Source organism: Parasteatoda tepidariorum, chromosome 10 (assembly GCF_982258835.1).
Source record: "Parasteatoda tepidariorum strain Cologne lab strain chromosome 10, Ptep-v5.0, whole genome shotgun sequence".
NCBI classification, from domain to species: Eukaryota; Metazoa; Arthropoda; class Arachnida; order Araneae; family Theridiidae; genus Parasteatoda; species Parasteatoda tepidariorum.
This window is the reverse complement of record NC_141764.1, coordinates 74262086-74406264: the sequence shown is the minus strand read 5'-3', so window position 1 is coordinate 74406264 and position 144179 is coordinate 74262086. Positions and strand designations below refer to the sequence as shown.

Here is a 144179-nt window from a genome sequence, read left to right as displayed (position 1 = left end):
TTACGAATTTCCGAGCTTCTGCAAAAGAGATGTGTACAATGTACTTTATTCGCGCAGGTCGTCGGGCTACAGAAGCGGAGGTGCCATCCCTTCTGCAGAGGATCAAAATTGTGATGGCATGTCTTCGGATCATCCTCAGAAGGGATGTTTCCCAGACCGACGCCAATAGTTCATTGTGCAGCTATAGTGCGACGTAAATAAACCACAACAACAATGTTCTTTATAGAACCACTATCACTAACGCCAATTCGATTATGCGATCGCCTGTAAATGTGATTCATTCATGTGCGAACAGTTTATCTTGCTTGCAGTTTTCGAAGGTATTTCTTATGGGTCACAAGTCACTTAATCGAAAGTACCTTGTATTGGATTTTCTATCACGTGCGTGGTTAAGTGTAGAAACAACTAGTAAAGAGCAATGCTCAGATTCAGGCATCTTCTATCGCCTTCGTGAATCTGATTGGTGAAATATATTCTCCAGCGAAAGACTCGCCAACCAGATTCTAATTTTGTCTTCTCGAATGGACTTGAATAGCTTTTAGTAAAAGCAGACCCTAAGATGAACATCTCATGCATGCACATGCGAATTACATTTAGTGAGAATGATCCTTAAAATTCATATACATATGTTCTACAGCTGGCAACATAATTTTCGAAGTTTTCTAAAGCGACGTCTTTTTCGTAAAACAAACTTAATTTATTTTAAAATAATGTTTTTAAATAAATTTTCTTTAGTTTCAGCATTTTAAATGCAAGCTTTATGCTTTTCGTTGTTGCAATATTTTATGAATTAAAAATTTCATCGTTGATATCAAACATATTTTAAAAATAAAAAGGTGAAGTTCCTGTTTCGTTTTATATATTTACTTAAATTGAATTATGGATAAATACGTTCTAAAGACGTAATAATAGCTGATATAATTTGATATTTTGTATTCTTTGGAAACATAATTTTTATGGTATTTCATGTTTTATCTTGTTTGTTATTCAAACCAAAATAATTTTAGCAATAAAATTATCACTAATTTAAGGATATAATCTATAAGTTAATTAAATTTTGATTACTTTACTAATTCTCTGCACTTAATCCTCTAGTTCTTGACTGTTTTATGGTTTGCATATTTTGTTTGTTTACAAACTTTGGTACTGGTTACTTCTATAGGCCAAAATTAGTTGTTAAATAGAATTTATTTTGATATTATGCTGTTTTGATAAACTATAATATACCTGTTTTTTGGTATTCTCGTGCTGTAACAGTATTTAAAAAATAGTGTTTAAATATGCTTTTAAAAGTTTGATTTATAACTTACCATACCATTTGAAACTATACTTGTTTTTCTAATTTTCTGAGAAAATTTTGTTTAACTACATCATTCGATATAACTAATAACTTCAATAATAAATGTAGTCATACAGAGTCAAACTTTGAGATATTTCTATATTGGTATTTGCGTAAGATCTCTTTGGTGAAAAGCACCACTTTTCGGTGTAGGTACTGAGATATTTTTGTGTTTTGCAAAGTTAAACAGATTGGTTAACTAAGTTTTAGACACAAACCAGCATTCCTATGCAAAGAGCAAAAATCTATCCCGGAATTGAACAAATCACTATATATTATTTACTTTTTGGATTTATTTTTAAGCACAAGAAGTAGGTAGCTTAAATTGGCTGATATGAAAAAGTTTTTATGTTCTCTCTGAGTAGAAATTCTAAACTTATTATTTACCTTTTCAAACATCATTTGGAAACTGTTTGATATAAAAATTTTGCCTTTAGAAGAAATTAAACGTATCATTTTTATACATTTACTACCCCAAGCTTAAAAATTTTTAAGCTTAGGGTGCATTTACCTTGTAGCATTGCATAATTAGCAATCAACTGTAAATTATGAACAAAGCTTAATTTTCATTTCAAAATTATAGCGTTATAAATCTGTATTTAATGGTCTAATATTAGTTTGAATAATTCGTTACTTATAATGTTTATTTTATTTTTTTATTGTGTGCATGAATAATATTTAATACTTTTCTGTATGAAATCTTAATGTTAGATAGCATTTTGGAATCACAATTTACTATGTTTAAGATTGTTTTTCAAAGTTTTAGTTTTAAAAAAAAAAAATTTAAAAATTCAGTTTTAAATTTGCAGCAAGCCTTTAATAATTAGACAGGAAGTGTAGTATTCTTATAAAATGCTTGAAGATGCTTTTTGCATTGAGTGTTTGTAAAAATGCTTAATTTTCTCTTTTCCAAAATGAAATTAATTTCTTTGCTATGTTGGTTGTCACTGTGAATTACAATAAGCGACGACTTTGTTTTAGACACGAACTAGCATTCCTATTCAAAGAGCAAAAATCTATCCCGGAATTGAACAAATCACTATATATTATTTACTTTTTGAATTTATTTTTAAGCACAAGATTTAGGTAGTTTAAATTGACTGAACGTGTACTGATATGAAAAAGTCTTTATGTTCTCTCTGAGTAGAAATTCTAAACCAATTATTTACCTTTTCAAACATCATTTGGAAACTGTTTAAAATAAAAAATTTTCCTTTAGAAGAAATTAAAAACATATCATTTTATACATTTACTGCCCCAAGCTTATAAATTTTTAAGCTTAGGGTGCATTTACCTTGTAGTGTTGCATAATTAGCAATCAAATGTGAATTATTATATATAAAACTAATTTTCATTTCAAAATTATAGTGTTTTAAATCTGTATTTAAAGGTCTAAAATTAGTCTGAGTAATTCTTTACTTATACCTGGTGTTTATTTTATTTTTTTATTGTGTGCATGAATAACACTTTTATGTATAAAATCTTAATGCTAGAAAAAGTGTTCAATAACATTTTGAAATCATAATTTACTATGTTTAAGGTTGTTTTTCAAATTTTTTTGAATTAACAATTTTTTTTTAAAAAATGCAGTTTTAAATTTGCAGCAAGGCTTTAATAATTAGACAGTATGTGTAGTGTTCTTATAAAATGCTTTTTGCATTGAGTGTTTGTAAAAATGCTTAATTTTCTCTTTTCCAAAATGAAATTAATTTATCTGCAATGTTGATTGTCACCATGAATAATTACACAAGCGACTTTGTTTTCATTGTTCAGTTCAACATTCTCATAATTCATTCAACTGGAATCAATTTCAGCATAACATTGATTTCAAGAAACTTTCACACCTTTATCGTTTGATGGAAAAACAATTTAAATTAAAAATTTAATTATCTCAGATTTGTTAAATATGATGAATATAGGGACCGTGTGATAATTTACTTCTAACAAAAATGTTTAGCTTCTTATTTACATTTGAAATTAATGAATTTTTTTTAATCATTTCATTAAAGAAATACTAAATCAAAATACAAATTTTAAAGAAAATTTAGTATGAAGCCGTACACTAATTTACATTTTTAACATGAGTTTGAGCTTTTCTTAGTTTGCTTTATTCTCTACACATCTTTATCAATTCTGTATAATCATTATTATTCTTATAAATTTTTTGTTAAGTATAAATTTATTAACAACTTTTATTTAAATCTAAAAAATACAATAAATAAATAATTTGAATTAAAGTTAATTTTTTTACATGATTTAATAAAGTAAATATTAATTTAAAGCATAAATAAACTGCTGAAAAGTGAATCTATGCTATGCATTATGATGGCTAATATGTTTCTTTGTCAGAAACTAGTTATTTTATTATGATTATGTAAAGTCTTTGAAAATGTTTTGCTTTTTTTCAATGTTATGTGTATGGAGAACTTTCAACTGCAAGAGAGAAAAAATTTATTCGTGCACATATCCTAACCATGATTTTTTTGACTGCTTAAAAGATGCTTTTTGAAATATTTGGCTACACACCCTGTTATAATTTTTCTGTTTCTGTTACATGTGTTTTCATTAATATCATGCTGTTTCATTATCATGCTGTTACATGTGTTTTAATTAATTCATGCAGTGCTTAAAAGATGTTTTTTGAAATATTTGGCTACACACCCTGTAATAATTTTTCTGTTTCTGTTGTTACATGTGTTTTAATTAATATCATGCTGTTTAGCTAGTTTGCACTTGTGCAGTTTCTCTTATCTTTATCATCGTCCTTTATGCGAATTATGAAATGATGGACCATGTCGAAAGGGACAATTTTGAGAAAATTGTAAACATTTCTGATCTAATTTTATAATAAAGTGGAAATCTGATTTTACGTCTTCCATTGGACTAGCGTTAAAAATGCACAAAGCAAAATAACATAAAATTGAGATTAAAAAAAATTATTAGTGTATTTTTTAAAAATTGACGCTTACGACTACTACTTGGAAAAAATGTGTAATCTTTACACGTTTTTTATTTTTCGATACAATTATAATTATATTCCTCTCAACTCTTCCTTTTGTTTGAAAATTCCCTTTATGGTTTAGGTTGGCAAATGTTTGAGAGTTTTTCTACTTTGAAACTCTTAATTAGTTGTGGGTATATCCACCAATATTTTTTGCTTATCTTCCTCTCTGATATCGGGAGCAGACATTAAATCAGATATTGAAGGAAAAGTAATGGCATGCATGTTGCAGTCAGTCTATGCCACATGGACTTTGGAAGATCTTCAAACTGGCAATTTTATTCAGGAGAACCTATGTTTCTGTTTGATATTGAGAAGCAATGAACTCACGGAGGCTTTATTAATCCATTTTGCGCGTTTATGCTGAATCGTTAAGAGCTCAAAGTTTTTTTTTAAGAAGAAGATAGCATATATTTATAAAGAGCATTATTTCTTATACTGGTAGCCCTCCAATAATAGTCTTAAAAATAATCAGCTATAAATCTGAAACATTACCTTATTCTTTTACTTACTTTTTAATATTAAAAAGTGTAGTAAGTGTGTTTTCTAAAATGTGTTTTGTCAACCTTTCCCTGTTATTTTGTACCCTAGTATATATTTTCTCACTATATCTTAATGTTACTCTTTATATATTGTATAAATAAACTTATTAAATGGGTATTTTTATAGATATTGCCAACATGTCATCTGGTATTACTAAAATTTTGCCAAGCAATGGATCGCATATGATGAGTCCTTCAGACATGCAAGAACTTCCTGTAAACATACCCGGAAACCAACGTGATAGAGAAGGCTCTAATGGTCGCCGCTTGCCAGATGACGCATCTAATAATGCTGCACAGTCTGCAGCGGGTGGTAACAATGTTGTTAATTATTCTGGTCAAATTATGTTCAACTGGCAGGCATCCCGCCTCACAGTTAAAGATAGATTGGCTTTTATTTTCAATAAAGAAATACTTAGTGATGTTCATTTCATTGTTGGCAAAGGCGCACAGCAACAGAGAATACCTGCTCATAAATTTATATTATCAGTTGGTAGTGCCGTGTTTGATGCTATGTTTAATGGTGCAATGGCCACCACTTCTGATGAGATTGAGCTTCCTGATGTTGAACCTGCCGCTTTTCTCGCTCTGCTTAGATTTTTATACTCTGATGAAGTCCAGATAGGTCCAGAGACTGTGATGATGACTTTGTATACAGCTAAAAAATATGCTGTGCCTGCTCTTGAAAAAGCTTGTGTTGATTTTTTAAAATCCAATCTGAGCAGTGATAATGCCTTTATGCTCTTGACTCAAGCTCGATTGTTTGATGAACCTCAACTAGCAGCCCTTTGCCTAGAAACTATAGATAAGTATACCTCGGAAGCACTAGGTGCTGAAGGTTTTACAGACATTGATCACGAAACCTTATGTGTAGTTTTAGAAAGAGATACCTTGAGAATTAGAGAAGCTAAACTTTTTAATGCTGTTGTAAGGTAATATTTTCCACATAATATTTTTATTTATTTATATTTTTTTTAAATAAGTGCAACCCTGTTTTCAATTCGGGGGCAGATTTCTATGACTTAATTGCCCCCGTGGCAGAATCACGACGACATTGTCGCAGGACGTTACAGAGTTCTTGCAGAGAGATTTTTCTTTAAAAAATTACTTTTCTTTTCTGCAGAAATTTACACATATTTGAATCTTGCATTTAGATAATCACTTTTTGACACGCTCAATTTACTCCTATAGTATCGTAAATCATTGTAATGTTTTGATTGTATTTTTGGCAGTTATTAATCCTGATTTTCAGGTGTCTTTTAAATATCCCAATATATGTCAAACAATATGGATAATTTGAATCATGCATTTGAGTATTTACTTTTTAAGGCAATAATTCTATCAAATTTTTGACAATTATTGCTATTGATTTCTCCATAGTTTTTAAATCCGATATTCTTTATACAATATTATTTGTTACATCAACCTAATTTCGAAACGCAGCACGCATTTGAGGAGTCAGATTCACGTGATTTTGTATTTCGGTAATTTTCTACAGATTTCGTGATTAATTATTCTTTTATTACAAGTGTACAAACATTTAACTAAGTGTAAAATTAATCATTCATAAAACATTATGTTTAATTTGTAAGTGGGTACCAGACGAAAATCACTGTGCTAAATGATAGCATAGTTTTTAAAATATTAAGAAAAGCTTATAAATTAAAGTTTTACATAAATTTCTTTTTTTTATTATTTGTTTAATTTTATTAAATTTAATTGAATTAAAAACTCATCTGAATCTGATAAATGACCAATTAATACATTGATGAGGAATCTCATTTTCGGCAAGTTTTGAAATTATTAAAAATAGTTAATCACAGTCATGCATGTAATATTCATAAAATCTTTTTAAAATTTTTATTAAATTTAGTTTTTTGTTATAAGTTTGTTTAGTGTTTTTATTTCCTTTATTTTACAGATGGGCAGAACAAGAAAGTATTCGTCAAAATTTGACTGTAAATGCAGAAAATCTACGCTTACTTTTGGGACGGGCTCTACATTTAATAAGATTTCCTATAATGACCGTTGAAGAATTTGCAGTCGGACCCGCACAAGCCAATATTTTGACTGATAAGGAAATTGTTTCATTATTTCTTTACTTTACTGTTAACCCAAAACCACCGATAAATTTTCCAGATGTGCCCCGCTGTTGCATTACTGGTAAAGAACAGACTGTTTGTCGTTTCCAACAATCTGAAAGCCGTTGGGGCTACAGTGGAACAAGTGATAGAATAAGGTACTTAAATATTTTGTATTAAAATTAAAATTGCTTGCAAAATATTTTTAAAGATGTATTTTCAGTAACGAAATAAGGGTTACAAATCTGTCTTATCTGCTAGCAAGCTATCATTATAACCAGTGGCTGACCAGCAGATATATTTAATGTATGTGAACGTCATTCACAAAAAAAAAAATTTTAGTATTACTCAAAAAAAGGGAAGGATTCTAACATGCATGTTAGTCTGGGAAAGATTGAAAAGAATTTTTTTTTCTGCTTCTTATAGCCTCATTTTTTAGGCGATTATGTTTGACTTAAGACGCTTATATCAGTTTTTTCTAATTTAATAGAGAAAATCTGCCCTTTCAAAGAGAGTTCATCTTTTTCAATTTCATAGGGGAAAAAAATTCTTTTTAATGCTTTTTCTCCCCTATGCCAACTCAATTTAAATTTACATTCACATGATTAAAATAGTGATTAGTGTCTACATGTTTTAAAATCCCAAATCTCGATTGAACATAGTGTTTCATATTTTCATGATTTTATATCAAATATCTAAAATCAAACCTCTGGATTCGTATTGGCGGGACTTAAATCACATATTGAGATTCATATTCACACAATTCAAATAAATAAATCTTGCATCGATATTTATATTAAAGCGTTTATAACATTCTGTTGATAAATGCTTCCTACATACAATTTTTTCTTGCTCAAATTTCAGGTATTTTTTCAATTATTTAAGAGTTGTTTTTGCATATAGTATTTTTGGATTTCTATTTTCAGCTTTTTAGGTTTTTTACCAAATTTATCCCTTTGGTATGGATCAATATAGAGTTTTATGAGAATTAAAACATTTTTAAAAAAATCTTTGAGTTGCAAACAAATTTTTCAAAACTGAGGGGGTGACGAAAAGGTGGAAACTAGTTACAAGTCTTCATTTTATCTAAGTCTGACTGGCTCAGTTGCTATTGTCAAGCTGCAAGTTGGCCTTGTTAATTATTATTAATTAGGCTTGCTTGTGAACACCATACTCTCTAAATGACAAATAATCTTATAAGAGCCGCAATGGCTCAGGGGATAGAGCGTTCACCTTCCAATGAGGCCAACCAAGTTCGAATCTCAGTCAATACGAATTCCCCATCTGGCTTGCACCAACCACAGTGCTGACGTGAAATATCCTCAGTGGTAGACGTATCATAGGTTTGAGTCCCCTTCTCTTCAGGCTTACTGTGGGAGGTTCTCGTGGTCTTCCTCTCCATGTAACTCAAATGCGGGTTAGTTCCATCAAAAAGTCCTCCACGAGGGCAAACTTCTCCCAATACTCGATCCAGGAGTTCCCTTGTCTTCTGGATTGGGTTCAAAATTACAAGGCTACGGAGTTGAACATTAGTAGTCGTAAACACATACAATTTGGTCGGCTGTTCAACGACGTTTGGAGAACTAAAATATTTTCTGAAAAATCTGTTTTTACTATAAAATAATTTGTAAAAAAAAGTGAATTTTTTTTATAATTTGTGAAAGGGGGTTAAAAGACAAACTTCTACTAAAATGACCCCAGATATGCCTTAAAATGGTTTACCATTAGAAGAAAAAAATTTAAGTTTTAGAATGTTATATGGGAGGAAAATGTTGTATTGCAAAACTGGCTTAGCATTTAAAAGTTTATTGTATCTTTACATGGTTAATTTGATTTTTAATCATGATTTATTAAGTTTAAATTAACAATTCAACTGAAGTTAATTTTATTATTGTAATTCCTTATTCTAAATAGATAACTATTTAATAATTTAGTTAAAACAGTTTACAGCATTAGATTTCAACATTTACTTGTCTTTTTTTCTTCTCATATGATAATATAATGAATGATTATGATGAATAATGAATATTTATAATGGTTTATTGTTTTTTCAACAAAATATCTTACTCTTTATGTGTAAAAAATATGTGTTACTTATAAGGAAAAAAAATTTTTATTTAGATTTATGGTTGATCGAAAAATATATGTTGTTGGATTTGGACTGTATGGATCTATCCATGGACCAGCAGATTATACAGTAAATATACAGGTTAGTAAAAGCTTTTGCTTTAAAATTACTTATTATTTTTGCATATAGCTAAGTGTAAAAGTGAAAAGAATATGCAGAATTTTTTTTTCTTTAACAATTTTCATGGAAGCCCAAAAAAAATTTTGTGTTGAGACACATATATTTATATAACTATAAATTTTTTATAAAAAATGAAAAAATGCTGTACCAAATTATTATGAATGAGTCAACTCAAACAAACTCACTGCTTCAAGATTGCACTTAGCCATGCTCCTGCATGAATTCCCATCTTTGCCATTTACTGCGACAAAAGTCTGAATTCGCTGTGCTGTACCAAATTCATGAGAACATATTATTTAACATAACTGTCAGTAATTCTAATTACCCCTTCCTTCAATAACTCTATTAGTTACAAAATATTAAAATAAAGCTTATTGTTTTTCTATTTGTCTTATAAAAAACATAATATAAATTTGGGACTTCTGTCTAGGTTCAAACGTGTTATTTATCATTGCTAAGATTTGAGACTTCTTATCTTCATGACAAACTTTTATTTAACATATCTTTCAATTGGGGTAAATGACCCCAAACTACCTTGACATTTTAAAAAAATATCGAAATAATTTATTGAATTGAATGATTTGTTACAAAATAGCGAACCTAGTTATTTTGCATTACTTTAAAGTCTTAGTTATTTTTTTGTTATTACCAAACAAAAGTATCAATATCAGTCGACTTTACTAAATATAAACACTTGTTATTGAAAAGAAGTATCTAAAGGAAGTTTCAATTACTTTTTAACTGGAGTCATAAACCAGTTGCAGTGTACAGAGCAGATGAATGTATACCATATATACAACTTAACATTGTCTATCTCACTGTCTTACATTCATATAAGTTAATCTTTATAAAATTCATCATCATCATCACTGGCTCGACAGCCCAGGGCTTTGACCTTCTTAAGAAGTTTTTTCCAGGCTAACCATTTTCCAGTTTTTAAGTCCAAAAGGTCTTTTTCTAGGCCATCTATCCATCTCAAATTCGGCCTGCCTCTTTTTCATGTGCCAACTGGTTTGTTCTTGAAAACTCTTTTTGTGGTACGGTCTTCATTCCTTCTGATCTTTATAAAATTATTTTATTTATTGATTTTATTTTTATTTTTTTAGATTATTCATACAGGTACTGGAAAATTGTTAGGTTCTAATGATACAAGCTTTAGCTGTGATGGATCTGCCTCTACATTCCGAGTGATGTTTAAAACTCCAGTAGAAATTATACCTAGTAATAATTATACTGCATGTGCCACTTTAAAAGTAAGTTTAGATTATCACTCTTGATAAGATAATCACTGAAACAAATCTTTTAATTTGTTACTGGCAGTGTATTCATTACAGAAAAAAAATGGGAGAGAATTTCTCACCCTTTCTCAAAAACAAGGTGAGATTTCAAAAAGTTAAGTGACATTTCTAAAAATTTTAAAAAAAACACGAATAGACTTGGAAAAAAATTTTTCTTTAATTATAATACATTTTTCACATCTTCCAATTTAATATTTTTGCTGCATCATCATGTGGAAAATGTTCTATTTATACTTTTTCATCAGCTATTATATTTATTTGGCTGAAAAATATCCGTATTTGTTTCGTTTTGACTGTTTCTACCGACATTTGTTTCATTTTCATTTGTCCGTTACGGAGTAGAAGATGTCGCCTTAACAAGGTATTTGTCCATCTTACATTCATGCAAAAAAAATTTAACCGTCTTACGTGAAGAAACCTTACCTACAATGAACACGTGGTTGCAGAGAAATGTGTTCTGAAAGGGGTTCGGGGGGTGGCTGTTCGCACCGGTTCTGAACAATACTGATAAATAGAGAAGCTAAATAACAAGGACCGATGTTCTAAATAATGAAAGATCAAGGAAGAAAAGTAAAACGGATTTTATTAAAAATGGCAAAAGACTAATTTGTTTCCAAAATTCGTGCATTTTGAAATTGATTAATAGAGTGCGCGAAGTTTTCGCGTTGATCGTTTTTTATTGCGAGAAAAGAAAAAAATAGGCGAGATTCTCGCGCTGTTGTGAAAACACTGGTTACTAGTAAAAATCTTTAGTTCACAAACTTTGAAATGTTGGATTTTGCGTCATATAGAATTTTGTGGCATATCGATCATTTCACTTATCGTTAATCTTACTTACTAAACACGGCAAAATGCATTTGATTGTAGTTCATTTACGTCGCACAATGCGCTATTGGTGACGGTATGGGGAACATCCCTGAGGATGATCCGAAGACTTGCCATCATAATCCCCACTTCAGTAGCCCAACGACCTGCACTAATGCATTTGAAACAGATCAGTTTTAATTGTTAGAACCAGACTGTACAGATTAATGTGCTTTCATAGATAAACCCATTAAAATGTGACAATAATAATTTTAATTTAAGCAAGGTAGTATTTAGTCATCAAAGCGATCTGATATACAACATTTGATTTGAAAACAAAAATAGTTGCAGTAAAGTTTTGATAGTTCGAATCCAGATGGTTTGAATTTCCTGTAAATTCGATTCCCAGATAATGACCAACACACTCATAACAAGGGAACAATTACTACCAGTGTTCTCCCTAAGCAGTTTTATAAGGGCAGCCCACCTTGTCTGCTGTTTGATCCCTATTGATCTTTCTCCTTGCTGTTTTTGTAAGAATATGCTTCCACCCCTTAAGAACACTACCTTTTTTTTATGAAAAGGTTTTTTTAACCATCCATTTTTATGAAAAGTCCATTTCAGACTTATTTAGTTATTGAGAATTATTTAACTTTAATTTTTAATTTCTTTCCTTCATTTTAATAAGATTTTTCTTATGTTGTCTAATTATATAGTTAAATTTTGCATGATATTCAACCCCAAAAATATTCACATCTTTTATTTGGGGGGAGGGTATACTAAGTTTTATGGTGATTTTTTTTCCTTCTTTTAAGAAAGGCATTTAAAAAACCTTTCAATTAAAAAAAGCACTTTTAAATGTTTATTTTCTCATAATTTTTTATTTATTTTGAAGAAGAAGAAAGTTTATACACAGAGTTTGTCTTTTAGCTTGCCTTTAATTATTTTTCAAAAGCTTCAAATTTTTCTGTTATTTTGATACTGTGGGAGAATTACTTAGGTAAATATACACATAAATTAATACAAGTGGGTAGTTTAAAAATTGAGGATCAAATACTGTTACTACAAAATATCATTATACATTTTGGTAAATTTTAACGGTGGTAAGTGAGTGCCCTTTTGAGTTTTTAAAACTCAAAAGTGCCCTTTTCTGTGAGGAAGTACCCTGCCCTTTTTTATTCCTTGGGAGAACTCTGTTACTACAATTGATTTTATGACGATTACTATGACTGAATGTTGAAAAACGAAACTGTGTTTTAAATACTGAAGTGTCTGAACAGTGTGTTTAAATAAAATACAATTAACCTGATTCAGTAATCTAATGAATATTGTAACTTGGTATAATGCAGTAAATCTACCTTATTCCTGTAATGTTGTATGTAAATTTTCATTTAATATAATATATTTTTCAATTGGATTTTATTAAATTTCAAAATTGATTTGTTTCCAGCTATTTAAGTTTTCAAAAGTCCGAGGTTGGCTCGTTTCTGTTTACCTTGAATTATCAAGACTCTACTGCAATTATATTTTACATCTTTAACATGTGATCTTGCTCTGTTTTAAAAATCGTCCTCCCAGTTCATATATGCAAATTCACTCTCCTGATCTGAAATCTTAATTATCTCCTGATCTGATCACTCTCCTGTTCTACTAAATTATTATCTGTGCATTCACTGGCTCATAATCAGAGTATTTTCTGTGGTTAATTGCAGGTAAAATCAAAGTTTAAAATAAAATTTTAAAGATATCATTCACACAGGTATAACCTGCTGTAATAATTTTTAATGCTTATTCAATGTAAAATTTTATTTTTCTTACAATGCTGATTGTGAAAAAGTTTATTTCTTAACTCTTTTAAATTAAAAAAAAAATCCTTAGAGATTCAAATAACATATAAAGATGAAAAAAACTATCCATTATATAAATGTGGCTTTCAATTATAATTTTTCTATGAATTATTATTTCAATTAACATATTTTACAAATGAAATATTCCAGATTTCAAAGAAGCTTGAATAATTCTGTAAGGCATAAAAAGTGTTGCAGTTTTTATTTATGAACTGTAAAAGAACTGAAATGCTTTCTTTTTTTAATTTTTAGGGTCCTGATTCACACTATGGAACCAAGGGCTTACGAAAAATTACTTTAGATTGTCCAAGTGGAGGAAAGGTTACATTTTTATATACGTATGCTGCAGGGAACAACAATGGTACTTCTGTTGAAGATGGACAGATTCCTGAAATAATTTTTTACACTTAAGATTACATTAGATGATTTATTGGTGAAAAGCCTGTTTGTGTGATATCATGTAACTATGTATGAATGTTTATAATGTTTTTGTGTACTGTGTACTCTGTTTTGATTTAAGCAGATGCAAAGTCTCCCATTAAAAATGGTTGTGCCAATATTACTTGCACTTGTAACATGGTTTTTCATAGATATTTAATCTGGAAGTTTCATTGCTCTAAAAATTTTTTAAATAGAGTTGAGTGTGATGAATTTTTTTAATAAGAAATTCTGAAATTTAGTAAGCACTTATTAATATTCTTCATTCAAATGTGCTGGGGGAATTGTGCTTCTTTGAGAACTTAGAGAAAATATATCTGACATCATGCTTGATGAAAATCTTTTTGCCAGTGTATATTAGAGTTGGGCAAAAATGTAATCGATTACATTTTTTGATTATCGTAATCAATTACTTGTAATCGGGCTTACAACTTTGATTACAGCTGTTATCATGTTTGCAATAGTCGATTACAGTAATCAATTACTTGTCATCTTCATTACAATCCTCCATAACTTTGATTACAACTGTACTCGTGATTCCTAGTAATTGCCATTCCAAGTAGTCACACCGAAAAACGATTACAGGTAAATATGATTACAAGTAATCAAAATTTATGATCACTTGTAATCGGGATTACGTGTAATCATGATAACAAGTTATTGCAATCGCTTGTAAATAAAATATACGATTACATGTAAGTACAATTGAATACTATATGTAAATACGTTATGTATATAGTATAATGTACCCACAAAGGTACATACAATTTGTGATTCCTATATATATACAATGTATGCGCAAACATTGCTTGTACGTACAGTGTACATAATTATATTGTAATATACATGTAGTGCAGTGCTGGGTAAAAGAAAACTACTTAAAATATTTTTTAACTTAGACAATGATCGTATATTAAAAAAATATAGTTGATCCGTAATAACCCAATAAAAGGATCATAATACAAATCTAAAAAAAGAACATAAAACATAATACTTCTTCCATTTTAGTTGGAAAAAAATAATCTAAAAATTATGACATCATTAAGCATCCAGTTGAAGAGTAGAAAGATCTTTATTTTGTTCTGATGAGCATCTTTAAGGTACAATAACAAAAGGTGGTGAAGGTGATCTGGCACGGGAACACAAAAGGCGCACTTGGAGATCTCGTCAGAAAAATTATTCCAACCCAAACATTCTGCAAAGCCATTCAGGAATTGTAAAAATTGCATCCGTCTGCAGCGCAATGGCGGACATGAAAATGTTAAATCATTTCGATGAAATGGCCGACTAGACACCATGCAGGAATCGAATATTTCACGATCAGCATAATCTATGATGTTGTGAGATCATTTTGATGAAAATGGCCAATAAGTAATTCTTCCAAGCACCCTTAAGGGTGAAAAGGTGACACGGTCTGAATAAAAACGGACCTGTGACATGTACTTATAGCTAATACAAAAATCAAATGCATTTAAATAGAAAAATGCTATATATGAGTTGCAGTTAGAAAAAATTAAAAATTACAGTTAAGACAGGAGTAAGAAGGTGAAATAAAAGTTAGTGTTTAAAAATTTATGGTGAAGAAATAAAAAAAGATTTAGAAGTAAAGGGTTTCACATGAAAACTACTAAGAAAGCAAAAAAAGTATTAAAAAAACTTCAAAAGGGAAAGTGTAAAAAATACAAAATTGATTGCAGGGACTATATATAATTACTAGGAGGCTTCGCCCCCTGCTCGCTGGGCCTCGGCAACCCCCAAAACTGCTTTCGCAATCCGATGCTCGCTCATTGGATATGTTCTTAATGTCTAGCTTTTGTATACTTTTTTTAACACTGAAGTTCTGAAAACTTTTCACTGTAGAAAATTCTAAACCTGTGCATTTCAATATTAATTTGAAATTGCAAACAGTTCGCATATTTTTCTTAATCACACTATTCTAAATTTCAGTTGTTGAGAAAAGTAACTGTTGTAAGTTTTGTTTTAAAGTCTTTCCCACCAGAGGGCTAAAACCATGTGTTGTAAAGCAATATGAAATAGTACTGAACGCCGGATGTAAAGCATCGGCTTCAATGAAGATAATTTTGTGAGAATTTTTTTGATAATTCGGTGAGAATTCACCCGATTAGACATATGATGCTCACTACGTGCTCTTGCGCGCCGAAGCCTATCAATTAAAACGTAATAGCGTTTTATATAATATAGATTAGCCATATAATGCTCACTACGTGCTCTTGCGCGCCGAATCCTATCAATTAAAAATGAAAACTGTTGCCAACGCGAGAAAAGAAATATCATCTGTTTTATTGATACATACGCATTAGCGTTTTATATAATATAGATGATCAGTGAGTGACAATGTCACAATGCATAAAACAATACTATGCGTATATGATACACGTACGCATGTATGTTAGTATATATGAAATTGCAATGTTTTGTATGTATTCATACACAGATATTATATGTATGAGCATATGTGAATATAATGTACGTATGTATTCAAGTACATACATTGTATAAATGTACGGTAATAGCATGCATATATATTGTACATATGTACTTATTTACATACAATATGTAGGAACTTTGTTTATGGGTACATTATGTGCACAGTGCGCCACAAAAAAAGGACCATCCTAAATAACTTGTGGACGAATGATCAGAACTTCATGTTCTAGGACTCCATCTTAATGATTCGAGGAGGTGACGTTGAATATGTTAGTTCAGATGTTATTCTAATTTAAGAAATCAGACACAAGAACGTGCTTTCTCTAAAAAAATATGCCTTTTTTTTTCAACTGATTCTGATTTTCGACCCCCAGATATAAGTGATAGCCGCAGTTTGGTCGAAAATGATGCAAACTTTAGACTTGTGCGTATTTCGCCATATCTCAAAAATAGTCGAAAAAATTTTGAATTGTAAGGTATACAATTTTTTACGTCATTTTAATTTTACATGACAAAATACAATATTCGAGGTCACCTCCTCAAACCATTAAGATTTAATCCTAGAAAAAGATTAGATCATTAAATCAAAAGTTATTCCGGTTGGTTTGAATTTTTTTTGGGCACACAGTACATACATATATTGTCAATATAATTATTATATTCATTGTATATATACGTACATACAATGTATGTATACATGCATATATGGTACATATTGTTACACATGTTGTTGTACATATTGTTAGGGGTTACCTTCATTGACTTTAAAATATTATCGAAGGTACATGGTTTTTCGCCAGCAATTTTAATTTTACTCAGTATCATATTCTTCGTGAGGAAATGCCACGCTTGTAGGCATCATGAAAACCAGATCCTTGAATAAAAATTAACATCAATAAAAATTGCCCCTACTGATATAATTATGTGTAAAAACAAGTTTACCAATTATGAATAATAAAACTCTTCAAATAAATAAACAATTATGTCTTTTGTTTTTAAGTTTGCATTTAGTTTTATATCACAAAAAATTAGTTTATTTTTAAAAATGAGAGGTTTGTTTATTTGAAATGCTTAGTTTTTTTCTAAAATTACTTTTTTTTTCTAGTTTAACTTACAACTCTAAAACTAAATCATTGATAGCGATTGCATTGTGTTTTGTGCACTCTGACTGTAACATGGGCTTGTAGATATCCTTCAGAGATCGTGAAAATGAGCTCTCTAAATATGAGCCCCTCACAAATATTTTTGAATCTACTTATTTGTTTTATTTCCATATTTTTTCGTGTTTCCGTATTTAACCTTTCCTATGTTTGGTGCGAAGATTTGCCGGTCCTTGGGAAAGGTTTTGATGGTATCTCCTAAAAGTTTTCTTCAATGTAAAGTCTATGGAAAACATTCCGTGTCTCCCAAAACTGGTCGTAAATAGAGGTCGCTACACAGAGGTGGTTTTTCCTGGAGGCTTTACTGTACATACATCAGAAATACGTGTATTGTACTCATGTGCATGCATTAATTAGGCATTACATTGTACATATTACATACTTTGGGATAACATGTATGTACACATGTACAATTTGTATGAAATATCTATGTTCCATATATGTCTGCACGTATGTACAACCTATGCATGTCGAATGTATGTGTGTGCATATGTAAAATGTATGAACGCCCCTATCTACGTACAATCGCACACAAATATATTGTTCATAAACAAATTGTACGTGCATGCATGTATGGGACATTCATACATGGTACATACATGCATAAGATGTAAATCTATTGTACATACACAAATATTTGCATAAAATGCATACCTTAATTGTGTATAAACATACATGTCTCCATTGTTTGCACATACATAATTGTTAGATATATACAAGCGTAAATATATTTTATACAATCTAAATGTATGTATATGTGTGTCTAGCTAAAATGTCTGTACATGTACATTAGATTAATACATATGTACATACATTTTAGTTACATTCATTCCTACATACACTGTATGCAAATACGTATGAAATGTATTATACGATACTATATACTATCTGTACTATAAAGTGTAATCGTATATTTAATTAATTGTAATATATTTTGATTGCATGTAATCACGATTACACTTGTAACCAAATTTATGAATATTTGTAATCATGATTACACGTAATTGATTACTCTAATCGAAAAATTTAATTGATTACATTGTTGCCCTATTCTGATGTAACCTGAAATTATGATTACTTGTAATCACAATTAGCTGTAATCATGATTACAAGTAATTGATTATATAGCAGTAATTATCTGTAATCAATTGCTGTAATAGATGTCCAACTCTGGTATACATAATGATAGCTCGGTTATTGTCTTACTTTTAAGCAATATAGTTCATTCTAATGTACCTTAAGTTTTATAAAAACAACTGACTATAGTTTGTTTTTTAAATCAAGCTTCACATTCTTATTTTATTTATGATGAAATTTCAAGTTTGGAGCAAAAGACTGTGAAAATAAAAGACAATTGTCTTTTTTTTTTTTTATTTGGTTATTTTTATTAAGAAAATTAAATGGGGTGTGTCAAAAACCCTTTGCAAAATTTTTGTTAAACATTAGCATTTTAATAATTTATAATTATCAATTACAACAAAAAATATGGGTGTCTATTTCTACATTAAAGATTAAATCTACCAAAGACAGCTCATTTCCAAACAATAATTTTTCAAATTTGCAGTTATTTAGATCTAAAAGAAACAGTAATTCACCATTGATAAATTTTTAACTATGAATGAAAAAAAAAGTTAAATTACTTGTTTTTATGTTTTAGTACAAATTTAATTCTAATAATCTAACAGATTTTTTTAGTTACTATTAGACTGTTTTTTATCGTTAAAAAATACCAAAATTAATTTTTACTTGTAATTAGAAAAAGATATATAAAAAGGACACTGGCGTCCCATCTGCGTCAAAGGGTTAAAAGAGGTAGAATGCATCAAAAGATTGAGATTTGCATAGTAATTAATAACCCGATATGGCTCGGGAATGTGACAAAAAAATCTGAAAGATACAAACTTGATTCATTGAAACATCATTTGAACAGGTGTTGTACTAAATAAATACAATTTATAATATTGCTACATTTGTTCAAAGTTTGCACCATCAGATGTAATGCATACCTAAAATACCAATAGAACATTTATATTTCAGCTGTGCAGTTTTAACTGATAGTGTAGAATGAGATTTCTAGTTGTGGGGTGCTATGAAATTCCTAATCTTTACACTTTAAATCCTCCTAAAATTATGCAGTTAAACTTTTAAGGCTTATCAGTGCTTCAATACAATTCTTGGCATTTTTTGAACTAAGTCTAATTTTTTTTAAGAAAAAATATCTAAGTATAGGTACTACAGTTTCTGTGGTCTTTCATTTTAAATATTTTGATGTCTAAAATTTCACTCCATACTTTTATTGTTTTGTTTTTTTTCCGTCAGGAATTCATTTTGAATGAAAATTACAAACAATGCTGTGAAGTATATATAACTTATTGGTTTATAAAAGGAATTTTAATTCTTTATTCACAGGAAACTATATTAAGAGGTTATTTTTATACTCTTCTGAAATTTATTTGTACTAGTATGGGACTGTAAATTCAGAACCATTGATATTTCAGACTTTGGATATTAATTTAATATAGCATCTTAGCACAACATGCAATAAACAACGTTTGTTTAATAATGATATAGAATAAGGAACATTTAACAGAATTATTTTTAAGCATAACTATCAATTTTTTCAATGTTTTAAAGTTTATTATTATTTTTTGTGCCTCCATTATTTATGTCCTATTCCAAATAATGAATAAATAGTGATGAAGACATGAATACCAGGAGAAATTTGGATCCATTGAAGAACCTGTTAGAAATTTTTTTATTATTAAAATGGGCCTTTCACAAAATATTTTATCATTAAAAGGAATCTTTTACAAAACTTTTCTTTTGAAAAACAGAGCCAATGCCATCTTTAAATCAAAAATTCAAAACAAATTCCTAGATAGACTTAGTCTATGAATTTTTTTCACCAAACAGGGATCTTATATTAATAAAATTATGTGTAGATTTTTCTCATTAAAAAAAAAATCTTTCTTAAAAAAGTCTCTACAAGCAAAAAATTTTTTTTTTTTTTTTTTTTTTTTTTTTCAAAAAATTAAGATTTTTTTTTCAAAATTGTGAGTAAACAATTTTGTGTAAGTCAACATTTGTGCACAAAATTCTATTTAGTTCATTGAGAATAAAAAAATCGCTTCTTATGAAGTACGTATATTGGATTTAAATTATGTATAAAATATATTATTTAGTTTAATACTTATTATTATTTAGATTCATAAACATGAATGATGTTATAAACCAATCAAACATTTATACAACAAAATGTTATGCTATAACACCTATCCTTATACAACAATCAAAACTTTTTGTATTTATAAGTAAAAATGTGACAAATATTTATATTTTATCGCTGGTGTGTTATCAGTGTCTAGTAAAATCAAAACACTCACCTCAGGATATCAATATAGTTAATGACTAAAATAAACATAAATGAAAATGCTATGTGGAAAATTAAAACTATTAAATTTCTATATATATTGTGACAAAATAAATATAACTTTGCTATTATCAAATTATGCATTATTCCCTTTTGTATATATTTATATTCTGTTATGTTTCTTATTATTTTGTCTAGTATATAGTTTAACATATATAATTTATACATTTGTCTGATACAGCAATTGAGACACCAACTCAGTACATATTTTGTAACAAAAACTTTAAATTAATTAAAAATTAACAAGTTTACCTCTGTGAGGCGAGCAAGTATTGTAAAAAACTAATTTTGCTGTTTTTGAATGCTATTTGAAGTCAATACCCATATGTGCTGATAAATAATATGGATAGTGTTCTATATAAAAAGACCTATACGTTTTTATACATAATCAATTCAATGTAGCCGGATATATCCCCAAAATGTTCCGATATTTCTAAATAATCTATTTAAGGAAAACTTTTACAGTAATGAAACAAATTACTGCATTTTGCTGAGGAAACTATAATTTTATTTTTGCCAGCTTTCAAAATCTGAAAGTTTATCAGCAGTTGAGATTGCTGAGTAGAAAACCTATTTATCGATTGAGTTATTTTTTCCACTTGACTACAAACCATTCCAAATAAAATATTTCACAAATGTTTTGTAATTTTGCCCTCTGACTGTGTCACATTGTTGTTTCAAATGGTGGTCATTTTGTAATCAATATTTTTTTAGTCAGTGACGTCATCTATTGACAATTCAATTCCCTAAGTTCTATGCAGCAAAACATTCATTTCTCACACATTCTATTTTTCTTAAATTGATTTTTAAATTATCGATAATTTTTAGTGCGCCCGATATTTGCAGATTTTAAAAAAAAATGTTTAGCACTAAACATTATTCACACGTTAAAATTATATTCAAATGACATGTTAATAAATCACATGTCTAATTATGTAATGTAATTATGCATAAAATGTTCATAATTTAAACTTCAACTTTAATTGTTTGTTTCTGATTACTTTATGCATTTATTCGTTAGGGGAAGATGTTGATTGTTAAGTGTCTGAAGATAACTCCTTTTTTTTTTCACTCTGTAAAAAAAAGTGTGTTGTGTAAGTCATTTGATTCCGACTGTTCACATGTAATCAATTACCTTATGGTAGCTTATGTTTGTATTGATGAAATAAGGTTTTGTATTAATCATTTGAAAAACTACAGAGTATAAATATATGTATAAAGATGCACGGTGCTATAGTGCAATAAAGTGATATCTACACTAAGTTTCCATGCGTATTTTTTTTTAACTACCTAAACATAATTTGGATGGTTTGATAAAAATCTTTTAACTTAAACTAGAATATAAAAAAATTCTATTATTTCAATTAGATTTTTTTTCCCTTAACTGAATTATAGGTTAAAGATATTAAGTAAAAAAAGGTTTTTTAAGTTATATTTACGAAGTTTACTACAATAAGCCTAACAAAAGATGTTGGAAGTTTTCAAAAAGCCTGATTTTCGTATAGTTTGAGAGAAAATTAGTCTTTTATGCAAATACATTCGGATAGTAATTATAATGTATAAGAGAGGCAATTACATGCCTAGTCATATAAAAAATTTTATAAAATATTTTTGAAAAAATATTATAGCATTTTTTATTCATTAATAAGTTATTAGTACTTATAAAGACGCTATACGAAATTGTTTTTAAAAAATTGGAATTATTTTATTACATTGGAAGGTTATTTCTTTTGTTTTCACCACTTTGAATCTTTTGACAAATAATATTCTTAATCATCGCTTTTTTACTTTAATGATTGATATCAATGATTTTTAATTTTCACGTGAATAAAATTTTAATCATCTGATATAAATTTTGATTATTTTTTTTTAAAAAAGTAATACACCTGAACATTAATTTTAAGAGGAACAGGGGATTTTCTAACTTTTATTTTTGATAATAGCTAAGTGTTGATGTTACTTCCTTACTTATGGTAAAAGAAAATATTAAGTAGCGAGGTTTGTAGGAGTTCGACGTTGCTGACCGTTCAGAGAAACAATACCCACAATTAAAAACTTTTTTTTTTAAATTTATTTTTCTTATATGCACCAATGGCGTTTTTGCATTTTTTTCTGCCAAACAAATGTCATTTTTATCTCATATAGCCTACTATGTCTGTCGATAATGTATCAATCATTCGAACAATTAAGTCTCCAGGTGCAAAATCAACCCGCAACCTCAATATCCTTTGTTTTGAGCAGTTTACATTCATTAAGAAAATAAAAATTCCATGGTGTCTAAATGGCGTCATGTTTTTGATCAAATTAAGATCTCAAAAGTTTTCCTAATGCTTCCTTCTTAAACTAATTTTTTCGTTACGAAAAATCTTTCCCTTGACAAAGAGCAGATCTCTTAATAAATATGTTTTTTTTTTCTCCATATTCTCGACTAATACTCCTCCTGTGGGAAATTTCAATGTTAAGTGTGAAATGAAAGTCATCTAAAATCATAATATGTCTATCTTAGAGTGATTTTCATATAATTGATCCTCAAAAATAGTGCTATATTGTATTAATATAGCCAAAGCAAAATATGCACACAAAAAAATGTAAACAATAATCCTTATCAAGTAAAACGAAAAATAACTTGGAAACACTTATAAAAATAAACTAATTTATTTTCATATGACTTATTACTTTTTCAGCTACAGTTTGAAAAATACTCAAAGTTTCAGAATTTTCAAAATTTTCTTTTGTAGATCGACTAGCAATACACAATCCAAATTTAGGATCCAAAGGAATTGAACCTAAAATAATAAAATATTTATTTTGCATGACTAACACTTTATTGCTTCAAAATAATGTGACTTCGTAAACAATATCTAATGCATAGACAACTAGTGAATTTTTCATTTTGTGATCTAGCTAAGTTAACTGTTAACCAAGCTTGAAAACAAAACGTAAATACTTTCCTCAAAGTTACTCAGAACAAAAACTAAATTCGGTTCTGAAGTATGCGTTGATGTTTCTTCTTTCCTCAAACAAAGCAACGCTCGTTACGTAATTATTGAACCTCTTCCCTAGCTTCGGAGATCTCGATATGAGGCGAATATTTACCCTGAAAACGAAACAGTTATGGAGATCTTTTCCCCGTTCTAGTTGTGTATTATAAGTGTACGCACTTCAGCATAATGAATAATTATTATTACTAAGAGCCGCTGTGTCTCATAGGATAAAGCGCTCGCCTTCAAATAAGATGACCCAGGTTCGATCCCAACTTTCGGTATTTAACAACTTGGTAACTAATTAACCTTAGATGATATTCGAAGCTAGGAGAGTTACGTAACAAACTGTTTCTTTGTGTGAGAGAAGAAAACGCTCTTCAAATCCGGTATACTTTCTTTTTTTTAAAAAAATTTAGCTAGGAAAATAAATAAAAGCTTGTATTATAAAATTGTGACCAACAACAAGAGGGAAATCTCCAAAAAAGAGAGTGAGTTGTTAAAGACCGCTGGATTGCAAATTAGCGTTTTCGTGGTAATATGCCACTGGCTAATATTCCTTTTACCTACATTGGATTATGTAAGTACAACTAAAGCTGCACAATGGGCTATCGATAACAGTTCAGGAAATATGCCTGTCGGTTACAAAATAAAATCTTAAAGCGCAATGTGCACACTTCGCGGCGTGGTTCAAAAGTGAAAGAGTTAAAAACTACGGGATAACTTTTTTTTGACGAAAATATCGTTACTTCGTGAAACGCTGCGCTAGAACCTTTTTTAAATTTATAAAATTGTTTGGTATTTAAAAGGAACATAGAACGAATGATCGAAGTAGGTACTTTATTTACGTAGCACTAGAGCTGCACAATGGGCTATTGGCGATGGTCTGGGAAACATCCCTGTGGATGATCCGAAGACATGCTTTCGCAATTTTGATCCTCTGCAAAGGGGCGCCTGCACGTGAAGTCGAGCACTTTACGGTAGAACAGTTTAACGAGGACCGATACCGCACACCCTCGGTCCCTACACAGGCAGATCAACGTGGTCACCCTACCGCTTACTGACTGCAGCTAGTGATGCTTGACTTCGGTGTTCTACTGAGAACTGTGTCTTTGCGATCAGTCCACTGTTACGATCAGACAACGAATGATCGAAAAACTAAAAGGTTTCAGAATTTCATTTACTAAGTTAGAAGACTTAGTTAAATAGGTTTTTAAAAAATACGTTAGGAATATAAATTTCGACAGGATGTACAAAAAAAAATATTGATCTTAGGAGCCTTAAATTTCAGATCACAGAGAAATTAAATTATTTATGTAATTATAGCTGACAAAATGCAGTGATAGGAACAAAGAATTCAAAAAATAAACGGTATTTGGGCCAAATAATAGACTGAGAGGAATTTGAAATTCACGTGATAAACCGCAAATAATTTAATTATGTCAACTTATTTGCATAAGCGTTTTTGTTCATAGACGCTTAAAAATACAATATAGTTCAGATTTAAAAAGAATGTATAACGAGATGGAAGCTCAAAATAAATCATTGCCGTCATTTAGAATAGCTGCCGGAAATTATAGTAATTATAGGAAACTATAGTAATAATAAAATAGTTATACTAATTTTTCAACATTTCTTTGCTTCAATTTACAAAGGGACGAGGTAAATTGCAGAGAAATATCATTCTAAGCAACGTCAAGTATTCTAATGTTGAAGAATTAGAAACAAAACAATTCAAGGTCCCAATCAGAAGCTCATTAATCGAACATTATAATTCTATTAATAAAGATCTAGACCAAGGCAAGATTTTCTCTCAAGCGGAACTTCAATACTTCCTCATGAGTAATAAATGTTTTCAAGTTCATATGTGAATCGTGATCACGCAATAAAACGTGCTTGAGAAAAATCAATTTGTAAGGACTTGCGTTATAAAAATCATATAAGGTAACTGCTCGCGATTATCAAAAATGTTAACTTTTTTGTTACGGCAGTCCGCTGAAATGACGCCAGCGTTTCGATAAACTTATTTAAATGTAACGTAACAATATATTTGGAAATAATATAAGTATTTTAAATAAAAATGCATTTTAAGATAATTAAAGAAATTCTAAGTAATTTAATTCAGTATTATAAAATTTAAAACAAGGCTGACAAACTTCTGCCCTGCCGGCGCACGAATAAACATAACATCGTGTGAATGCCGATTAAATACGGCGCTCGTGCCTACAGGGTTAATTATTTTTTTCGTCACAATTAATCTTTTTTTTTATATAATTTTATTCTTATAACCGGCGTTAAACAACTAACCAATTCTGAATTTGTGGTTATCTATGTTAAACTCCGTAGCCTTGTAATTTTAAACCCAAATCAGAAGACAAAGGAACTTCATGATCAGCATTAGGGTAAGCTCACTTTAATGGATAACTTTTTGATGGAACTGACCCACATTTCCATTATATAGAGAAGATTAAGACGAAAACCTCCCTCGATTAGCCCGACGGCTGAGGGATTCTAACTCATGATCCGTCAACCGCGGGTGACACTTTACCCTCGCATTGTAGGCGGCACAAACTAATATCAGCATTCGAATCGGCCAGTTATCGACGGGATTCGAACCTGAATTACATCATTAGGAAGAGAGAGCTTCCTCCATGGTTTAAAGTAGCGCGGCAATTTCGAAAGATGTTTGGAAGTTGGCAGGATCCAATATGGTATAACACTTTTTTTTACGTATTCGTTTAGTGGAAGAATTCATAAGGATAAAACGATGCATATAGGTAAGTTAAATGATTTTTAAAATATTTATTGTGATATACTTCTGACAAATGTTGCTTAACAAATTAAATTATTGTAAATTTAAAAATATTTGTTATAATGCAATAAAAGATCACTCTAAGACGTTGTTTCATATTTAGACAAAATCGACGTACTTATTAGTTTCCTTACATTTTTCCTATGTATTTTGCGGTGTTTAGTTAAGTTTAAACTTTATAAGAAATTATTTATCGGGAATTTTATTTTAATTAATTATTTTATTTATTTTACAATAATCCTCTACAACTGTAATTTCTAATTGCACTAGGAAATATTTTAAGACACTGGTTGGAGCAAACTTAAATACTGTATTATTTCTAACAAATTAAGGACAAATAAATTTTATCAATTTATTATGAGTTTTTACTTAGATTATTATTTTATATTTTGTGAATAAAGTGTAAATACCTATATAAAATCAATTATAAAAATTAAAGTGTATTCTTATGCTAGATTGTTTGCAATTCAAAAAATTTATAAAAATTTAATTACAGTAAAGCAAAAATTATAAAAAAAAAAAAACCATTATTTTATTTGAAAGTTGTTCCAAAAAAATGTATTGGAGCAAACAATATTTGTAATTAATTCTGTTGCCAATACATACACATACATATTCCTATTCACTCCGAAATAAAGCATAGATTTTATATCATGGCTTTTCATTTCACTCTATTTGTGGCTAGCTATTTTGCCTCGTTCTATGCCTTTCTGATTGCTTTCAATACGTTTACAATCGTCCTGCTCCAAGTTCTTTTTAGATCTTCCTCTTTTTCTATTGCCCTGAGGGTTCCAATAAAAACTTGCTTTACTTCAAATTCTTCAGGTTTAAATAGAACAAGACCAATCCATTTTTATTTACGTTTTTAAATTTCCAGATCAATCGGTTCCTGTTTTGCTTTCATTTATTTTACAAAATTACATTACAAATTTTATGGGACCGCTTAATACACAAGATTCTTTTTAAACAGTTTTTAATAAATATTTGAAGTTTTTTCATGTTATTTTTATTGCAGTGCTATGACTCAGATCTATAGAGTAGGACAGATTTAACATTAGAATTGAAGATTCTAAGTTTTGTTAAATTTGTTCCAGAATTTATTGAAAATAGCGTAATTGCTTCGGGTTTTGTTTGAACTATAGTATCTCTTTGTCAATTCTTCCATTGTTGTTAAGTATACTTTCAAGATACGTAAAACTGCTTACCTCCTCTAATTTATAATTTTCTAAGAATATATCATTTAATTGTTTAGGATTAAATTTCAAAGTTTTAGTTTTATTTTGGTTGATAATAAGCCCTATTTTCTTTACCTCTGTGTTTGAAATGTCTGTTTATTTGCATGTCTTGAAGGGTGTTGGTCAGTAAACATAAGTAGTCTGCAAAATCAAGATGAGAAAGATATTTAGCAAGGTTCCATCTTATAACCCCCTTTATTCTCTAATACTCTTCATAATCCAGTCAATAAGAATTAAAAAGATTGTTGGAGAAAGTATAAAACCCTGTCTAACACCGGAATCAACCTTGAAGTATTCTGATTGTTGACCAGCATGGATAACTTGTATATTGTAATTTTTATATATATTTCTGATAATGTTTGCAAAACATTTAGGAATTCATTCAAGTATAAAAATTAGCGATGAGAAAAATACACGAATCTCAATTCTTAAAAATAATATATGAGCTACTCCACAGCCTTCAGAAATACAAGTACAGAGTTCAAGTTTAATGTGCTAAAAGAGCCATCTTTATGTACTTAAGAGGAATTTTTTTCTATTTGCTCAAAGGAACTTTAAATGCTTATCTTGAAAAACTTCTTACTCTTTTTTCCTTTACATGACTTAAGCCTTATATTTTGTTTTACGACATAAAAACTATAAGACTTAAAAACTATAAAACATGAAATTACGGAGGGGTGAAGTGAAGCAAAAGGTTTGAAGAGAACGATGGAATAAAAAAAATTCAAATTTGATTAGTTTAAGATTTAATAACTGTTAAACCTGCAATATAAAATACCTTGTGTACTGCTCTGCAGCCCAAAGAAATGCAAAAATACAGATTTAAAGTTTGACATGTCGAAAGAGCTATTTTTATTCATGAACTTAAGAGTTTTATTTATTTATTTATTTTTTTAATTTGAATTTGTTCGAAAAATGGAGCCGTTAAAATATCTTCCCTCAAAGTTCTCCTTCCTTGCTTTGCTTTAAATAATGACTGTTCGTCTATTGTTGTTATAAATTATATTTTTCTCACTTAAAATCTTTATTTTATAAGATCTCCCCTTAGTTAAGTTGATATTGAAAGTAAGAAGGAAAAAAATTAAGTTAGAGATAAGATATTGGCAGATATAAATCTTAATTATTATACTGAAATTTTGAAAAAATACTGCCCTAAGCATTTTCCTAGATTCAGAGAGATAAATACTGACTCCTATTTGAACTGCTATAATGATATGAGCCTTGTTAATGAGTAAAATTGTGTCTCATTTTCTATTGTGTAGCACATTCTGTATTCCTGAGTTAAAATTTTTCCTTTATAAATGTCGTTGATTATTTTTTAAATCCCGGTAGTTGTACACTTTGTATGATTAATATATTAACAAAAATGTTCATCGTTTTTGTGTGAAATACTGACTTTCAAGATAAGAACAATGATGAATGTGACGCATTATGGGGGTTGCTAACCACTGGAAGTCTCGGCAGAAAAAATTGGTAATAACAGCAATTGAACAAGCTAATTTTAAAGTACGCTGGATTAGAGCTGTGCAGCTAAACTAATTTAAAAAAGAATATTTTCAGCTTCTAAAAAAAGTTAGTCCAATTCATTCAAATTCTAAATTATACAATTTGAATCTGATTTTAACATAAAATGATTTCATAGCTTTGAAAGAGCAATTACGAAATTTAGAATTTGATATTCAATTGAATTCTCCTATAGTTAAATGTGCCATAGCATGGCTAGTGCAATTGGAAGTTGTGTTAAGACCACAGAAGCAACAAAAGAAAAAAATTCTGTAACTTATTTCAATTTCAATTGTTCTTCTTCAATGCAAAACATTTTCTATCATCACTCAGACATTTTATCTTCAGAAGAGTCTTTTGCGTGATTGGGAATTCTGATAATACATTAACATTTAAAAGCGCTGACATTGAATGTTTACAACATAACACTACGCTCAGAACTATTTTAGCAGAACGCTGTTGAAAGTGCTGTATGATAGGAAATATAATGGGTTAGAATGGTTCAAACAACAAAACTACAGTGGAACCTCGTTAAGGCGAAAACGATTAAGGCACAGAACAGTTTCCAATTCACATTATCTTGAAATACAATAATATATTCATTTAACATGAACATAAAAAAGTCCCCTTGTTTAAGAACTTTATATGCATCCAAGGAAAACAAATTCCTCAACAGTGACTTTTGTGGCCTCACTGTGATCTCATTGAAATGAAGTTTATTGCTTTTTCTGAGCTGAACAAGGGAAGATAAGATATTTGTACTCAGAACTAAGTTCACATCAACTTGCAATTGGTTACGTCACTAATAAAATGAATGAAGATTAGTGGACCTTCAGCGACGTGGTGATTAATATCGACCTAGTATGTGATACTGGAGAAACAGGAAGAATTGTATTCTATCCCTGCTGATGTTGAAATTCTTTTGTTAAGCATATCATTTGGTTGCTTAACATTGTTGCGTTTAATGCTTTTAAAAAAATATTACGGTACATATATTATCATCATAGGTGTAACTGTGGTTTTGAGCATTTGTAGGATGCCACTTTTTTGCATAAAACTTCTGATTACGATAAAATAATGACCACAAAACATTTTTCTACTAATTTCATTTAAATTCTTTGGTATTTTAGTTTCAATAATTGGTTTTTTCAAATCCTCCTAATGCAAAAAGAAAAATTTAGGAAAAGCATTAGATTCTTTTTAGGAATTGAAACTATTATGGCTTATGTTGAAGCAGTAATTAATTCACGTCCATTAACTAATGTTCATAATAAACCTAACAAGCCATTTCCTCTCACTCCTGATAATATTTAACTTAATGAAGATTAGCAGATTTACCTAATTGGTTAGGCAATAGAAACTTTGAGTTATTAAAAAGAGTTAATCAAAAAAATTTTGGTAATTAATTTTGGGGAAAAGGCGTACAAAAATATAGATTCAAAGATGCACATTTCAACAAAAATTTCAAAAACTGGCTTTAACGTAATTTACGTAATTAGATGATAATTTTCCTAGACAACTTTGGAAATAGAGAAGAATTCTTGATCATCGCCAGGATCAAGACATTAAGGTAAGATTTATCACAGCGAAAACATCACAAGGAGTCATAAAACATCCAGCACAGTTATTGTATAATCAATGAATTACAACAAGTGAGTAAGTAAAAAATTTTAAGTTATTTATTCAAAAAAAAAAACATATTTTAATTATGATTGATTTTCTAGTTTTGCGATGATTATAGAAACAATTTTATCAATAATAGTTACAAATTTATTTTTATCCCAAACTTGTTATTGTTAGCATTATAAAGTTTCCTTCTTAATTCCTTTTAATGATGAATTCAATGAGATCCTTCTAATAAAGTTTCTTTCTAAGTTCGATGAATTTCCTTCAACTAGAGTATTTCATATGCATATATATTTCTCAAGAAAATAGTTATTATTTTTCAATTTTCTTTCTGAGAACACTAAACTAGTTTTTTCTTTTTTTTTTTACTGTTAAAATTTATTTTAAAATGAATTTTAAAGTAATTATTCTAATCACACAAAAAAATCTATGTGTTCTTATAAATTAAGTCCTGTAGATTTTAATGCAAATATGTAAATTTAATACCTTTTATTTTTTTTCTTCCTATTACAAGCTACTTAGATTTTTCTGAACAAAATTGCAATGAACTTTTTTCAACTTCTTGAAATAGAACAATTTTTTTCCATTTAGAGAATAGGTAAAAACCTAAAGGTTCACAAGTTCAGAGAACATGATAGTTTCGAGAGAATTTCCAATTTTGACTTTCTAAATTTTAAAATTTTCTGTCATACAACATAAGATCTACCATTCCCAAGGTGAAAAATGTTTTATGTTTGATTGAATTTGTACTAAAATTGCTTATATTTCAATAATGAACTAGCAACAGTACTTCCTAGAAATAACTTTTTAACAAATCCCACCTGACACTTTTAGAGTGACTCAAAAAAGAATAATTATTTGAAAGTCAATTGGAAGGAGTTAGAAATGAATGGCTTGCTGTGTTCTGCTTAAAAAAGCATGAAAGTAATTGTAATCAAAGTTCAAAATCAGTTACATAGCTCATCAAAAGTTGGCATGGCTAACTGAAATGTGATACAATGTTGTTGGATTCATCTCAGAATAATTTCGCTGAAATATTCACATGACTATTTTAACTGCAAATAGTGGTTAATTTGAAAACACTCGTTAATAATTTTTTGCACTACATAGTGCCATCTGTTGACGAAATGTGTTACAGATTTTAAAACTTGTTGGAAATAAATTGATTTTTACCCAAGAATTTTGCAACAAACCAAACATTCCTAACCTTTTCCTTTTCTTATAAAAAAAAATTTTTTTTTAATTGTTGATTAGTTTTATGATTCCAATTAACACTTTTTATTAAATGCAGGTTAGGCATTAACTTTTGGAATTGCATTAAAATATTTAAAATTATTGTTCATAACCAATACTAACCTAAGAAAGGAAGTTTAGCATTATCAGCCAGTGATTTGCCCCCTCCCTGAGAAAATATGGCAGAACATTCCTGTAAATAAGAAAATGCTTTGTGTGAATATCTTTAAATAATTAAACAAATTTGTAATTTTTAAGGGAAAAAAAACCATAAGAGCAGAAATATACATAATAATATAATTAATATACATAATAATATAATTAATATACATAATAATATAATTATACATAAATAATATAAAACATCATTATTATTTGTTCATTAAATTAAATAAATGGTACACTTGGTTCCTTGGATACACTTTTATAAAAAATCTTCCAACTGTTTATTGTTTCTTTACTGGAAAATATAAAGATAAACACCTTTATGAGCTGAAAAGTAACCAATTATAGCTCGAAACTGAGATCAAGATTTGATGTTCAAGTGTCAAAACCTGTGTATAAAAATACCAAGACATCATGTACATGTCTTTATTTTTTCCCTCCCAGATTGTGGTGAGATTTACATAATACTTAAAATATTAAAAATTAAATAATTGAATCATGAAAAAATAATGCATGAATCTCAAAATATTTACTGAAGAACAAAATAATTCTTTAAGATTCTGGGATTAAGATTGAATACAAAAAAATGTATTGAAGAAGAACATATAAATTTTTAGCAACCGCTGCTTGACAAACTGATTTATTTAAATTTTTTAATATTTAAATGGTAATACATTCCAAACGAATGTAGATTTTATAAAAATGCACATTTCAAATAAATAAGACCTTACTTTTTATCAAAAAAATTTTTTCACAAAATTTCAAATTATTATTCATAAAACTACAAAAGCAAGACCCCTATAAACAATACATTATAAGTTCTACAAATAATGCAGAATGCAGCAATTAATGTCTATGAAAAGTCTAATAACTCCTGAAACTATTGTGGGAATTACATAAGGACCATGTACAAAGCCCATGAGCCATGTTCAAAACACAAGATGTACAAAGTACTCCATTCTGTACTCAGCAATAAAAACTTCAGAGACAACTTTCTAAATCCTTTTTTTAGAGCGCTCTTTAATTCTGACATTTCTACTGTCTTAGACATCCTTAAAACTAGTTCCTTAAGTAAATTTTTCAGATTTGATAACAAAAATGTTGCAAGAAATGTATCTAAAGAGTATGGTGAATAAGTATAGTTACCAACATCGATAGGAAAAAATCCAGTAGATTTTACAAAATAATATAAATTTTATGACAACTTTTGCATAATATACTAAATATTTTACAAATAGTGAATTTTTATTGTCATCTTAATACAAAAACTTCACCACTCTAATAACAATAAATGATCAACAATATTTTTCATTAATGATAGACATCAAATGAACTTGAAATGTTTTTTCTCATGTTAACTCATAATTTTTAATAGTAATAGACCTGTAATTTATTACTGGTAGTTAAATTTTTTTTTAATTATTTTAAAAAAAGAGCTCTGAACAAAAATGAACTGAAAATTTCAGAATGAAAAAAAAAGCTTCCAACTAATTACTAAAAATGAGGCTCGCTTCATTATGCATTAGCGATACTTAGTTAAATATTTAAGCAAGTAATAAATTCTATTTCACGAGCAATTTTTTAGGAAACTTACTCGAGTTTAGGGAATTTCCTAAAATGTACAAAAACTAGGCGAATTTTTACTAAACCAGTAAATTAGGAAAAGCTGGTAAAATCCAGCAGTCTGCAGGTAAATCCAGTAGTCTGCAGGTAAATCCAGTAGTGTTGGCAGGTTTATGAATAAGTCATCTGTACAACTTCCAAAACCAAAAAATTTGCTGAAGAAAAAAGGTTTCGAAAAGTCAAAATCATTAAAAATACCACAACAATAGAATTAAAGAGCCTTCCAAATGAGGTCTTATTGTTGCTGAAACTTTTACAGTTGAGTACAGGAATGTATCACATCGGATGGATGTTAGTTCAAAATATATTAAATAGAGTAAGTTTTTCAAGACGCCATTAGTGGCTTAGAATATGACTTTGCCACACATACATCACAGCCTGTTTTACAGAGAGGACTCATTCCCACACCTTTCATTTATATGCAGATCGTAATTTTAGCCAGAACCAGAGAACGATCAATCTCTGATCCAGTACTCACAGGATTTGTTATGGAAACGTTGCAACCCAGGCAGATTTAATGTGCGCCAGTAATCATTTTATACACAGGCTCTTTAGCTGACAGGATTTGAACTCACAATCTATCCGATACAGGCCCAAGGATTTATCAGAAAGGTTATTCTGGCCAGACCATTCCTAGATATTAATAGCTGCACTTTGTAAATTTCAAAGGAATATGACCTTAATTTCGGTCTAAAATAATTATTAGAATATCACTAAAACAAAATCCTGGTAAGAAATACTAAATTACCCCAGTAAATAATATAACTCATCATTCTTAAAATATAAAAATTATATAAATATTTACCTTACAATTTGGGCAAACAAAACCACTCATATTCTCTACAATTCCAATTATAGGCAATGATGCTTTTTTACAAAATGTTATTTCTCTTAACACATCGCTGATTGCAATCATCTTTAATATAAAGAGAAAAAATTTATGAGACATACAATTAATACAGAAACTTAAGAGAATCTTTCTGCGAAAACATTTTTAAATCATTCTTGAAAAATTCCCGTCCATATAAGTTGATCTGATTTCGTTACTCGCTTTATAGTCCATTTTTATACTGTTTTTTTATTTTATTTTATTTTCTGTTTTCACATGTTATTTTTACTTTTTGTGTTTTTACTATTTTATTCATTGTAATTTTTATAAAAAAAATTTTTGAGTGCTGCTCACACTATTGCATTAATATATTTTGCTTTGGCTTTATTGATACAATATCAGAAAGCACTCTGTTTTGCGGATATAATCATGTGGGCTGATGAAAAGATTATATCTTTTTTTTCCGGTTTTTTAAATAAAATTTCATCCTTTTTTTTTTAAACTGTTGTTTGTTATTTTTTTACTTATTACTTCCCCCCCCCCTTTTTTTTCATATGTCTTTAATTTTTCTTTGTTTTATTCTACATTTTGAACTTATCTAATGAATTCTGTTTACTTGCAGCTTAAGCGCAATAAATGAAACTTATTGTTTTTCTTAACTTTCTTCGTGTTTTCTTGTATTTATTTATTTATTATATATATATATATATATATATATATATATATATATATATATATATATATATATATATATATATATATATATATATATATATATATATATATATATATATATATATATATATATATATATATATATATATATATGAAACATGAAGATTTAGGAACGTAAAATAACAGACAAAATATTCTAGATAAATAGTTATTAACAAAAGAAACTAATAAATTTAAACTAGCAATGTCTGCCAGTAAAATATTAGTAATGAATAATGCTACACAAAGGGACTTCTTGATAAAATTCTAGGTTAAACAAAAATTATAAATGATTATTATAACAAATCTCTTGTTTAAAGCATTTTTACAAGAAACTATTACACTTTTAAGAAAACAAAGCAGATAAAGTCTTAGATTTTGCAGTTGGACAGTAATAATCATATTAGTAACAATAAATAAAAAGTTCATAACATTTATTCATTTATTTTTTTACAACTGAAAACAAGTTATATTGCACTGAATGAAACATTAATTGGAAAACTCAATATCTGTTTAGAATCATTATTATTGTATTCAATAGAAAACTGATTCCAACAGCTTATTTTTAAAAAAATAATAATAATTTTATAACGAACTTTCAAAGATGAATGAGTAAAATTTTTATCAAATTGTCATTTAAAATTACTATTTAAAATTTTTCAATACACAACTTGCTGTAATTGAATAACAAAAGAAGAAACTGGTTTTTCAGTAAGAAAAACAACAGTAAAATCATGTCTTAAGGTGTCACAAACAAACACTCAGTTAGTTAATATAAAAAAAAGATTCTTGATAAATCTAGCACATATAAGTTATATACTATACAGTTTCTTTGAAGCAAGTAATAAGCATTAAACTAAAACTTAATTTATGCATTTAAAATTATGAATAATGTAATTAATTTATACTTTTGCATAGTGTTATGTTACAATTTTAGGAAAATTTATTGATTACAATGATTTGAAGAATGAAATTAATTATTATTTATTGTTAATTATTTTAAGAAAAGAGAACAAAATATTATTTGTGCGTATTAAATACCTGAGGTGTTGTTACAAGAACAGCTCCAACATTTGATTTATTCTTGATACACTCAGCTAGTGTTATATGTTCATCGGAAGTTCCTGGTGGCATATCAATAACTAAATAATCAAGATTCTGCCAATGAACATCAGTCAGGAACTGTTTAATCATTGCTGTAAGAAAAATTTTGTTCTAAATTCGAGTAGGTTCTGAAAAATTAGATAGGCAATGAAAAATATATTACAGGATGTAAAATGAGAGTTTTCATCATCCTAGACCAGTGTTTCCCAAACTTATGACTTTTGTGTACCCTTTCTAAATTTTTCGTAACGTTGTGTACCACTCATAAAAAAAATTAATGAATTTTTTGAAAAATATGTTTATTTTTCTTTTTTGGAACAAAGTTTTGTTAATAAGTTCATTTGCATCAGTGAGAACATTGTTTTTGCTGTGATAAAAAAATGCACAAAAGTTAAAAATCACAACTGGTTGCTGACACCACTAATAAATTAACTCTGCAAAAAATAGCCAATGCAAAAATACGTATTTTTGCTGACGTAATACGTATGAAACTATACGTATTACGAATATATAAAATTTCATGACTAGCTTTGTTTCTAAATAAATTTTTTTGAAATTTTCATTTGTTGTAAGACATTTCGCATAAGAACGCGTACCCCCGCTAAACTGTTCCCGTACCCCTGGGGGTACGCGTACCACACTTTGGGAAACACTGTCCTAGACAAAATATGTTTTTAAACTTTTCATTTGGTTGCATACAACTGCTTTTGAATACATGTCATAAAAAAATATACCCACTAATATAAAACATTTGCATTCCTTTTTAATAATTAATTAAATTTCATTTAAATGACGCTGTTCATCAAATAGAATGCATTTTAGAGAGAAATAATTTTATAATCCAATAGTTTAATTTACAATGCAAAATATTTCACGTGAAGCAAGATGAGTCATTTTAAATTCAATATTATTTAATATATCATTTTAAATTTGATTTTAGTATACATAAATTAAAAACAATGTATAATAAATATTAAATAATATATTGTTAAATTTATAGTAATTATTATTTTTTTTTACATTTTGTATATTACACTAATGATAAACTAAGCAAGTAAAAGAAATTTGCAGTAAGAAAAGTGAGTAGTGATTTTGTTTATACATGTTTTTTTCCCTTTGTTGAATGAAATGGTAGATCGTTGAATGGATAGTTGAATGGAAATTAGAAACTTTAAGAGGAAATGTTGGAAATCTTTCTTTGCAAATGTTATTTCTGTATTACTTTTATTTCTTTATATTCTGTTTATAATTTATTAAAAATTATCAATGATGTTTAGTAATTACCGAATAAAAACCGCTTATAAATTTTATTTTAATGTACCCTTTATAAGATATCAAGTAAATTTAATACATATTACATTACTTTAAAATGGCAACACATAAATATAAAATTTGTAATTAATTTACCATTCTTTTTAGGGCCTCTCCATATTACTGCATCATTTCTATCATTCAATAAAAAACCAATAGACATTACAGCAAAACTTTGAGATTTGTCAGTATATACAGGCACCCACCTTAAATAATCAAAACTTTTTTTTAAAAAAATAAATTAATGCACAGCATGAAAATTATGAAAACATCAAAGAATATTTTCTCAAATATACACAGAGGAAAGTCTCATTTCTGAAATTGTTGAGAATTTAGCAACCCAAAAAAATAGTTCTTGAGTAATAGGTCTTTAAGGTAAGCAAAGATCAAAACATGCATTATATAATTAAGATTAAAATAAAAAGAAATAAAAATTAAGTCTAATCAAGATTTTGAACATATTACATGTAAATCAAATAAAAAATTATTATTATTTTATATATATATATATATATATATATATATATATATATATATATATATATATATATATATATATATATATATATATATATATATATATATATATACATATATATATAAAAGAGATAGAAAAGATGATGTTTCCATTTTTAAAATGTGAACTCTTTAGTAATCCCTCGATTTTTTCAGATTAATGCAATTCTAAAACTTTTTCCTAATTTTTGGACACCCTGAGTGGAAAACATTAATTCAATTATGGTTCGATTTAGGAATTTTGACAATATCAAATATGTATACTTATACATATATTTTGATATATGTATAAGTATACATATTTAATAGAAGGGCATACATTTAGAAAAACAGCCAAACTTGGACAAGAGCAGAAAATCAGTATCTCACTTAAGTTAAAAGGGGTATTGAACATGGAATTCCAACATCTATAAGATTGGGGAAACATTAATTCCTTGAAGCACTATTATAAATGCAATAATTATAAATAGTACAAGCACAAAAGTTACTTAAATTAATCACACTTCCTTTCAATCATTTTCAGACAGTAAAATTCCTTGAAACTTTCAATTTTGAAACGTAAGCTGAATTAATTTTAAAAATCTTCAACAACAACAAAAAAATTACCAGCATGTTTAAATGCCCATTTACCAAAAAAATTTATGCTTACAGTTTCAAAGAATTTAAAAGCGCTATGTATGAAGAAAAAGAAAATTATTTTTAAAGACTTTTCAAAATCATAACACTGAAAGTAATCATTTTGAAGAAAAATACTAAAATACTTTTTCTCAAAATACAAAAGAAAGGAATTTCAACTCTTACAAAACAACTTATATCTACAATTTTAATTTTTGACTCTAGATTAAGAAATAAATATAATAAAGGTATAATACCCAGAAGAACATTGGTGAACATCTTTGCCTTCCATATTCAGCATGTATGGTATACTTGGTCCACATAAATCTACATCAAGTAATCCAGTCTTAACATTAGAAAGAAAAAATTTAATTAATACGAAATTTTATTTGAATCTAAATCTTTTCAAATTCTGATAGACATTTTAAACATAAATTTACAATAAAAAGAAGTCTTAATCTCAGAACAAACAAGAGACTACAACAAGAAATTATAAATATAGAAACATAAAAATACTTAAAAGCAAAACAGTATAAATAAGAAATTAAAATACCTTAAAATTTAAATCTCTTAACGACAAAGCTAGATGAGCAGCAACTGATGATTTGCCCACACCTCCTTTACCAGATAAGACAACAATAATATTTTTTACATCTAAAATTAAATAGATTAGTCTAAAATGATTTACCACAAATTAAATAAAAATTATACTCTTTCAATTGATTCAGTACAATATTTATTTCTACTTATTTTTATTATATATAATAGCATGTATGTATTTAGGTAATAGCAGCAAAAATACAACAAATAATGTAGAGGTCACAAATTAAAAATAAAATATAGTTAACTCTGCATTATCTATTTGTTGGTTAATCTGCTGTCCTATTATAAGGCAAATTTTATAAACAAAATGCTACCACATGACTAATTCTTTTAATATCACAGTAGATTGTGTACTATAATATTTTTTCTTCTCGAGATAAGGTACTGCAACAGTTTGTCCTTCTGCGATTCAATAACATAATATTTTGTCTTCCTGAAATTCTCTGCCATTTTGTTTATATCACATTCTGTACCACAATATTGTTTATGTGAGATTCTGTTCAATAATATTTTGTTGATGTAATATTCTGTACCACAATATTTTGTCTGTTTAAAATTCTATCTAGTGATACTTAAACTAATTCTAAAATTTTTCCACTGCTAAATTTGTTTAGTAATAAGAATTTCTTTTTTTTTTTTTGAAAAAGCAAATTTACTAATGAAGAATTGTTTCTTTACTATAAAACACATATGATATTTTTTTCTCTTGAGATAATGTACTCTGATATTTCTCTCTCTTAAGATTCAGTAAATTAATATATTGTTTTCCTGACATTCTGTACCATGATATTTTGTTTATATGACATTCTATATCATAATAGTTTATGTGAGATTCTGTACAACAATATTTTGTTAATGTAAAATTATGTACAACTGTATTTTTTCCTACTTAATATTTAACCTAGTGATACTTGAACCAATCATTTCTAAAATTGTTCACTTATATTTGTCAATGTTAAATTCATTTAATAATGATAAAATATTCTTCAGAAAAGGCAAATTTACAAATGAAGAATTTTTTATAAACTATTAAACACATATAAATACAGGTAATATATTTTGCATCCTGTATAGTGAAAAATCTGAGAAATTAGTCGTCTCCCCAATCATTTCCATATATAACCAGAAGTTTTCTATATATAAATGTAATATGTATAAAAGTAAAATGTACTTATCTCTACATGTGCAAGAAAAGAAACTAAATTTTTTATTAATGTATATTAAGACATATATTAGCTTCATGCATAAAAATATCTGCCTTAGGGAAGATTACCATATCGGTACCTGAGTCAAAATAATAACCAAGTTTCGAAAATTTCTAGGCAGTGGCCCACAAGAAACTAAAAATATATATCACAGGAGACCAACTCATAGTGTATAACCTACAGCCACTCCCAGACAGATTTTTTTAAACTTTTGTAATTTAAAAATGATGCCTTGGCAGTAGTAATTGCTATGAATAGGCACTGACACAGAAATATCCCTTTGTTTTAGGATCTGTCAACATTTAATGAAAATAAAGGGGATATTTCCATATCTGCATTTGTTTGCCCCAATTAAAATTACCAAAGCATAAAAGGGATTTTTAACCAGCTGGAATTGGAGAGAGAAAAAAATATGTAGAGGTTTGTCCAGGGATGAATAACAGTTTTACCCTTCCAGTAGACCCAGAACTTGGCGTTTTTTGGGGTAGGAATTGATGCAGAAATCTTCCCAAAAGAAAACTGCAAATAAATTATTTTTAAGCACTTTTTTAAAAATTATATTAATATTTTAATATGCTAAATCTACAACTAAAACATTATAAAAATATTAAAATATTTGTACATAATGGAAACATTTTCGTATCGTGAGCTGCGGCAGAACAATCGCCAAGTCTTAGCCACTTCCGGGCAGCTGACTGCAAGGAACTAAAAAAAGCATCACAGAAGGAGACCAACTCGAAAGGTATAAAAGTGTTTACTTTAAAATAATTGCAAGTTCAAAATCCATTTGGTGCCTTGGAGAGACAGATCATGCTACGGAAATATCCTCAAGAATCGGAATCCTTTTTGTATTATAAAAATTAAACAAAATTTGTACTTTAAAAGTTTATCAACATATTTTTTTTTAAATAATTTGCAAGTTTAAAATCTATTTGGCACCTTGGCGATTGTAGTTGGCGCGACAGATCACGATACGGAAGTGTCCCCAAAAGTTTTAAAACCTTAATCTGCTGCAATACACTTAGTTACCTTCTAAGCCCATGATTAAGAGTCTTAATTATGAAACAATGAGAAGTCGTTTTAAACAAAAAGCATCAAATAAGCTTAATTTTAAATAATTTTAATTATTTAACTCAAAAATAACTTAAGATGAATAATCGGAGTAAAAGTTTTCTTCAAATGTTTGCAGGTTTAGCTGCCTATTTCTGTTACCTTTGTTATCAAGATTTGCTTATTGTAGCCCAAACCTAATTAACTCAATCAGTACCACTAGTGTTTGAAGAACAAGCAAGGGATAGAAATAGTCAGCCGGAAGCGTATATGAGAATATCTACGCTTCAGAATCATATTTATTTATTTCGCTATTGCTTTAGGAAGAAAGTAAGAAATATTATCAAATCTTAACTCTTGAAGTAAATCTACCAATCAGAATTCTTATCTTTCACGCTTTTGTCAACTAATAATTCAGCAATTTTATCTCTAAATAAATCCATCAATTACTACATTCACTATGCCAATGAGGAAATTAGCCGATGTTTTGCATAAAACAGCTGTGACAGGTTTAATGGGATTGACGGTGATAGCTGCTGGGACATTTTGTGTTCAAGCATTTAAGTACGTAAATAAAGTGAGAACTACGAAAAAAGAAACGGGTGAAACCTCGCAATCTTCTGAGGAACTAGCCAATTAGGTAAACCCAGTGAAATCTAGTTTGTTATCGAATGACCATTAATTATTATTCGGCCTTCAAATATTTATCATTAAACAATTTTCTGAAGGTGACTTCTTTAAAATTTCGTTCGCCACTTAAAAGCTAAGCAATAATTATACCATGGTGAATTATTTATTTACAATACTATTGAGTTTTAAATATAAATTTGTATTTACTCTAAACTTTTAGCTGGATAAAATTTTTTTTCAATGTGATGTTTCTAAAGCTTATATTTGTTTATTTACAATTGTTTTTTAAGATAGCTTGTTTATTATTCTATTGTGTGGAATGTATTTATCATTGGCTAAGTACAGTATTGCATTTTTGTGTGAAAATTCTTTAAATAATATTTCTATTTTAAAAAAAATTATTAATTTAAATTGATACTATTATATTATTTTAATGTGATTTGTTTTTAATCATTTATTTTCTTTTTTTTTTCTAAGCATTTTACTGTGAGATTTTAGTATTAGGTTGCCATATTTTAGTTCAGTTTAAAGTAACTAAGATTTCAGTGACTGTCGAAAGATTTCTGTATCCTCTTCTGTGGTAGAGTAATTGCCAGATCTTGGCAACTATCGGGCAGTGGCCTGCGAGGAAGCAAGAGAAATATCTTAGAACGGGACCAACTCAAAGGGTATAACTCATTGCCACCTCCGTCAAATCTCTACCTGTTTTTTAGAAAAATTACAAGTTTAAAGCCCATTTAGTTTTAGGCGGTTATAGTTGGTGCTACAGATCATGATACGTAAATATACCTGTCACTGTAAATTACATTTTTATTAGAGCATTAATGCTATAATTGCATAGATTATAACATTATAGGTATTATATTTTAAACTTTTATTTATGAAAAAGTATTAATAAAATTATACTTTTTTTACATTAACTTTCTAATAATAGTAAGTTTTTTTTATAAATTCGTTATAAGTTATCCAAAATGCTATCTATCTCTTAAGTTTAGTATAAAATATAGTTTGATTGTTTTGTTGTACAATTATTCAATAATAACATGTTATAAAAGATTAAAAATTTCCTTTTTAAAAGTAAACTAATTTTTAAACTTACATTTCAAGCTGTTTGTTTGTTGTTCCTTAACAATGAAATAATTATTCTTTATACTTGGAGAAACAATTAGCTAATAGTTTCTTTAAAAGGATCGAGAGAAATAACGATTGAGGACTTAGAAAATAATTCGTTAATTATTCATTACATATTAGAGATCATGCAATGACTATCTTTTATAAAATTTAACAAAAACAGAAACAAGCTTTATGGTTTAAAAATTCCCATAAATTCCTTATATAACTTACGTCCAAAAAGATTAAGCTGGCCTCAAATTTAATAAAATCTCTCAGAACATTGAAAAAAATCAAAAAACAATTTAAGAAATTTCCGAAGACTTATATGTTTTTTTTTTGGCTTTAACATTAATTTCAGAAATCATTCCACTTGTTTATTTTTCCTAACAAGATATATTTTCTTTAAATAAATAAAATTTAGTAGAAGGCAGAAAATGTTCAATCGCACAAGCGAGTTACGAAAGTAATTAAACAGCTCGAGAAAAAATTTTGGTCTTTAATTAAAGAAATTGCTACAAAAATTTTTATTAAAAATAAATTGCTTCTTTATAAAGTAAAGAAGGCTTTATATGTCAATTTTATGTGTTTGAATTTCTTGAGCAGAACTTTAAATCTAATTTAATAAAATATTAATATTTTATTATATTTTAATTTTTAACGCATGCTACTTTTTCGTTATTTGTGTGAAATCAATTTTTTTTTTTCCTTTCTTAAGGAAATCAAAAAATTTTACCAAAATATAATCTTTACTTTCAAAAAAATATTTCGAAAAGGCACTTTAATTTTATGAAAATTTTGAACTAAAAAATACTGTTTTGAGCGTATATTAGTGAAAATACACCTCTAGTTGTAAATATGTTATAACATGTATGGGTGTTCAATAAATTAGCATGTAAATTTCCAAATAAAAATTTCTGAGACATGACTAATAGTATTTTGTTATTTACAGTATGTTTACAAGATACTTATAACAAGTGGGTTGGTATATTTCTCCTTTTTTTTATATAGAATTTTTAATCTTTTCTTAATGCTAGTTCAAGCCGCAAGTTGAGCATCTATAAAAAATTTCCGCACTCTTTAAAAGGTTTCAAAAGTGGTTCGAATTTGTGCATGGTTAAAAAAATTTGACAGTTTCAATCCTGTGTAGAAAATTTTCCAATCGATTTAAGATTTAGAGAGCTTAAAGATCATTCATCTTATAACAGGTAATCAGAAATGATGAAATAAAAATTGGCAATTCTTTGAGAATGTGAACCAGTCTGCGGCAGACTACTATATTGCTCATAGTAATAACATTTTACTTCTTTTATATACTTTTGAGATTAAGCAGAAGTTTTCCCGAAATATCTTTTATCTTTTTATAGACTTCAGCACAAGTTTTAACTCAATTTTAAAATATTGCCTAGTTTATTTTTTATTTATTAGCATCTATTTTTTTATTGAATGGTTTAGCTTGGCTACAAAGCAATCATATTTTATGTGTTATGGGGTTATTTCAGAAAAAAAAATTCTCAGAAAAGAAGGCAATCTCGCCGCTAGCATACTGAGTGAATTCTATTGCTTCTTTTCATTCTCTTCTTTAGGAGAAATTATATTCTGTGCATTTTCGTTATATCAAATTTACATCCATTCATATAAGATTTTAATACTTCCTAAACTTCTATGTTATAAAAAAATAACTAAAATTTTTTATTTTATTACCATGTTATTACATAAATACTATATGGTAATTTATATAAACATCCTGTGTATTCTTTATTTTGATACTGTTTTTTCTTTTCTTAGACTTTATAGTATTCTCTTGTTTCTAAGGCCCATTTTCCTGAAGAACAAAATTGTAATTTCTGGCTTTATTTTGTATCATTTTTTTTTAAATATTTTTTTTGCTCTATCTTCTTATATAGATTCTTCTATAACACTTACTGTTTTTATCTCATTGAAATGTTGAGATGTAAATATTGTTTGTTTTTCATAAGCCTGCTTAACTTCACATTTTTACACATTGTTTTTGCTTTATAATTATATACAGGGTTTGTTTTATTTTTTTAATTTGGCTTGATTTGAACAAACTTTTATTAAAGTATTCAAAAATTTCAACTTGTAATTAGTAAAATTTTATTAATATAATTGTAATAGAAATCTTAAAATTTTTTAATTCATGCAGATGTATGAATCAAAGTTATTAAAAAAATCTTAAAATTTTTATTATTAAGGTTAACTTAAAAAATTAGTCGTCAATAACTGCATTAAATTTCCACGGTATTCTGGTAAAATAACTAAAAAATCCACAAAATGAGATTTTTAAAATTTGACTTCAATACTAGTGTCGTAATTTATTTCATGCTGAGTAGTAATGTAATTTTCATAGTTAAAACCTATTAGCAAATCATTATATTAACATTAGATTTTAAAACTATGAAAATCAACAAAAAGTTAATCAATCTCATATAAAAGTTTTGTAAATCCATTTTCTCCCCCAAAAAAATAAATTTATTTAAATTACCTGATAATAAATTAGGATGATTCACAGATGAAAACCTAATGTGACATATGATGACACCCATTTTTATTTGTACTTTCACTCTAGAGCTTAAGGATTTTTGTCTGTTTTTGTACTTTAAACTATTTTTCTGTCTTAATTTCTTACTTCAGAACGAAATAATAAACGAAAGAGTAATAACTTCTGAACAAAATGAGGAAAGTAGTAACTTCTGAACAACATAATGACTATATCTTTTTTGTTTTAAATTATGGTGTATTTAGTATAACTATATTTTATTGGCACTAAAGATAAAAATCCTTAATTTATGTTTATTTCAGGAAATATGGCCTACTTGATAACAAGAAACCTTTGGAGACCTTTTATCAATGTGCAAAATAAAATCCTAGGACATTATTTTTGTACAAATCCTAAAGGAAGAACATGGAAAGTTTTGAAAGTAAATCATCTTGCTGTTGCATCTGCTAATATCGAGAAAAGTGTTAAACTTTTTCAAGATATATTTGGTGCTAAGGTAATATACTGTAAATTAGAATACTAAATTTATCTATTATGTAGAAAAAAAACTGTTAATAAAAATATTTCAAGTGTTTTTTTTTTCCCCAATGCTTTGTATTACGTCCCTTCATTGATATTTTTCTTTATTATTCCATTTTTCTTTAAATTTATTTCGATAAAATTAAAAACAATTGAAATAAATAAATTTTTAGCATTAATTTTTTTTTCAACTTATACATTATTATGTGTTTCTAGTGTAGAGAGAGAGAGTTTGTCTTTAATTAGTTTTTAGATTTAATATTTTAATCCTTAAAATGTACACTTCAAATCAGAACTCAAAGTATTTTTAACCTCTTAATGTGCACATTAAAAAAAAGACAAAAAATCAGACAAAAAAATTTTTTTATTGAAAAATATTTTTTATAACTAATTTTGTTATTTTCAATTCTTGATTATATTAGAGTGTGAAAATTATCGCAGCATGAAATACGACCTTGCTTGAATTATCTTGAGTCTATTCAGTTTGACCTGTTTAGCATGCTTAAATTATCTCAAAGACACCCACTAAGGGGTTCATCTGCTTTTATCAGAACCACATTCTAATATGACAAAAATGAAAGATTGCCTCTTGATTATATGCATTTAAATTTTTTTTCAACCCTGTATATTCAGTTCAGATATTAAGAGCGATAATTTTTTTATTAAATTTTAATATTTTTTCATAATGTTACATTTATATTTAAACTAATATTAATCTAATGCAGGATTATGTTGAATATTGACGCTGATTATAATATTGTTTACAATTTCTTTCTAATATTTTTAACAGCTTCTTTTATTATAAAGTCTCAGATTTTGATGACAGTTGCATTTTTGGATTCTTGTACACTTTTAAACCTAGATTTTTCTGAGATTTTGGAATAATTTTTTAATTAGAGGCATTTTTTGAGATATTTTGGAGAAAACAATTTTTAACTTTTTTATTTTAGAGCATTTTTAGTTTTTAAAAAAAAAAGTCTTTAGAAGCGTTAGCTCATTCTTACAACTTTTACACATTTTAACTGAGTTGTATTAGGAAGGATATCATCCAGGAAAAAGATGCAAGTCCACCATTGAAAGGAGCGTAGTCCACCATAGAGATAGAAATATGTTATATTAAATTCTAGGAAGTAAATGTTTCAAATTTCAAGTTTTTATTTAATTACAATGGAATTTTTATTATTTTTAATTACATTTTTTATTATTATTATTAGAGTTTTTCCTTATTTTTAAGGATAGTTTTAAAAAAAGTTTGATCATTAAAATCCGGGTTCTACTTATTTATTTATTTTTTTAGAATTTACTGATATGCTACTTGTAGCGTAAACCAGGTATGGTAATGTTCAGTATAAAAACAGTTGTAATATTTTTATTATCAATTCTTCATCTCTTTAGACTAGTCAGTCTATTCCTATGCCAGAACATGGAGTTACAACTGCCTTTGTTGAGTTAGGCAATGTGAAATTGGAACTGCTTCTTCCTCTTGGAGAAAAAAGTCCCATTCAGAGCTTCTTACAAAAGAATGGCAACGGTGGAATGCATCACATTTGTTTGGATGTCGATAATATTGACAATGCTGTGAAAGACATGAAGGCGCATAACATTCGTACCTTGACTGGGGAAACTAAAATAGGTGCCCATGGTAAACCTGTCATATTTCTTCATCCCAAAGATTGTGGTGGTGTTCTTATCGAACTTCAGCAAGTTTAAGCTTTCATTGTATTTCTTTCCAGGAATCTCAAATGTGTCATTGTGTTTATTTTTTAACAAAATAAATTTTTTATGGTAAATAAATTTTTTATAATAAATACATTTTTTATAATAAATACATTTTTTATAATAAATAAATATTTCTTTGATAATAATTATTTTTGATTTTTTTATGAATATATCCCTAATTTTATAACTTGTTCTACGTTACCTGAAGAAAATCTTATGTTCATGTAAAATTTATTGTAATACTTTTTTATAGAGTATATACGTTTATAAAATTATTTTTATATAAATACAATAGAAATTGTGACATAGAATAGGTAAATCACTTTCATATTCAAGACAATAAGTAACAGTACAAACTATAACTCTTTTTAAATTAAGTTATATATTAAAAATTAATGATCTAAAGAAATATTAGTTATATGTGATGTAGCTTTGAGATTAACATTACAAACTTATTAAATTTAATCTAGTCAAGATTGTATATGCATAGTCAATTTTACCCAAAAATAATTTCTATTTTGTCAGACATCTTTATTTCAATTTATTTAAAACAATATTTGTTCTAAAAAGAATTGGTATTGTTTTGATTCAGTTTTTTAAGAATGCCTACTTTTTATATTTTTACTAGCTGAATTCCTATTTTCTCTACGTAGTGAGAAAAAGGAATCAATAAATCAAAATCAGTACTCAACGCTATGGAAATAAATACACATAACTAAGAGACAAATGCCGACACAATTAATAAACCTAAAACACTTCAATATCTTTTTATTATTATTCCTTGCCCTTTCCAGTAACTTTACGTTATTAGATTTGATTTTATATCCGTCACTGAACAGCCGACCGAATTCTGAGTTTTTGTCTGCCAGTGCTCAACTCCATAGCCTTGTACTTTTCAACCCAATCAAGAAGATGAGGGCACTTCTTTATTGAGTATTGGGAGAAATTTTTCTCCGGGGAGGATATTTTGTTACATGAAGAGGAAAATCACGAAAGTCTCCCACTGTTAGTACAAGGTCAATAGAACTCTGACCCATGATCCATCTACCACTGAGGATATTTTATGGCAGCACTGTGGTCAGTATGAGCAGTGTGCATAATTCTTATCGATCAGACATCATTGGAATTCAAACCCTGGTCCCCCTGATTGGAAGGAATATGCTCTATCCCCTGAGCTAACACAGCTCTAAAAAGTAAACCGTAGAGGTGGGAGGTCTTTCATCTGCAAAGTTTTCATGATTTTCCTGTTCATGTATCCATGTAACGCAAATGTGGGTTAGTTCCTTCAAAGAAGTCCACGAAGGCAAATTTCTCCCAATACTTTATCCGGGAGTTCCCTTGTGTTCTGGATAAGGTTCGAAATTACAAGGCCCCGGAGTGGAACATTGGTAGTCGTAAACTCAAAATTGTGTCCCAATTCAAAGATGGTGATATGATAAAATTAGCACATATTTCGAAAATCATTGTCGTCATTGATGTTCTCCTAAACGAATTCGTATTATTTCTCCATTAATTTTACTTTACAGTTCATATTTTTTATTTCATTTACCGTTGATTTTAAATTGTTTTATAGAAACGCGTTTTAAAAACATAAATGTAGGTACTCTTTAGGAATACTAATTTAATAACGTGTGTCTGCCTATGCTTTCACGTACATGTTGATCAGTAAGTTTATCTCACATAATAAAAATAAATTGAATCTTGGGCGATCTCTAAATCAATGAAAAAATCCATTTTTTATTTTATTCTCTCCCGATCAATCCAATTGAAATTTTTGAATAATTTTTTGATCTGAAGCTGAAATTGCACGTTTCACCCACTGTCCAAATTTCGGGCCGCTTGCTCAAGCAGCTCTGGAATTATAAGAGAGAAACCCTTCAACAAAAAAATTTTCCTTTTTTTTTTTCTCTAGATTTTTAAATATTTACTACAAATAAAAAGTGTTTGAATATGCTGCTTAAATTATGTCAACTTTATACATTTTTGAAGAGAAAAAACATATTAATGATATAAAATATAAATAAAAAAACAATTTAAAATATTCTTAAAAAGATATTCTGGAAATTTTCAAACGATTACCTTTATTTAAAAATTTTTGCTTCGAATGTAAAGTCTCAGAGTCTTTAAAATCTATATAATTAAACATTAGCTAATAATGTTACTTTAACATTACCTAAAGTTTTTTTTTTTTATTATTATTAACTAATTTGTTTAGCATTAATAAAGAAATACAAAATTGGTATATCTGTGTCTTACATGAACTAATTGTTAGGATTCCAAGAGTTCGAACATTTTCTTAAATCAATAACGATTTTGAAGCATGTAATTATATCGCTCATGGGCTGCAATAGCGGCACAACTCAAAAAGTCATTTTTGAGATAAGTGGGTTTAAAGTTTTCATTGTTAAGGAAAATGCATAAGAAATGCTTTAGTTTGCTTAAACAAAGATTACCTTCAAGTTGAATTATGAGTTGTGCTAGTATTGCTGCTGAAAAGAATGTATTTTCATATTTACACCTGTTCTTAGTCCAAAGCGCTTGTTTTTTGAGTTGTGCCACTATTGCAGCCCATGAGCGATATTTATATCCAATCATTATTTATTTAAAATTTCGGTTATTTTTATGAAATTATTCGAACAAAATATCGGTGCAAAAAAAAAAAATAATAATAATATATTTAACCATAGATAAGTAAAAATTCGTCTAATAGACCATCGACTCCTGTTAGTTTTGCGAATTCGTTATATTCCCGTTACCCTCACATTACCTCAAGCACAGTACCTTGCTAATTTGCAAAATGAATTATCCGAATCACAGCTGTACATTTGTTACTGTTTTAAGATTTGCTGTAATCGTCGTTTAACAGTGGAATGTTTAGTTACACTCAAAATAAACATATGTTTTGAATGTTGAAAAACCCACAAAAGACACGACTTAAAGTGAGGTTAACAAACGCAGAATTTTATGTTCTATAACCAGGCCCGTCCCTAACGGGGGGGTGAGAGGGGTGTCTCACCCCCCCAGCGATATCATCCAGTCGGCAAATTCAGGTTGAGTCGGCATTTTTTTTTTTTTTTTTTTTTTTTTTTTTACATTTCAAAATCCCGACTTTGCTGAAATTCTTTCATTGTCGGATATTTCATCGGTGATGAGATTTAAACGGCTTTCAATGTTATCTGAATTTCGTTTCGGGATCCCAGACCCGACTCGGCAAATCTTGTTGCGAAATGTGTTTTTTAATTTAGTTTTTTTTTCTCCTCCAAGAGTAAACATTTATGATAATTCAAAGCAAGATGATCGATAATTCAGGCCAAAATCCCGACTTTGCCGAAATTCTTTCACTGTCGGATATTTCATCGGTGATGAGATTTAAACGGCTTTCAATGTTATTTGAATTTCGTTTCGGGATCCCAGACCCGACTCGGCAAATCTTGTTGTGAAATGTGTTTTTAAATTTAGTTTTTTTTCTCCTCCAAGAGTAACCATTTATGATAATTCAAAGCAAGATGATCAATAATTCAGGCCAAAATCCCGACTTTGCCGAAATTCTTTCGTTTTCGGATATTTCATCGGTGATGAGATTTAAACGGCTTTCAATGTTATCTGAATTTCGTTTCGGGATCCCAGACCCGACTCGGCAAATCTTGTTGCGAAATGTGTTTTTTAAATTTAGTTTTTTTTTTCTCCTCCAAGAGTAAACATTTATGATAATTCAAAGCAAGATGATCGATAATTCAGGCCAAAATCCCGACTTTGCCGAAATTCTTTTATTATCGGATATTTCATCGGTGATGAGATTTAAACGGCTTTCAATGTTATCTGAATTTCGTTTCGGGATCTCAGACCCGACTCGGCAAATCTTGTTGTGAAATGTGTTTTTTAATTTAGTTTTTTTTTCTCCTCCAAGAGTAAACATTTATGATAATTCAAAGCAAGATGATCGATAATTCAGGCCAAAATCCCGATTTTGCCGAAATTCTTTCACTATCGGATATTTCATCGGTAATGAGATTTAAACGGCTTTCAATGTTATTTGAATTTCGTCTCGGGATCCCAGACTCGACTCGGCAAATCTTGTTGTGAAATGTGTTTTTAAATTTAGTTTTTTTTCTCCTCCAAGAGTAACCATTTATGATAATTCAAAGCAAGATGATCAATAATTCAGGCCAAAATCCCGACTTTGCCGAAATTCTTTCGTTTTCGGATATTTCATCGGTGATGAGATTTAAACGAATTTCAATGTTATCTGAATTTCGTTTCGGGATCCCAGACCCGACTCGGCAAATCTTGTTGTGAAATGTGTTTTTAAATTTAGTTTTTTTCTTTTCTCCTCCAAGAGTAACCATTTATGATAATTCAAAGCGAGATGACCGACATTACATGCCAAAATCTCGAAAACCGTTTCTCTTGTATTATTATTTAAACGACACATTCTTAAATTTAAAAAAATTTTGTAGTGACCTTAATTTTTAGTTAGCTAATAATGTATCATAAAATTCAGATATTATTTATCTGAATTATATTAAATCTTTATTAGAGGTTTAAGTAATTTTTTTAAAGGAACTTATGAACTTGTATGATTTTTTTTTTAAAAGAATTATAAATTTTATATGAAATAATCGTGCCGGTGATGCAACCAATTTTTTTTTTACTTTCAAAATATAGGGAAAAATTTACAAATAAGAGTACCTATTAAATAGGATACTTTATTATTCAAAATATCTTATTTAAATTGTTAAATTCTGTTTAAATAACACAAATTATTAAATAATTTATATTTTCAATTAGTAAACGATATTTATCTTTTATGAAGAATTTTACTAACTCCAAAGGACTCCCAACTCCAAAAAAGAAAAGAAAAACATTTAATTTGTTAACTACCATTCAGTTCATAACTTTTAAAATTCTATGATGATTGAATTATTACTTGAGTTCAAAATTTTTTAACCTGAAATAAAGTGTTCAGGGACTAATTCATATCTTTAGAACAATTAATCATGACAACAAAATTTGATATTCTATATGGAAAATAATTAACATATATGTGATCCTCAATTCACCTTTATAAAAGTTTCCGTTTTGAAAATAAAATATTGTTTTTTGCTTTTAATATTTTTTTTTCAAGAATCCTAAGAATTCTGAAACATTAAATTGAGTTACACTCAATCGAATCAACACTTCGATCATTTCACACAATTTGAGAATGGTTGCCGAGTTCAAAGTGTTAAATGTTGTAATTTCGGATTCATTAATTATTTCAATAAAAATATGGTGAAAATAGAGAATTCCGAATATTCACGGAGAAGTGGCAATTCTGTTTGATCAAGCCGCTTACGGGCACTATGAAAAGGCGCAAAAAAGGATGGAGCTGCGACTCGATCTTGTGAAGCAGCAGACAAAACCCCGGATATTTCTGTCAACTTGAAAAATCGAGGGTCTTTTAAAAGTGGTTAGCTAGAAATGCCCTAAGCTATATTTTCTCATGCTTTCTCTTACTCTTTCTGAGAATAAAGACAATATCTTTGTCCATGTGGTTAAGAAGGGGAAGGAAGGGGCTCAAAGCACAGGCAGCTGTGGTACCAATTACTTCACTAACCTGTCTTTAACTGTCATGTACGGATACTTAGTTACTCTAAGCGTATTTTATAAATTCATATTATTATTGAATAAAATAGAAAATCTGCTCACATGCCAACGATCATCCTATCTACCGCAGTCTAAATTTTGAATGTAAGTATAATTTTTTTATGAATACATATTTATTATTTGCAGTCTTATTGTTTAAATATTAAGTTTAATTAAATTGCATTAAATGTGTTATTACTTTCCAATTAAATTATTTCGGGTAAAAATTGATTTTTATGAAGCAGATAAAATTATTTTTTTAACCTTTTTTGTGCAGTAAAATAATTAAAAGAAAGAAAAAAGAGCAATTAAAAATGCTATGTTATTTATATTCATTAGTAGGAGCTAGGGGTAGAAAAAGATAAATCACATTTGAATTCTGAAAATTGGATACTTTTTCCGTTTTTTACTTTTTACTAAGCTTTTATTTTGTGCTTGAAATAGTATTTTTTTTTTTCTTTTTTAGATTTTTTCAGCTGAAATTATTTTTCATATATCTTATTCAATTGAAATTTCAAATTCTATATTTCTTCGTAGGCTTTGTTTTTATAAGTCCAAACTGCAATCCTTTATGAAGAAAAATGTACTAATGTTAATTTTATTGAAAATGTAACGTGTTTAAAAATAGAAAATTCAGTTTTTTTTTTGATAAATAATTCTTTTTAGTTATTTTGTACTGTCGTCCCCACTTTATCGCATAATCGAATTACCCGCTTATACGAATAAAATTTAATGGAACCAAATCATTTTAGAAGAAACTAATGTTAAACTTCCCCGTTTAAACGGTTATTTGTTGTTTTTTGCCCCCGCCTAATTGCATAAAGAAGTGGTACTCAAATGAAAAATATATTGTTTATTTTTGAAAAATGTTTCACCAGCTAAAATGGAATTTCCCTTTTTCAGTTAAGATAAAGATACAATATGTGGTCACTTCAATAGGGATTTCTTATTCATTAGTAGGTGTTTGGGGTAAAGTTGAAAAATTAATCAAATCTTGCTGCCAGTTTTATATATTGAAGTAAACGAAGGGGTTTTTACCCCTCTTTGTCTTACTTCTCACACACATCATTTAGAATGTAAAAAAGGGATAGAGTGATTTGTCTTGTGATCCCATGTTGATGCACTATTAACTTTGATAAGAAAAAGTTTCAAAAACCTAACACACTAGTGTACAGAGAGTCTTTCTCTTAAATAGAATAATTGCTTAACCCAGTTAATGACTTTGAGTTGGGTGCAAGTTGAGAGCGAAAAGGAATGATTTAAATTAATCGGAAAAAAGCAAAACAATGAATCTTAGAAGTAATAAATTTTAGAAAACCCTTAACTAAAATAGCGCATTAATTTAAATGGAGCATTAATTAAAATTTCTCAAGTTTCGAAGATTAAAAAAAATAAATAAGTAAAAAAAATTCTGAATGTGTTTGAAAGGAATACATGAAAGGAGTCATGAAATTTTTAGTAGAAACTAAAAGGGAATATCTAATTTTGATGAATTCAACGGGTTTAAAAAACAGTCTTCAATTATATATTTTTTCGGAAGGGATCAATTAATATTTTAGTGCCTACATTATAGTTTTTACTAATATTGATTTATTTTTATGTAATTTTAAATGACATTTATATTTTATGATACTAACGCATACAGTTTTAATTATAATTGTTTATTGATCATAAAACTGAGCTTATTTAATCAAAATGCTATACTATGCATTAAATACCATTAAAAAGTAAAATTTCGTAAAAATTCAGAATTTTGGATTGAATATTGCACTCCCCTTTTGATCGAATAACCCGCTTAATTGCATAGATTTGGCTGGAACCGATGGTATTCCTTTGAGCGGGGTTGACGTATTTCTTATGTATTTAATTATTTAATGTTTCTATATTATCTTTTTGACTAAAGTTAACAGTTTTTCATTTAAGTTAATTATTAGTAAAAAAAACTTAATAATTTTGAAATTATGTAAAAATTCAATTCACAGTTTGTATTAAAAATGCAGAATCATACATTTTAGCATAAATGCTTTCATAAGTTTTTATTGTTAAATCTATTAGCGTTAACTGCACCAATGACAGTTGCGACAAATGAAAGAATTTTCAGCAAGATGAAATTGATTAAAAGCTATCCTATCTTCGAACAACAATGACCACTGAACGCCTAAATTCACTGCTTTTACTCAAAGCAGAAGAAGATATTGTTGACAATATTAAGCATGATAAGTTGGCCGAATATTTTTTGCTTTTAAAACAACATCGAAGTAAATTTATGTAGCTAATATAATATAACGTAATTTTACTAATATCTTAATTTTTTATCATTTTTACGTGAATTTCTTCATTTATAATTTAAATGGCAAATATTTTCAATGTTTTTCAACATTTTTTTTTCTTCTTATTTTTTAAAAATGAAAGGTCAATTTACTTTTGAATAAATTTTGTTTTGAATCAATATCTTATAGAAGTCTGTATTTGCTGATTATGACTTACTTTCTCATCGTCAAACAGTTGCTGTAATTAGCTTATGGTAACAACGTTTAAATGAAACGAAAGATATATTTTAATTGCCAAGTGATTTTTCAAAAAAATATTTAAATATAAAGTAAAAAGTATTTCAAAGTTGCGTTAAAAAACATTTAAATTTACAACTTTATTTTTTAAAATTATTTCCAGAAATAATTATTGCTTAATGTTATTGAAAACTTATTTTAGTTGAATAAGTTTCAGTTTATTTAAAAATAGTTTTTTTTCTTTAATAATTCGTTACCATTTTAATAATTAAAATTAATAGAAATGTAAAAAGTATATTTTCTTTGCATTATTTTGAATAATTGCTGGTACTATTTAGTTATCAATAATACTGCATTTTTCACCCATGGCGGTTGCATTTTTAAGTGCTTTAAAAATTATTTCGATGAATAGCATTATGTTTATAACTAGTCGAAATGATTTCAAAATAAACTTTGGAAGCTCAAGTTTTGTGGCGCATTTGAACTCTTTTATTTGATTTGTTTTACCTTTGATTATCAAGCTTTAGCCATATACAAATTGTATGTATATATATATATATATATATATATATATATATATATATATATATATATATATATATATATATATATATATATATATATATATATATATATATATATATATATATATATATATACATATACACGTATATATGTACATGATAGTCGGCAAAATAAACTTCAACACCCCCCCTCTCGAATCGGTTAGGGACGGGCCTGTCTATAACTGGCAATGAACAGTCGACAAAATTTTGCGCTAACGACTATTAATGTTCAACGCTGTAGCCTTTTAATTTTGAACCCAAGCTAGAAGACAAGTGAACTCCTTCATCGGACAAAGCCTTCGTGGAGGACTTTTTCATAGAACTAACCTGCATTTGCGTTACATGAAAAGTAAAACTTTCAACGATTAGCCCGACGGCAAGGGAATTCGATCCCATGATCCTTCTAATACTGAGGATATTTTATGTCGGCACCGAGGTCGGTGCAAGTCAGGAGCAGAATTCTTATCAACCAGCCACTGCTAAGATTCGAGTATGACTCACTTTACTGAGAGGCTCTACTCCCTGAGCCAACGCGATTCGGCCGCAGAATTTTATTTTATAACCGTTGTTGAGCAGCCGACCGAATTTTTGGGTTTACGACTGCTAATGTTCAAATCCGTAGCCTTGTAATTTTGAACCCAATCCAGAAGTCAAGGGAACTCCTGGATAAAGTATTTAGAGATATATGCCTTCGTGGAGAACTTTTTGAGGGAACTGACCCGCATTCGCATTAGGTGGAGGGAAAAACCTCCCATGGTTAGCCTGAGGGCAAGGGGACTCTAACCCATGATCCGTCTACCACTGAGGATATTTCACGTCAGCACTTTGGTCCGTGCAAGCCGGATGCGGAATTCGTATCTACCAGCCATCGCCGAGATCGAACCCCTGTTCTCCTCATTGGAAGGCGAACGCTCTATCCCCTAAGCCATCGCGACTCAAACGCAGAATGTGTGTTTTCTGTCCATTTAAGATAACAAAATGCATTTACAATAAGGCTATTTATGGAGAGCACACTGTTAACATCTGCCAAGAGATCAAGCTATAATTTTTTCCAAATTTCTCGTTTATAATTAAAATATTATAATAAGATAAGCTTTTTCTATTCAAATAAATTAAGGGAATAAAAAATATACTTGTTTTTAATTCGTTGTCTAATTTTCGAATAATTATAGATTAACACTGAAATGAGCTTAATTATCTAAGGTTAAAAATTTAAAAAGTAATGATAATAATAATTGCATCAGTATTTTCTGTAATATTTCTCGCATTTAGATTGTTAAAAATATAGTTTAAAATTTACATGATGTTTAATGCAGTCTTGTAATCAATATAGTTACCGAGCTTAAAAAATTTCAAATGTTTTGACAATCAAGACAGAAACTAACGTTCGTCCTACTCTTAAGACTCACCTGCATGGTAGGGCGTTGGACTCATGTCCAAAAGATAGTGAGTTCGATCCCCACCGGCCGAAGATTCTCCGTGTAAGAAATGGTGACTGGTGCACGTTAAATCTCTTAGTGCGTCAAAAGGTCCTCCATGGTCTCTCTGATGTTACTGAATTGGAGATTAGTTATTCTCTGGTTCAGGTCAAAATTACGATCTGTGGATGTATGAATGGGTCCACCCTATAAATGAGTTGTGACGTGTGTGCGTCTGTTGCTGAAGTCGTATTCTTGGCTATAGATGGCGCCACTGAAAAACAAGAAACACACTCTCGGCCTTAAATTCGCTTGATTTCACCATAGGCTTGCTGGGTGGTAAGTAGCATTAGAAACAACAACACTCTTATTCTCAAGCTAATGCCTAATGTTGCCATTAGTAAAGAGTTCGGCTATGCGAATTTTTACGTTTTAGGAGTCAATCTTAACGGTTTGAGGTTGTGACTTTAAACATGCTAATTAATTAGTGCAGACGATATTTTGAATTACGAAATCAGACAGAAATGTACTTTCTTTGAATTAACAAGCCTTTTTATACGGATTTCTGACCTCCCCCCCTCCTATAAAGGCAATGGCCCCCATCCCCCCAAGCTCTTGGGCGCATTCACAATTCGCGTCCAAATTCCACCCCCCCCAAACTATTCGTTTTATTAAGTGTAAAAATCCCCCCCCACACCCAAGCTTTAAGTGGGAGCATCGTACGCCCACCTTCCCCCCTGATAGGGACCCCTGCATAAAGGGGGTAGCTATGTGAGATACATGGTCCCAAGTTTTGTCAGAAGAGCGGTCTGAAGTTTGGACCCTTAATGTGAACTCTACTAATTGATTATTCGCCATAAGAAGTCGTATTTTTAAAAATTCGATTTCTCAGTCATTTTCAGATTTTGCCATGAAAAAGAATTTTTATGGCAAGAAGAAGATAAATGAATTTCATAATTGATAACAAAAAATTTTCCATTTGCTTTAAAAGTTCTCGAGTTCTTGCTTAATTCGCAAAAAATAAAATTAACATTAAAGGGTTCAACTTTGGGCTGCTCTCCTGATCAAACTTAGGACTATATTTCTTAGATAGCGGGCTACCACCACCTATACTATCGCAGTGAGAAATCCGAATCTGTCATAAAAAAGAAGTATGTTTATTCAGAGAAAGAACGGTTTTTATTAATCTGATTTTGCAATTTAAAATATCGTTAACACTAACTAATTAGCATATTTGATGTCACCTCTTAAACGATAAAGATTGAGTCCTAGAACGGGAAAATCTTAGCATTATTTATTTTTTTATATTCGCACTGTACTTGATATCTCTTTACAGTGCGTCTTTAAAAAACTTTTTGCCTACAGTAAACAAAAGCAGTCAACTTTAGATATTTTAAATCTCTAGGGACCGAGGTCCATTGTACCCAAACCATGATTAACAAAAAAGCAAGTCGTGAAGTCTCCTCAAGATGACAACCTCGACAAAGAGTATCAGATTCAACACCCATTATGTATAGGTGTCTCCTGAGGATGTAGTGTCCAGTTAATCTGTCTCTGTCCATTCGAGTTGCGCCATTGCTCATGGGCAATTTTGCCATAGAGCTTGAAAATAGATGCTCTGAATGATGTGGGAGAGATTCTCAAAGCTGGTTCAGGGTCCCAGAAAATAGTACTGGTGCCAGCCCGTGCTGCTCTGACAGCCAGCTCAAGGTTTTCTCATTGCTGTTGTAGTTCATTTACGTCGCACTATAGCTGTACAATGGGCTATTGGTGACGGTCTGGGAAACATCCCTGAGGATGATCCGAGGACATGCCATCACAATTTTGATCCTCTGCAGAGGCACCTCCTCTTCGGTAGCCCGATGAACTGCACGCGAAGTTGATCACTTTACTGAAGAACAGTTTAACGAGAGCCGATATCGCGCACTCTCGGTCCCTACGCAGGCTGACCAAAGTGGTCACCCATCCACACACTGACAGCAGCCAGTGATGCTTGACTTTGGTGCTCTACTCTGAACCGTGATTTTACGATCAGTTCACTGCGGGATGGAGAGGAATTAATGTTGTTAACAAGGAAATCAGCATTAAAATGAATAAAACAAGATTAAGGAGCATTTGATGCCCTGGAATCTTATGCTACCCTTGTTAACGACACTAGTTCCTCCCAAGCTCTTCATAGCGCGTGGAAATGCCTTTTACCCTGATTTTCCTCTCGGCGGCTGTGTTTTTCTTTTTTTTCGTTCTTTACTTCTGTATTTTTTACCTAGTCTTATAGCTACCGCTTATCTAGTTACCTTTATTGTACCGTTTTTCTATAGCAACTTTGCATTTTGATTTCAAAAATTTTTGCTATTATTAATATTATAATTTTTTTTACACGCTCGTCTGGAAAATCTTAAAAATGGGCGCCTATTTTTGAAACGCTTGAAATATGTCCACTGTTTTATCTCATATTTGCATATTTTCGAAACGAATGAAGTTTTCAAACAGGTAATGTCTTGCCGCTTCAGTTTACTGGGATTATTTACTTAATATTGCTGTATTTCATTCTCCCTACTTTCAAAATCTATTATATGCTTACTTATATTTCAAAAGTCGTGATAAGTTTCACCAACTTCATGAATTTTTAAATGTCGATGACAATTTTTTTCCAACTATAATTTGTGCTGCCGTCTGATAATATCATCAAAGAATTAAAGAAAAAGAAGGGTTTTCGCTAGATAATTATGGGTGACATGGTTAGCTCGGGGTCAAAAAGAGAGGCTAACACTAGGGAGCTATTTTCTTTCGTGCGTTATGTGTTCGTTCATTTTACTATTTCTCATCCTGTTTATTTATATTTATTAACACAGAAATTATAAATTTGGTTATTTATAAGCACAGAATATCTAGTTAATTTGCTGAATTCCTACCGCTTTTCCCCCAGAAAAAAATGGTCTTAGAAATCAAATTAAGTTTAGGTAATTAGCTAAATATATATATATTTTTTTTTTATCAAATCAATCGCAATTCCAAGAATATGGATTGTGTTCTGCTTATTCTACTAGGTGATATTTCAAACAGATAATTTTGTTTTCAATAAAGGAAATAAATTATATCATTTCTGAGCTCAAATCTGCTGTATTTCATTAGATATGTGGCGTAACTGCCTCTACAATTTTTAAATACCAATTCACTAGTACATAAGACATGTGAACTCGATTCTATATTGGGGTACCTTTTTGATAGAAGATGGTGGGTATCGTCAGCATTCTAGCCTCATCAGATATTTGTTGAATTTGAAGCGAAAATTCATTTTAGTTTATAGATATATTATTAGAAAACATGACATGGTTGCTAGATTTAGAAAGAGCTCACTTTTTTTACTGTCCTGATTTGGCCTCTTTCTCTTGTTTGTTCTCGTTGCCAGCGACTGCATATAGTTGCGTTTTATTTAGCTATCACATTTTATAACTATGCTCTCAAAGCAATATAAAAGCTTTTAAAAGTTAAACTCGTTGGACAGAAATTTAGTTCTTGCTATTTTTATAAGCAAAAAGAAAACCGTGCTACGTCGTTTCAAGCGTTGTCGATGTTGATATTCGTTTGCTCTTGGAGTTTGGCATCCATTCAGCTTACACCTAGATGCAAACAAGCTCTCTCCATACGGATAATGTCTTTTTCTTAACTTGTAATAGAGTATAATATTGTGCAGCTTTGGGGAGAACCCCGCCAGACTAAAAGTCTGGGACTGTCGCCTGCTATGGTAACAAGCGAAAACCCATTTCTAATGGGGGTGCAATGGAGGAATGAAGGTATCGATTGGTTTACTCACGCTGACATATGCCAAGATCACGACAAAGCTATTCACACCATACTCCTATTCGAAATTATTTTTTCTCGTAGCCATGGTATCCGTCACGACACGAGACTGATGTCAGGAGGATTTCTCCTGAAAGCCGCATCATAAAAGCATTCGAACAATTAACGTATTGTCCGCAAGAAAATATTTATGTTCTGTTTGCAACTGTTGTCTGCTATACTTCTGTAGAATGCTGAGCTTACGAATCCTTATAATAAAACCATATTATTGCATATACATTTGCTGTAACCAAATTTAGTACGGGAGTAATTCTGATACATCGTATTTTTCTACAGTTATCTTTGAATTTTATTCATTGTAATTTTATTGAATTTAAAAAAAATCAATGTAATTCTTTATTTCGAATTCTGTATTTATTTAATTATCATATTAATTTAGTTAAAATAGTTTTCGGAATTAGATTTCTGAATTTTCAAGCCCATCTCCAATGCGAATCCCATCTCCAATCTTTAACAAACTTTCTCTGTCCCGAAGGCCCAACAAAAGTGCCCATTTATTAAGGTTTCTCTGAGTTAAAATTCTGCCCATAAGTAAAAAATGTCTGGTCGAAACAGTCATTCCAACTTGATTATTAAGAAACTAAGAGAATACTTGGACAGCAAAATGACATATATGAATAATTTTAAGATTTGCTATAATTCTGGATATGGTTGCGTCGAATATAAAGTAGTGTTACCCGGTAAAATTGGCAGGGTCTGGATTCCCGCCATAGAGTCTTAAATCTAAAAAACAGGTCCAAGAACCTGGTATCAAATAATAATTTTCTTTTTTGTCTGGTTCAGCTTATAAAAATTTGGCTGGGTAAGCCGGGTTCTAACTAGAAATTGTTCTAACTTTCTGTTTTAAACAATGTAAATATGAAATTAAAAGTAGTATATTTTATTATTCTTTTGCGAAAAGACATTCTTTTACTATATATAGTAATACTAAAAATACTAGTAAAAAAAGTGCTCTTAAGTATACTTAAGAGCACTTTTTTTCTTAAAAAGTTTCTCTCTTGCTCGTTTTGAATGCAGTCTGGTATATTTGTGCTCGATTCCAAAATGTTCCGATTTTTGTTGAAAAATGTTATCCTGATATTCCCACTAACAGACTTCAAATGACCAACCTTCAAATATTGTAATGCTAAATATGTGGAGAGGGTCAGAATAGCGCATCGGCCATCTTTACTTCCCAGACTAACTAGTATCTGAGTGAAGCTCAAACCTCCACTAGATATAAAAATCTGGATAACTGGCCAGGGATACACGTAGAAAATTTCAGTAGAAACTATGAAAACTTCAGTGAAACTATGCTAGCCTATGGAAGTGTTTATTTTATTTTGTTCGTTGTATTCTCTCCTTTTACTTTCGGTGGCTTCTTCTGCTTCTTGTAATACTGAGTTTTACATTCAGTCTAATCAAATGACTTCTTGGATGAAGAAATCTTTGAGACCATTAAATAATAAAAAAAATGTACCGTTTCTTTCTTTTTCATTATTCGCGATCGCAACGAACTATAGGGGGCGTTGTTGTATGAGACGCTTACCTGCGATTTCTATATGAACCGTCATTCAGTTACTCTGGAGACGTCGTTAATGTAGCGTGTAGCATTGCAACGTTCCTTCTTTAATGTGGCTTATTAAATTTAAAAAAGAAAAATGCTTGATCTTCTTTCTTGTACAACCGAAAACAAAATGGTATCTCTTTTTATTATCGAAGGAACATCCAAAACACATCGGAAAAATATTTGTACATAAACAGGAAAAAAATATGTATATTTTTATAAGAGTTAAAACCTAATGCCCGAGAAATAGTATTACTAAATTTAATGATATAACATGAAAGGCCCATTTAAACTTTACATTCTATAGTTTTAAGAATCATATTAGTTCAGAAATTAAAATGAACAAAAAGTATACATAAGCCTCATAATTTTATGAAATTTAATTTTGTAAACAACGTTTTTTGAAAACAATTTTTATCAAAAAATTTCAAGTTTCAATAAAAATCATTATTTAGAAACTAAGAAACGTAAAATAAAGAATGCTGACGAAACAAAAACAAAAAAAAAAAAAAAATTCTTTTTTGTCGCCATTTTTAGTGCTTCGAATATTCGTCTTTTGGATTTGCCAAAAACAAAACAAGATGCAATTTTATTTTTTCAGGAGGAAAATATTTTACCGAAAAAACGAAAATGTACCAATTCCCACAACATAAAACTTTATCTTGGTAAACGTACGTTTTGGAAATGTTATTTCATTTGGAATCTTATTCATCAGAGTTCATATGGCGATATGATTGTTTTGAATCTATGCTAAACTCTATATCGGCTCATTTTCCACCGAAATCCGATTAACTATTTTGATTTTAAATAAAGTGTTTTATTTTATGAATTGTCGCAAAAATTTTAAGTGTAGATTTTCGGCACTTAAAAACCGCCAAATCTGTAGCGGCGGTGGCGTTAATACGTAAGTACCAAATTTTTATTCCATACTTTTCTGAATCATATTATTTAAACATTGGAATATACAAGAAGTATACATAAACACATAATGTTATACCATTTAATTTTTCAAAAAAAGTATTTTGAGAACAGTTTTTATCAAAAAATTATAAACTAAAAAACGAAAAATAAAGAATTCTTAGTATAAAAAAACAATTTTAGGAATTCTTTACATTGAAATAAAAACTTTCATATTGTTTCTTTTTTTATTATTCTTATAGTTCTTAATCAGACGTAAAAAACCATTCTGTAGAGAACCATCATCAAATGAAAAAAAAAATATTTACAAGCAAATTTTTTATTCTAAAAATCATTGCACTTACCTGATTTATGATTCCCGGAGAATTCCAAAATGATAAGTTCCTTGTTTGAAAACTTTATTCTCAAATAATAGATACATAGCTTATCCCTTCATTACTTTTAGATAACATACTACACAGCAAAATTTTGTAATTGATATGAATTTGAATATGTAGCTAAAAACAGAATAGCTGAATTCTAGTTGAACTTATTCTTTCAAAATTAAAAAAAAACTTACCAAGAAAACGATTTAAATTAATTAAGAATCAGCACAAATGGCACTATTTCAAGTAACTTGGATAATTTTTTATTGTTGTTTTCCGAATTATATGGATACAGAAATATATACTATTCTACAACGAAGAAGAATATGCTATAACTATTACAATTCTGTATGTTCTGAATTCATATTTATTCACTGGAATGACGAAAGCAATGTTGACTTCACTTTAATTCGTAATGAATTGAAGACAGAAGAAATGCATTTTACCTTAATACACACATCTGTAACAGTATCCGAAATCGGAAGTCATCAGTTGCAAGTTTGTTGATAATAGAAATAAAAAATTATTGAGGAATTTTTCTTCAAATGTTTGGCGTGTTCTGTTCCTGAAAGATTTACTAATATTCTGGAGATTTTTTTCAAGTTCTTCGGCCTTTTCCTTAGGGAAATTTGGTTTCTTATTTGCTGCTAAAAAATGGCGTCTGATTCAGTCAATGACTTTGATGGAACTAAATGAAAACGTGATAAATTAATGTCCGATATTTACAGTCTCCCGCTAGACGGCGTACTCGAGCGTTGCGATCGCGAATTGAATATTTTAAATCGCTCTCAGATGGGGGGCGGGGTGCCTTTCGCCTGTTTGTGATTATCAAGCTCTGGGTTCAATTTCATTTCATTTCTCAGTATTGCATGGAAAATGGCAAAAAACCCTAAAACTGTTCATGCCGGAAGGAATATACTTTAATTAAAAATTTTTAATAAATAAATATAAATAAATTAACAAAATAACAATGCAAGTTATAAATAGTGTACTTTTTAACGGCAACCGTGAGAGCCTTTAACAATTTAAACTGCGAAGAAACAACTAGCGGGAGCGGAGTTACGTCCATTATTCTAATAATTTTGCTATTATTAATTATCTTTCTTTAACGAATTCCATTAAAATCCAATTTCTTACAAGAAAATGGAAAAACGGATTGACTTAGAAAGGCGGCTTAAAAGTCCTGACGAAGTAAGAAACTTAATATTTTATGTTGTTGTAAATACAAAAGTGCCAGTTTGGCGCCATTTTGTCAGTATTTGAAATCGCACTTCATAAGTTATTGCTTTACTTTAAGAAACATTTCTAATCTACAATTATCAAAATAATTCTGCTCTTTCTTAAAGACAGTAAATGAAGTTTATAATTTAGACCTTCTTTTTTAAAATTTGTGTAATTAAAGTAGGCTTTGGTGTTAAAAAATGGCCTTGCTTAATGTGAAGACATGTATTCATGTAGATGTACTGATACATGTCCTTTCAACTTCAAAATTTCTCTCTGTTGTTGTTGCCTGTAAATTTCTAAGATTATTTATCCAGAATTAAACTTCGTAATTCAATATTCTTGTAATAAAATCAATTCTTTAAAAACGTTCCGATTGTAATAAAGCACCAAGTAGCATGTAAAAATTGAATTAAAGAAATGTTATTAGTAAAACGGATTAGAGGTTGTGTTTCAAGTTGTCAGTCAAATTAAGATTTTGTACATTGAATTTGTTGGCTGAAACGAAACTAACATCGTTCATACATCACAATCTGTGCTTTAAGGGTTAAAACACGAAAATTTAAAAATAATTTTTATGGATGGCAGATTAAGATCGAATAGTAGAAAAAATAGTGACACATTAATTAGGAAAATTATAATTTATGCCTCATTGTAGTGATCTAACTAAATGCATAAAAATAAAAAAATTATTTGAACTCTTCTTATTTGTTTTAGCCTTCCCTGTCTAGACACATGGCGAACTAGTTTTTTAAAAAGTTATTGCTAAGCTCTTTTTATCTATTAAACTGGATAAGCCAATTCTTTTAAGATACAAAAAAATTTTATTTTAATTCTGCCTTTGACGTACAGTTGTTAATATTAAAAAAAAATTATTTCCAAGATATCCGTGCACCTGGCAAGTCATAAATTTCGGTATTGAACAAAATTTTGTTATGATTTTAACTATTTTTTAAAGAAAATCATGGGAAGTCATAGATTTTGGTCCCTGATTTGGCCTAATTTTTAAAATGGAACCCCCTTCCCAATTTCATGGTGTTCCGAATATCTGAATTTCTAACAAAATCCCCATTCAGTCATTTTTTATTAAAATATTAAATGTTTTAATCATGTTCTTTAAGAATTATGGTGTTATTTCAAAAAATGAGAGTTAAAATATTTTTAGAGCGAATTATCTTTTAAACTTCTATGATTTCAGAATTTTTATTTGATCAATTTAAAATTCTAGCTGAAGCAAGCCAGTCATTGGCAAATTTTTTTATTCCAAAATGAGAACAAAAAAATTAGGAGTATTTCTTTCCTTTCGGATAAAGAAAAGTACAGTAGGGAACCGATTATCCGGAACGATCGGGACCATCGTTATTCCGGATAACTGATTTTTCCGGTTTTCTGAATCGCTACAAAAAGCAGTTTTTTATTGTTAAACCCAACTAATAAAAAGAAAAATTTTTGGAAGTAATCTTAAACAGAAGAAAAAACGAAGTAATACACTAATGATTATTTCCAAAATGATGGTAAGGTAAACATTTTTCAAAAAAGAATGAAAAATCCTAAAATCTTATGAGGAAAAAAATTTTTTTTTTTTTTAAATGGCAGAAAATTTATCGAATTTTGTTCCGGTTTTTTGGTTTTCTATTTTCCGGATAACGGGTTCTGTACTCTATCTCTAAATCTCGACAAACTTAATGTACATTTTTATTTTTTCGCACCTATGTGGTATGAAAGTACTAATTTAAGTACTCATAGTTTATTCGATCTTTAATAGACTTTTTTTTTAAAAATATTAAATAATGATTTTATTATTATAAATTGCTCCACTTTTTTTTAAAATTTTATTCCATATTTTTATAGTTTTAACAACAAAAAACTTATGAGACGAAAAATTATCTATTTTTATAATTTCTTTTTTATAAAAATGTCTAACTTCATTAATGTAAAAGGTAGGCTTACAAAAATTATGCAATTATTGTATACCGTAGCGAAAGCAATCGAGATACATTACAAGTTTAGTTTATTTTCTGATATTCGATATTAAAAAAAAAGCTTTTTTTCACTCATAGTTTGTTGCTGAGTCTTGCTGCTTGAACCAACTCGCAAAAAAGCACTTAAAGAAAAGTACTTAAGAAAACAGAAGGAAAAAGGTTAATAAAACCTTTTTTCTTCTGTTTTCTTAAGTGCTTTTTTTCTTACATTTGTCTTTATTTTATTAAGAGTAAATATTTATATTTTATAATATGATAGCCTTTGTTTTTAAGAATCATTTTTCATAAAATTAAAAAAAAAATGTTTTTAGGAAAGGTGCATAGAACAGCTTTGGGTAACTGGAGTTTAATCAGGGCTTAATCGAGGTTTTCAATCCTAGTACCTATTTTTGTGAAAATTTAGTATTGCTAAAAAAAATAATAAAAAAAACTACATATGTATACAAAAAGTACAATACTATAAAAAAACATTCACATATTGCGCAAGGAATTGCTTATAAGGCAGCTTGCAGATTAATTCCATTTATTAATTCAATCTAAATTATTCAGCCAGCTAGCATAGAAATTATGGAATTTACTATACAGATTAATATTATGGCTAAAAATTTGATTTACATAAAGTTTAAAAAATTTTTTAAACTTGCTAATAAAATTTATTGAACTTATTATGATTAAGAAATTATTATTTCGATATTGTGCTAACTTTTACTTTTGAATTAATGGTTGAAAAAATAATAGAAATACAGAATCAGGGTTGGGTTTTTGACGTCAAAAAGTGGTTTTTGACATGACAAGGGTATAATACTGGTTTAAACCGTCAAAAATGTCAAAAACTGAAGTTTGCCAAGAAAATATATAAACTTCTAACCTACCAACAGTTGCCATGCATTATATTGAAATTTAATTATATTATAGGTAATCAGCAGGTTTTAAAATATTTTTTAGTTAAAATTAAGGTAAAATAACAGATTTAAAATCTCAGAAATTTATATTCAAATGCATGTGCACAAAATATTGCACAAAAATTGTTTAAATATTTATATTTAAAAAAAAAAATTTTTTTTGATACTTAAGAAAATTAAAAGTTTATTACTATGCATTTTTGACATATAAGGAATATATAACTAATATTTATAAGGAACTTACAAGTTATGTTGTATAAATACAAACTTGATACAAGTTCATAAAAAAAATTTTTTTAAATGTTTTACCGAATATCTTTATTATCCAGTATGTTAATTTGAATTTAAAAGTAGTTATATTTATGAATAATGATAAATATAATTCATATTGTTTATTATATTTATTTATAATTATTACACTTATCATTTTAAAACAATTTTTATCTCTTAATTTTTTTTTCTCCACTTGTATTAAGAATACAAATAATGCATATCTTGAAAGCAAGAAGTAATTATTCAACAGCTGAATATTTAGATATTCAACAAAACTATGTATATAGTATTCAGCAAAATGAAATTCACAAGTATTTGGATAAACTAAATTTTCAGCATAGTAAATGAATAGGCTGAATATACTGTAAATCGACACTAACTACTCTGTGTATTTAACAGAAAGCACTTAAATTTGCTTTGTCTTATGTTAAAAAGATTATTAAGAAGATTTAAAAGAATATTAAAAAGATTTTTCTTTAAAAGAAGATGTCTAATGTACAAAACTGCTAATGTTTATCTTTAAAAATGTCTAATTTTTAGTATAATCTATACTATACACTAAATTTGGTTATAAATAAATTTCTTAATAATATCACTGCAAATTTTCAATAACACATGAAAATGAATACATAATATTACAAAAGATGTAAGTTTTCAAAAGTACAAGATTTTGGTTACTATTCAAAATATAAGTGTTTCTTCAAAATTTAAAATTAATTTTTTCTAGAACATTTAGAAACACTATCATTTATAAAAAGAAATATAAATTTTATGTATTAATTAAATTTCACATATGAATATAGGTTTTTGACATTTTTGACAGTGAGGTTTTTGACGTGACGGTTTAAACTATGGTTTAAACTGTCAAAAACTGTCACATGTCAAAAACCTGCCAACCCTGTACAGAATACATAGATAAAATTATAATGACCGCTAATAATAACAGCTAGGAAAACTATTCAGCACTTTAATTCCTTCGAACTTTTTATTTTCGTGAAGATGCGTTTTTTTTTTTTCTTTTTTTTCCCCGAAGTTTTAAAGTAATTTATTGTAATCTGAATCTCCTGAGTTCTGTTATAAGAAGGTAATGCAACCTGCTTTCTTAAAATAAAAAGGTGTAAATTGTATATTTCACAAAGTAATTCTCACTCATCAAAATTAAAGAAAAATTTGAAAAATAATTAAAGGCAAGCTTAAAGACAAACTCTGTTTATAAATGTTCTTAAAAAAATGTAAACTAAAAGAAAAGAATTTATTGATTATGAAGCTTTTTTAAATTAAAAATTATGAAAAAATAAAATGTGCACTTTGAAATAAAAGATATTTAAAAAGTATTAGTAAAATTTAAAATCACTAATTTCATTGATATATCAAAAAAAGATATAGGATACAAAAGATATCCAAATAAAACATTTAAATATCTGTAAGGCTGAATATCATGTGAAATTTAACTATATAACCAGACAATATAAAAAAAGTTATTAAAATGAAGGAATGAAATTAAAAGTCTGAAAGTGAAATAATTTATCAATAACTAAATAAATCAAAAGTGGATATTTCATTATAACAAGTGGTTTAAAAAACACCTTTTTCTTGAAAAAATAAAATAGTGTTTTTAAGAGATAGTGGTTTATTTTTACGAAAAGGGAAAGGACACATTTTTATTAGAATAATACAGCAGACTGGATGGCATTATAAAAACATTGAAATTAATTATGCATTTGTAACTCATTCATGTTATAGGGCTATCAAATAAAAAATCAAAGTTGTCTGATGAAATATTGCTTGGTATAGATAAAATATGATTTGTACTTTCATTCACATTTTCTTGATATACTTTGAAAAGTCAAGGAATTTTTTTTTCTTGAAATTGAGTGGGAACCCTGTATCACTTTCAAATATAAATGAAATATTCTGTGTTTTGTGGCTTGTTGTTTGAAGATGATTGTGTTTCCCTTGCCTATTAATGCTTATTAAAAAATATTTTTTATCAGATGATGTAATTACAATCTTATTTCAGATCAAAGAATTGGTTCTTGATAATTGTCGCAGCACTCAAATTGTAGGTCTTTCGGATGAATTCTGTAACCTTGAGATCCTTAGTCTCATCAATGTGGGTTTGACAAGCTTGAAAGGGTATCCAAAGCTTCCTAATTTGAAAAAAGTAAGATTTTTGTGTTCTTAAGTTTTCAAATGTTAAACAATTTAAGAAAAAAAATTTGCCAGATTTTTTTGAGTCTAAAACAACAGTTACATTGTGTGTGAATTAAAGTAAATAGATACAAGGTTCGGCTATTAATTTCCAGGACTCGTGGAATAACTCAGAAGAAAATAAAATTAAACACATAGCCATTTAATATTATTCGAAGTAACCCCCATCAGCCATAATGCACGTCTGTGCTCGGCAGTGAAAATTTCGGATCGAAGTTTTAAAGTCCTCTTTTGGAATGCTCTTTAATAGTGACGTTACAGTCTTCTTGATGGCTTCGACATCTTGAAATCTTGTCCCCTTCAGAGAATTTTTCAGCTTAGGAAACAGTCTGCGGGTGCTAGGTCTGGAGAGTATGGTGGATGCTGCATTTCAACGACACCATGCTGGGCTAAGAATCGCCTCACAGGCAACGCAATGTGTGGAAGCGAACCTTTTCAATTTCTTCCGGCGTGCGTAACGACTGCGGCCAACATGTGTGTGGATCATATTCCACGCTTTCGCGCTGTCTCAAAAGCGTTTAAACCATCCAAAAGTTCTGGAGCGACATAATGCTTCCTCGCTGTAAACTTCTTTAAATCATTTGTAGGTTTCTGCAGCTGTCTTGCCCAATTTGAAGCAACATTTAATGTTTATTCTTGCTCCATTTTCACTTTGACAATAGGAATTTAAGAGCTATGTTTTAATGCGCCTTTCTATGAGAACCACTTACTTCAGTATGGTGCCGATTGCACTGCACATGCGCAAGAAAACACTCTTCAATATGCAATCATTAGCGCCATCTTCTGGCTTTTCGTTTTCCTACAGTTACGTCAGTCCTGGAAATTAATAGCCGGACCTTGTAATTCTCTGCAAATAGGCTTAAAATGCTGTAATTGAAGAAAATTTCAGTTTTTTCTTTCGAAGATATACAAGTTATTTGTTTGAAGATGTTTTTACTGCTTTATCTCATATGTTTGAAGTATTACTTGAAATATTTTTTATTAATTTTTAAACCAATAAAGTTTTATTCCTTGACTTTTAATTGCAAATTTAGTAAAAAAAATATATTTCTCCCTGAAATACTTATATTTTTGGTTAGATTTTATCTTTTAAAATTAATACTTGTAGTGTTTCTATGCTTTAAGTTCTTTTGATCTTTAAATAGGTCTTTTTAATAAACAGAAGAGTTTTAAACTCATAATTCATATTGTTCTCTCACATGTAGCAATTCAGTGTTTCAGATTGATGGCATTATTTTTTGGATAGAAACAGTGCAATTATAGGTGTTTTAATTTCTTTTTATTGGGATAGTTTAATGCTGTTTTTTGAAGTTTTGTTTCTAATAAAAATAAAGAAAAGCCATAGATTAAGTGCCTTACACTTGAAGCAATGCAATGATTTTAAACTATAATCTTGCTGTGTAAAATTATCAGGGCTTTAGAACAGACAAAAAAGTTATATTTTAAAAGTTAATAAACTTTTGTGAAAATCGTTAAATTTTTTGTGTAAAAATTATTTTTACAGGTTTCTAGTAGGAAAGATTTAAAAATGAATTTGCTTTAGAAGAAAAATTATTAAATTTTCTGTTTAAATTCGTAAAATTTGCTGTAAATAATATTTATCAACATATTATTTATGTGTTTACTCAGAATAAAGTTGTGCTAACTTTAGAAAATACTATCATTGAGAATTTTAATCCTTAAATCCGTACATAATAACTAATAACTATTAACCTACTTTATTTTATTAATAATGAGCTATTTGAAAAATTCACATTTAGCATAATTTTTAACAAATTATTTTTTTAATTTCTTTGTATAGTTGGAGCTTAGTGATAATAGAATATCTGGAGGCTTAAATTATTTAAGTGGCAGTCCTAAATTAGTTACCCTGAACCTCAGTGGTAATAAAATTGCTACTCTGGATGCTTTAGAGCCATTGGTAAGTATTATTTTTTATTGTATTATTAATAAAAAATTTAAAGAATCAAATTGCTTAATTTGTAATTTTATCTTCATGCAGAAAGAATTCAAAAATCTGAAACATCTTGACCTGTTCAACTGTGAAGTTACTACGGTTGATGGCTACAGAGACAAAGTGTTTAGTTTGTTACCCAGTTTACAGTATTTGGATGGCTTTGATCAAAATGAGAAAGAAGCAGATGATTCTGAAGAAGGTATACTTATGCCTTTGTACGATATTTGTACAAAATAAATTATTCATTTTTTTGTGTAATGTCATATCAATTTGTGACCAGATCATATGATTAAATGCATTAACTTTAGTTGCACTACATTTTGACATATTTTTAAAAGTTTTAAATTTCAGGTTAATTATTTTCTCTTAAATTTCATTTAATTAAAAGGTACAATGTTGATTTTAAATTCATAAGGGTGTAGAGCTTAAATAAAATTGGCTATAAGTTTATTTGATTGGTGATTAGTTCTTAGCTATCAAATATAATTTTAAAATTTTTTATGTGAAATAGTGTTTTAGTTTAACTATTAACTGTAAATAAAGCCTTTTAAATACATTTTATTACAGTTTCTACTGGTAAATAGAAAATAAAAAGTTAGATTAAAAAAAAATATTTTTATTTTTGAAAAAAATGTATTTTATTATCAAAAGTAAATTCCAAATATATATATATATATATATATATATATATATATATATATATATATATATATATATATATATATATACTGATTTCTTCTTAAGAATAAAAAACCCCACAGTGCTTCCTCTCTAAAAAAAGCACTTGGAGTTTTAAAAGGACACTCACTTAACAGTAAAAATTTATCAAAATGTGTAATATTAAGAAGTAATAATTGAAGTTCATTCTCAAAATTTTTTAAATTACCCTCTTGTACTATTTTACATGTATATTTCAAAAAGTAATTCTCTCTTACCGAAATGGGAGAAAAATTTGTAGTTTATGAAAATATAAATATTTCCATGAATGCATTCGCATGCCATGAATTCGCATGCCTTATGAAATATAAGGCATGCGAAAAACTAATCTGTATATTTCTTTTTCAAAACAAGTAAACTAACAAAAAATGATTAATTGTTAAAAAACTGAAATGAATATTTGAGATTTCAACAAATGAATTTTAAGATTTTCATAAAAAAGTATTTGTTTAAAAAAGTTTTGAAATTTAAAATTATTTAAGAAAATTATTATTATTCTCCCCAAAAAACTTTTTTTCCGGGGTTCAATCCTAGCAAAGAAGTAAATATTTGTAATACTGATCTGAATTAAACCTATAAATACAGATAATCTACCAGTGTGCAATTATTATTTAAACAGTGAATAAATTTTTTTCAAAATGGAATATGATTAAAAAGGCAATGTTTTTAAGGGATGGTGGCTTATTTTTTACAAAAAAGCAAAGAGGGTGCATTTATTGGGATTAAAAAGCTGGCAGAGTAGGCAGCTCTTAAAAAAACGCATTGGAAGAATACTGTACATAAAATAGATTAGAGTTTTAAATTCAGTACAATTTATTAGCCTAAGACGCATGTTATAGTTACATATATGTATAAAAGTGCTTAATTTATTAATTAGGAATAAAAAATCTTTTGGAAATTTAATTTCCATAATTTCCTTATTCTGTTTACCATTTGTTCTTAGCTTCTGACATTTCCCCCTTTATTTTTTATCTGGCTTCAGCAATATTGAGATAAAACAATGATATAGTTACAATACAATGCTTTGCAAGATTTTTTTAAAACTTGTATTTTAAGAAAAAATAAATTGTTAATTTTTTTTTTAGAGAATGGAACTCATGGTAAATTTGATGGCGATAGTGAGTTAGAAGATGAGGAAGATGAAGGTAAATATTCATTTTCTGTTAAAAGGCAATAACAACAAAATGATTCTTGAAAAGCTTATCTATCTGCAAAAAAAGGCATGGTTTTACAGTGGATTTTTAAACATTGTGTTATCCATAGCAATGATAAATGAGATTGCCGATTTAGTGGCCAAAAAGGGTACATTAACTTAATGAGCATCTTTTTCCAGTATATCTTTTGAAACATTGAACCAGTTTCTCAAAAATACCATGCCTGAAGAATCTGAAATGAATCTAGCACATTTTAGAACAATTCAAAAGTCATAGCAAGACTTAATTATCTCTTGTCCCAAAAAATGGTGACTGAATTTAGGCTTGCCACTGGTTATAACTTTTTCCAGAAACACTTGCACGGTTTTTACATAGTTTCAAGTCTTATAAGCAGTTCCTTTTATCTATGACAAGTCATGGAATGAAACTATCTCATCTTTTGCCTAGCTTTTACTAAACGTTCTCTTGTGAACTGCTACTAGAGGGCGAGAGGCTTTTTGCATTCATTCTCTGCTTCTGTCTTGTTCTTTTCCCCCCCTTCTCTATATGCTTTGTATGTTTGGCTGCTGTTGTCTTTTAATCTTGCCATTAGAAATAAAATAATATTCAATAACTTTTTCTGGTTTTTAGAAATGTATAATTTTATTTATTCATGTTGCTTTTTTAGATGAAGAAAATGAGGAGGAAGAAGATGAGGATGAAGAGGAAGTAGGATTGGAACATCTGCAAAATTCTATTGATGTGAGTATATAATCAGAATTGTTCTTATTCAAAAAATTAATATTAAAATACATTGGGTTAAATTCAAAAACTAGCAAGGCATTAACCCTTAATAAACATACTTTGAAGGAAAAAAAAGAAAAAACTACTAGTTGTAGTTTTCACATAATGAGGAATCGTAAGTACTTAATTTTAAGTAACTAATATGGCTGTTTTTAAATTGAGAGGACAAAAAAAAAATTATGGGATGATCTAAATAAAATGTTTTGCAAGAGAATCTATTTTAGCTATTAAATTGTTCTCCAATATGCTGAATGATTTTATTTTCTATATCAAATTTCTAGTTAGTATGTTTCATATAAATCTAAACATTGTTATGCATTATCAATGTTGAATATAGCAGTAATATTTATCATTTAGTAGTTGTATATTAAGTGAAGCTGTGAAATGCTAGTTTTTAATTTTTTTGCTTAACAAAATAGTATTTAATTTTCTTATGATTGCGTCGCAAACAGTTTTTGACTAGTATCGGTATAATCTAACTCAAGTAAGTGGTTATTTCAAGTTAACCACATAGTGAAGTTTTAAAATCACGAAATAAATTTACATTCAGTTTTTCTTATTTGGTTTTAATTATTCAAATATTACCTCTTTGTTTATAGATTTACTGAAATATAAATCTTACAAAATGATGGTTAATATCTTAAGTTATAGATCTTTGTCTGGGTTACTGTAGGTAATTTTTTGGGAGAATAAAAGGTTTCTGATAATGAACATACCAATGATCATTGTAACCAAATTACAATAACTCAAGCTAAAAAGACAATTTTTTTCTGTGCTCATAAGTATTCATAAGTTTAGATTGATTAGTGAATGACTTTGAATAGATTATGTGTATCTATGTTACAAATTTAAGTTGCTTGTGCTGAAATTCGCTTTTTCGTTTTAATTTAGGAAATAAAAATTGTAAGTACTATTGTAAGTACTTAATAAGTACTGAAACTGTTTATTATTTAACAAACTCTTGATTTGTTTTTATTTTAGGAGGAATCTGAAGGTGATGATTATGACCCAGATGGTGTGAATGATAGTGATGTAGACATTGAAGATGATGCTGATGAAGAAGTGGAAGAGGGTATAATTTTTCACTTCTTAAACATCATTTTAATTTTATTTAAATGCATGGAGAGTTATTGATGCTCTTTTATCCCTATAGACAGAATCTGTGCTAGCTATTATGCTGAAGTTAACTTTGTTTCTTTTTTAAATATACTTACATTATTTCATGTGTCATTAAAATAAACAAAGCATGTATATTGCTGTTTCCTTAAGAGAAACTCTAGTTTTGAACTTTTTATGATGGTTGGTCAATTTAGCTTTGATATAAGTGTTGAATTTTTTGTGGCAACTGCGACAAAATAAAATACGCGCTTACAGCAAATGTCTAATTTAATTCAGCAATTTACTGTTTATATTGCTTTCTTTGTTTAAATACGTGAAAAACTATATAATCTTTACTTATTATTGCAATTAAATAAATGTAAGCAATCATTGTAATTTTAAAGAGAGAAACTTGTGAGAGGAATTAAAAAACTCAATAAATTAAAATTTTGCATAGTGTCTGTAGTGCCATAAAACAAGAAAGATGAATCAAAAATTATTTTAATTTAAATCAGATTGGTTTTTATTGATATAATGAAAAAAAAATGCTGTTAAAGTTTTTGAATATAAGAAATGTTTAGACAGTTTTTACAAGTAAAGAAAATGTCTTGCAATAGATCATTCTTATAAATATTTAAGAATGATTTTGTATTGTTACTGGGGCATCTTTCAAGATTCACATTTTGCAGCCAAATTGTTTCATATGATACAAATCAGTTAAATACATTGAAATACAAATAAAAAAATTTCAAATTTTGAATGTAAATATCTTGCGTTTATAGTTTTTACAGGTAAAGAAAATGGACTGCCATAGATCATTTATAATTAATACTTAGGAGTGATCTTGTAATATTGTTACTAGGTCATCTTACAATATTTCAATTAAGACTCAATATTTCTTTAGTTTTGAATGTATGGGGTTATTTTAAAAAGTAGTTTTAATTTGATCAACATGTATAGTATAATATATATATATTTTTTAACTAAGTTAACTTTTTAGTCAAATGCTGTAGAATGACCCTACATTAGTATCTGCTTGTTTTCTTACAAGAAGTTACTCTAATTCCAATTTCACTTGCAAAATTCAAATATTCAGCATATCTGCCAAGTCTCCTGTTTTTTTAACAAAGACAACTATCTCCTGTTTGTTCTCAATTTTCTCTATTTTTTGAAGAAATTAAAAATAAAATAAATTAAAAATTGGCAATAAAATATCCACTGATGGCAAAAATACTTTTTATTCCTCAACAGATGGTGCTATTGCCAGTTCTGCATTATGTGTAGTGTTTATAGTTTAAGTAATTAAAAATTATGGTTTAAAAAAATTTTACTTTGCTAACTGTAAGTGCTTATATTTTCAATTTTTTGAGTTTCTGTTTTTGACTAACCTGATTCATTATGCATGATGTTTCAAAACTTTACTCGTAGCCTAAAATATGTCACTAGTAAAATCTCCGTTATTTTATTTCTCCAATGTTGGCAGATATGAGTCAGTAATTAGTTCAAATTTTGTTTATCAGTTCTCATTGCATATCTTGCAGTTAAAAAGCAATTATGTTCTTCCCTCCCTTTGTGAATAGATACCATGCTTTTATTATTTTTACTCTGTGAGTTTTTTTATTATTTTTGATTAGCAACTTATTTCATACTATTTAATTGTTTAGACAATCCTCGAGGACAGAAGAGAAAGTTGGACAGCGAAGACTAAGACCAGGAGTTTGAGCAGTACATCGGAACTTGTGTATATATCATCACCATTATTTGGACAGTTTTAATTCTTTGACATGAATGCCTGAATATCACTTAGATTGACGTTTGATTCTTTAATTTTATCTGTATTGGCATTGTATATTTTTTGAGCCATTACATACAATAGTACTGTTTGTTTTTTAACATTCTGTAATGCATGTAGAAAGCTCTCTTCCAGCATTTTTCTTTTATTTACCAGTCTGTATTCAAAGTTTTCTTCCACTTGTAAATTTTATCTCCTAATGTGTTACACTATAGATTTTTCCTTGTTGCTTGTGCTTTGTGTAAAATATTGCAAGTTGTATGTACAACTTAAATTTTAAATAAAATATCTTTTTTAAACATTTGAGATTTCTTTTTCTTGGTTTTGCTCAACAATTTGTGTTCATTGCACGAATTTAACTTGATAAAAATACAGAAATATCAAATGTGCATGTGCCGTATTTTAATTCCATATATGATATAAATTTGTAATAAAATTTTTTTTGTTTAGAGATGTTAATCTTTAATTTTTAGAAAGTTTAATATATTAATTGTAAAAACATAACTGAGCCAATTTGAGATTAAAATTGGATGTATAGTAATTTGTGCTGTGAGCAAGTAAATTATCTATTCAGTTCCTAAATTTTTTGATGTAAGCACTAGTCTTCTAAAAACAGGAGGAGTATTATTTAATTTTTTTAGTGCTAAAGTTTTGAGAATTTCAATGTTTTGTTTTAAGATCAGGAAAATGACTACCTTGGAGATAGTACTAGTTAAGCATCCATTGCAATTCAAGTGAAGTAATTCTATCATCCATTCAAATAATCCTTAAAGAATTTAATGTGATAATTTGTTCCTCACAAAATCTGTTTACTTATTTAATAAACTTGTTTTTCTGAAAAAAAATTGCTATGTGTTGTTAAAATCAGTTATGAAATTTTTATCAAAAAGTCTATTTTGGAAAATAAGGGGAACCTGTTTTCATAGACTGATTATTCAAATTTTAAAATATAAATATTTTTTTTGAATTGTCATACATAATTTTAGTGATACAATCCAATTAACAAATTAGATTGATATGAATATGTTCTTTTTTTTAAAAAAATCATTTACTGAAAGGGAAAAAAATTGATTATTAAAGGATGATTTAGAATTTAAAGACAAGATGTGAATTTTGAAGTTCTCATGCATAGTCTATTTTTCAGAGATGTTTATGTCTAAGGAGATACTGAAACTAGACGTTGAATAGATTTGTAGGAATAAATTTAATTCACATTCATTGATATAATTTTTTTTTTCCCTTTGAAATTGAGTAGAAGAGTATCATTCATTGAATTCTGTATTACAGAAATTTACTAGTCCTGACATCAGTAAGTCAATGTGAAAATTATTTCATGAAATACAAACTTTAGAGGTTGCTGCGCGTGATGGAAATTTTGTCAAGGGTAGCCTATTGATATTTTCAATGCACCTTCATAGATTTCAATCACTGATGTTATCAAACTATATTTATTGTGTGAGGTTAAAATTTGAATTAGATATTTATTGATAAATAGTTAAAAAACGAGACGTTGCTGTATTTAGGAAAATGTTTCTTTGGTAGTCCTGATTTGGTTCCTTTTACTTGTCCATAACGTGGAACTTTTCAGAAGATGGAAACTTATTTTATATTTGCTTCTCATCTATTTTGTATTAGTAAATTTTGCTTGAAAATGGTATATTCAGGTAATAGTTTCATAACCTTTTCTAATATTTATTTTACATTTTTATTACCTGCATTTTTGAATTCTTAATTTATATTAGCTTAATAATTATCATTAGTATGATTAATTTTTCTGCTCATTATCCATTTAATTTTATAGGTAGTCAATCCTTCAATAATGTCTACATATTTAAAAATTAAAAACTTTTTTGTCAAATTATTACGAATTTTCTTTTCAAGTTTTTAAAGACTTGTAGTATATAGGTAACCAATTCCAGTCCACTATCCAAGAGCCATGGATTACATCTAGTAAAATGAAAGGGTATCAGTTTAGAAAGAATGAATCAGAGAAAGAATACAAGATAGTAAATAAAAGCTGCTTGTGAGTTAATCTCTTAATGGCTGCATAAGTTTGAAGAAAGCGTTCATAAAAGTGCCACTATTTTATTCAAGAAATTTATCTAAAATTAAGTTATGTTTTAATTTTTCGGTTAATTGCAAATATACATGTTTGAAGAGTGCAAACCTTTAGTTTAAAATATACTAAGCACATTACAAATTGTATGGATACTGCCTTCTGGTGTAATTGAGAAATAAACATGATTTTAGGCATAAGAACTAGATTTGTTTTAATCTTTTAGATGTGTTACTTTTAAACACTAGCCTGAAAATATCATGGGCACGAGAAATATCGAAACTTCATCCTGTGATTTTGGTGGGGCGACAAGGAAAGGGATAAGGAATGTAATTAAATTTCTATTATTCAATGTCAATGATAAACACTGGTTAACCCTCACAGTTAACTGTTAGTATGCCATGTTCCAAAACGGAACATAGAATTTGAATTTAATGAGCAATTGAAGTCTGAATAAAATTATTTTTCATACATTTAAAACTTACATTATGAAGTTTATTTTGGTTCTGTTTTCCTATTTGAATTTTAGAAATTTGATAAAGTTAGTAAATTTTTATCCTGATTGTAATACAGTTAACCCCAAATCCAATTTTTATAATACATTTTAAAGGGATAATATAATCATCTGTTAGGCATCCAATTCAAAATATTAGTTTTGAACATTGATATTTCAAAGGTTCAATTTTGTTTCAGATTTCAAGTGATTAATCAATAATGGCTATGAGCATTTAATTCAATTTGTATTAGGGCACTTACTCAGCTGGCTAGGTAGCTGAGCGGTCAGCGTGCCTGACTGTTAAGCCAGTGGCTGCGGGTTCGAATCCCGCTCAGGGAATGGATGTTTCCCTCTCTGGCGTGTGAATGGGTATCTGTGGCGTGGGTAATGTTGCTCGCCTCTGTGACTTTGGTTCACAGCTGCCCACTGGGTAACGTTAAATGAGCAACACTTACGACATATTCAGAGGTGAAGAACGAAAGTTCACTGCCTATTCATTTTTTTTTTAAAAGGCACTTATTCAAGAAAAATAATGATGCTTGAATGGAAAACGTGGGATGAATATGTTTAGAATCAACTTCTTTTGTCATGAATTTGCAAGTGATAATGGCAGAATACTAAGAACGTAATGCAAGATATGCATTTTTTCAAACTTGGTGTTTTTGTCTTTAATAAAAATTCTTTCTAATAAAGTGATTGCTTTCAGGGGACTGTTATACTTTTTTGCATAATTTGATTATGATAGTTAAAATTTAACATCAAACAGATTTTTCAATGAGTTCTAAACAATGGTATTTAATAAATTTTTGCTATTGATAGTTTTTCTTTTCTATTTCCTGTGATTTATTTTACTTCCCAAATAAATTTGTAGTTACCACGTGAGTTAAAGGAATGTGTCATTTTTTACCACGTTTATATAAACTTGCCTTCGTGTATGTCTGTCCGGGTGGAATTTTGTAATCGATTTTAAATTAACTTCCCGACTAGCTGCAAATTTCAAATTTGGTACATAGTTCAGAACTGGATGACAATGCATGACAATGAAGAGAAAAAAGACATACAAAGTAAAATAAAATTAAAATTTAAAAAAAACTCTTTTCGAGATTGTCTTTTGTTGTCGATTCCATTATTTCAAAATAGTATTACATGTTAGGTGAAAAGATTTTTATTGTCGGAGTATTTTTATTGGCTGAAAAAACACGTGGTGGGATACAGTTTTTTTTCCATTCATTTCCAGATTGTTTTGGTTGTCATCAGCATAAAACTAATGAAAGTCGTAAAGGTATTGTTTTTCTATAAAGATTTTTGTATCCCTAATTTAAAATGAAAGTTCTATTATTTTAGTAGTGGTCTTGTAGTAGTCTTGACTACTCTTGACTAAGAAAAATAATCTAAATAAAAATATATATTTTTAAAAACCACGTTTTTTGTAGTGAAGAATAATAATTTAAATGTATTGATTTTTAAAAAATACGAAATAAAAATTTAAAAAAAATTATAATTTAAAATAAAAAAATTCAAAGTAAAAAGTAATATTTTTAAAAACCACGTTTTTGTAGTAGAGAATAATAATTTTTAAAAAAAATTGAAAAACGAAAAATGTGGGGCGCATGAAATACATAACAGTACATATACACATTTTCTTACTCATACACATGCACAGCCACATATACATCCACATACATATGCATATACACAAACATATTCCACATCCACATTCAGATACAATTACAATTACAGATATACATACACATATTCTCAAGAGCACACATGCACACAATAATATAACATTACTGTTATGTATTTCATGCGCCCCACGTTTTTCGTTTTTCAAATTTTTTAAATTATTATTCTCCCTTACAAAAACGTGGTTTTTAAAAATATTACTTTTTACTTTGAATTTTTAGTCTTATTTACAAATTTTGCTTGCTTTTAACACCATGCATAATGATACAACAAATATTGACCTTGTTGGAAACATTTTCTTCTTCAGGTTTATAAGATCTAGCTAGACATTTGTCAGCTAGAGCCTGATGAACGAGGAGTTTTAATTGATGTAAAAAACAAAGCCAAAAAGCCTGTTATTCCATTATATGTATATCTTCAAAATATTGTTTTTGAAGGTAATATTAGAGAAAACTCAAATCCTAGAGTTGAATTCTTACTAATTATTTTATATTTATTTTTTGACATGATATATAACTGCCAACTCTACTGGTTTAATAAAAACTCTCCTGGTTTTTGTACATTTTAGAAAATTCCCTAAAATTGAATAAATTTCCTAAAAAAATCCCCATTGAAATAGAATTTTTTGTACAGATTATTACTTGCTTGAATAGTTAAATAAGTAGTACTGATACACAATGAAGTGAACCTCATTTATGGATATCAGTTTCGAACTTTTTTTGTTCTAAAATTTTCAATTTATTTTTATCCAGAACTTTTTAAATCAATATTTTTTTTTTTTTTTAACTATCTTTGATGAATTAAATGCCCATTAATATTCAAAATTAGGAGTAAACATAATTCATATATTTCAAATATGTTTAATGTCAATTATAAATGGAAAATATTGCAGTTTTTCTATTTTGATGACAATAAAATTCCCTATGTATAAAATACTTAGTTCATTATGCAACAAATATCATGAAATTTATATTATTTCGTAAAATCTACTGGTTTTTTACCTATCCATGTTGGCAGCTATGATGATAGAAACTTGTTAAAGTTGAATTTATAGGAAGAAAATAGAAAACATCTGAATTGTCAGCAAAAATTTTGACTAAGTGCAAGGCTGATATATTTTAAATTTATCTTCATGAATTTCAAACATTTAATATGTATATCAAACAAATAATACTCAAGTGATCAATCAAAAGAAGCTATGAACAAATGTAATCAAAATATGCTTATGCTTCATCAAAAATTGATATATAAAACAGCTTCAATTTATAGCATCACATCTAGTTTCCAACTGTTTCTTCGAATAATCAATTTAAAATAATCGTGATTATTTTGGAGCAGGAAAATAAGTTAGCTATATTTTGAAGGCGCATCAACTGTTGTGCTTCATTTTTTTTTTAGGTCATAAAATATTTTATTTCAATTCATTTAAAAATATTTGGTACTTTTCAACTAGCAAGGCAAGAAAATTCAATTTTTAATTTTTTTGTTTTGTTTTATTTTTTGTGAATGTATTTTGTTCAGTGTTTAAAAAAACAGAAAAAAAGTTAGTGGAGGTCAACATCTGTAGGCGACTTTTCGCTTGCATCTGGCTAGCAGAAAAGTATCAAACATTTTTGAGAACAGAAATAATTGTTGCCAAGAGAAAAATTAAGAACTTACAAAATTAATTTCTAAACAAAGCTTTTTAGTTCAATCTATAAAATAAAAGAATCCTTTTTACAAAATTAATTTGGTTAGATTATAAAGCAGTTAATTTGAGGATATTTCCGTATCGTGATCTGTCATGCCAACTACAATCCTCAAGGTACCAAATAGATTTCAAACTTGCAAATTAAAAAAACAAAACATGTAGATGTTTGCCCGGGGGTGGATACATATTACACCTTTTGAGCTGGTCCATTTCTGTGATATCCAACTTGCTGTTGCCAAGACTTGGCGGTTATTCTGCCACAGATCAAGATTCAGAAACCTCCCTGATAATTTTATTATGGTTGCATATGGTATAAATCTGTGCAACACATTTTTTTAAAACCCGTAGTAAAAATTTTACTTCCCGGTAAACTTTTTTATAAAATAAGATAGGTACTTAATTTATGTCGTTGTACAATGAACTATTTACGGCAGTCTGGGAAACATCCCTAAGGATGATCTGAAGATATGCCATCAGAATTTTGAAACATCTGCTGAAGGAATGATTCTTTCACTTTGATTGCCTGACAAAGTGGAACACTTTTTAGTAGAACAGTTTAACGAGAACTGATAACGCTCACTCTCAGTCCCTATGCAGGCTGATCAAAGAGGTCACCTACTCCCTACTGACTTTGATGCAGAGTTCATTCTAGGCAGAGTAAACAGGGCGCAGCAACCTGCGGCCCTTTTCGTCAAAAGAATCCACCCTGTTGCCCCTGAAGTAAATTAGTGCCCTGCCTAACTCCATACCCTTTTTTTCCTCACCCCTTCTTTATTTTTCCCCCAAACTCTACAATGGATTTCTTAAACATTTGTTATTTTCAACTCTTTTTATTTAGTTTGTCATTGCTAGATTTATATGGGAAAGGAAAAATAGTCATCACACCCCCTTGTTGCATTTGTCTTTGAAAGTTTGCAGTTACTTCCAATATCATTAAATCATAATTATTATTAATCATTTTAATTATTAAATCATAACTACAGACACTTAAAAACATAATTTATTATTTTATTAATATATGCATGCAGTTTAAATAAATTGCTAAGCTAATTTGCTCATTAACTCAATATATATGTTAATTTATTAATAAAAATTAGTAATTAATATGATTGCTTTGCTACTTTTAGTAAAGTAAAAAAAAAAAAATTTTTTTTTACTAATTGACAATGTTTTTTAATAGAACGCGTAAAGCCCATAGAAAGAAATTATTGCCTTTTTAGAATAATAATGCCCTTTATTTAAACTTTTGCACCCTGCCCTTTTTTCTGCCTAGAATGAGCTCTGTTTGATGTTCTACTGGGAATAGTGTTTTTACGATCAGTCCAGTGAAGGACCTATCAGAGTAAAATTAATTATTTTGTAAGGGAAAAAATTCTTGAACACTGGGCAAAGATTAAGTCAAATTATTTTTTTACATATAATGTTGAACTTAGTCTTTTTGCTTAGAAGTCAGAGCACATTTTTTCGATGTACAATAAATAAAGGGTAAATAATGAGACGAATGTGTAATAAATAAGTTTATTATGAAATATATATCTAAAAAAAATACAATTTGTATTTATTCAGGTGAATACTTGATCTGAAACAGACTGAAAATCTCAAAGTGATCTTAACCGAGTGAGAGCAATTTTGAAAATGAGTTACTCAGTGTCATCCATATCAAGTTCATTAGTTGCATCTTCAACATTATTATCACCAATACATGAAGTTAATTCTTTATTGACTTCATATTTCATCTTTGTGAGAGAAATACTTAATCTTGCATAATAATTCTCTCCTTCCTTCAAGTCGATCTTCTCATCAAAAACGATTTTACTTATACTATTGTTCGTCAATTGAGCTTTAACAATATCCATCCTGATTATTTTAATTCCTTATAATATATTTATTTATTTTTCTTTGCAAAGAAATTTTAAAAAACAAAATAAGTGTGTAAAGTTATATCAATTAGCTTCTGGTTGTTTATTTTTGTCTAAAAATGCTTCAGTTTTTAGAAGCTGACATATCTGACCGGTTTAAAAAGATGATACAGATTAAAACTTTCAACCTGTTTGTAAATAAAACGTTCGTTAAAGTAGATTTTATCATAAAATATTAAACTCCAAGCGGGGAAACACTTCATATCACTGTGCTGTCCCTTTATTATGAACACGCGCTCATCTCAGCGAATATATGTCGATTTTAAAGGGAAAAAAAATCTGGCAATAAATTTCTGTTTATCATATGATCCTTCAAAACTTAAGTGGGTTGGGCGCTGAGAAGTTGTGATAATTGAGGTTGTGAAATCTTATTTATTTTGGAAAAGAATTTTAATATAAATTTTAAAAATGGGCGCCTTATTTAGGAGCCAGCAGATGGTATTATGCCAATTGTTTTTACAAAATGAATCTGCTTATTCCAGTGTTTCAAATTTAGGAGAATTAGGTCTTGTTCAATTCAGGGACGTAAGTAAACATTATAAAATATTTATTTATATAAATATGAAAATAAAAGTCAAATTCTCTGTTAATTATGCTTGAAATATTAATTATTTATACAAAAAAATAATATTATTTATAAATCTAGTATATGATCCCACTTTTAAATTGGACATTCTTATTTGTAATCACATTTTTTTAAACACTCTATAAGGTTTAGAATTCGTAAGTTATAGAAGAATAGAAGAAAAAGATAATAAATCATGGAAAATAAATATCTGATTAGCCATTTATAAGCTTCTTTTAGAAATATGTTGCGAAGCACATATTTCTAATAGCATTTTAATCTATAGCACTTCAAATTTATGTAAATTATTTAAAGTCTAAATCACCAAAATATCAGTTTGGACCGTGGGTAAGGCTTTAATGTCCTAGAATCTCTTGCAGATGTTTCTGCATCAGTGCCTGTTTGTGATGACTACCTACACCAAGGAGTCAAAGAGGTTTTTAAATTGAAAAATTTGCAAAAAATGTAGTGGTTTGTTTGGGGGTGGCTAATTGTTTTAACATTCAGTATGTGTTTTTTTTCCTTAAGTTTTTAATGTGCCATTGCCCGACTGTTGTGTAAGTTTGGGAATGTTTTGATGCATAGTATAGGGATGTCTTCTGAACCTTTTGACTGCTTTATTAAATTTCTAGTCTGCAAAACATGCTAAAACTTTGAAAAAGATTTGGTTTTGTAGTTAACGTTATATTGAAAAAGTTAAGACTACTGAGGCGGTGGTGTGGCGGTTCTAAAAGTGTGAATTATTTCAAGTTTATGGATATGCAATTCTAAAAAACGCAATGACAACTATATAATTAAGTTACTTTAAATTATAATATGATTCTCCTCACAGAATTCTCCCTCTTTAAAAATGAATTAAAAAAAATTGTGCAGAAGTAGTTTTATGTTGATAAAATTTATTAAAAATATATTCTTTTTCTTCTGTATAGCAGTAGGAGAAAATGAAGATAATTTTGAGTTGAATTGATATAGAAATTTTTGAAATCTCGCAAATCACAAATATTTAAATTTTTTAAATATAATTATCGTAACGTAAATTGAACTGAGTTTTAGCGGCCATGGGCGATCATCCTATTTGCCATCTTTTAAATATTGCCCTGAAATCACTTATCTAACATGTTGCTTTATTTAAAGCTTAAATCTTTAACTTTTTAGTTCTTTGAAAAAGTATTTTACATTTATTAAATTTATTTAAACATTTTTTCTGCAAATTATTATAGATAATTAGAACAAATTTACAAATAATTAGTTTAAATTGTCAGAAATTAAAAAAAGAAATCAGAAAAGCTTTAAGTGTTAATATTCCTAAGTTTCTGTATAACTAGTTATCTTTTTAGGTTTTCTCACTATAAGTCAACACTAATAATTGAAAATGTTGTCCAATATTTTAAACTTAGTGTATTTTATTTTTAGACTAATGCTTCAGTTAGTGCCTTTCAACGAAAATTCATCAATCAAGTCCGGCGATGTGATGAAATGGAAAGAAAACTAAGTAAGTATTTATTTATTTAAGTTAAATGTTTTTGATTGTTCAATGTGTCAGAAAATGGGCATTCTAGATGAGAGATACACTTTTTTAAAATCATTGATTCAATTAAAAGGATTAATCAATTATCAGAGATGACAAGTTTCTTCCACAGCAACCATGGAAAAATTTGTCCATGTAGAAATATGTTTTTTCTAACTGAAATGGAAGAAACTTTAAAAAAAAAAAAAAAAAAGGTGTGTCTAAAATAAATGCTATTTTTTAAATAGTTTAAAATTGCAATCTCGTTTAATAATATTAATTCCAAGCTATTTAATTTATCATTATTTATTAAGCTATTTAATATATCATTATTAAATAAGTGAAAACTAAAGAGCAACAACTGGTTGGAGAAATAAATTAAATGAATTTCTCAAGAAATTAAATATTTCATGTCAATAAGTATCGTAAATCTTAATTTTATAAAAAATTGTTAAAATATCATAAGGGAATTTTATTAATGCTTCTTAGTTGAAAAATCTCATGCTAAACATATTCAATATTACGTGTCCCATACTGAGTTCCTAAAATAGCATGCAATTTTTTAATCAAATACTGTTAAGTTTGAGTACTTGAACTGATTCTTAAATAATGTTATAAATGGATTTAAATATTCTTAATCAAACTAAAGTGAAAAAAAAAGGGAAAATAGTTATTTTAAAAAAGCAGTAGTGAAAAACTTTATTTGTTTTGATGCTGTGTAAAATTTAACTTGTTTAAATTAAGCTTTTATTATAATACTTATTGCTATACTAATCGGAATTGTCACTTTTAGTTTCTTACATTTTGTCCAGTTTATTTAATTTTGTTCAGTTTCTTCCGGTTTTTTCGAAGTTTTATACTCGTGGAAAAAATGTCAACCCTTTTGATGGATTGAGCCTCTTAAGTATTTAGTTTTCAATGCCTCAGCATTCATTACCAAGAAATCAATTCAACTGGTATTATTATGTAATAAGTTCTGATTGAGCTTGTGTGAGGAAGAAATTATCAACAGGTGTGGAAATGGGTTTCTTTTTAGGATCTTGAGCAATGATTCCATTAGCCTTTAGAAACTATGGCTCATTTTCTAGGACCTAGGACTTCTAAATTTCTGCATCCTTTTTTGCTATAAGCTGGTCTTTATCTAAAGTAAATTTTTAACTTAAAGATATAGATAAAAATAAATCTTTTATGATTAGGAAAAATTATGATTCATAATAATAATTTATTAAAGAATTAAAACCCAAATTTTGATATCAATCCAACTTAAAGTTATTTTTATTTTCTCTTTCTGCTATTAATGCAGATCAAAAGAAATTTCGTTTTAATGTTTAGTTTGTCTTTACCTACATAAGTATGCTGGCGGACTATTGTATATTTTTAGATGGAGAATTGCACGTCTTGTGGAGACGTCACAACTTTTACTCATCTGTCGTCCGCATATTTTTCATGCTGTAGCACCTAAGCAAAAACTCTGTTGAATGAGTGTGGGACAAATATTTGCATTTTTACTATTATGTTCATTAGCGATTAACTTTGTCAGAAAATGAAAAGTATAATTTTTTTTTGGTCTTAATCTTTACTCATTTGATCCATTTTGATTTTTTTAGAGTTAGTTTGTCAATTGTTTTTGCAGATAAATTTTTTGAATATATAATACCTATATCTAATTCTATATAGATATTTATTTTTAAGTACTTACTGATTTAATGAAAATTATTTTTTTGCTCAGCATTTGTTGAGAAAGAAATAATAAAAGATGAAATTCCCATGGAAGATGTTCAAGATAATCCTCTAGCTCCTCAGCCTAAAGAGCTAACTGATTTAGAGGTTTGTTAAAAAGTTAATATTTATCTTGTATTACATGCAGTGATTTTTCTATGTTCAGGGTATCTGCACACCTGGAAAGTCACAAAAAATCATGGAAAGTCGTGAATTTCAGTATTGAACAAATTTTGTCATAAAATGTCATGATTTTAAAACTGTTTTTTTTAAAAATAAATCATGGAAAGTCATGGATTTAGGTAGTCGAAAAATCTTCATTTTTAACATTTAGTTTACCCCTCCCCCAATTTCATGGTGTTCCGAATATCTGAATTTGTAATAAAATCCCCACTCACAGTCATATTTTATTAAAATATAAATTTTTTTATTGCGTTCTTTAAAAATTATGGTGTTCTTTCACAAAATGTAAAAAAAAAAAAAAAAACACAATTTCTAGAGTGAATCATCTTTTAAGCTTTTGTGATTTCAGAATTTTTATTATTATTTTTTTTATTTTATCAATTAAAAATTCTAGCTGAAGCAGGCCAGTCATTGGCGAATTTTTTTAATTCGGAAATGAGAACAGAAAAACCAGGAGTATTTCTTTCTTTTCCGATGAATAAGAAAAGTATCTTTAGAATATAATTCTGCAGAAGAGAAAAAATATTTGTTTTTGTATTTTTTTCAGCTGTTTTATTGCTTCAACTCTTTCTTTACTCTGTTTTTTAAATTTAAAATCTATAAATATGAAGATGCAGAATATAACAGTTTTGGTTATCCCTATAATTTCTATTAATGTTATTATAATGCTTTTTTAAATTTATTGAATTGTTTTCGTCAGAGAAAATAGTAATTTTGTTAAGTCATGAAAAATTCTTAGAATTAGTCATGGAAAGTCATGAAAAGTCATGGATTTGAAAATCAAAAATGTAGCTGATTCCCTGTATGTTTATGGTGATGTAAAAATTGAATTAAAATAGTTATTTATGAAATTAATGTATTATTATTGCATTAAGTTTTATTTTTTTTCCTAGGCTACATTTGAGAAATTGGAGTCAGAGCTGAAGGAAGTGAATACTAATTCTGATGCATTGAAGAAAACATTCTTCGAATTATCTGAGCTTAAAAGTGTTCTATTGCAAGCTCATTCTTTCTTTGCTGACGTAATTAATTGTATTTTTTCTCCTCTTTTGTATTTTTTCTTTCTTTTTAATTTTAATACATCTGATTTATTAGTTTTGTTTTTAAACAGATGCCATTATTGCAGGTATGTTATAGTTTTATGCAATTAATTATAGTTTTTATGTATAAAATACTTATTGCTTAATCACATTACGTTTATCTAATTAAATTGAATACGGTGCAGTGTTATACAAAACATTTTTGAAGGTTTATTGGCTTTTCTATTAATTAGTCAAGAGTAAAATTTAAAATAGGTGAGTGAAGTTTCAAAGAGAGATTACGTTTGTAAATTACCTCTTCTTTTTTTTACCTTACATTGGTGTAAACAAAGAACTCGAGAATTATTAATTGAATATTGTATATTAATTGAATATTGTACAGTGGGTAGGTCAAAAATGTTTCCAAAAGCTATAAAGTTGAAAAAAATTAAATTTCTAAATTTTTCAATTCATTAACATAATTTTTTCTATCAAGTTTTAAAATGTTACACTAATATAAAAATACACACATATATATATATATTTTTTAAATACACACTAAAATAATTTTATCTATTATATTTTCTGTTTTAACAAGTTAAAGCAACCTTAAATATTATTTTCTATTAAAATTAAAGTTTTGACACGATACAACAACCTTGAACTGTGTGTAAAATACTTTTACATTTTAACAATTAACTTTTGACATCCTTAAAACGTTATTTTTCCTTTAAATTCTGATTTTATCAAATTATGAAAATCTTGAATAACATTAAAATACCTGAAAATTTTGACATTCAACTTTCGATAATATTGAAACATTTATTTTCCATTAAAATTCAAGTTACGATAACCTTACACAACAGATTTAGAAGTTTCACACCATGGTCAGTAAAATTCAGATTTTTTTCAGTTTCTGAATTCAGATTATTTTCAGTTTCCAAATGCAGAATTTTCAGTTTCCAAATGCAAATGAGTTTTTGATTTGAATTTCAGATATTTTTTTCACTTTCAAGATTTACAGTTTCAAAAATGTGCAGTTTCTGTTGTTATGGAGTGTTGGTGCACTTTGTTTTTAATGTTTGGATATTAGGTTTAATTAATTATAATTATTATTTCTATTGTCATTGTCAATTCTATAGTTTCTAAATTTAAAACTTCAGTCTTGTAAGTTATTACTAAATCTGAAATGAGTGTTGAATCAACTGGATTTTATCTTCGTAAAATGATAAACTTGAAACACAATGTGTTTCTAATGACAAACTAGTTTTGTCTCTTGAATGCTGTTTTTCTATGAAATGCTGTTTGTAATGTTCGTTTCCAAATTTGCTTTTCCTGCTTGATGTCATTTCAACAGCTCATTCATGTGTACATTTCATTCACAAAAAATGAGTTTTTTTTTTAAAGAAAAAAAAATGACAGTATTTGGAAACAATTTTAACCCATTGTACCTAAAGTATTATTTTGCATAATTTCCATTATTTTAAAATACTATTTGCAGGTTAGTTAGATCAAGAAAAGGTTTCTAAAAAAAAAAAAAAAAACTTTTTTGCAAATAAACTCATTTTACTTTTTATGCATTTATTTAATTTTTTTTGCTCCTCCCGTTTACAGCATGTTAAAAATTCATGTCATAGTTAATATCTTCATTGGAAGCATTAAAAAAGGCTTATACCGAAAGAAAGCTTTCTTTCTTAGATTTTATATAAATTTTGCATTTTCCTACACATTTTTGCATTTTTATATAAATTTTACCTTTTTCACAAGGAGCTGTAGCTATTGCTTCTGTTAGAACAATCACAACTAATTTTTAGAATTCAGGATGCATGAAAAAGGGTGTCATTGTGACCCTCTTTGCTCTCATTGATATATTCACAGAAGTTTATTATCTTCTATTATAGCTATATATTATCTAGAGCTGTATAGCTATATGTTATCTTCTATATATTATCTAGAAGTTTATTATTCTGAATAATTCAAATGACTGATTGTCACAAGATTATCTTCTATAGCATGAAGAAAAAAAAGCTAAAAATAAAAATTAAGAGGGTGTTTTTTCTTCTAGTAATATTTTGGTAGAGTGAAATTATAATCCAATATGTAAAATATGAGTCGAGATGCATATTTAGCCAGCTCTGCTGTGGGTTTAACCCACTGACAGTTCTGCTCATTGACAGTTTAAAAAAGTCATATTTTAACCTGCAGTCTTCTCCGTATAGCAAAACTGGTTTTTCCATGTAGTTCGATAAGAAAATAGTGAATAAAGGAGAAATATTCTCTTCTCTACATTTTGCCCACTCGTTAAACCACCTGTTGTTTAACCAAATTTAAGTTTAAAAAGGAAAGTATTTATACTTTTGATTCAATAATGAAATGTAAAAATTTTTAAATATTCTTTTGCAAAGTATAGTTATTCTTGGAATAAAGTTCTTGAAAATTGATTACTATATTTTCTAATGTATGCAATTAGTTGTAGTAATACAGTTTTATGATAGTTTTACTTTCTTGCATTACATGTGAGTAAAATCGTTTCAATATTTTATTTTTAGCAGGAAACTCAACACCAAGTTGATACTTTAGACCACACAAATTTAGTTCCTAATGAAGTTTCTTCTTCTGCTCCAAGTCAACACGGGTAAGAAGGGCTTTTTTATTTAATAACAATGCTCCAAGAAAAAAGCATTTTAACTGGTTTCTGTGCTATCAATGACATTTAAATTATGCAGAAAATTTTAGTTAAATTTATGACATTTCTATGCTTAGCTTTTTTTTATTCTAAAAATTTTTCCCTGTGAGCTAACTTGAAATAAGTTATTTTTAAAAGCAGATTGCATATATATATATATATATATATTCTAAGAGGCAATTCTAAACCTTAATTTTGTTCTAAATGTCAGTATTCAGACACACAACAGAAGTTTAATATGAGGTTGTAAAATGCATATTATATATATTCACAAAAACATAAATGGCATGATTAATTATGTAAATGCATATATTATGCTCCTAAATATTTTAATATCAAGATGGCTTTCAAGTCATCAAGAAACCCAGTTGTAAGTTTGACATCATTGCATTTGTGTGTCTAGAAGGCATATATTTTATAAATTGAATTATGAAGTGCAAGGAACAGATATTGAAGATGCATTATTTTGCTTCTGAGTGCCTTCATATTCGTAGAGAACTATAAATTAAAGCGCAGGTAATGATGGCAGCTAAAATTCGTAGTGAGGCTTCTGGGCTACTACTTCAGATTTACTTTTATTTCTTATCTAACAAAACACGACACCCTTTATTGTTTATTGTAAAGTTTACAATATGACTTGCGCTATTTGGTTTGTAATTGCATTTAACTTAAGCTGAAGGTAGGAAAAATTGAAAATAATACCGAAAATATAGCAAACCTTACACTCTTATTTATGTTGTGATATTAATTTTCTTAAATTTATTTATGGTCCACGATTTTTTATAATATGTAAAATCTAAAAAAAAAAAAAAAAAAAAAAAAATACACATATGAATGGTAAAACAATGTGCAAAACTTTCTAAAATAACAAGCCTTTTCATACATAGTCTTCTAGATTTAAGAAGAGATACACTGGAAACTACCGAAATTCTAAAATTTAGAAATTTGTTATTGTTTACACTGAGTTCACCATCCATTTTTTAAAATTCCAGATTATGCTGGCTGTAATAATTTATGTAAATTCTTCCTTTGAATTGTTACATCAGAGTTGGCTTCATTGTAAAATTTGTTTGTTCTTGCATCTTAATTATGAGTTTATCTAAGCGAATTCAATTGTTTAACAAAAAATGCTTAGAAACTTCAGTATGATTAATACTTTTATAATTTTTAAAGTTGAAAAAAATGTTTGAAATATTAAATATGTGAATGAATTAAACGGACTAAGATAGAATCTGTTTATTCATGTTTTTAGATCACGAAAATGTAGGTTAGTGAATTATTTGTTTTTTTCTTCTTATTTATGCATTTTTTTCCTTTTGTTGTTGTTTTAATGTTATTTTTTTTATAGTTTTGTGACTGGTACTATTTTAAGAGAGCGTATCTTAGGATTTGAAATGATGCTGTGGAGAGTGTGTCGTGGGAAGGTTTTCTTAAAACAAGCTGATATTGACCAGACACTTGAAGATCCTATAACAGTAAGAATCATCATAAGCCCTTTTTTTCATGAGCCACTTGTTTATGGCACTTGACACTAATCAACATAATAACTATGGGACTTAACATAGTGAAGCCTACACTTCTGGTCCACTTGTATATAATCCCTAAGTAAAAGGTTAATAAAAAAAATTATAATCTCTAAAAAAATCTTCAAAAAAATCTATACTAAGATCTTCATGAAATGGAAAATATTGAATAAAAATACATTTATTGGAAGTATAGTAGTATAAAAAATGTCATAAAATTTTATTTTGGGCTTAAAAGTTCTAAAAGATCCCAAAGAGCCTGTGTTGTGAACTGTAATGAATAATCATTACTCTTTTCCACCAGCTTGGGTTGTCCCCCTCGCAGAATTTTTACAAATTATTGTTTTTGTTTTATGTTTGTGCCATCCCTAATTTGTGTTGTCCTTTCCTTCTCTTCTCCTTTCCTTCATTTTAATTAATTATTAACTATAAATTTAACTAATCAACTAGTTTTAATAACATATGCCTTTGATTCAATATTTAATTCTTCATTTATGGAGGTGGCCTTATAGGCCTGGTACTCCTTGGTGTCAATTATTAGTTTCCACAGAACTATTATGAGTATCCAGAAAGTACGTTTTGTGATCAATTTGAACACATACCAATTTGCAATATCTTCAGAACTTTTTTTGTCTCTGAATCAGGGTTTAAGCTGAGTCTAAAAATTCATTAGCAAAAAAGCTAAAATCTGAAAAAAAGTTTTAGCAAAATGCTAAAATGCCATTAGGCTTATAAAATTACTTTATATCAAACAAGTACTGTAAGTTATCTGACAAAGAATAGCTTAATGTACAAGAATATCAAAAAGAATACCTATAACAAAAAAAAAACACACATTTATTATTTATCAAAACATTTTGGTTTATAATTAACAATCTTCCTTTCTTTCATGTTTGCCCATTTTACAAATGCTTCTTGAAAGTTAAATGCACTTTCAGGGCCCTCAATATTAATCATTAATAATCTAGCCATTTTTGTTGATCGCTATGCTTCATCTCGTTTGATCACGTTTTTTTCGTGAACGCTAGCGTCATGGTTCTTCTTGCGAAAGATATTTAGATTTTTTCTCCTTGTTTGATCAAGTTTTTTTCATGGATGTTAGCGTCATGGTTTTTCGCGGAAGCTTTTTTTTTTAATGGAATTTAGTAAAATCCTTTAGCAAAAATGCGAAAATGCTTTGTTGAATTTTAGCATTTTTGAGGGGTCTTTTCGCATTTTGCGAAAAAAGCTACCGTAGCGGAAACCCTGCTCTGAATGCAAATTTGGGTTGCCTGTTTCAGTTTTTTTTTTTGAAATTTTTTTAAAACTAATATTTTTTGGTTTTGAATGCTGTATACAGCACCTTTTTCATCCTTGATAGTGTTTTGTTATGTTAATTTTCCCTGGATCAGAATCACTTGACCTTGAATAATAATTACAAGTTTGGATGACCTCTATTCCAGCAGTTTTTGTTTTATAGAGGTCTTATTTGGAGAAAAAAATTACATGAAAGTTTAAAATTAAGATGAATTTCTGTATTGGCTATTATTTTTAAGTAAGATTTATTGTTTATTTTGCATGTATCATTTTAAATGATTAGTTATTGTTGTCAAAGTTCAGAAGTACGCATTTTCTTAAGATTCTGAAATTTATTTTTTTATTAATTGGGATATGTTCTTGGCACCTTGCCAAAGTTTCATTGTTAGCATTATGGGACCCGATGGGAGAAATTTTCTTGTTTTGTAAGCTATCAGTATGTGACCGATCGGGGAGATATCTCTGTTTGGCAATAGTTAATTGCTGCTGTTAAAAATATGTGAAGGCTAGCTTATAGTCAAGTCAATTGCTTCAATTAACAAAGTGTTAATATAATTTCAAAATTTTTTTCATGAAATTATTAAATTTAATCTGTCTCTTGATTAATTTACATTTATAATTATTGAAAAAGATCTTAAAATTTTGTTTACAAAATTATTGAATAATAATCTTGGTTGTTTGCAGTTAAAATTTTGCTTATTTTATATTACAGGGACAAAAACTCAACAAAGTTGTATTCATTCTGTTCTTCCAAGGTGAGCAATTAAAAGGTCGTGTGAAGAAAATTTGCGATGGGTAAGTTGCAATATTTATTGCTTGTCAATTATTTTTTGACCGCTATTTATGCATTATAAATATTGCTTAGAATGGATAAAAATGTGTATGAATTTCTAATTTTTATTCTTATACGTAGCTATTATTGTGAAATAAAGGGCAAAAAATATCTGTTGTAAATTTATACGGGCAATAATTATTTGTGGTGCAGGGTACAGAAATTAAATGTGCATGTCTGCTTTGGCATGTTAAACACCCAACAAATTTAAAAATATTTTTTAAAGAATTAAATTGAATAATTTGGTTTTATTAAAGTAAAAATTATGACTTCGGTAAAAAAAATTATAACATAATTTATATTGTGTAAAATAATTTTGTGTTATATTGTGTAAAATGAGTTTCAGTAAATAATCCATATTCTTATTTATCGATCTGTAAAATTTTTTTAAAAGATAATGAAATATTGTAGTTAAATTGAAATAAGTAGCTTTTTATTGATTGCATGTATTCTGAATAAAATTTTTCTATAAAATGGATGGCTTTTTATTAAAAAAAAAAGAAAAAAAGCCTACAATGCTTGTTGAAAGATCTGTTGAAAGGCTGATATAATTGCGTTATCTCATAGTGGATTGATTGTAAGATATGGTTCCCAGTAGATCTCCAAAGTCTAGTGTTACTGACAGCAGTCACTGAAAGGGAGTGGGAAGGTGATCACTTTAATCACTGTACGAAAGAATCAAGTGTGAATGTATTGATCCTCTTAAAGCAACTTCGACAGTACACAGGTCATCGAGTTACCAAAGTTTTTAAGCTCTGCTGAGACTCAAAATTGTGATGGCCTGTTCTCGGGAATGTGTCCCAAACCGTCGCCAATAAGTCATTATGCAGCTCTAGTGCAACGTGAAAAAAATATTTCTGCATCATCTACTTTACTGGTTTCTATTAAATTTTTTAAACTTTTTAAAAAATAAAAATTATTGTATCTTTAAAAATGTCGAAGAAATACAATAATGTTTAGAAAGAAGAATCTGTTTCCCTCATAGAGTATTCGGAAGAAAAAAACGTATACGGTACTAATTCTTGATTAAAAACATTACAAAACTGTGCTAGAAACTTGGCGGAAATAAAATTACAATCATAAAAAAAGTTTCTTTAATTTCTTCGATTCGATCCCCAGTGGCTCCCAGCTTGTGCAGAGTAAAAGTGGCCAGTGCATAGTGCCAACCACATTGCCACAATCATGCCGTTGGTCACAAAATTGTGAAGCCTTATCCTCTATGACCCCCTGCCCCACAACAGGCTGTAGCGGGAATGCTTTACTTTACTCTATAAAAGGAACTTCTCTTTGGGTTGGTTTTTATATATTAAAGTGTGTATAGTTGTTATAACAAGAAAATGTCTCTCTTTTAAGTAACTAAGTTTGACAATATTGTGAAATTATAGTTTTCATGCTACTTTGTATCCTTGTCCTGAGACATACGAAGAAAGAGAAAACATGCTGAGTGGTGTAAAAACACGCATTGAGGACATAAGTCAAGTAAGTATTTTTTTCAAATACTGTTCACTAGCATTAAATGTTCAATTTACATATTGTGTATGATAATTTAAAAGATTAATGGAAGGATGTGTAAAGAGACAACAAACAACCAAATTTCAAGGTACAAATAGCATTAGGGTTTTATGAAAACATAGAATATTATTTGAAATATTAAGTTTTAAGCCTTTAAATATGGTGATTTTCAGTAAAATCTGTTTTTAAACGAAACAAGTGTCTATTTTTTTTGATGTGCGATTGAAACTTATTTACTAAATAACACTAAAGTATTAGATAAAATGTATATTAAAAAATGTTCTTTCACTTAGTACTTCTATTGTATAGCTTGTCAAAAACGGCTTAATAGATAACAAATATTGTTTAATTGGTGACTTTTTAATTTGCCACACTTATTAAAATTGTGTAATAAGAATTGCATTACTCTACCCCTTTGCTAATCTAATTTTAAGATGAGCAAAACAGAGTATGATTTCTTATTCTTATTCCTTTTTTGTTAAAAAAAAAGTTAAGAAATTTTTATTAAAAATAAGAAGTAAGAATAAGAAATGATCCTCTGTTTTGCTCATTTTAAAATCAGATTAGCAATGGTAATGCAATTCTTATTATACAATTTTAACATGCTCAAATTTTTTGTAATTATTATTATAATTTTTTGTTTTTGTTTAGCTGACTTCTATGTAAGCTATGTTTAAACTTAACTATTTTTAACCTTTTTCTATGTATTTTTCAATTGCATTTCATGTTATTGTTTCGTTTATGTAATCATCATTCTGCAAAATACAATTTTTTAAATGGCTGTTAAACATGACTGGTTACAGAAATGGTTGTAAAACAGTACAGGCTCTACTGTAACACAGAAGAGAAAGAAATATGTGTTTTGGTTTTTCTTTTTATTGTTTATTCTCAATTTGAGAAGTATAATGTTAAGAGTCTACTTGCTATGTTAAAAATTACTTAAAAATTGCCTTAAATATTTTTAAATTGCAGGTTTTGAATCAAACGAATGACCATCGACATCGTCTTCTAGTAAATGCAGCAAAAAGCATTAAGATGTGGTTAATTAAAGTTCGTAAAGTGAAGGCCATTTATCATACCATGAATCTTTTTAATCAGGATGTTACCAAGGAGTGTCTTATAGCTGAATGTTGGACTTCTTTCACCAATTTGCCTGCAGTACAGCAAGCATTACGAGAAGCCTCTGTAAGAAATTTTATAATGACTATTTTTAATTCATACATTTTCTCATAGTGAAAGTTTTACTTAGATACCAAAAAGGTTGTTTAAAATTATGGTCTTGTTGATTAAGTAATTAATCAGAAAATTGCAAAAACGAAATTAGTTACAAAATTAGATTTTAGTGCTTTTTTTTGTAAATTTTAGAAGAATTATAATATCATTCACCAAGTTATTAATATTATTTTTATTGCATTTTATGTTATTGTTTTATTTATATAATCATCACTCTGCAAAATACAATTTTTTAAATGGCTGTTACACATGACTGGTTACAGACATTTAGTACTAGTGCGATATTGACAAGCAAATCATATCATTTTTATTATTAAAAGATATATTCAGGATGTTCTGTATAATTCTAGATAAATTCTAGATATAATTCTTTATAAATAATTCTAGAATAATAAAGTCAAATAAATATGCACATTAAGGGGTCTAAAAATTAGTTTTTAAACAAAGAAGAGCAGAAATGTTATATAAATCTGGCAAATCACTTTTGATGAAGGTGAGACTGAAAACACCAAAACCAGTTTGATTGCCTGATTAAACTTGAAAATGTCTGTGTTAAATATCTTTCTTATGCAAATCAAGCAAGTTACAAAGTTTTCGCTCTTGCCTTTTCAGTCACAATTTATTAGATTACTATAGTGTTTTTGGTTTTGTATTTCCCCTACGTATTTTTCATTTGTCATTAAGTAGGAGGATTCTCTTATTGTTTTTTTAATGCTGTAGAGGCAAACATTTTCTCTCTGTCATAATGAAATGGTAGCTGAGAGTATTTGTATAGTATTTGTTGAAAATAATTTTTCATAATCTTTTAAATGTATTACTTTCATCATCATTCGAATAGTTTCCTTTTGTTATCAAGGATTTATCTGATAAACTTTTTTTAAGTAACATGTAAGAAAAAAAAAGCAAAAATATGGCTGTATTAGCATGTGAAGATATTAGGTATTTATCGAACTATATTTTGTGAATTATTTGTTTATTAGACATTTACACAACTTTTCTAATGTTTTGTATAAATGCTATAAGAATTGGTTAAGAACTTAAAATCTGCCAAGTAATAAATACAGTTTTTATTGGGACCAAGTACCAATTCTTAAAAGATTCAGTGTCATTAGGTACCATGACCTGGGAAAATTATTAAACCTGGTACACATAATGTTTTCTAAAAACTGGCTTATATTTTTATATTTTATTTATCTTGACGCCCGGTGGCTGAGCGGTAGTGCTTCGCGCTGTCGTGCCACAGGTCCCTGGTTCGATCCTCGGGCCAGGCAAGGTTGACTCAGCCTTGTTGATCCCTTGACAAGGTTGATCCCTTCAGTGGGTCGATAAATGAGTACCAAGCATGCTTGGGAACTAAAGACTGGGGGTTCCGCGTTTGGCTGACCACCTGACCGGAACATCTGCTCCTGCACCTCAGAGTCCAAGGTTAAGAAAACTTAGATGGGCACAGTAGGCCTTGGTCCTCTAAGGGCTGTCGCGCCACTGAGCTTAGTTTTATTTATCTTACATTATCATTTATTTTTAGGAACAAAGTGGAAGTAGTGTGCCTTCTATTGTAAACTGTATGGAAACAAAAGAACAGCCACCCACTTATAATCTTGTAAACAAGTTCACATCTGGCTTTCAAAATATTGTTGATGCATATGGGGTTGCTACATATCGTGAAGTTAATCCATGTAAGTGATCTGATGAATGATAATGTGATCTATATCGATAATCTGATGTTTTTAGTTATTTTTATACGAATATAAACTTGTATTTTCTAATAATTGATTTTTGTATCATCAAAAATTAGTATGAATTTTTTATTTTGAAATTTACAGTGGAAATTTTAATTTTATGTAAAGAAACTTATTTGTTTTCCAAAATGTCAGTCTTTTGGAAATTGAAATAACATGTTAATTTCATTGTGAATCTTGGAGAATTCAAAATATTTTTATAAATTCAAAATTCTTGCTGTAAATTTGAAAGAAAAAAATGAAATTAATAAAGATTGAGGTTAGGTGCGGACAGTTCAGATTCTTTCAATTTGTTATTTTAGTCTTTTACTTTTGTTAATTGTTTTTATAAGTAGTATAATCTTATTGAATTAAAATTTTGTGTTATTAGCATTGTACTTTTCAAATCTTGTATATCTCAGTTATAAATTTTTCTAATTTAAATTTTTTTTATTTATAATTAATAATTAGATGTAAAATTAGCTAATATTGATTAACGTGTAAAAATCTTGCAAAATTTCTTTTTATTGCAGCTCCATACACAATTATTACCTTCCCATTTCTATTTGCTGTGATGTTTGGTGATGCTGGACATGGTCTAATTATGTTTCTTGCTGCATTATGGATGGTTCTGAAAGAAAAGCAGCTTTTGGCATCAAAGTCAACCAATGAGGTATTTTGTTTCAGCAGTGTTTAAAATTATTAAAAGTACTGCAATTTTTTATATATTGAATTAAAACAGTTCTTTCATATTCCTCCCATGTTATTATTTACTTATTTAACATAACTTTTTTTAGTAATTTTTCATTCTTTAAAAATTTAATTTGATCTTATATTTTATAGTCCAGCATTATTTAAAGGATAATCAAATTGTTTTTGCATATATACCGAAAATAAAACAAGCAAATAAATAAAAAAAAATTCAATGTGACATATTCTCATGCTATTTTTAAAATTTAAATGTACGTTAATACAGTACAGAACCCGTTATCCGGAAATCGGAAAACCAAAAAACTGGAGCGAAATTCAATAAATTTTCCGTCTATTTTAGGATTTTTCTAAGATTTTAGGATTTTTCTTTCTTTTTTGAAAGATGTTTACCTTACCATCATTTTATAAATAATCATTAGTGTATTACTTCATCGTTTTTTCTTCTTTTTAAGATTATTTCCAAATACTTTTTTTTTTAGTTGGGTTTAACATTAAAAAAAACAGCTTTTTGTAGCGATTCAGAAAACCGGAAAAATCAGTTATCCGAAATAGCGATGGTCCTGATCGTTCCGGATAATCGGTTCCCTACTGTATATAACAATGCTGAAGATTAATAGCATGTTATCAAACAAATACAAGAAAAAAGGTTTAAAATGATTTTTAATTTTTTCTTATGTGATGTCTTATGCATATTTTTTAATTTTTATTTAAATTTTAAGCATTAGCTATTCATTAGTGTTTATAATTTAAATGCAATATCTTTCGTTATTTATCTAGTTACTTTTTATCAAGTTATTTATCTAGTAATTTTTATTCCTGTCCTAAACACAGTAATTTATAACTAGTTCCATAGCCATTCAACCATGCTTAAAAAAAGCAACTATGTATTAATTCAATTTGATTATTTATCTTAAGCTTCTTTTTTTATAAATACTTTTATTATTAAATGTGAAAATTGTTATTATTTTAACCTATTTTGTATACATTTTTTAAAGAAAATTTTTTTTTGTAATAATTTTTCCCTTTTACAAAACTTTATATATTCTTTAAACTGCACAATATTAATAGGTAAAGTGCATTTTCTTGCTATCAGCAACTAATACTTATTCAACTTGATTAATTATGTTTAGTTGCGCTTTTTTAAAAGTAATTTAAAGATCAAGTTTGTCAAATTAATATTTTTAAATTTTCCTGTATAGCTGTTTTTTTTTTTTTAGAAAAATTTATTCTACAAAACTTGAAGTGTATGTGTTCTCTAAACTGTTGTATGTTTTTTAGATTTGGAATACAATGTTTGGAGGTCGTTATATTATTCTCCTTATGGGTCTATTTTCAATTTATACAGGAATGATGTATAATGATACATTTTCTAAATCAATGAATATATTTGGGTCCGGATGGGATATTCCTCAAGAGTAAGAATAATTTGCAAATTGTAGAATTTTAAATTTTTTCTTTATAATATTACCTAGTTATCTGCTTTATTTATAAGAAATTTGTGCAATTTTTTAGTATTTTTATGTAATATTTCGTTAATAAGAACTTTTTGATCTCTTATTATTAAGATTAAATTCCTGTAGTTTTTCTTAATAAACAGACTTAATGTCGGTTGAATACACATGTCTCATGCATGGTTATTTTCATTAATTAAATCAAATTCTTATTTAAATTTTTATTTTATTATTTAATTTTGAGGTCAAACATCAATCCATTTTTCACTCATCTATCGCTTTCCTATATGTATCATTTTGGTTCAACAGTCTTGTCACAATTGCTCTTTTTATAATGTTATGAATGCCAGTTTAGATCGTTGATCAAAACCAGTGAAAACATTTTCGGAATATCTCAGAGCCTTTTAAACAATAAAGAGCTTTCTGTATTCAAAATATGTCTTGTCTTTTATAACGTTAATAATGCCCGTTCAGATTGTTTTTAAAACCAGCAGATTTCTTCTATTGTTCAAAAATTCTGCTGATATTTTCAAAAACTGAAGTTAATTCATTTTGAGAAGAAAAGTAGTGACCCAATTTTTCTGGATTTATGACTACTTATGTTCAACTCCGTAGCCATGTAATTTTGAACCCTATCCAGAAGACAAGGGATCGAGTATTGGCAGAAATTTGCCTTCGTGGAGGACTTTTTGATGTAGCTAACCCGCATTTGCGTTACATGGAGAGGAAGACCATGAGAACCTCCCACGGTTAGCCTGATGACAAGGGAACTCTAACCCATGATCCGTTTACCATTGAGGATATTTCACTTCAGCATTGTGGTCGGTGACAGCCGGATGCGGAATTCGTATCTACTGGGATTCAAACCCAGTTCGCGTCATTGGAAGGCGAACGCTCTATCCCCTGAGCCATCGCGGGACTAATGATGAAGTTTAAGAAAAACGCTTCATACAACATGTTTAATGTTTAAACACCACTTGATGAAAATGCTGAAACTTTTGGTGTTGTTGGTTTAAGAAGCTAAAAATGTGCAATGTGATACTGATGGCAAAAGTGAACTTTATCAAAGCCGTCATCATCATCATAGTTCGCCAGACAGCCCAATGTGAGCCAATGCCTTCCTCTGAAGATTTCTCCATGACGACTTCCGATTTATCTTTGATCTCCAATTTTTTTCATTAATTGCAAGAAAATCAGACTCCACTGAGTAAACCCACCTCAACTGCGGCCTTCCCCGCTTTCTTTTTCCCGTGGGTCTAAAAATCAGTATTTTTTTTATTGTGTTGTCATCGCTCATTCGAATCACATGGGCGATCCAATTCATTCTATTTATGTATTTAATAATATCAGGTTGCTTATAAATCTTGTACAGTTTAAAGTTAAATCTCCTTCTCCAGTTATTGTTTTCATTTACACCACCAAGTATACCCCGCAAAATCTTTCTCTCAAAAATTGCGATACAATTTTCCTTCAGTTTTGTCATTGTCCAAGCTTCAGAGGCATATGTCAAAACTGGCTGGACAAGAGTTTTGTAGATTAAGAACTTTGTTTTCCTAGAAAGAAACCTAGATTTAATAAATCTTCTCAGCCCATAGACAACCCTATTCGCCAAATACAGTCGGTTTTTTGTTTCAGGAGTAATTCTGTTGTCAATGATAATAATTGATCCTAAGTAAGTAAAACACCTCACTGTTTCAAATCTATAAGAATTTATTTCAAGATAGGGGTCTGGGACTCTGTTTCTTGAGAATAACATATATTTTGTTTTATCTACATTTATGACCAAGCCCTTTTGCCCATTTGCCTTTATCAAAGCCAATGAAGCAATTTTTGGAATGTCTCAGCTTTTGAAACAATAAGGAGCCTTTTGTATTGAAACGAAATTACAGGAAATGAACGGCAATCTGTGGTAAATGTTGAAAATTAATTGTTTGCACTAAGAAGAAAAGAGTATGTTCAAACCAAAATTTCCAGATGCAGTCGGACTTCTATATAACGAACTTCCATTTTACGAATTTCTCTATTTTGCGAATTTTTTTAAGGAACCAAGAACATTTTGGAAATTTATTCGTAAAATAACTTCAAATAGCGAAGTGAATTTTCTATTTAACGAACTTTTCTTTGAGATCCACTTTCCCTATTTCCCAAAATATTACAGAACATTTTAAACTTGTTATAGCATTTTATGGGGGAAATACTCTTGAATTGAATTTCGAAGCCACTTCACTTTTAAAGAACACAGTAAAATCACTTTCTCTTTTTGCTCGCATTTCAAACGAAAAACTCTAACATAGACGACAAAATCAACGGATTTTATCAGAAGCAATTGAACTTTAGAACGCATGTGGTAATGTATGTTTAAAATTACTTTTATAATAAATGCAGCGATAATTTGATGCCTAAATTTAGCTTTTTTTAGTTGAGAATGTATATAGCATGATTGTGCAACACTGGATAATGTTTTGCTCTATTATTGCTTTCCACACAGATTTCTTTTATGATTAAGATTTATAAAATAAATAGTAGATACTACTTTACAATATAAAGGTGTATCCATTGCTATTTTAATATTATGTCTAGTGTTTATGAACTTGAAACCTGTTTTGTGTCGTTTAAGTATTTCAAAAGATGATTTTCTATTTAACGAATTTTCCATATAACGAACTTATTATGGAGATTTAGCGACTTCGTTAAATAGAGGTTCGACTGTATTTTAAAAAAGTAAATATGTTCTATTTATCCTTCTTTTACGTAGTAAAAAGTTTTGCATTTGGTAGATAACTTTTTTCGATTAAAATTTTTAGATTAGTTATAAATTTATTTATTTTCACATCTATTACTTCGTTTTCGCTTTTCATGCATTAAGTCACTATTGATATTCTCGCATCTACCATTCATAATAAATGGCCCCTTGAGAAACAATCAATCAAGGTTCTAAGATAATTAATTATAATATTTATGTATAATTTATCAAGTCTTGTGTTATAACACAGGTATTAATAAGAGTTATTTATTTGATAATTGAAAACTGAGTTTTTTCTCTTTTTCATGTTTATCTAGTTTCTCCCTTGAAGGTAGAACCTATGCATTAAATCCAAATGTAAGTTTTTATGATGGAAAGCCCTATCCATTTGGAGTGGATCCTGTAAGTTAATTTTATACTGTTTAGTTCCTAATAATTAAATTTATTTGTCTTAAGTCTCTTTTTTTTAAAATTTATAATTTAACAAGAGAAGTTGTATGTAACATGTTTACCATATAAAGTTATTATTGAATTATTTTAATTAAATAATTAATTATAATGACATGCGTTAATAGACCTTGTGTTATGTTCTAAACCTAGAGCTTTAGACTAGCAATTTACAAATAGTAGTCATTGACTACTAGAATCATAAAACACTTTAGTACCAATATTTTGATGAAGGACCATTATTGATTCAATATAGTCTTTCAAAAAAACTCAATTCATTTGATTTAGAGATTTTTTTTAAAATTTAAATCATTATTCATCAAGAAGTGATCGACAAGACTATTTGAATATATGATAAAATCGGTTTGAATCGACTTCATCCAAATTTCTAGGTAATTCCTGTGGCGGAATTTTTTTGAGCTTTCTACGACAATTCTCTCTAGTACTAATACCTTTCGGAAGGACATTTTTAATAGTAGCAAATATATATGTTAATAATTTAAAGTAACAAAAGCGCTTTCTGTTTACAAAAAAGTCAGTATAGAAAAAATGTATAGAATAGAACAGTATATAATTTTTTCAATTATAAGTGTAAGGAATTTTTTTAAAAATCTAAATATAAAATAATACATATTCTAATATTATTGGCGATATTCTCCTGTTTAAAAAATATTTATATAGTTAACCTTTTTAAATTTTTGCTATTTGGAAATTATTTTTTATAAATATCAATCTGAAATTCTAGCTAAAGCCAGTCTCAAAAGAAATTCTCAATTATTCTCTCAAAAGAAAGTAGAAAAAAATAACGAGTATTTATTCTTCCTCTGATATGCAAGAAAGATATTTTTCGAATATAGTTCTGCAGACAGGGAAAAAAAGTTCTCCGAAAAAAAAAAATATTTAGAAATTTTAGAAATATTCTATATACATTTATACCTTATTTTATATTGTTACTGTTGCAAAGTTGTGGTTACGAAGTGAAGTCTCTTATTTTTTATAATGTTTTCATAAAAATATTTCTTACTTACCTGTTTTTATTATTTAAAATAGGGTACACTAAATATTTTCATTTAGCACCTACATTTTGAGAGCACAATTATTATGGGTGTTGATATTAATACTAAAAATAGTATTTTTTTATAGCTTATTTTTTTCATTTATATTTTAATAATCTTATTCCTCTGCTGTGAATTTTTATCTTTTTAACTCATTAATTACTTTAAAAATAAAATGTTTAAATATTAGAAAAAAATATTTAAAATTGTTTTTAAAATAATATATGCAATAAATTTTTTATGCCATGTTTTTTGTTTTACCCTTTCAGATTTGGCAGAGTGCTAGCAATAAAATCTTGTTTTTGAATTCTTACAAAATGAAAGTATCCATTATTTTTGGTGTGGCTCAGATGTTGTTTGGTGTTTTGTTAAGTTTATGGAACCATGTGTATGTTCAGTTTGTATTTTGGACCTCGTATTTTGCTTGTTAATTGCTCTAGAATGTTACTTAATTTTATTTATGATTTATTTTATAATACGGTTAAATTTTTGCTATCACCATTTAATTGTTGTAATAAATTAACATTACAGTATTAAACAGATTTAACATTTAATTAAGTACTCTTTAAGTTTTTATTTTTCTTTTGAATTTGAGAGTTATTTGTTAATGTTTTCGCTTAGTTAAAATTTAACACTGCAGTCTGAAATTTATATTTTGAAACTTTCAATGAATCACATTAACAAAAAATGTTTCATACATGTGATTTTTATGCTAAATTGATTATTATTATTATTTTTGGTTTGTCGGATTTTTACCCTTTTTAATATGTGAAACTACGTTGAAATTCGCTAATATTGCAATTCACACATTTTATTATGAAATATCGATTTTCATTTTTACATGATTTAAAAATCACTTGTGAATCGTATTCACATGATTTAAAAATCTAATCGTAATTTGCATTTATAGGTTTTTGAAATATATATCATTATTCTTTTTCACATAAGTTTTCACTTTTTGATGTCAAAATTCAATATCGTGATTCTTGTAAGAACTAAGTCTTTTCTTAAATTAGTTACAATAAAGTAGGATTTCAAATTCTTCATTGCTAGGCAATTATGTATCTTAGTTCAAAAAAATTATGAAAAGTATGCAAATTGATATCTTGTTATCAAGTTTGCACATAAAGTTTTAAGGGATTTTTCACTTTGAGTCACAATCACCCTTTTTAATTGTCATATTGGAATAGTGTCTCTATTGCTAGGTTTTACTTCTGTAATAGAACAATTCTCGAGACTTTTAAAAATTTAACACATTCCTACAACAGCCCGTTGTGGACTTGGTGGTCATGAAGGTTAAGGCTCCACAGTTTTGTGACCAACGGCATGATTGTTGTAATCTGGTTAGCACTGTGTACATGCCGCCTTTTCTTTCCAGACAAGCCGGTATTCATTAATCTGAAACTGGGTGGGCTTCAAGCCGCCATTGGGCATCGAACCCTAGTTCTTCACAATGACAGTTCAGTGCTTAACCACTGGCCCATCTTGATTCTACTTGCCTTTCAGACTAGAAAGTTGAAAGACAATTTTTCGAAATAATTTTCAATTATAAATTTATCTTTCTATTATTTTATAATATGTGAAAAAAAAATAGGAGTTAAGTTAAACTATTTTCGAAGAAACTGATTTTTTTTTTTTTAAAATCAGTGATAGCGTGAATTCATATTTCAGTTGACTTCAAGCTTTTGTTTTATTTATAGCTATTTCAGAAGATATTTGAACATTTTCTGTGAATTCATTCCCCAAGTGCTGTTTTTGCTTTCCATATTTGGCTACTTAGTAGTAATGATATTTATGAAATGGGTCTTGTATGATTCAACTCAATCTTCCTGTGCTCCCAGTCTTTTAATTTCTTTGATCAACATGTTTCTTATGAACTATCCTGGTGAACCCTGCTACTTAGAGAACATGTATGATGGGCAAGTAAGTATCTTTAAACATTTCTGTGTTTTGAGTAATTATTATTTGAATTATTTAAGAACAAAAGTTATAGCTATTTATGTGAATAACTAGTGCAATTATTAAACATCAATTCACCAGTATATAAGACATGATAACTTGATTCAATCTTGAGGTACCTTTTGATAGATGAAGGTTGGCATTGTCAACAACACCTTCCCCCACATTGGTGATCTGCGAACATGATATGATATAATCATGCCTACTTCGATGTATGGTTCACATTGAATAGTTGACTTGCTATTTGTGACTGCAACATCGTTCTCCTCACACTGTTGCTTCTCAGTCTCATTTACACACAATGAGATCTCCACACAATCAACTTCTAATAGCAATGCAGAAGAGTCCTTATAAACAACCATGAACCAGCTCTCATTGGTAAAGCTCAAAACCCGGTAGCCTTAATCCAGCTCTCCCAGTCTTTCACAAATACAGCAACTAGTGGTATCTGTTTATCGAATTCTATCCCTGATAAAATTCTGGTGGGAGAGTATTGTGTACCACTACAAATATTAAACATCAGTTGACTAGTATATAAGACATGCTAACTTGAGTCAATCTTGAGGTACCTTTTGATAGACGAAGGTTGACATAGTCGAAAACACCTTTCCCCACAAACTGTTGACCGTGTTCTAAAAACAAATGATAATTTAAAGAGTTAGTTAAAAATAAGAGGAAATAGAATAGGCCATTTTGTGCATTCTGCTTGGAAGTCAAGAATTTATTCTCACAATGTTTTTTATTTTTATATTTTACACCCGTCGTTTAACAGCCGACCCAATTTTGGGTTTACGACTACTAATGATCAACTCCGTAGCCTTGTAATTTTGAACCAATCCAGAAGACAGGGAAACTCCTGGATCAGTAATCAAAGAGGTATGATTTGTTATGGGAACATGGAGGACTTTGTGACTCGAAAGATTTAACCTGCATCAGTCACCATTTACTACACGGGGAGTCTTCGACCGGCGGGGATCGAACTCTTCGACATGGACTCAGTGCCCTACCAACCAGGCTATCCCAGCACAAATCTCACAATGTTTGAACTAGTTATAAAGTTTGTTAACAGATAGTGCTCTACTAATTGAGAATCACTGTGAAATAATGTTTTTTAAATTACCAAAGTGACATATTCAATATAACTGATTCCTATTTAAATAGTTTAGTTGGAGTGGTTTTACAGTTATACTGTTTTACAGTTTTTCTCCGTTAATATCACCATCTGTAGAAATACTTAGTAACTATTTTGAGTAAAACAAATCTAAAAAGAGGATAATAATGATTTATTTTATTCAGATATGCAATATAATTTGAGTATTATAAATACAGATAGTTGAATAATTTTTATGCATTCTAAATTTTTATTTAGTGACTTGGATTTTTAAATTATATTTCCACAATAATCTAAAAAAATAAAAAAAATAAAGGGTATAAAAATTTATGATGAACAATGGCTTCCTGTTATATAATAACTAAAGTGCTAATTGTAACCATTCTATGTGTGACAGTGTTCTGAAATCTGAAAATTAATTATTTCATAATTATTAAGAAAATTATGTTTGAAATCATGCATACTTTGGTGAATTTTTTTACAATTGAATGAATTTCTGCCAGGTCAAACAAAAGGATATTATTTTTCTTTTCTTTGTTGTTTATTTATTTATTCATTTTTTAGAATTAAATAATTTTTTTCGTTGCAGATGTTTGAGGGCAAAATATTATGGACGTGTAGTTTTTCAAACCCCTTTTTTTTTCCTAAGTAATTGTAGTGAATTTTTATTAACAAAATTATTTAAAAAAAATGTTTTTTTTTCAGTTTTAATAAAAAAAATTTTTTAAGCATTTCACGTTTTTTTTTTTGAGAGTAAAATGAGAATATGTAATCTACAAGTTCTGATTTTACATACATTCATTATAGGTGAAATATACATATATATACATTACTTGTGAAATATATCTACGTATATTATATGTATATAAATACAAAATTTACGTATATTTTAAATTTTTCATATTTACAACTATTACATTAATTTTTTTTATTTTTATTTGTTTTGAGGTTTTTTAAATTAATTAAAATAAATGAATTTGTTATGAATTTTATGCATAGTTTGTATTTTTTACTTTTGTTTTTGATATTGTTGTAAATTTTAGATGGATTATTTAATTTGATCTTTTTCCCTTTTAGAATATTGTGCAAACATTTTTAGTTGCACTGGCATTTGTTTGTATTCCTTGGATGTTAATAATAAAACCAGTTGTAAAACATATGAACCGTCATGTAAGTATTTATTTTTTACAAAAGCGTACTTGTAAATTTTTTTTTAACCACTAAAACTTTTAATAGTTTTCATATTATATAAATAAATTTTTAATGGCAACATTATGTTACTATGCTATTTTACGAATACTGTATTAACTTTTACGTTTAATGAATGCTGTTTTAGTGAAATATATTAATTTATAATAGTTATTTATTAATAAGTACACCTATACAGAACATAGTAGACTATCCTTTTTTTAAAATCCTTTTTGTTTGTAAATAAAGGTTGCTGCAAGACAAACAATAGCATATAATTTAAGAGTTTGGGGGGAGGGGTAAAATAATCACGATTCTCATTTTCAAATTGTTTTGGAGAGCATTTTTGTGGGAAAACATCATAATTTAAATGTAGGTAATGAGATATCTGTGTTTCATGCTATTTTTTGGTGTAAATTCTAGAAACTTAAGTATCTATCTGGAAACAAAACTAAATAACAGTTTGGTATAAAAATGTCAACTATGAAAATAGTTTATCACTCTATTATTTTATTCCCTTTAATTATTGAGTTTATGTTTTATGTGAATGATTAATCTTTGATCCTTGATCTTAAGAAACATTATTTCTTTAATGTTTTTATATTATCTATTTTTAATGTTTTATATTGAGCGACATTAAATTTAGCAATTTTTTATTTCTAGCATTCTAATGAGGTAAGTTTATATCATGTATCATGCTTTGCAAATATTCAATGAAATAGTTATCTTTTCTTTGAAAATGTTTTAAAATCTTAATAGTTAGTTAAATTAAATAAATTTTGATTTTAAATTTGACAACTTTTATGTTAAAATTGAAATGTTATGGCGACTCATTTCATATTATATAGAAGATTGTTTTCCTCTTATGCTTAAAGGGATTTTAAAGATTTGTTAGTAAATAAATTTTATTTAAAAGATTGAAATTTAAAGCCTGAAATTGGAATTTTATAATAGCCTTTTTTCTCTTGTTTTTAATGCTAAGTTTATAAAATATTTAAATCTAAATTTTAACTTTTTTAAATAACTAGTCATTCATATTAAGATTTGATGTAAATATTTTCATAGCTTTTTAATCAAGATACATTGTTTTTTTAATGTGTTCAGTCTAAAATATACTTTCTATAAATTAAAGTATCTTCCTCCTATGTTATACGACCATATTTTAAATTAGATACCGTAAACAAATGATGTTTTTCTAATCGTGACAAAGGTTTGCAATATTAAAAGTATTTGTACTAAGAAAAAAGTATTTGATTTTAAAATAATCAAACACAAATTTTTGTGATAAATTTAAGTGATAAAGGAATGATATTATGCATTTGTTACACTGGTTGTCCAAAAAATGACTGATGATATTAATATTCAGTTTACAGTGTTTTGGTTTGGAAACTAAAAATTTATTCTCGCCAATTAATAGATAAAAAATTATGATTTTTGATTTTTTTTTCTCCAAAAAGTTTAGAAGGTAATATATTTTTTGGTAAAGAATATTTTGCTTTGAGCTTTATGTTAATTTTTGTTACTTTTCTTGGTGGAAGTAATTTTTAGTTTTAAAAACACAATTTTCTTATTATTTTTATTTAGAGATATGAAGTGACACCAGCTGAAGGACATGAAGAGGAAGAAGGTTTTGGTGAACTTTTTATTCACCAAGCTATTCATACCATAGAATACTGTTTAGGTTCCATATCGCACACTGCCTCATATCTCAGATTGTGGGCTTTAAGTTTAGCTCATGCACGTGAGTCTTTCATTTCCATTAATCAAATTTTAGTTTTTGTCCATTTTTTATTATTTTTATAGGTAGAAAAACATTGTAAATTGGATTATAGAAACTCAGTTCCCTTTTGTGTTCAATTATCTTAATTAAAATATGATAGTGAAGTGTGTTATTAGTTAAATCTGCTATATTAAAATAAAAATACTGAAATTAAGTGTTATTCATAATGATCTTAGTTAAAAGAAACTAGAAACTAATTAAATGTAATTAATTAGATATATGATATTAGTTAATAACTGAGATTTTTTGTGTTTATTAAATTTTAGTTAAATTTTAAATTTAGGACTATTTTGACAAAACGAGCAATAATAGAAATCTCACTAGTAATATTTAAAAATTTTTTCTTGCTTCAAATTTTATTAAAATTTATTCTTTACTTTCTATTACTTGTTACAATTGCGTTTAATTTTTTTAAAATGATTTTTATTGGTTGCTGATCTTTATTTTTCAATTTATTTTATGATTTTATTCATTTTTTTATGAAAAGGATGTTTTGTTAAAAAGCGTATCACTATAAGTTTATTCTGTTCACTTTATTCTATAAGTTTTTAAAATTTTGTGTTACTATTACAGTTTAAATAAGTAGCTTCTGGCTATTTTCCTTTTATTTTTTAATGAATTACCTCTTTTTATGAAACACTTGTAACATTCAATTAAAATAAATAATTTGCTTTTTTAATGAATTAGCTCTTTTTATGAAACACTTACAGCATAACACTTATACTTAAGAATGGTTTGAAATATTTAGACAATAATTAGCTTGCTATACATATTATTATTCTTATAACTTTATTTATATATGTTTTAATTTATCTTTTTTTAGAATTATCTGAAGTTTTGTGGAATATGGTGATGAAAATGTCTCTTGGTATACCATCATATGCTGGTTGTATAGCAGTTTTTGCAATATTTGCCGCCTGGGCTGTACTTACTATAGGAATTCTATTAATCATGGAAGGATTATCTGCATTTTTGCATGCCTTACGTTTGCACTGGTGGGTACCTTCTAAAAATATGAGATGCAATTTTTTTTTAAATTTATTTCTTCTCAAAATAAAGTTACTAAATTAAAAAGTTACTTAAGACATTAATGTACTAGTCAGGGGATAAAAACTGATAAATAATCTAAATTTTACTTGTACGCATTATTAATTGGCAGGTATTGATATTTATGTATCCTAAAAAATTCCCTAAAACTGGGAAATTTTCTTTAAAAAAAAATCAGGGTGTGTAGCATTTTTAAAACGTGCTTATCTTTGTTTTGCATTTTTTAAAAGCCCTTAAAGGTGCTGTTTTTATTTGGAGTTAGTAAAAAGTGCTTAATTTTTTCTTTTAAAAAGAGATTTTTTTCTGCGCCGTATCGATTGTCGTTCTAAATTACTGTAAACACAGTCTAAATGCAGTATTTTCACAATTTTCTCTGCAATGTATATCAAAAACTGGTTATTTTATCATGATTATGTAAAGTTTTTAATGTTTTTGAATTTCATTGATTTTATCTTTATAAATTAGGAACTTTGAACAATAGAAAATTTTTTTTTTATTACTGCACAGATCCTAATTATGATTTTTTTTTTTTGGAAAATGATTAAAAATATTTTTTGAGTGCTTAAAAAGTACTTAAATGTTGCTTATTTTTTGTTGAAAAATCTGGCTGTGCACCTTGAAAATTTGTATCGAACTTTACTACATGTCGTTTTTACTTTTTATTTGTAACTTAATAATTTATTTCAGTGCGTAAAATTATTATACAGTAGAGAACCATTTATCCGGTATCCAGATAACCGGGAAACCAGAAAACCGGGAAAAGTTTTGCTCGATTTTCCCGCCATTTTAATCTAGAACGAAAAAAGCGGAAATTGGACTCATCCTTGAAGTTGAGTAGAGGAAAAATGTAAGGAAGGGGAAAAATTTTTTCCCCGTTTTCCCAGAGAAACGTCATTTCCTCCGTGACCTTGAAGGCAGGGAAGGGAGGAATGTTTTATTTTTTTCTTTAGGCCGTCAATCAAACTCAAGGGTGTGGCATGCTGATTTCGTTTTCTGCCTGATTTACGAGGGGGGTGGGGAAAATGCATTGCAAGCATATCAGTGAAATGAAAAAGAAAAGAGAAAAATATATTTATTTGACATCGACTAATAAAAATAAAATCTTTTTCTTTTGAATAAATTCTCATTCTTTGGAAGTGCGGTATCAATTGCAAGTTTTTCTTGGTGTGGAATCACATCTGCTGTAATTAAAAATCTTGTTTTTATCAACAAAAAAATGAAATAAAAGGAGAATTGTTTATTAATTTAAACATAGGATTATTTTATGAAGCAGATTACAGTTTTGTTTTTCTGATTCCACTACGTTTGATTTTTTTTCTTTTCGCGATAAATTTCGCACTCAATAAATTAATTCTTTTTATTCATAAATTTTATCATTAGGGTTTGTTTTTTTTTTGTATGAATTCCGTTGATCTTGCCTTGTTCCGGGTTTTAATATTTATGCTAGTGCCTTTTTTAACTATCGTTTTGGTTCCATAATTTTCAAGTGTTTTTATTTAGATTAATAAGTTTTCCTTTTATTTTATCGTTTCTCCCCGTATAATTAGGTATGAAATACATTGCGTTATTTAATCATTGGTTTTGTTTATATTATTTAATTTAGGAATTGTAATTATTGTTAAAAAATAAATATGAGAATTTTGTATTTTTTAAACTTGATTTTCTTGTCTAAACTTGCAAATTTTTTCATTCTTTTAAATGTTATATTTCTACCATTTTTTTTTCTTTTTAAAGTTAGGAGTACCTTTCTTTTTTCTCTTACTTTATGCATTACACTTTTTCCTTGTACTTCGGTTTCGATAAAACATCGATTAACGACACTTTTTGGTCGATCCAGAAAACCGGGAAATTCAGATATCCGGGATAGCGATGGTCCCGAGCATCCCGGATAATTGGTTCTCTACTGTATTACTTTTATGAATAATTTAATTTTATGGATTAACTTCTTTACTTCTTTTCAGGGTGGAGTTTCAAAGTAAATTTTATGATGGGCAAGGATACGCTTTTGTGCCGTTTTCTTTTACAGCTATTGTTGATGGAAGTTTAGATGAATAATACAGTCTCCTTGTTACATCTATATATTATCCTAGAGTTTATGAACATCGATTTATTTATAAACAAGATTTTTGTGATACATAAACATTCCAGTTCTACAAATTATATATAATTAATTAAGAAAAACGAATTGGATCAATTTTACAAACAAATGCTCAAGTACAATCTTAAATACTATTTATTGAACTTTTTAAATCTATATTTAATGTCAGAAAATTTATAATGTTGAAAGAATGTATTGCCAAAGTGCTTATGGAATTAGATTGTTTTAGTCATTTTAGTAAACAAAGATTTTAAATATTTTCCACTATTTTGTGAACTGTATTTAAAGAGCTTTTCATATTTTAAACTTGTACTTCATATATATTATATTCAAGAATAAATATATTATGCTCAAATGTTTATATTGTTTGAAATAATATTAAGAATTTTCAGATACTGAGTCATTAGTATTTTTCATAGGACTATAGTATTAAAAAATTTTTTGGGAAGACAAGAGTACAATGAAAGTATATCATATTTTCAGTGTATACCTTGTATCTGGCCATTAACTATAGCTTATCATCTTTCAAAATTCCAACCACTTTAAGAATACCTAAAATACTAAATTTTTAACTGACCCTGTGTGTTAGATAACATTACAAGTTTCAATTGTTTTTGTGACTGCCTCATATTATTATTGAATAGAAGTTGGGGTAATTGATCAACTTTTTTGAGTAATTGATTAAAAAGTTGATTAATTTGTTGCTGTTCTGTGTCTGATTAAAATACAAATTTCAAGAGCTTCCTCGCAGTTATAGGTAGAATTTATTGAAATATAGCTGAGAAAAATAAATTTAAAAAAAAAGACACAAGCAATTAAATATATTTTTCATTGTATTTTATTTGCAATGTACACATGAAAATTTGTTAAAATAGAAATATCTAATGAAAAGTCAGAGAAGATGAATTGTATGTTTTATAAAAAAATAAACAAATATGTTAAAATGATTTTGTATAATTTTTTTAAAAATTACTTAACTTCGGCACTTTAAAAATGCTCTAATCTTTTTTATTTTCCGAATTCAAAACTTTATAATGTTTCTGATAACCTGATTTATATCCAGGACAGAAACAACAAGGCATATTTTAAATTCAGATAAATAACTTAAGGATTTAAATAACATCCAGATAAAGTTGCCAAATAAAGAAAAAAAACTTTTAAATTTCAGTTAAATAAATGGCCCTTGACAGACTTCGTTACCCACAGCAACATATGCTTAAAATTTAAAATAATAATTTTATTTATTCAATTGGTGTGTTCTTGCTTGAATTTCACTAAAATCCAGCTCCCTTTCTCAGAGGGAAGAAAAAATGAAATCGGGCAAAAAATGTAGCTTATCTCTAACAAATAATTAATAGAATTTCTTTATATATCCATCATAAATTTCATTGTTTGAAGATACATCAATTTTAAATTCTTTGTTTTCACGTTAATTCGTGAAATGTATGAAATGCAGAAAAATAGTGTCAGGTCATGTGAATAAAAGCATAGCCGATATTCGTGAAAAAAATGCATTTCTTCCCGTACCACAGTAGACTGATCATTTAGACACGGTTCCCTGTAGAAACGAAGTCAAGCATCATTGACTGCGGTCAGTGTACGGGTGGTTGTCCACTTTGATCAGGCTACGATGGGACCGAGGGAGTGCGATTTCAGTCCTTGTTAAACTGTTTACCATAAGAAGTGGTCAGGTTTTGGGCTAGCAAAATATGGGGACCATCCCATCCGCAGAGGATCAATTTTGCGATAGGACGTCTTTGAATCATCATCCCAGAATCATGTTTCCCAGACTGTTGCCAATCGCTAATTGGGCAGCTCTAGTGTGACGTAAATAAACAACTAAACACTACTGCATTTTTCTCCCCGGGACATAACTGGGGTATTTTAGCAGCTGGGGTAAAATTTAGTTTTTGCTCCACCTCACCTTACCATGTTAGATTTAAGGGGTCATGCTTTTCAAGAGAATTTTCAATTTTAGAGTATGGGTATGTTTCTGGGTTTAAAACAATAAGGTAAGTAAAATATTTAAGACAACAATACTTGGAAGATATATTTGAATAACACTTAGCCGCCAACTCTACTGGATTTTGCCGATTTCTCCTGGTTTTTGTACATTTTAGAAAATTCTCTAAAATTGTGTAAGTTTCCCCCAAAAAAATCCCTATTGAAATCGAATTTTTATACTGTTTATTGATTATTTGCTTGAATATTTAAATAAGAATTATTAATACATAATGAAGCAAACCCCATTTATAGAAATCAGAACAAAACTTTTTTTGTTCTAAAATGTTGATTTAAAATAAAAATCCTATTTTCCTAAATCCTGAGTTCTATAAAAGGAGGCAAGGAAGGAGTTATGCATTTAAAAGATTATAATCTGTCATATTATTATATGCATATTATAATCAGCATATATTCTTCAAAATTAATTTTTAGAAAAGAAACTAAGATCAAACAATTTAAATTTCATGAAACAATCTTCAATTTAAGCATAGATTTCTGTTTCAAACTTTTTTTAAAATTTTAAACAACTAAAGTTAAAAAAAATCTATGAAATGTAGCAGACTGATGAGCCAGTTTTTACGGATTTTTTTTCTTCTCAAACATATGATTTGTCGTTCTGGAGAGTCATTTTTTTTTTTTACAAATTTTATCAATAAAATTGCGCAAGAAATAAAAATTTATAAATATAGTTATTTTTTCAAAAGTAAGAAATACTGCAAAAGTTTAAGAAGATTATTTTGGTTTCCACTTAACCTATTTATTTGCAGATTTATTCACAAAAGATAGTTTTTAGAAATGCGTCCTTTAATGGCTACGCCCAGGTTCAAATATTCTCTTTTGCATTCCTTTAGCTACGCAGCTGCTCTCTCCGCTAATTTTTAGTAATTAAAAAATAGTCAATCCAACTAGTAATTACCTTTTCTTTTTACTGTATTGCATTTTTTTAAAAATTTGATTTTTTAGAATATTTTAAAGGAATTCATCAATGTCCCTTAATTTCTAATAAATTAGTTTTAAATCTTTTTTTAAATTTTTTTCCCTTTATATTTGTTTTAAACTGTTTGAAAAATTAAATTTTAAATAAATTATTAAATGTTTAAATTTGTTTTGTAAAGAATCTGATTTTAAAATAATTTTCCGTTATTTTCCTCAACTTCAACAAATTTTTTAAAGTTCATAAAATCTCATTTTTTAAAATGTTTTTTTAGATTCTTATTTTTAATGTAGTTATTATGTACTAATTAATTTGTAATCAGCGTCTTTTGAAAGGCTGGTTCACTTTTTAAGAAAGAAAAAATGTGGTAGTGCAAGAGTTTCATTATTAGAATTCATTATACGGAAACAGGACAGTACCATAATATGTTTATAATGAGAATATGATATAGTTTGTCTATAGAAAGAACTCCCCTTGTCACAAAGTCTAAGGCCGTCTGCTGTTATGGATACAAGAAATGGAGCATTTCAAAGAAGGAAGCTTCTTTCTCCTTTGATTAGATTTCCTTCACAGATCCAAATCAAAATCTGTTCTAAATATAGACCCAATATATACTTTAAATAGTTACACCTTGTAACCATAGTCACCGCCACTGCTTCAGGAGAAGCGAATGGAGATAGCAGTTCTTTCCATTGACAGACATACATATGTAGCATAAAAAGCTTAAATTAATCTTTTTATGTTATTCTTTTCCGTAAATCCTTTTATTTTGTTATTCTAATCGAAACACTTTCTCGCACTTTTAAATTCACATCCTGTCCATAAATCTATTTTTGGCTCAAGTATGCATTAATTAAAAATAAGATATTTTTCCCTTTTGCTCTTTGTGGGAATCGTGCAACTTATTTGATAAACCAATTACAATTACTGAGATTTCCCTTATTCCCTAAATTGAAACATTTTACGGATTTACTTTGCAAGATTTTCCCTAACATATGAAGAACACAACATTTCGTGACCATTTTTATAGCCGCTCTCTGTCTAATAATTAATAAATAAATTTTGTACCCTCCTTCCCTGCCTAAGACCTGTTTTAATCCTTCCACTCGGCAACGATGTTATATATATATATGACATATATGTAACATAATATATATATAATAGAAGTCGAAGCAAATTAAATAGTTGACAAAAGGAAATATCCACATAGTATAAACAAATATATACTACCAGTATTTTCACATAGGTGTTTTTTTACATAGATCATTTCTTGTTGCTGAACTTTAATGGGTTTAAGTCAATCACTTTAACAAATTTCAACTTTTTAATCTTTTAAAAAATTATTTTTTTCTTCCTAGAGCTTGCATAGGTTTGTAGTTGAAAATTTTTTTTTCTTCCTATTCTCATTTGAATTAAAAAGCAATGTATTTCTCACCTGAAAATTAATTTTTTGAAGTAGTTATAATATAGTTGCTTGTGAAATGGTATAAAAATGTTAGGCCTATTTATGACGCCTAAAACGGAAAACGTCAATCTCACCAGCCATTTGGTCTTGCGAAATCACTATGGAATGAGTAACTTTTAAATGACAAGATAACATCACTAGGTTGAATTTACGACTTGGGTTATAATTTCCCGGATCGATGGCAGCACCCACTCTTTCGTGTAGTCACTTCCTCAATTTAGACATAAATCTGAAGGGTACGATTCAGCAATCGACCACTTGATTTTTGATTCAACGGTTTTTACGAGCTCGTATATCGCATGTACTTGACGTGACGGTTCGTAGCAACGTTGTGGATCGAACCACTGACCGAAGGCTGAAAACGCTGCCCTTATGACAATTTAAGGTATATTTAAGGTTGATTTGAGGTATTAAGGTTGTTTTGAGGTATATTTAAGGTTGCAGAGAAAACAGCAATAAAAATTATACCTCGTAAAGGGTGTAATTAAGGTGTACGAGGTTGATTTATATATACTTCAGCTTTTTTTGAGGTTGTTTAAAATTCACTTCAAATCAACCAGACTGATAAGGAAATTTTTAAGGTATACCAGGTTTATTTTCTTACACTTGTAACAAAAGAGGTATTTTTGAGGTATAAATTTTTTTACCTTATTTCAACTAACGATAAAAAGGTATTTATTGAGGTATATGAAGTCATTTTATTTATACCTAAGCTTATTTTGAGGTTGTTTTAAATTCACTTCAAATCATCCAGGCTGATAAGATGATTTTTAAGGTATACGAGGTTGTTTCTCTTACACTTGTAACAAAAGAGGTATTTATGAGGTATAAAAAAAATCAACCTTATTTCAACTAACGAGAGTGAGGTAATTACGAGGTATAAAAAATATATCTTTTTTCTACTAACGATATTGAGGTATTTATGAGGTATAAAAAATATACCTTATTTCAACTAAAGAGAGTGAGGTATTTATTGAGGTGTTGAAGTCATTTTATTTATACCTAAGCTTGTTTTAAGGTTGCTTAAAGTACACTTCATATTAACTAACTCACTTCCCAGAGTTCCATGCGAGCCGGCAAATGGCGTGTGTGTTGACAATCGAAAGTCTATTCGAAATTCGGTAAGTGTGCTTGACATCTATTAATTTAGTTTTATCACTTTTAATCAAATATGCTTCAATTTTGAAACTTAAATTTTATTATTTTTGTTTTAACGACGCGTCCTGATCTTAAATAATTTAAGTTGGAGGATATTCTTAGAGGCTATCATTGTAGGCTTAGCAATAAGAGAGAATAACCGAAATATTTCTCGTCACTGTTTTGGGTAACATTACTGGTGAATCGTTACAGCAGGTTATGCACAGTATATTTTATTGTTTGTAGCTCAGTCAAATAGAACTATTCTTTTTATTTTGCTTAAATGTATATGTTTTAACGTAGCAGTATGCACGCTGATTAATTGAGAAAAATGTTCACAATTTCTCTTATAAATAAATCATTGAAAATTGAAAGATTTTTAAAATAGCAATTTTGCTTTGAAATTCTACTATAGCTGTATGCTTATCGTTTGGATATTTGTTGCAAAGTTTATATATATATATATGTATATATATATATATATATATATATATATATATATATATATATATATATATATATATATATATATATATATATATATATATATATATATATATATATATATACATAAATACAGAGCTTATCCACAGTTCTCTGATATTACTGAGATGGCCTAGGCTGTAAATAGCACATGCGCGGCGGCGCAGAAGAAGAGACAAGCAAGCTACTGCTCAGCCTTCCCCTAGGATATAGTTCTGAATTTATACCTAAAAGAAAAAGTAATCTCTCCTAATAAACTACAGAATTTATGTAATTGTTGATAACAATAGTTTGCTAGATATTTGATAATTGAAAACTAGTAACTGTACTAGCTCACTTCTTCATGTTTGATCACAAAACTGCTATTTTCACTACATGTTATTTTCTCGCATTTTACCCACGTTAATTATTTACTAAGCAGATTGTTATTACTGATTAGAATATTGGGCAGAATGAAATGAAATCCGATTTCAAGTTTATATGACAATTTGTTTCAAGGTTATGAGCTTTTTCATGCAGCTGTTTATGGTTCACTACTTCAAAAATGTGCGACTTTCGGAAATCTTAATTATTTTAGAAATAAGTCAGTATTGTATGCAATTTTAATCCTGAATTGAATAAAATCAATTGCAAATAAAAACATTTATTGTTGAAAGTAATATGCATTATTTTGAGTTTCATCCTATGGGATGTGTATTTATATTTAAACAAGTGTTCGTAACAACTAACTATTAGTTTTATTCTGCTCGGTATTATAAGTTATATAGGAGATATTATACTCAACTTATTTTAAAAGTATTATTTCAAATCATTCTCTATTAGACATTTTCCTCACATAAAATTACTCACAACTTTAAAATAAATGCTCCTTATCAGCTTGTAATTTGTTCTATTCGATTGAGTGTAAAAAAAGAATAAAAATTGGTACATAACTTTAAAATTTTAATTTATTAAACGATTGTAGATTCTTGATTACATTGATTAAAAATTATTAAAATAACTATTTTTTAAGAAACTCTGATGTGATTGACAATAACATAAGTCCTTTTTAGAATCAGCGTCAAAAATTTAAAAAAAAGCTGCTAGATTCATGAAGTCTGACAAAAAGTTTAAAAATATAGACTAGGTTTATTGAGTTTAAAGATTTTTAAAAAAGAAAGGGAGGGAAATCTAATTATTAAACTTACAAGTACCATAATGTTACAGATGTATAGAAAAATAAAAAGTGTTAAAATTGCATAATAAGATTGGAATTATACAGGGTGTTTATAAAGTCCCGGACCCATTTTGATGTTTAATAACTCATAAAATAATAAAGATAGATTAAAATTAATAACATTAATGGTTAGATAGACTCAAAAAGTTTCATGACTCTTGTCAATGAACTTCCACGTGTACCTTCTTCGTCGCACGGAGAATATCAAGTCGATAGTCAATTTCAAGAGAGGTAGCTTTCTTTTTTACAGAAAAGACAATCTCATCAGTCGTATACTTAGACATGTTGGAAAACTTCGTATTTCCACAACTAGAAGAGCTTCAGCCACATGTCTTTTTGCAACAAGATGGTGCACCACCTCATTGGGGTATCATCGTTCGTAGTTCTTTGAATGGTCATTTTACAGGAAGATGGATTGGGCGAGGAGGTCCAATTCCTTGGCCACCCAGATCACCTGATATAACGTCGCTGGACTTTTTTCTTTGGGGATTTATAAAGGACAATGTTTACAGGAGGATCGTGTCGAACATTGATGGCCTAAAAGCCAGAATTACAACCGCAATAGCCTCTGTGACATGCCTGCCGCTCCCTGGCGTGAAATTGACTATCGACTTGATATTCTCCGTGCGACGAAGGGGGCACACGTGGAAGTTCATTGACAAGGTTCATGAAATTTTTTGAGTCTATCTAACCATTTATGTTATTAATTTTAATCTATCTTTATTATTTTATGAGTTATTAAACATCAAAATGGGTCCGAGACTTTATAAACACCCTGTATATTTGAATTTCTGTAAATGTTGTTAATGGTAATACTGTCTTCAGTGTATTTTATTTTGTGGCTGTGTTCATGACATGCTTTTTAGCTACGAGGATTGAATAGAAATGGCAGAAGATATTTATCTGAAAAGGAAAATTAATTTCATCCATTTAATTTAAATGATAAAAAAAATACTTTCAAATATTTTAAGACCTTCCACTATTATTGTAAATATGACTTTCTTACTAATTTATATTTTTTTTCCTTTTAGGTTCCAATAATTACAAGTTTCAACATGTAGACGGAAACAGTATTTAAAATAATTTTGTTGGTTTGTAAAAAAAGTGAAATTTTAGTTTTAAATAAAAGTACTTTGAATTTCAGCTGACTAATTATTTAAATTTGTAGTTTTATAGCTTTAAAAATTCAAGCACCTTAGACAACTATCTTCTAAAAATACGAGTATGAGTTCCCATAAATAATTTTTACTAACTGTAGAATTTGGATAAGTGTTATTTTAAGATGATTTAAATCAATCTATTGAAATTATAGAAGAATTATGCATTTGAAACTTTCTTTTATAGCTTAACAAAAGAAGCAATTACTGCCGAAGGTTTAATATTAAAAATTTCAGGTTGATAAATGATCTCTACTAGTGAAAAAAATGTAATGTACATTATTCTTCATATAATATATGTAATATCTTTATATATATATTATATTTTTTATATAGTGGGTCTAAAAATTAATAAACTAGGTGGTCCGTATAACACCTCACCTTCGTAAGTGCTAAAAAAAAACGTCTTTGGTTGATAAATTAATACTTCTAAAAATACAAAAATATATACTTGAGGTTACGAAATAATAACTTAAGGTAGAACATGGAACACATGGCGCTAATTAAAAATAACCTTTCCAATTGTTGAAAATACACTTCAGGTTGATTTATAACAACCAGAAGTGTAAAATGGCCCACCTTAGGTTGAAAAATATGTACCTCTACAAGCATAAAATTGTATACCTGAGGTTGAAGAATAATTACCTGAGGTAGAACAAAATACATTTGAGGTTGATTTATAACAACCAGAAGTGTAAAACGACACACCACAGGTTGATAAATATATACCTCTACAAGCATAAAATTATATACCTGAGGTTGAAAAACAATTACCTGATGTCGAACAAAATACATCTGAGGTAGATTTATAATAAGCTGAAGTGTAAAATGACACACCATAGGTTGAAAAATATCTACCTCTACAAGCATAAAATTAGATACCTGAGGTTGAAAAATAATTACCTGAAGTCGAACAAAATACACCTGAGGTTGATTTATAATAACCTGAAGTGTAAAATGACACACCTTAGGTTGTTGAATAAATACTTCCACAAGTGTAAAAAAATATACTTCAGGCTGAAGCAAATATACCTCTGGAGGTATTTTTAAGGTATATTTGAGGTTGATTTTGAGGTATTCATTTGCACCCTTTTCAACCTTTACGACGTATTTAAACAACAACCTCCTTTATACCTTTAAAATAAACCTCGTTTATACCTCATTTATACCTCGATTTTTTCATAAGGGTGGACGCATCACGTTCGAAACTTGTGGGGAATTTTTCAGTAATAATAAAATGTTACCGAAGTTATGTACCTAAATATTTTCATGACAGGTCTGGCAAAAATATTTTTTTTTCTTTCTTAGCTTTTAATCTATTTGAAAAAGTTAGTTTCTAGTTATGATTATTTTTTTTATTGTTTTCTTTTTAATTCTCTGTCTATTATTTTGTTAAGATCGGAAAGTGATCGATATTTTTCTTGGCGATAAATTTGGCTTGCTTCGCTTAGAAAACATTTGACATATGTTTATAGCCAAGCTCCAGTTGAAATGTGAACACTTTAGTTAGTCGGAAAGTGGGCGAAAGTTTAATTGACTATAAACTTTGCTTGGCGATAAAAAGACGTAATAATTTTTCTTACGAAATGATAAAATATTCCATTATTCATTTATAATCAGAAATTTATCATATAATTTAAATATTAGAAAAATAAATACTTATTTGTCGTGACTTTTACAAGTATCCATGCTACAGAGCGTTCGACCAAGTGGTCACGTCCCTCCTCTAAACGCTCCGTAACGAGGAGGTAAAAGGTTCGTGCCCCATATCCCATAGTAACCCTAGCTTTGTTGTAGCTAGCTTAATGCTGTTTGTTCCTCAGCTTGAAAAGAGCTAATGACTTATAATATAATATATATGCAAGTATGCATACGTCTGTCTAACAATAAATAGGAACTTTCTTTACGTCGCTAGAGATGCACAATGGGCTATTGGCGACGGTCTGGAAAACATCCCCGAGGATGATCCGAAGACATGTCATCGCAATTTTGATCCTCTGCAGAGGGGATGGCTCCCCTGTTTAGGTAGCCCGACGACCTGTGTGCGAAATCGAGCACTTTACGGTACAACAGTTTAACGAGGACCGATACCGCCCACCCTTGGTTCCTACGCATTCTGATCAAAGTGGTCACCCACCCGCTTACTGATCGCAGCCAGTGATGCTTGATTTCGGTGTTCTACTGGGAACCGTGTCTTTACGATCAGTCCTCTTCGGGACATATAAATAAAAAGTAATTTTATTAATTTGCAAGCATTAATCATAAATATACTATATTTATAAATATTAAAAAGCAAATATATTTTTTAATCAACAATTAATAGCTTTGGACAAATCTAAGTATTTTTGATAAATTTTCTGTAAATATTTCTACACATATCTTAGATCTGAAATGATTTCAAATTCTGCTTGCAGCGGTTAGGAAACGTTTAAAATTTGCATTATCATCAAACGCGGAGATCTTTTTCAAGTTCGAGAAACTAGAAAAGCGTGAAAGTTTCAGTTACTTAGATTGAAGGGCCGGGATAGCCTGGTCGGTAGGGCGCTGAGCCCATGTCCAAGAGGTCGGGGGTTCGATCCTCACCTGCCGAAGACTCCCCGTGCAGTAAATGGTGACTGATGCACGTTAAATCTGTCGAGTCTCAAAGTCCTCCATGTTCCCATAGCAAATCAAAACCTCTGGGGGTACTGATCCAGGAGTTTCCTTGTCTTCTGGATTGGTTCAAAATTACAAGGCTACGGATTTGAACATTAGTAGTCGTAAACCCATGAAATTGGGTTGGCTGTTCAACGACGGTTATAAAATAAAATGAAAATTACTTAGATTGAGCCGCGATGGCTAAGGGGATAGAGCGTTCGCCTTTCAATGAAGTGAACCGGATTCGAATCCCAGCGAAGACTGGTCGAGACGAATTCCGCATCCGGCTTGCACTGACCACAGTGCTGACGTGAAATATCCTCAGTGGTAGACGGATCATGGGTTAGAGTCCCCTTGCCGTTAGGCTAACCGTGGGAGGTTCTCGTAGTCTTCCTCTCCATGTACCACAAATGCAGGTTAGCTCCATCCAAAAGTCCTCCACGAAGGCAAATTTCTCCCAATACTCGATCCAGGAGTTCCTTTGTCTTTTGGATTGGGTTCAAAATTACAAGGCTACGGAGTTGAACATTAATAGTCGTAAACCCATAAAATTGGGTCGGCTGTTCAACGACGGTAATAAAGGAAAATGAAAATTACTTTGATTTTTTCCTTATTCACGAAAGCAAGTTAATAAAAGCGAGTTGACAAATATTTCCGAGAATCGTCAAGTTCCCAGAAATGTTCTATTGTTACCGTGATTCAGAATAAAAGAATAAGATTCTTAATCGGCAACCCTAAATTTTGCAAATCACTATTCAAATGTGTGATCGATAAAATGGCATCATCAGATGTCTGATAAAGATAGTCACGTTTTCTTGATAGGCACTTTTAAACAAATAAAAACTGCATGAATGAAGTGCAGGAAAAGCTTATACAAAGGGAGCGCCATCATACATCTTTTTAAATATATTTTTTTCTATTTTTTACAATTAGTTTTGAAGTGCATATCTAAAGTTCAGGTGTACCTAGAACAATGGTAAAATGAATCCAAATATACAGACAGAAATATATTTATTTAGCTTTATTGTCACAGATTAAATGCCCAGTGATGTTTAAGTTTTATATGATTGTTATAGATAACAAAATGGTGTCACAAACTGTTTAAGAGTTCCCTTCAAAGGAATACACACACACACACACACACACACACACACACACACACACACACACACACACACACACACACACACACACACACACACACACACACACATATATATATATATATATATATATATATATATATATATATATATATATATATATATATATATATATATATATATATATATATATATATATATATATATAAGGAATGTTTTTTAAAAGTAAAAAAAAAATTATTTTTTTTAATAGAAAATTGCTATTGGTTTGTACTGTCAGCGGAGGAAAAAGAAACATTTTGAATAACTTTCGATCTACTGATCGGATCTTCACGTAATTTAAGCGAAATAGGTCGAATTGTTCCTGAGAAATTGAATTTTAAGGAAATGACTTATTTAAAATTCCATTTTTCACAATGGTGTAAAAAAATGTATACCTCACAATTCAATTTTTTTACTTTTATTAAATAAAATTTTAAAAAGCAATAAATATTTATTAAAAATTATTTTTTGCATGTAATTATCGTTGGATAAACGAACTTTATAACTGTGAGCAAAAAATTTTCAATTCGCTTCTAAAGTTCTCGAGATATGACCAAATACAAAGTAATTTAAACATTAAGGGGTTCATACTACGGATCGCTCTCCTGACCAAACTTTTAGAACCATATTTCCCAGTTTTCCCATTACCTTGGGAGTCAGAAATCCAAATAAGTCGAAAAAAGGTTCATTTTTCAGAGAATTTCCTGCACTAATTAAATAGTATTTTGAGGTTACCTCTCCAACATTAAGATTGAGTCCTAGAACGTGAAGATCCGATCATTAGATCAAAAGTTATTCAGAACTGTTATCAAAAGTTACAGGGTGGTTATCTTTTCTTTTGTTCTCGGTATATATGTATGTATGAATATACACTGGTTATCATAAATTAAGGAAAATTCACAAAAATCGCGATAACTCAAGAAATTACACATGGAATTTTATGAAACTTACCCACAATATACAACACATAGTAAGGTATTAAACAACATAAAAAGAAATTATCAGACATTAATAGTAGTATAGAAATTAGCACATGTATAAAATAAACAAATTGGAAGTATCGGTTTGCAATAGAAAAAGTACCTTTAATATGGAATATGATTGCCTCTAGAAGCAATACAGCACAAACAGCGATGTGTGATGCTTTCAATTATGCGGTCTATCAGTTCAATAGGAAGTGAGAGCCATTGCTCTTGTAAAGCAGTTGCAAGCGTGGCAAGGGTCTGAGGGGGCGGATTGATGGCAGATACACGCCTCCCTAGAGCATCCCAAACGTGCTCGATAGGATTCAAGTCCGGGGATCGAGCTGGCCACTCCATGCGAGTAATTGTTTCCTGTTGAAGATAATCATCAACAATGCGAGCTCTGTGTGGTCTTGCATTATCGTCCTGTAACAGGAAGCAATCACCAATTGCCCCGGCATATGGGCGCACATAAGCATCAAGGATGTTGTCTCGATAAACCTGAGCATTCACGGTTCCCCTTGGAAAGACATGGAGGTATGTGCGCCCTCCTAAGGATATGCCTCCCCAAACACAGACACTGCCTCTTCCGTATGCATCTCTTTCACGGATGTTTGATGGATGATAACGGGTCCCAGGTTCTCTCCATATCAAATAACGTCTACTGTCACTTTCTAGACTAAACCTGGACTCATCCGTAAAGAGAACAGGCCTCCATTGATCTGACGTCCAGTGGACATGTTGTCGGGCCCACTGCAAACGGTCTCTCCTATGGCGTGATGTGAGCGGCACGCAAATGGCTGGTCGTCTCGCATACAGACCACCTTCGTGGAGCCTTCTGCGCACAGTTGACGTTGACACCAACCTTCCGGTGGCTGCAGCAAGAGAGGATCTAAGATGTGTCGGAGTAGCGGTTCTATTCCTGCGTGCACTTAATGTCAAATATCGGTCATCGGCACTGGTCGTAACAGTTGGCCGTCCTTGACTGAACCTCCTAGATGCCGAATCTGTGGTTTGAAATTGCCTCCAAAGTCTATGAACCACAGATGGACTCACATTTAGCCATCTGGCCACTTCTGATTGACTCTGCCCTGCCTCTAGTCTCCCGATGGCTCTCCATCGTAGTTCTTCAGGCAAATGATGCCTAGAGGTCATTATTACGAATTGGCTATCTCAGATTTTCAATGTCGCAATCACAGTAAAATTTGTGTGCTTTCTCTCAAACTTGGACTTTTATGCTCCAGGCAGATGACGTAAGCCGAGTGCAGCGCCACTAATTTGCATATTGCAATTTTACTCAGCTACTCTTAGTGGACAACATATGCAAATTTTGCACGGTTTGGCTTACTTTTGAAAGAGTTATCGCTATTTTTGTGATTTTTCCTTAATTTATGATAACCAGTGTATATATATATATATATATATATATATATATATATATATATATATATATATATATATATATATATATATATATATATATATATATATATATATATATATATATATATATATATATATATATATATATATATATATATATATATATATATATATATATATATATATATATAACATGCGAGACTATAGCCTCTCTGTCAATACGCCAGATGTCGCTCTCTTTAACGAAAGGCAACGAACTTTCTCGATGTAAATGAGGAGTTAGTCAGTTGATGTAGTTTCTAAGTGAAACTGGTTGTTTTTAGGTAAAACCTGAAACCTGTGTGGTTCGAACCTAAGTGGTTAGAGTCTATGTGACTCATATTGTTATTGAGGAATAAATATTATTGTTATTGTTATTGATCATATGGTTGATTGGATTAGTTGATGATAACCATCATCGCATTATGGTGTAGTTTGAAGTAACTCGGCATATATACCTGACATAATGGTGTCAGAAGTGTGAGTTGTAATTGGATAAAGGAAAATCACGAACCTGTGAGTACTATATTTTTTTTACTATTATTCTGTGTGAATTATAGAGTAAAATAAAATAATGAGCTTCTTGTCCAGATCTAGAAAGGAAGATCTATTAAAACTAGCAGAAGAATTAGAGATTACACTTCCCCCTAATCCTAAAATTATCAATATAACACAGCTAATTACTTCCGATGCTAAATATGATGAAATATTTACGAAAAATGTGTTAGAAAATATTGTTTCGGAACGCTTGGAAAAAGCGACGGCCGAAAAAGAAAAATTAGCACAGGAAATTCAGCTTGAAAAGCTTAAAGCGGAAAATTTAAATCGGCAAAACGGAACTCCGATTCCAGCAACAGAAACATTAAAAACAAGTGACTTATATAAACTAATTAAAAGTTTTGATGCCAACGAAACCGATATCAGTACCTATTTACAATTGTTTGAGCGTCAAGCAAACAGAATAAATATAAATAAAACTGAATTCGTCACGTATTTAATGGGACTTCTCCCACTGAGCATTGTTCAAATAATTGCTCAAGAGCCTGAACAATTAACTGCAGACTATAATTTTGTTAAAACTTTGCTTCTGAAACGTTTTAAACTTTCCCCGGAACAATTCCGTCAGAAATTTTCTTTCCATAAAAAAGAAGTAAATGTTTCTTGGCGAGATTTCGCATATCAATTAAACCAATATTTTGACGAGTGGATTAGCGGTTTGAAAATAACAGACTTTGACAAGCTAAAAGAATATATGGTCGTTGACCAACTAAGAAGAAAATTACCGTCAGATATCCGCGAACATTTATTGGATGATTTACACCAAATAACTGAATTAAGTGTATTGATTGATAAGCTTGAAACATACGAAAACGCGCGAATAATAACAAAAAAAGTAGACACCTCTAATAAGAATTCAATCTTTAAAACCAAAACATTTCCAATTCAACAAAAACGAAACACACCCATCTCTTCCTTTTCTCCTGGTTTGAATAATCCGAATCAAAATAAAGATATGTCTCAGATCAAATGCTATAACTGCCACAATTATGGGCATATAAGTGCAAAATGTGATCAAGTAATCAAAAAGTGTAGAAACTGTAATAAATCAGGTCATTCCAGTCATGAATGTACCGAAAGAAACGTACATTTAATTCTACCAACTCGTATTGATAAAAAAATTGTAATATTTAACAGTGAAATTAATGCAATTATTGATACAGGCAGTGAAATAACCATGTGTAGTGATGTATTATATCAAAAATTTCCTCCTATTCCCCTCCAATTGTCTAATATTATTTTATCGGGAATAAGTAAAGAGCCTATTTCCCCATTAGGTTGGTTTAATACAAACATAGGTATAGATAATTTTACGATTAATGCTAATATTTATGTTATTGATAAAATGCAATTCGATTTTATAATCGGAATGGATGTGCTTAATTGTTTGGATATCAATTTTGCTAATGGTAAATTATTTGTTAAAAATACCTCTACCCCAAAAACAGTTAACGTTAATACAATCATTTCTCGCGTGAAAAATTCACCCTTCGGAAGTGAAACCGAAACTTTTAAAAACTCAGTCAGAGCGTCTCCCTTCAAGGCTAGTGTAATGCCCAGATGCAATTCTATGTTAATTTATGATCAAAGAAAGGCTCACTTTTCTGATTCTGTTTTGACTTCGGAAAATTCGAATATTAATGAGGCTTCGCCCATTAATGAAACTTTTTCTTTCTTAACTCAGATATTTAATGCTATTGATCTCAATGAAATAGATTTATCTCACTTACGTAATAAATATATCAGAGAGAATTTATTTATTTTGATTAACAATTATAAACCCTCGCAGATTAAATCCTCGGATATTAAAATGAATATTATTTTAAAGGATGAAATTCCCATTTCTCAACATGCTCGTCGTTTGTCATATAAAGAGCGGGAAATAGTTGACAAACAAATAGACACCTGGTTAAAAGATGGCGTTATTCGTGAAAGTTGTTCAGAATTTTGTGCGCCTATAGTCCTTTGTAAAAAGAAAGATAATTCCACACGAGTTTGCATCGATTATAGGAAATTAAATAAAAAAATTGTTCGAGATCGATTTCCCTTACCCCTTATGGAGGACATATTAGACCAATTAGGCGATGCGCAGGTAATTTCTTCTATTGATTTAAAAGCAGCCTTTCATCATTGCGAAGTTGATGAAAATAGTCGTAAATACACTTCATTTATTACACATAACGGACAATACGAATTTTTAAAAGTACCCTTTGGTTTAGCAAATAGCCCTAGTGTTTTTCAAAGATATATTTTGCATGTGTTTCGAGATCTTATAAGAGATAAAACTTTAGTTATTTATTTAGATGACATTTTCATTCCAGCAAAAAATGATGAAGAAGGTTTTGAAAAATTAAAACGTGTTTTGAAAACAGCTGCTGATAACGGATTGGAATTAAATTTTAAGAAATGTCAATTTTTAAAACGTTCCATAGAATGTCTCGGTTACATAATTGAAAATGGCACGATTCGCCCTTCACCGTCTACAACTTTAGCAGTTAAAAATTTCCCGGAACCTAAAACACATAAACAATTAATGAGTTTCCTTGGATTAACAGGATATTTCCGTAAATTTATCCCAAATTATAGTAAAATAGCTAAACCTCTCAGTGATTTGCTCAGAAATAATGCTGATTTTAAATTCGATAATGAACAAAAAGAAGCTTTTCAAAAGCTCAAGATAGCCTTAACGAATGACCCAGTCCTTCATTTATATAGACAAAATTCTGAATTAGAGCTTCACACAGATGCTAGTAGTTTTTGTTTCGGAGCAGTTCTTCTTCAAAAAGCAGACAATGGTAAATTTTATCCAATTCATTATTTTAGTAAAAAAACGTCCCAACAACAAGAGAAATATAGTAGCTATGAGTTAGAAACACTTGCCATAGTTGAAGCGCTTAAAAAATTTCGAAACTATTTGTTAGGTGTAAAGTTTAAAATTATAACCGATTGCGCTGCTTTGCAAAGCACAATGAGTAAAAAAGAAATTATCCCTAAAATTGCGCGGTGGGCGTTGTATCTTGAGGAGTTTCACTTTGATATGATACATCGGCCTGCTACACAAATGAAGCATGTTGATGCCTTAAGCAGAAATGTTGCTCTTACAATTCAGCATGATGAGATAACCATAAAAATAGCAGCTGCCCAAAAAGAGGATGAGCAAATAAACACAATTAAAACATTAATTGCCAATAGAAATGATAATATACACTTTATTAAAAATGACATTCTTTATCGATACGATAATGGTAGAGAGCTTTTAGTAATACCAGACGCGATGCAAAATGATATCATTAAAGAAGTTCATAGTAAGGGACATTACGCACTCTCTAAAACTGAAGAAGCTATTAAACAAAATTATTATATTCCTGATCTAAAAGCGAAAATACAATCTGTTCTAACAAACTGTGTTGACTGCATTCTATGCAACCGAAAGCGAGGCAAGAAGGAAGGTTTTTTACACCCGATTCCTAAAGAAGATGTACCTTTAAGTACATACCACGTTGACTTTATAGGTCCATTGCCTTCAACAAAAAAGAAATATCAGCACATTTTTTCTGTGATTGATGGTTTTTCTAAATTTGTATGGCTTTACCCCGTAAAAAATGTAAGTGCTCAAGCAGCTTTAGAGAAATTGAGGTTACAACAGACAACTTTTGGTAATCCCTCCAGAATTATATCAGACCGTGGCGGTGCATATGTGTCTAAAGAATTTGAGGACTATTGTCAAGAAGAAGATATTCAACATATTCGTATTACTGCTGGAGTACCTCGTGGAAATGGCCAAGTAGAGAGATTGCACGAAACTCTTATCCCTATTCTCTCAAAGTTATCCATCGAAAATCCAATGGACTGGTATAAGCACGTAAACGATGTACAGCGATTTATTAATAGTACAGTTTCCACCAGTACAAATAAAACTCCTTTTCAACTTATGTTAGGAATACCCATGAAAAATAAAGAAGATTTACGGATTAAAGAAATTTTAACAGACGAATATGAAAACTACTTTATGAAACAACGAGAAGATCTTAGAAGTGATGCACAGCAACGAATTATGGAAATTCAACAGCAGAATAAATCAACCCACAACAGAAAATGTAAACAACCCCGCAAGTACAGAAAAGATGACTTAGTGGCGATTCAAAGAACACAATTTGGAACTGGTTTAAAATTGCGTCCCAAGTTCCATGGTCCTTACAAGATTGTTAAAGTGAAACCCAATGACCGATACGAAGTAGAAAAAGTTGGGCAACATGAAGGTCCTAACTTAACAACCACTGCTGTAGACTATATGAAACCATGGACAAATTAGTACATATTTACTGATGGAACGATGCAGCTTTGATTTTTTTCCTTCAAAAAATTGCTATGTATTTGTTATGTTTATTTTGTATACTGCTTTGTTTTTTTTTCTCTTTTCAGATTTTTTTTAGTCATTCTGTTTCGAGGACGAAACCCGTAGGATGCCCGAGTGTAACATGCGAGACTATAGCCTCTCTGTCAATACGCCAGATGTCGCTCTCTTTAACGAAAAGCAACGAACTTTCTCGATGTAAATGAGGAGTTAGTCAGTTGATGTAGTTTCTAAGTGAAACTGGTTGTTTTTAGGTAAAACCTGAAACCTGTGTGGTTCGAACCTAAGTGGTTAGAGTCTATGTGACTCATATTGTTATTGAGGAATAAATATTATTGTTATTGTTATTGATCATATGGTTGATTGGATTAGTTGATGATAACCATCATCGCATTATGGTGTAGTTTGAAGTAACTCGGCATATATACCTGACATATATATATATATATATATATATATATATATATATATATATATATATATATATATATATATATATCTATATATACATATATATATATACATATATAATATATATATATATATATATATATATATATATATATATATATATATATATATATATATACGTATATTACCAGAAAAGCAGTTTTGCAAATTATTGTAAAGGAAAGTTTTTTGAAGGATAAAAAATTGTTTTGTACATTTTAATAAACATTATTGGATGAAAATATTCTTGTAAATATTTGTTATTTAAAATATTTGATTGCCACAATTTTGCAACAATAGGGATATCTTGCAATTTGCATTATCTTCCGTACGTAATAATTTACTTGCGCACTTCTAGAGCACATGCTTCAGTTTTAGTGAAATGCGCATGCGCCCATAAGAAAAATTATCAAACTTACGTAAGTGAAAATAAGAGATTTTGCAAAAATCCGCAATTTAGAAACGCTAACGTAGTGGAATATGGAATAACTTGAACCACAAAATCGAAACAAATATTTACAATGGACGTAGACTATCTCTTTAAAGCTGTGGTATACTATTCAAGATGCTTTGCACTACGTAAAACTGCTGATCTGTGAGCATAAAAATTTGGTAGATAATAGATTCTGATGAATTCAGCAATAAAGAATGCAGCTTTTTTATTATTATTAATATGTAGAAAAATATTATTGAACTTCTATTGATTATTTAACTTTTTTTTTTAACTGAACTATACAGTTAAAATAAATATAATTTTGAAATAGCGAAAATATATCTAGTTTCTTAAAGAACTAGTACAATTAGACAACCATAACATTAAATAAAAACAAATAAATTTATTTTTTTATTGAATGAACCAATTGTTATAGGACACACGATTCATTTCTAAATTTCAAAAATGCATTTCTTCAAATTCGCATTCCATGTTTTTAGCTGTAAGGTAGGCTTAAACAGAAAAGAACATTTAAGACTGTTTTTCGAACGCTCCGTCGTATTATGAAATGATGCTTTTTTGCGAATAATATGCTATTTTTATAACTGCTGTGAGTAATGATTACTGGGAACCGAATCTTAACGAGTAAATTGCGGGTAAACAAATTCAGAATCCGCGTTATTTTAAAAATTTAATTTTGGAGTTGAAAATCATCTGTTACTTAATAAAATTGTTTATTGAATAACAAAATTTATTAAGTTTTCTGTATCCACCTTTAATAACCACCCCACCATTTCTACAACCGATGAATTTAAAAAAATAAATTCATTGAGGATTTCATAATAATAATCTTTAGAACTGAAGAAAAAACAAAAACGTTGTAGTGAGTTAAAAATTACTGATGAGGACGACGGAATTAAAAACATTAAAACTGTTTAAAATGCCAAAAAAAAACTTAAAAGTTTCTCTAATAATCGAATTTTATTTCTCCTTAGGGTAATCAAACAGTTTTCGATGTTTTTAATATCTGTCTCATAAGTGGTTCATTAGATTTTGATAGACACTTATTTTTTCTCACTAAAGAAAAGGATTCTAAAAATGTATGTTAATGGCTGTGATTACAGAACATCCAACGTATTTTATCGTAAAAAGTATATCTTTTCCAGTGTATTTTTACTTTTCCATTGAAAAGAGTTTTATCATGAAAATATCAGTCTAAAAAATCAAATTTTGTGTAAAAACATTTTCACTTTTTACAGATGTAAAATGTCACTTTTTAACTTTTTACAGATGTAAAATGTTAAAAGAATTTTTTCATGAGCAATAATATGAATTAATTTTGTGTGATATTTTTTTTCGGGCAATGTGTTTGCAATGAATGTAATTTGCCTATTGAAATTAGATAATGAACCAAATAAAAAATAGATAAATATAACTTTTTTACAGCATCCTAACGAGAGCAAGGAAATAGATAGAGGGAGAGAAATTTGATGACAAGAATGTAGAATATTTTCGCAATATATTTTACATCAGAAATGTAAGGAATTTTGTTGATTCTTCTTAAACGGTTGAAATCTGCAAGCATTCTGGAACACTTTATCAGAGAGTTTTCAAATGAATGCTTTCAAAGTTTAAGACGCGACTGATAAAAAAACAGATTATTTTTTTTAAATAGTTTCATTTTTTTTTTCTTCGTCTACGCGCGGCGAATCAAGATTGGATATGAATGTGCTTTTTAATTTCAAAAGTAAAATTTTTTTATTCTTACATGAAGTTTTTCACTGAAACATTATTAATCCATCGACATGACAAAAATTCACATTGACAGAAGAATAAAATATTTACCATAAGACTTGCTGTTTTAAGAAAAAATAAATAAAAAACTAATAAATTTGATTCGATTAAAAATCATATAAGAATGAATAAATTATATTTTTGCTTTAAGGGTCTAAATATTACACGCAATAAATATCGTTTGACGTTTAAACTAAACTTTTTTAAAACATACATAATATCATTCTGACCAGACAACAGCAAATAATTATGAAGCTTAAAATTTTTGGTTGTATAAACAACAACTTGCTACACTTATAAGATATGATATGATATAAAAGGTGGACCGGAAAGTAATGTCGTTTCGGCCTATTAAATATTCATTAGTCTTAAAAACCAATTAATTTTTTTCGATTCATTTTCGATCCAGCATTGAAAGGTTGTTACTCACGAGGGAGAATACATTATTGATTAAAAATAAAATCTTGATAACAAATATCAAAAGCACCGAAACGACATTACTTTCCTGTCCACCTAATAGTTATGAATTTAAGATATGATATAAATCAGCTGTAATGCAAGTCTAATCCGTAATCCTTCAATTGCTGGATATATTTTAGGTAATTACTGTGCTGTATGATGTGATATAATTCAGCGGCAATGCAAGTCTAAACCATAATCCTCCTTCTGCTGTATAGATATTTCTCTGTAATTGCTGTGCCGTAAGATGTGATATAATTTAGTGTCAATGCAAAAACCATAATCCTTCTATAGTTGGAGATATTTTTAGGGCAATATTATGCTGCAAGATGTGATATAGTTCAGCGGCAATGCAAGTCTTAACTATAATTTTTCTTCTGCTGGAGATATTTTTGTGTTAGTACTGTGTATAGTAGAGTACTAAGTGCTACATACGTAACGTGTGTAGTACTTAGTACTGTGCAGTGCAAAAAGGTAAAGCACCTGTAACAGCCAGTAGTGGGCCAAGAAGTTCTTGGAAGTCAAGGCTCCACAATTATGAGACCAACGAAATTGAGATCATGATCACCGTTTGCCTTTACTTCTCAAAGAAACTGATACCCATTTTATTTTATTTTGTTTCATAACAGTCGTTGAAGAGCCGATCCAATTTCTGGTTCACGACTGCTTATATTCAATTCCGCAGCCTTCTAATCTTGAACTCAATCCAGAAGACAAGGGAACTCTTGAATCAAGTATTGGGGAAATTTGCCTTCGTGGAGGATTTTTTGAGATAACTGATCCACATTTGCGTTACATGGAGAGGAAAACTACGAAAACTTCCCACAGTTAGCCTGACGGCAAGGGGACTCTAACCCATGATCCATCTACCACTGAGGATGTTCTACGTCAGCACTGTGGTCGGTGTGAGCCGGGTGCGGAATTCAAACCGACCAGCCATCGCTGGAATTCGAAACCGGACCACCTCATTGACGCTGGGTATGACTTAAGCCGTTGCCAGGAATCCCAAAAAGCAGCCTATCCATTAATTATTAGTGAAATCTGAACATGGGTTGTCTGTGTCACATGTTAATTCAAGGAAAACTCGTACAATGTTAATCTGCACAATGTATAACCTTTATCAATTTCATTTTACAATGAAATGGACATAAAGAAATAGTGTATTTTGATTACTTAGCAGCCTATATAGCTTACCAAGTTGAAGAATAAGTGTATGAAAAGACAGGGCAAATGCTAAAAACGTATAGAGAGCAAGGTTCACCTCTAATTGAGGTCAGATTCGTTGCCGAATATTATGACAGAGTATTCCCCGATTTAATCTTATTGACAGAAAGAAGTGTGATAAAATACCGAAACTAGACCTTTTAACAATTGTTTACTGAAGTCACTTGTATATAAACGTGGTTTTTGAAGATTTTTTTTCTTCTTTTTTTTTTAAGTTTGCTTATATTTCGTACTTATAAAAAAATATTTTATACTTAATTCAAATGATTTTTTAAAGTCATTATTTTTATGTTATATAATTTTTAAAACAAATATTTACTTTGTTGTATTTAAATTTCGGAACAAAAATACGTAAAGAAAAAAAGAAAAATGACGTTCGTAAAGAAAAAAAAAAATTCGAAATAAAAATTCTCAGTCAGCAATAAATTCGAAAAAATACTGTTTATTTGTCTCACGTTCTGGCGCAGGTGACTGTAGTAAGACAACGAACTGTCAAATGGAAAATTCGAAAGTAAATAAACAACCAATTTTATATTTGTTTGTAGCAATTCTGTGAACATATGATATATGTATACAATCAATCTGATAGAATGTGTGATTTCCTCAGAAAAATTTATGGTTTATCTTTTTTTTCTTTTCATATGTTATTTTTAAAATTATATTGGCAAATATCTATTTAATTTGCTTTTTCGTTTTGTTTTGCGTATGCATAAAACAAATTAATTTGTCAATTAAAAAATTAGTAGATTGTCATAGTTTTTTTTTTTTTTTTTTTAATGGCGGGCACTTGGGGATTGTCCCATTGGTCACAGAAATGCCAGAACTGCTACTCTCTTCTCGTTACCAAGTGGGCACCTGCGGCGAAGTCACGGCGGTGGAGCGGCGTCGCCCACGTCACACAACCACAAACCCGTTTATAGGGCGGGTTACATTCACACACACAAAGGAGAAAGGACATAACACACAGAGAGAGAGAAAGAAACGTCCATGCCCTGAGCAAGATTCGAACCCGCGACCATTGGCACCACAGTCAGACACGCTAACCACTCGGCCACCTGGCCGGCAGATTGTCATAGTGGGATTAGTGATTAAAAAGGTGCAAAGCACTTTAACGATGGGAAAAATTAAGCATACTTAGATATTTGTTTTCTAAGAGACAATGAAATAAATGAAAATTCTGAAAATGGCTTTTTATTGCATAACGAATCTCGTGATGGCTCAGGGATAGAGCGTTCGCCTTCCAACGAGATGACCCGGGTTCGAATCCCAGCGATGGCTGATAATACATATTCCGCACCCGGCTTGCACCGACCATTGTGTTGACAAAAAATATTCTCAGTGGTAGACGGATCATGGGTTAGAGCCCCCTAGCCGTCAGGCTAACCGTGGGAGGTTTTCGCGGTTTTCCGCTCCGTGTAACGCAAATACGGGTTAGTTCCATCAAAAGTCAAAAGGCACATTTCTCCCAATACTTGGTCCAGGAGTACCCTTTTCTTCTGGATTGGGTTCAAAATTTCAAGGCTACGGCATTGAGCGTTGGTAGTCATAAAATCAGAAAATTTGGTCGGCTGTTCAGCAGCGGTTATAAAATAAATTAAAATACCAGGTCCATAAAGACCCTGGGTTAGAGTCCCCTTGCCATCGGGCTAACCTAGGGAGGTTTTCGTGGTTTTTCTCTCCATCTAACGCAAATGCGGGTTAGTTCCATCAAAAAGTCCTCCACGAAGGCAAATTTCTCCAAATACTCGATCCAGGAGTTCCTTTGTCTTCTGGAGTGGGTTCAAAATTACAAGGCTACTGAGTCGAACATTGGTAGTTGTAATTCCTTAATTGGGTCCACTTTCCAGCAACGGCTATAAAATAAACTAACTAGAGATATGTAAAAATTATTTTTTACAAACTGATCTTAAGCAAATTGGTGGCTGTGTAGTTTTTCTTCTTCGGCGAATACTTTTTATG

The 144179-nt window shown here is 29.0% G+C and overlaps 5 protein-coding genes across 16 annotated transcripts; 4 read left to right on the top strand and 1 right to left on the bottom strand.

Annotated features, from left to right (window-relative positions):
• The first annotated feature begins 463 nt into the window (after positions 1–463).
• Positions 464–21898, top strand: LOC107448910 (BTB/POZ domain-containing protein 2). Its single transcript, XM_016064276.4, has 6 exons — positions 464–836; positions 5010–5814; positions 6804–7121; positions 9085–9172; positions 10318–10464; positions 13413–21898. The coding sequence occupies exons 2-6, from the start codon at positions 5021–5023 to the stop codon at positions 13569–13571; spliced, it is 1506 nt and encodes a 501-aa protein (XP_015919762.1). The 5' UTR covers positions 464–836; positions 5010–5020; the 3' UTR covers positions 13572–21898.
• A 1374-nt stretch (positions 21899–23272) lies between these two features.
• Nubp2 (NUBP iron-sulfur cluster assembly factor 2) lies at positions 23273–41915 on the bottom strand. Its single transcript, XM_016064260.4, has 8 exons — positions 41741–41915; positions 39457–39557; positions 39161–39249; positions 37869–37978; positions 36399–36553; positions 34620–34730; positions 32150–32219; positions 23273–23422 (listed from the first exon to the last, which is right to left on the bottom strand). The coding sequence occupies exons 1-8, from the start codon at positions 41751–41753 to the stop codon at positions 23286–23288; spliced, it is 786 nt and encodes a 261-aa protein (XP_015919746.2). The 5' UTR covers positions 41754–41915; the 3' UTR covers positions 23273–23285.
• A 54-nt stretch (positions 41916–41969) lies between these two features.
• LOC107448903 (methylmalonyl-CoA epimerase, mitochondrial) lies at positions 41970–48369 on the top strand. Of its 6 annotated transcripts, XM_087153023.1 has the most exons (4): positions 42039–42401; positions 45290–45341; positions 46325–46518; positions 47937–48369. In XM_087153023.1, exons 3-4 carry the CDS (start codon positions 46330–46332, stop codon positions 48249–48251), a joined length of 504 nt encoding a protein of 167 aa, XP_087009149.1. In that variant the 5' UTR covers positions 42039–42401; positions 45290–45341; positions 46325–46329; the 3' UTR covers positions 48252–48369. The 6 variants fall into 6 exon arrangements, with proteins under 6 accessions (XP_087009150.1, XP_087009148.1, XP_087009149.1 ...); XM_087153024.1 differs by lacking the exon at positions 45290–45341 and having other exon boundaries at positions 41970–42091; XM_087153022.1 differs by lacking the exon at positions 45290–45341 and having other exon boundaries at positions 42027–42401.
• A 17487-nt stretch (positions 48370–65856) lies between these two features.
• LOC107448908 (acidic leucine-rich nuclear phosphoprotein 32 family member A) lies at positions 65857–79457 on the top strand. The gene is made up of 8 exons (XM_016064273.2): positions 65857–66257; positions 71465–71608; positions 73457–73576; positions 73658–73811; positions 75415–75474; positions 76151–76224; positions 77248–77338; positions 79029–79457. The coding sequence occupies exons 1-8, from the start codon at positions 66210–66212 to the stop codon at positions 79070–79072; spliced, it is 735 nt and encodes a 244-aa protein (XP_015919759.1). The 5' UTR covers positions 65857–66209; the 3' UTR covers positions 79073–79457.
• Positions 79458–87109: 7652 nt separating this feature from the next.
• On the top strand, positions 87110–118741 carry LOC107448900 (V-type proton ATPase 116 kDa subunit a 1). Of its 7 annotated transcripts, none has more exons than XM_071184110.2 (20): positions 87304–87528; positions 88982–89060; positions 90805–90902; positions 91871–91999; positions 94549–94631; positions 95935–95949; positions 96031–96157; positions 98214–98296; positions 99719–99812; positions 100818–101030; positions 102604–102754; positions 103330–103469; positions 104786–104922; positions 108019–108103; positions 109473–109591; positions 110904–111126; positions 113351–113443; positions 115046–115202; positions 116065–116236; positions 118250–118741. In XM_071184110.2, exons 1-20 carry the CDS (start codon positions 87412–87414, stop codon positions 118341–118343), a joined length of 2409 nt encoding a protein of 802 aa, XP_071040211.1. In that variant the 5' UTR covers positions 87304–87411; the 3' UTR covers positions 118344–118741. The 7 variants fall into 7 exon arrangements, with proteins under 7 accessions (XP_071040212.1, XP_071040214.1, XP_071040211.1 ...); XM_071184109.2 differs by having other exon boundaries at positions 94546–94631; XM_071184111.2 differs by lacking the exon at positions 95935–95949 and having other exon boundaries at positions 87110–87528; positions 94546–94631.
• Positions 118742–144179: the final 25438 nt, after the last annotated feature.

Coding starts and splice junctions, on each gene's coding strand:
- LOC107448908 (XM_016064273.2), top strand. CDS start 66,210: ATGGAAAAACGGATTGACTTAGAAAGGCGGCTTAAAAGTCCTGACGAA. Junction 73,577..73,657: donor TGGATGCTTTAGAGCCATTG/GTAAGTATTATT, acceptor ATCTTCATGCAG/AAAGAATTCAAAAATCTGAA. Junction 77,339..79,028: donor TGATGAAGAAGTGGAAGAGG/GTATAATTTTTC, acceptor TTAATTGTTTAG/ACAATCCTCGAGGACAGAAG.
- Nubp2 (XM_016064260.4), bottom strand. Junction 39,250..39,456: donor TAAGAGATTTAAATTTTAAG/GTATTTTAATTT, acceptor TCTAATGTTAAG/ACTGGATTACTTGATGTAGA. Junction 37,979..39,160: donor GTTCACCAATGTTCTTCTGG/GTATTATACCTT, acceptor TGATTATTTAAG/GTGGGTGCCTGTATATACTG.
- LOC107448900 (XM_071184109.2), top strand. CDS start 87,412: ATGGGCGCCTTATTTAGGAGCCAGCAGATGGTATTATGCCAATTGTTT. Junction 92,000..94,545: donor CTCATTCTTTCTTTGCTGAC/GTAATTAATTGT, acceptor TTTTATTTTTAG/CAGGAAACTCAACACCAAGT. Junction 101,031..102,603: donor AAGCATTACGAGAAGCCTCT/GTAAGAAATTTT, acceptor ATTTATTTTTAG/GAACAAAGTGGAAGTAGTGT.
- LOC107448910 (XM_016064276.4), top strand. CDS start 5,021: ATGTCATCTGGTATTACTAAAATTTTGCCAAGCAATGGATCGCATATG. Junction 5,815..6,803: donor CTTTTTAATGCTGTTGTAAG/GTAATATTTTCC, acceptor TTTATTTTACAG/ATGGGCAGAACAAGAAAGTA. Junction 9,173..10,317: donor ATTATACAGTAAATATACAG/GTTAGTAAAAGC, acceptor TTATTTTTTTAG/ATTATTCATACAGGTACTGG.
- LOC107448903 (XM_087153021.1), top strand. CDS start 42,637: ATGTTTCTAAAGCTTATATTTGTTTATTTACAATTGTTTTTTAAGATA. Junction 42,731..46,324: donor ATGTATTTATCATTGGCTAA/GTACAGTATTGC, acceptor TGTTTATTTCAG/GAAATATGGCCTACTTGATA. Junction 46,519..47,936: donor AAGATATATTTGGTGCTAAG/GTAATATACTGT, acceptor TCATCTCTTTAG/ACTAGTCAGTCTATTCCTAT.